Source organism: Pipistrellus hanaki (genome assembly GCF_964339955.1).
Source record: "Pipistrellus hanaki genome assembly, chromosome: 5".
Lineage (NCBI taxonomy): Eukaryota > Metazoa > Chordata > Mammalia > Chiroptera > Vespertilionidae > Pipistrellus > Pipistrellus hanaki.
Window position 1 is genome coordinate 101,476,522 of NC_140507.1, and position 143,175 is coordinate 101,619,696.

At 54.2% G+C, this 143,175-nt stretch overlaps 2 protein-coding genes and 1 long non-coding RNA gene across 5 annotated transcripts; 2 read left to right on the forward strand and 1 right to left on the reverse strand.

Annotated features, from left to right (window-relative positions):
* The first annotated feature begins 23,423 nt into the window (after window positions 1-23,423).
* Window positions 23,424-24,773, forward strand: LOC311623116. 2 transcript variants are annotated; one of them, XR_014795099.1, is made up of 3 exons: window positions 23,501-23,683; window positions 23,740-23,857; window positions 24,314-24,773. It is a non-coding gene; the product is annotated as an uncharacterized lncRNA (long non-coding RNA). The 2 variants fall into 2 exon arrangements; XR_014795098.1 differs by having other exon boundaries at window positions 23,424-23,857.
* A 693-nt stretch (window positions 24,774-25,466) lies between these two features.
* On the reverse strand, window positions 25,467-80,350 carry PRSS12 (serine protease 12). Of its 2 annotated transcripts, XM_084883406.1 has the most exons (11): window positions 79,848-80,350; window positions 57,069-57,225; window positions 49,866-50,044; window positions 47,497-47,638; window positions 43,871-44,067; window positions 41,462-41,603; window positions 35,143-35,348; window positions 32,235-32,313; window positions 31,485-31,607; window positions 28,482-28,762; window positions 25,467-27,303 (listed from the first exon to the last, which is right to left on the reverse strand). In XM_084883406.1, the coding sequence occupies exons 1-11, from the start codon at window positions 80,314-80,316 to the stop codon at window positions 26,996-26,998; spliced, it is 2,283 nt and encodes a 760-aa protein (XP_084739532.1). In that variant the 5' UTR covers window positions 80,317-80,350; the 3' UTR covers window positions 25,467-26,995. The 2 variants fall into 2 exon arrangements, with proteins under 2 accessions (XP_084739532.1, XP_084739533.1); XM_084883407.1 differs by lacking the exons at window positions 43,871-44,067; window positions 47,497-47,638.
* Window positions 80,351-126,189: 45,839 nt separating this feature from the next.
* On the forward strand, window positions 126,190-140,221 carry METTL14 (methyltransferase 14, N6-adenosine-methyltransferase non-catalytic subunit). The gene is given in 12 exon segments (XM_084883437.1): window positions 126,190-126,413; window positions 128,454-128,542; window positions 129,391-129,478; window positions 130,589-130,669; window positions 130,902-130,989; window positions 131,440-131,530; window positions 132,627-132,768; window positions 134,630-134,722; window positions 135,427-135,543; window positions 136,767-136,899; window positions 136,902-136,976; window positions 139,588-140,221. Coding segments are annotated over 12 exon segments (1,368 nt in total). The 5' UTR covers window positions 126,190-126,347; the 3' UTR covers window positions 139,893-140,221.
* The last annotated feature ends 2,954 nt before the right edge of the window (window positions 140,222-143,175 follow it).

Genomic DNA, 143,175 nt, shown 5'->3' on the forward strand with positions numbered 1-143,175 from the left:
GATGTTCATCGAGGAATTACAGGTAATGTTTGCCTGAAATCTCCTGCAAGCAATATTTATCCGTTCCCAAATGGTCTGATATTTCCACGCAAATCTTGCAATGATCGATCAAGAGCCTCGAGCGATTTTTTGTTTGCCATTATGCATTCATCCCAAACAGCAGTAAGTTTGCGTTTCTGGAGTGTAAGAGGGCACTTTGCAAAGTTGCTGGCACTCAGCAGCTCCTGTGTTGAGCATCTGCCCCCTGGTGGTCAGTGCACATCATAACTACCGGCCAGTCAGCCATCAGCTGGTTGGCCCTCACTTAGGCTTTTTATATAGATTTGGTTTGTGTATTTACTTCTCCACTCATTAAAGTGGAAGGGCATGAGGAAATGAGTTTTATCCATTTAGTTCATTGCTGTGACCTCTAGTATGAAAGATACTCTACTAGGACTTCTAAAGGATTCTCAGCAAATACGTATATAATAAATGCACAGTACAGCCTGCATTGTGTGTGTGCATGTGTTAGCATGTATATAAAGGAATAAATCTATTTAATGTTAAAACATATAGGACACGATAATTGTATTTTCCTTAGCTATCATGTATCTTAGATATCATTACTCATAAAAATAATAAATTTTATGTCCTTCTTTTGCGGGGGGAAATACACCTCCAAAAGATTACATTAAAATTCCATTTATAAGAAGCACTTTACTATGTTGTTACAAAAACTTTCAGTCATAATATTTTCTGAATTTCAATGAAATTGTATTAGATAAAACTTCCCATAATTTCTTGTATGCACAGTTTAGGAAATATGATTGCATATGCTATTAGGAGTGGTGACAGTGGTGGGTTCACAGGAATTGTTAGGGTGTATTAGTTCTGAACATCTTAGGCTGTGAAGCACTGCTTATATACCTTCCCCTGTGCTGTTTATAATACACCTCCTTTAACAGCTTAAAATTATTTTTCAATCTTTTGCAATTGATTTTTCCCTGAAAATAGCTGTCACAACTTTCTATTATTCTTTTTGTAATAAACTGGTTAAATGTGAAAATCATAAATTTTTAGGGAAATAACTTATATGAATATTTTTATTCAAAATCTTAGCCATTAAATTAATTGAAATGATTATTATTTTAGTTAGAATACCACAGACTAATGTAAGCAAAGAAATACTTTGGCAATTTTTTTATTTATTATTTTGGGTACTATATTTGCTTTTATACTTATTTTTCTTAAAGGAGCTATCTCTTGAATTTTCAAACTACTTAAACTTTATAAAAATAAAAATAATCATTTTGATTTAGATCATTTAAGTGATTAAATTTATCATTCATATTAGTGTTACTGAAAATCAAACTGGGACAAGGAGGGATGATGTTACAAGATTTCTACACTGATGAAAATAAAGATTTCCAAATGCTGATCGATCGTTGTGCAGCTGGACACGCATATTTGTAGTTATTTTAACATCTTTACCTGTTGCCACAAAGTAGAGTATTTCAGGCAAGCATTTATTTCGTCCACTGGTGTCCATCGAGGAATTACAGGTAATGTTTGCCTGAAATCTGCAAGTTATGTTAATGCGTTCCCAAATGGTCTGATGTTTCCACGAAAATCTTGCAATGTCGATCAGGAGCCTCGTGCGACCTTTTGTGTGCCATTATGCATTCATCCCAAACAGTAAGTTTGCATTTCTGCCATGCTGGATGCTTTGGAAATGTTGCACGAGGGAGTCTCAATGAATTGCATGTTCAATGGCAATTTCAAAGCGGAATGAGCAGGTCTTCCACCTGGTAGCAATGTTGCAGTCCTTCCGGAGGACACAAGAGCTAAGACTATGTCATTGCTGCCAGAATCAATCTAATTAGGAACGTTTTACCAGTTTCTCCTGGTCTCCAACCCCGTTATTGACAGTTTGCATTATTTGATTGTAAATGCCTTTTTGCTCAAGCGTTAGCTTAGGAATGTTTGATTGCACATACGACAAAAGAACACCCGTGTGGTAATTTTGTTCACTCCCAATTTTACATGGAATGAAGCAGCAGCAGATCGATTCGGTGATGGCATTCCCAATTGATTGAGAACTTTGTTCACGATTTCTATGAAGACGAAAATAAAGATAAAAATTATGAACAACAAATACGGAACTATCAACAAGTGAATCTAAAAACCAAGGGAATTAAAAAACCTGATGAACATTAACTGGTGAATATAATAGAATCAGAGGTATGGAAGGAGAGTGACTGACGATTCTCGGGGGGAAAGGGGAATGGGGGGTGCGGGAAGAGACTGAACAAAAACAATGCACCTATGGAAGAGGACAACGGGGGGGGGGAGGGCAGAAGGTAGGGTGGGAACCTGGTCAAGGGGAGCAATTGAGGTGGGGGGGGGGTAAAGAGGAACACATTTGTAATAATCTGAGCAATAAATATTTATTTTTTAAAAATGGTGGGGCAGGATATTACTAGAATAAAAATTAAGCACCCTCTCTTAAAAAAATAAAGTAAGTAATTAGCATTTTTTAGATTGGTAAATACATTTTATAACATCTAGAAACCTAAGATCTTCCATTGGCAAACACATTCATACTTTTAAGAGACATATTTCTAATAAAATATAACAGTTTCAAGTAAGTGTATTTCCTAATTTTCCAGTAATAAACAGCCAACATTAGATGAACTTAAGACTTGTTGCCTGGCCGGTGTGGCTCAGTGGGTGAGTGCCAATCTATGAACCTGAAGATCACGGTTCAATTCCCGGTCAGGGCACAGGCCCGGGTTGCAGCCTCGATCCCCAGTGTGGGGCGTGCAGGAGCAGCCGACCCATGATTCTCATCATTGGTGTTTCTCTCTCTCTTCCCCTCCCTTCCTCTCTGAAACCAATAAAAATGTGTTTTTTTAAAAGACTTGTCTGGCAGTCAATGTTAAAAGCTGAAATGAGTTAATGTGATCTGTTCACGTGGCTAAGGTTTTTCCTTTCAATAGGGCTGCCACCCAGACACTTGCATTTTAAAAGATGGCCCAGACAGGAGTCCTTGGAGAAGACCGGGTACTTGTTGCAGAAGAAGCGTGAGGGACTCTGCTATCTCAAGGCGAGGGGACGGAATGCCAGCTTCTCCTAGGACACGTTCCATCGGGTCAGTTACCCATGCGCACTTTGAGGTTTGGGGGAAGCAAAAGGACTTTGTCGACTGTGGCATTCTGGAGCCATGCCTTGGTCCTATAAAGACTATTTGTCAAACCAGGACAGTCATTTTTGATACCTCAGATTTGGCAAATGTGGGCAAAGGGCTAATAAATTTAAGCACCCATCTTTGAAATGTTTCTCCCCAATTGGGTATATTTTTCTTTCAGGCTCTGCAGCCATTGCATAGAATTCTAGTTTACAGGCAGCACATAGCTGAGGGCCATCTGAGAGGGATAGGTAACGGCTTGCGTGTATGGAAAAGACACATAGATCTAAGAGGACCTCATCCTCCTTTCACTTCCCAGGAATGAATGGGAAAGCAGGTGGAGCTGCAGGCAGGAAAGCATTACACTCAACGGTGCCATTAACTGGCCGAACCTCTTCACTGTCCACTTCATAGTGGGGCCAGACTATGTTGCAAAAGAAGCTTGAGGGATTTTGGTCTGATGCCTCGCAGTTGGCTGTATGTATCCCACAGGGCTGGTGCGTATCAGACAGGCAGACGCCTCTCCACACGAAACCAGTCCCAAGGGGGGCGTCCTGCTTGTCTGCCTCCGGACTTGGCCAGCCTTACCCGCCCCCCACCCCATCATCACTGTCCATACAGGGGCACCTAGAAAACTCATCCCACAATGCTCTTTAGTAGTGGCCTGGTGACCTGCTGTCCTGCCTTTCATGTTCCCAAAAGCCCTGGTCCCTTAGAAAGCCCAGGAGAGAGGGAGCAGCTAGCCCTCGAAGGCAAGGCAGAGTCCTTGTTACGTGATCTCGGAGACTCTCATAGAAGTTGGTGTGGGGACCAGAGAAGATTCCTGGTACCATGTATGTCAGCGTGTCTTGTTGGCCAGACAGACAGACAGCACCTGTGCTCTGAGTGCAACTCCTATGGCCTTCTTCTATCAAAGACACCATTGGGATATCTTGTTTTATGAAATTCACTAAAGGCCCAGTGCAGGAAATTTGTGCATGGGGGGAGGGGGACTGTCTCTCAGCCCAGCCTGCACCCTCTCCAATCTGGGACCCCTCAAAAGATGTCCCACTGCCTGTTTAGGTCCGATCGGCAGTCAGACATCCCTCTCACAATCCAGGACTGCTGGCTCCCAACTGCTCATCTGCCTGCCTGTCTGATTGCCCCTAACTGCTTCTGCCTGCCAACCTGATCACCCCCTAACCACTCCCATGACAGCCTGATTGACGCCTAACTGCTCCCTTGCCTGCCTAATTGCCCCAACTGCCCTCCCCTCCTGGCCTGATCACCCCTAATGGCCCTCCCCTGCCAGCCTTGGTCACCAGCTGCCCTCCCCTGCTGGCCCGGTCACCCCTAACTGCCCTCTCCTGCAGGCCTGGTCCACTCCCCCCCACAACTGTCCTCCCCTGAAGGCCTGGTTCCCCCCAACTGCCCTCCCATGCAGGCCTGGTCAACCCCAACAGCCCTCCCCTGAAGGCCCAGTCCCCCCCAACTGTTCTCCCTTTCAGGCCTGATTGCCCCCCACTGCCCTCCCCTGTTGGTCATCTTGTGTCCACAGGGGGGCGGTCATCTTTGACCACAAAGGGGCAACCATCATGTATGATGGAGTGATGGTCAATTTGCATATTTCCTCTTTATTATATAGGATGGGTATTTTTTTCTAGTGGGTTGTCTGTTTTTACTAGTGATTTTTAAGCATTCCTTATATGTTCTTAATGAGTCTTTTGTCAGCTTCATGTGTTGCAAACACTTTCTCCTACTGTGTGGATTTTTTCTTTTTTTAAATGTAGTAATGGTGTTTTTGATGAACAAAAATACTTGAATGTGGTCCAATTTATCTTTTTTCCCTTATGGTCAATTCTTTGTCTTTTTAAAGTCATTTTGACATTTGACAACATTGTGAAAATATGTTCCTACATTCCTGAACAAATGTGAGATCCATCTGGACTTTATTTGTGTGTGTCTGTGCTTTTTGTTGCAGTAGTAAATGGGGTCCTGTTTTTATTTTATTTTTCATTTCTTTGTTGTTGGTCTGTAAAAATACATCTGAGTTTGTGTGTTGTTCTTGTTTCCAGAAACCTTGCTATCCTGCCTGTAGTCTTCTGGCTTTCCTGCCCATACAGTCGTGGAATTTTTTAAGAGTGAAGCTGTGACTGCTTCCTTTATGAGCCAATGGATTTGTTTCTTTTCCTTGCCTGTTGCACTATAATAGCTTGGGTCTCTACTACAGTCTATAATAATAAAAGCATAACATGCTGACTAGACCAGAGGGAAGCCTGGGTCTTGGGTGCCAGAGGGAAGCCAGTGCCAGCAGCCCAGAGAAAGGCCTGCTCTTGCATGAATTTCATGCATGGGCCTCTAGTGTTAAATAAAATTGGTGAAGGTTACACACGTGTCTTGTCCCTGTCCTCAGGGTGATAGCTTTCAATAGATGTATTCCTGTTCTCCAGGGGAATTCTTTTTTTTTTTTAAATATATTTTTATTGATTTCAGAGAGGAAGAGAGAGGGAGAGAGAGATAGAAACATCAGTGATGAGAGAGAGTCATTGATTGACTGTCTCCTGCACACTGCTACGTGGGATCAAGCCCACAACCTTGGCATGTGTCCTGATGGGGAATCGAACCTTTCGGTACACGGGATGATGCCCAACACATGAGCCACACCTCCCAGAGCCAGTAAACTTTGTTATTAAATTGCATATATTGTTTCTCTTCTTTCAGTCAAATGATTTATTTTTTTCCATTTATTCCCTCTATACCTCCCCCCTCCCCCACCCCACCACCCACAATCACCACACTGCTGTCCATGGCCATGGGTCTCCCTCTCTTTTTGTTTCTGTTTTGCTCAATCTTCCACCCCCACTCCTAACATACCCCTCTCCCTCCCCCGCACCACACACAGCTGTCCTCTGCTCTCTCTCTCTCTCTGAGTCTGTCTCTGTTTTGTTCAGTCCTCCACCCTCACTCCTAACATACCCCTCGCCCCTCCCTCACACCACACACAGCTGTCCTCTGCTCTCTCTCTCTCTCTGAGTCTGTCTCTGTTTTGCCGGTAGTTCAGCTTGTTCGTTAGATTCCACACATGAGTGAGATCATATGGAACTTGTCTCCCTCTGACTGGCTTATTTCTCTCAGCACAATGCTCTCTGGGTCCATCCAGGCTGCTGCAAAGAGGAGGATTTTCTTCCTTTTTTGAGAGAGTAGTTTTCCATGGTGTAAATGCAGCTGTATCACACAGGGGGAAGGGGGGGTGGACACCGCGGTCAGTGTCGGCGTTTCTATCCTTCAGGGACAGCAGACTCACACTAGCATTGGCACCGTGTGTCCTCAGTGAGCCTCGTCTGCAGTCAGCCTCATGTATTTCTGGAAAAGGCCGTGTCTGCGGGCGCCTGGGAGTCAGGGCCTGCCCAATGGGCCAGCCGCTCGGCCGCTCCAGGAGCCCAGGGTCCACGGAGAACTCCTCCCCTCAGACTCCTCACCCCCGAGCTCCCCGCTGTGCCCTCAGAGCATTCTATCTCAGCCATTTTGCTGCAGCAGAAAAAAAATGGAAGCTTCACAGATCCTGTTGTGGTTGTTCTCACGTTTCTACAAACGCCTTCGCGTGCCCACTTGAAGAAACTGTGGCAATTCAGAAAGACCACGCCGAGCACCAGTGTTTACCTCGCTCCGTGGAGTGCTCTTGCCTAAGTGCTTCGTCCGTGGTGTGTTTACGTGGGAGACACGCCACGGAGACAGGATGGTGCTCACAGTATCCTGGAGGCCCCCGAGGGGAGCAGCGCGCTCTGCTGAGTGGACACCCCGTGGAAGACAGGAGGTGCCGTCAGGAAGAAAGCCTCTCACCGCCACCCGTGGGTCTCCCTCGGAGGTCGCCGAGACGAGGGAGGTTAAAGCTGATGGCACCCTTTCCGACCCCCTCCCTGGTGCGGCCGCTCAACGGGGAGCCCACCTCTCCTGGCTGGGGTTCCTGGCTGCATCCGGCTGGCAGGTCCCACCCGACGCCTCCAGACAGCTCTGCGGTAGGCTGGGGGTGTCCCAGAGGCTGTGCTGCTGTCACTGTCGTTGCCTTGTCCAATGTGGGAATGGTTTTACCTCCTATTCACATGCAGCCCGGCACTGGGTCCAGAGACTCGTGTGCTGGGTGACGAAACGTGTTCCAGTAAGACGGGTGACAGTGTGTCTTGTTTAGAAATGCCTGCTCTTAAAATAAGGCAGGTCTCTGAGGGTGGGGCTGGTGGTGGGCGGAGTCTTAGTTTCCCTTTGTTTCCCTGTCTTGTTTGTTACTAGAGGCCTGTGCACAAATTCGTGCACCAGTGGGGTCCCTTGGCCTGGCCCGAGGGATCGGGCCGAAACTGGCTCTCCAGCATCCCCCGAGGGGTCCAGGATTGCCAGAGGGCACAGGCCAGACCGAGGGACCCCACTGGTGCATGATCAGGGCCGGGAAGGGACATGAGAGGTTGACCAACTGTGGAGGGACTGTGGGAGGGCTCCAGGGCATGTCTGGCCTTTCTCGCTCAGTCTCAATTGGCCAGACCCCAACAGCAAGTTCACCTACCAGTTGGAGTGTCTGCCCCCTGGTGGTCAGTGCACATCATAGTGAGCGGTCAAGTGACCTTAGCATATTATTAGCATATTACACTTTGATTGGTTGAACGGCCTGCTGGACAACTGACACTTAGCATGTTAGGCTTTTATTATAAGAATTGTTTCCAGAAGAAAGGAGAAAACATTAAGGAAATGCAAGGACGGTGAGAAGCACTTTACCAGTGACGGTGCTTACATCATGTCTTCCAGCCTCTCAGGGGTCTGAGGTACATCTATCACCTGCTGGGCACATAAGGGAGTAGGTCTTGGTGGCATATACCCTGGCAAGTCTGGCCACCTGCGTGCTGCTCAGTGACTGTGCTCCCCCATTCCTGGGAGTCCCAGCAGGTACTGGCCATTTCATTTTGTTTATTTTATTTTTTAATGTATCTTTATTTATTTCAGAGAGGAAGAGAAGGGGAGGGGGGGGACATCAATGATGAGAGAGAATCATGGATCAGCTGTCTCCTGCACACCCACACTGGGGATGAAGCCCACACCCAGGCCTGTGCCTGGCCAGGAATTGAACCGTGACCTCCTGGTTCCTAGGTCAGTGCTCAGCCACTGAGCCATGCCATCTGGGTGGCACTGGCCATTGTGTTGTCCGGGGCTTGGCTGTCTCTGGTCTGAGAAAAGTAGGCTCTTTCCCTCCTGTCCAGTCAGCACTCTTCTCCAGGCCTGAGCAGCCTCCCACGATGAGGCCAACCTCCGCTGTGAGAGCCACAGCAAGGCGGTCCCGCTCACGGGATCTCATTACACCTCCCTCCAGACTTCCGTTACTTTCTCACTGTAGCCATGCTTTTCATTTTATTTTTTAATATACTTTTATTGATTTCAGAGAGGAAGGGATAGGGAGGGGTAGATAGAAACTTCAACGATGAGAGAGAATCATGGATCGGCTGCCTCCTGCACGCCTCACACTGGGAATGGAGGGTGCAAGACACATGCCCGGTGGCAGGCTCAATGCCCAGTGTGGGGTGTGCAGGAGGAAGCCAATCAATGATTCTCTCTCATCATCGATGTTTCTATCTCCTCTCCCTTCCTCTCTAAAATCAATTATATATATATATATATATATTGAAATTATGGCATGGAAATTCCAATGTCCAGGTGCTGTTACTTTATCACAGAGCTCATGGCCGATAAGGAAGTGGCTCAGGAACAGATTAAATGGGTTCTCACTGGAGGACACCAACACCAATGACTCTGTGCCTCACCCTCCCCTCCCCTTCCCCAAGTCTAAGCTGTGGCTGAGAGAATCATGGGTCAGCTGCCTCCTGCACGCCCCACACTGGGGAGGGAGCCCACACCCGAGCCTGTGCCTGGCCAGGAATTGAACCGTGACCTCCTGGTTCATAGGTCAATGCTCACCTTATATAACTCTGATGCATCAAGTTTCTATAATCACATATCACCGAGGGGCTGGGCCCGGAAAGCCTGCCCGGGGGGAGAGGGCGGAGACATAGAGATCCTTCCCACAGGTGAGGGGAGGCTTATTAACTTCTATTAATAGGCGGCCTTCTGCTGACAGCCTTCCTGTCGGGGATCTGGCCGGCGCACAGACGTGACAGATGGCTGGGAATTCTGCCAGAAGACAGGGTGCAGAGGGACACCATCAGAATGACACCGTTTCCTGGTTACAATTAGCACCCAAACGGAAATATCCGTGTGTGGGGCCATAGAGATACTGGGCTTGAAAACATGTTTTCCTTTGGTCTTTGTTTAGGTTTATTCTCATAAAGGATCCTGGGCCAGCTCCTGGGAGAAGGAAAGACAGAGTGCCCGGACAGAGCGAGACAGGAGGTACCCCCCACGGGCTCCGAGGCGAGGGGAGGGCGCGTGGCTGCTCGGACCCGCGCTGAGATGCAGCTTCAGCCTGAACGGCCACGGGGACACCCAGCCTCGCGCCAGGGCCGTGTCTGGTTCCCAGCGGCGTGTCCCGTCCCGTCGCAGGAGGAACGGACAGCAGGACTTCATTCCAAACCAGAACGAGGAGGCAGCGTCTCGTCCCCAAAGGAAACATCAGGATGGAAATGGACTGATGTGGGAACCTCTGAGGGCAATGGGAAGGCGTTTGCTTTTAAGACTGTCAAGTGGCTCCTCGGGGCCCTGGAGGAGAGGGAAACCAGGCCGGGTGCCTAGACCCGGGACAGGAGGGGGCTTCCTGCCCAGAAGCCCTGCGGCCCCACAGGCTCCGAGCTCCTCCGTGTCCGCAGTGTCTCTGCGGGAAGAGGGTGGGATGGACATTTAGCACATTTCCCCCCGATTCTCTCCTCTCCTCCGCTCCCTGCCATCCGACTGGACATCAGACACTCCCGGGTCACCCCTGCAGGGTGCCCCCCAGTTCTCCTGTTAGTTTCCTGATGGGCATGGGGGCAGTCTATTTAGTCTTGAGAGAGCCGATAGGACCGGTACATCAGCCCAGAAAGCCACCGGATAAACTGCCTGTTTTCCTTGAACATCAAGAAGGACTGTGGTCCTCAGAAGGAACATGTACTGGGGGAATGCAGCTATTGAACTGGTCCAAAGTGGAACAATGGGCCTTTGAGGAGCTAGAGAAAGTTCTCATCTCAGCAGCTGCCCTAGCCTTGCCAGAAGTCTCGAAGCCCTTTCACCTCTACGTGAGTGAGGTAAGAGGCATTGCCAAAGGGGTTCTCACTCAGACTATAGGTCCCTGGAAGAGACCTGTTGCCTATCTATCTAAGAGACTGGACCCTGTGGCAGCAGGATGGCCAGCGTGCTTCCAGGCAGTGGCCACCACAGCATTGCTGGTGAAGGAGGCAGATAAGCAGACTGGGCCAGGAGCTAACCTGGATGGGCCAAGCTTTTCTCCTGGACCAGCCCTGGGTCCGGTTTCATAAGACTGTGGCCATCAACCCTGCCAGTTTGCTTCCAGATGATGATGGAGGAACCCATTCATGATTGCACAGAGGTACAAGGTACTGTTCACGGATGGGAGCAGTTACGTTCAAGATGGGACCTGATATGCAGGGGCAGTGGTAGTCACCCTGGACCACACTATTTGGGCACAGTTCCAGAACTTTTGGCCTTAATCCAGGCCCTTTGATGGAGACACTGTGCCATCCACAAAGAAAAGAGGGTTACCAACTGCAGCCGGAAGGAATCAGCTGAACAGAAGCAAGCCCCTGACAGACCAAATGATTGGTGGAGCCTCCAGATGACAAGACTGTTGGTCCCAGAGGCTCTAGGTCAGAGTTGCCCGGTGACACCAGGTTAAGTGTCACCAAGACTTCTGAACTTCTGTGAGGCAGAGTTGCTAGAAGTACTGTCTGAGCACAAGTAAATGCTAAGCAAGGTAAGGGGGTCCCCCTGGGAATTCGGGTCCAGGGAACTTCCCCAGGAGAGAATTGGTAGGTGGATTTCAAAGATTAAACCACCAGCATTAAGGTCTAGTTATTGTAGACACTTCAGATTAGGTTGAAGTATACCCCACTAGAATGGACACTACCTCTATAGTAGTCAAGAGATTACTCCAGGAAGTTATACCTAGATTCGGGCTGCCAGTATCACAGCCCCACCTTTGTAGCTAAGGTATCTCAAAGTATGGCTCTAGCCTTAGGACAGGCAAAAGTGAGACTCTGGAAAAAGGGTTTAACTAAATGTGTCCTAGAATCGGTGAAAATTGGACCAACCCCCTGTCCTTTGCCCTCTTAAGGGCCAGGTGTACCCCTTACTGGGACAAGTTTCCCCTTTTTCTGGGGGGGATCATGTATGGTAACAATTCCCTTGCTCAAGTCCTTACAGGCTCTGCAGTTTGCTTGTTCCAGATGCACTGCCAGTGCCCACCGCAGACCCTGTAGCCCAGGAACTCAATGTGGGTAAAGAAATTCACTGCCCAAGGACTCAAAGGGATGCTACACTGTTATCCTGAGCATGCCCACTGCTGTTGAAGTAGATGGCATGCAGACCTGACTACATGACTCCCAGCTCCTGCATGGCCTGGGTCCTGGCAACTAGTGGCCTCACCTGTGAGATCCCCAGCATAGGTTCCACACAGGCCAGGAGGAGAACTGATGCCTGCAGGAGGGGAAGAGGACTTCAGTAATGACAATACTGATGGGAACTGTGGTACTAAGGGTCTTGGTAACTGTATTTGTTGTTTATGCTGAAAGGAAGTAGGCTGAGTCAATGATTTGACTCATGCACATAAGACAAGGGGGGAATGAGAGGGCAGGGTGGGGTGAGGATGAGCTCCTGACTCCACTGTGGGGCAGGGTGGAGTTATCCTCCATTTTGTAACTGGACTTAGCCCAATTAGGGTTAGCCAAGGCAGTGACATCACCACCGACCGGAGTAAAACCCCTGGACTGGGCGAAATTCGCTCTCTCTTCCGCCATGCTGCCGGCGTGAGTGGGACAGAGCCCATGCTAGCATGGAAAAGGCTCTTTTGTTTATTGCATCGGACTGGGCTCCCTGGTGATCTTTGGGGATCACGAAGTCTGGGCGTAACAATCATCTGCATATTGTTCTGTGCATTCATCACCCCAAGCCAAGTCTCTTTCTCAAATAAGCTCCTTGAATGCAGGTGTGCTTGTCTGCTTCTTTCATCGAAGTTCCCTCATGGTGTGCCTAGTCTGTGACACAAAACTAGGTGTCACAGACTAGGCACAGTCAGTACTTGTTGAGTGAATGAACTGATTTAACAATAATAATGGGGAAGGAAAGGGGCAAAGGATAAAAGTTTTAATGTTGCATATTTTCTACATTTAAGTATCAGAAAGTCTAAATTTTTAAATCAATAAATTTAACTAACAAAGATATATATATTTCCCCAATCATGCAAAGACTTACAACTATCTTCCTTCTAAGTAACAAGAATTAGATTTAGACTTCAAATAATCATGAACTCCTAATAAAGAATTAATATTAGCAAAATAATTTTAAATGTAAGACACACACACACACACACACACACACACACACACCACCTGACCTCTGCAGAGAGCTGTCTACTGACGACGATTCTTGGGGATTACCTAACATCCCCAAAGGGAGCCGTGCCTTTCCTTTTACTGACGAAGACGCGGTTTGGGAAGCGCGGAAGCGATTCGCAGGGCTCACAGGGCAGAGTCAGGACCTGAGACCCCAGCCCAGAGCGATGTTCCCCTTTTCCCCATGACCCTCCCCTTCCTCCGGGCAAGAAGGTGACTGAGTGTGGGCTCCACTCACCCCCAGGCCTGTCCACGTGTCAATCACGGAATTCCTCTGGGCTCCGATAATGGAGATGATGACAGGAACCTCACGCACTGCTGTGGGAGGAATGTGCTCAGGAACGCGCAGAAAAGGGCACAGTAACATCAGCTGCTGTCTTATTACCGCGTCCTGAGGCCTCTGCCTGTTTCCCACAGTTCCCGCCTGGATCTCCTCGGCCACTGCACTCAGGGCCCGAAGGAATGACAAGTGTCCCACTTCCTAATCGCTGCAATCAAACTGACTGAATCTCTGGGATTCTGTTCAGGACTCTTCAGATTTCTAAGGCGTACTCTCCATTTACATAAATTACCATACAAACCGGAGGGTTTTAAATCAGAAAAACGTAAGAGTCACTTCTCTGGTCCTAACATAAACTGCAGAGACAGGGCTGGATCCTATGTGAGTGCTATTCCAGTCCTGCCCAGCAGGGAGAGCAGCAGGTCACCCACAGACATCTGCTCGGCCCCCATAAGCCGGCTGCTTATATGGGGTAGGACAAAGGAAAGTAGGCAAAGGGCAGTTTACAGATATGCAAAGGGGCTGGGGCTATAGGGGAAATAGCCAAAGGTGGGCCAAACAGGCAGTTACCGGGTTCGCAGGCTGGAGGTCTGCAAAGGCCTGCAAGCGTGCAGAAGGGCTGGCGATGGATTCCGGTTTCTGCGGCAGAGCTGTTTCTTTCCGTGATTGCAGCTCCGAGTGGGGAGGGCGGCGGCAGCTCCAGGGGAGCCCCGGTCCGGAGTGCGGCTGCCAGCGGGGCGGAATGCGCCTTCTTTTCTCCGATCAGCACAGGCACGGCTCACAGAGCAGGACGGACACCCTGACACTTCCAGCTGGTCCCCCACATTCCATTTCTGCCCGTCACTAATTCTACTTGGTTTCCTATGCATTTACGTGGGTAGAATTAAGAAATAACTACTCAAACATCTTACATATTAAATTGAAGTATTCTTACATCCCATTCAAAGTCTTTTAGTTTCGTCTTAAAGTAAAAGAGTGTTGTTTCTAGATTCAGCTCAAGCCTAAGTCTTTCAGAGGATCAAATAGAAATTGATCACTACCATCCTGACTGTCTCATGGAGAATATAAGCCTCTAAGCCTGAGATTCAAGGCACTGAAAATCTATTCCAATTATGAATATTGACTAACAGGAATCAGTTCCAAAATGGGCCATTAAATTTTCTCTGTGGAATGATTTCCATTATGAAATTTGAAATGTATTCTCACTGGACGGGGGGAAAAACTCAATTTAAAACTTTTCAAAGACAGAGGTAAAGATGTGCCCAAGGTCGAAACACATTAGTCATTGTTGCTTTAATACACTCCCTTGCAGTTCATTTTCCCTTTTGAATAAAGAGTGTAATTTCCCAGAATTCTTTTGTACTTTCATCAGCCAGCTTCCCCGCGGGGCACCCTCACGGAGCGGCACCACGAAGCAAGCACTGCTCCGGGGAGACGCGTGCGCGGCCACCTCATCCTGGGGGACTGGGCAGAGTCCTGGACTGTGACACACCCCACAGCAAACGTAGCAGCTCAAGGGGGACCTGTGTAATACTTTCAACCATCAAGATTTAAAATAAAATAGTCAAAAAAGGTATCAACCTAAATACCTCATATCAGGAAGGACATTAAACCTCTAGTTGGCTAATTTCGTGTTTTAAAAATCTGCGTATCAAGTTCCCGTGCAAAAAAGATGTGTGGTGTTCTGATTTTATTAGATTCCTTTTCAGAGGAAACGGAGGTTTTCCATAGTCACTGTGGATACTGATCATATAAAACTGGAGTGGAGATGTAGGTTGCTAGAATCATTATATAGCTGGCTTTTTCAGGTTGTTGGCCACGTATTCATTTACAAAACATTCATGCACAATAATAAATGAAGGTATTTAATTTCAAACCTTAGGTTTTAAACAGACCTAAATAATAGGGTAACATCGCCACCTAGTGGCTTCATGAAAATTAAATATCAATACTTCTAATTTTCATTCCTTTGTTCTATATAAATACAAGCTTATATAATATATTTATGCCCTAGCCAGTTTGGCTCAGTGGATAGAGCGTCGGCCTGAGGACTGAAGAGTCCCAGGTTCGATTCTGGTCAAGGGCACATGCCTGGGTTGTGGCTCAATCCCCAGTGGGGGGCGTGCAGGAGGCAGCCAGTTTCTATCTCTCCCTCTCCCTTTCTCTCTGTAATCAATAAAAGGATAAAATAAATAAATAAATAACTTCACTTAAAAAAACATATAGATATTTATAATCTTGCAGATGGTGGATCAGAGGAATTCTGGATCTGAGTATTAGAGTAAATCATAAAACATGTATATATTATAGAGAAAAGCAAAGAAACACAAGATAATTTTAGCAAGTGATCATTAAATTTTCATACTATTTTAATGTCTAGCATAAAAGCATTAAATATTTTACAAATAATAGTTTGTAAGTACTCTAAAACAGTATTAAGATTTCCCATTTTAATGTAATATATTACTGTATTAAGTATTAAATAAACCACCTTTTACATAAAGGTGTGCAAACCAAAACAAACAAAAAGGCCTCAGTAGTAAATAAATTAAACCAAAGGTTAATGATCACAAATCCTGAGAAGAAACAGAAAGTCAAGCTTTTGCCCAGCCAGTGTAGCTTAGTGGTTGAGTATCAACATATGAACCAGATCAGGGTTCAATTTCCAGTCAGGGCACATGCCAGGTTGCTGGTTCTATCCCCAGTAGGGGGCGTGTAGGAGGCAGCCAGTCAATGATTCTCTCATATCATTGATGTTTCTCTCTCTTTCCCTCTCTGAAATCAATAAAAATATTGTTTTAAAAAACGTCAAGCTTTTGAGATGTTAAATATATTTTAATATATATCTTATTGATAGTATTACTGATGTCTCTCATTTCTGCCCCTTTTTCATTGTTTTATTAAGGTATTATATGTGTACATTTCTTACCATTGCCCCCCCGACTCCCACACATGCCCTCACCCCCCAGAGTTTTGCGTTCATTGGTTATGTTTATATGCATGCACACAAGTCCTATGGTTAATCTCTTATCTTCCTCAGATCTCCCTACCCTCCCCGCTGTAATTTGACAGTCTGATGCTTTACTGCCTCTGTATCTATCTTTTTGTTCATCTGTTTATAATGTTCTTTATTATCCATAAATGGGTGAGATCATGTGGTATTTTTCTTTCATTGACTGGCTTATTTCACTTAGCATAATGTTCTCCAGTTCCATCCAGGTTGCTGCAAATGGTAAGAATTCCTTCTTTTTTTTTTAAATATATTTTTATTGATTTTTTTACAGAGAGGAAGAGAGAGAGAGATAGAGAGAGTTAGAAACATCGATGAGAGAGAATCACCAATCAGCTGCCTCCTGCACACCCCCTACTGGGAATGTGCCCGCAACCAAGGTACATGCCCTTGACCAGAATCGAACCTGGGACCCTTCTGTCCGCAGGCCAACGCCAAATCAGTTTCGGCAGAATTCCTTTTTTTTTATGGAAGCATAGTATTCCATTGTGTAGATGTACCACAGTTTTCTGATCCAGTCATCTGCTGACGGGCACCTAGGCTGTTTCCAAATCTTAGCTATTGTAAATTGTGCTGCTATGAACATAGGGGTGCATATATCCTTTCTGATTGGTGTTTCTGGTTTCTTAGGATATATTCCTAGAAGTGGAATCACTGTGTCAAATGGGAGTTCCGTTTTCAGTTTTTTGAGGAATCTCCATACTGCTCTCCACAGTGGCTGCACCAGACTGCATTCCCACCAGCAGTGCATGAGGCTCCCTTTCTCTGCATCCTCACCAGCACTAGTCATTTGTTGATTTGTTAATGATAGTCATTCTGACAGGTGTGAGGTGGTACCGCATTGTTGTTCTAATTTGCATCTCTCCATTTCTGCCCCTCTCACTCCCCTCCTTCCAGCCCCTACCCAACACCACCAGGCCTTCACCACCCTATTGCCTGTGTCCATGGGTTATGCATATCTATAACAATAAAGGTGTAATATGCTCATTAGACCAGACAGCCTAACGGCCCTCCAGATGGCCTCCCAGATGTTTTTCCGGACAAGGCTGCGGCTGTGAGGGCCAAGTCCCTTGCATGAATTTCATGCACCGGGCCTCTAGTTGGAATGTAAGTTCTGTGGTTTATCTCTTCTCGCCCCCTACCCCCACATCAAGGGGTGGCAGTCTGGTCCTTGCCTCCCTGCTTCGGGTCTTATTCTGTTGGCCAATTCGTTTTGTTCATTAGATTCCACTAATAAGTGAGGTCATGTGGGATTTTTCTCAGCCTGGCTTATTTCACTCGGCATGCTATTTAAGGAACTGTGAGGTCATCTCCCACCAACCAAGCCGGTGACACGGGGAGGCCGGCCACCCCTCCCAGGGGACAGAGAGGCCGCCATCCCTCCCAGGGGACAGAGAGGCCGTCCCTCCCAGGGGACAGAGAGGCCGCCATCCCTCCCAGGGGACAGAGAGGCCACCCCTCCCAGGGGACAGGGAGGCCGTCCCTCCCAGGGGACAGAGAGGCCACCCCTCCCAGGGGACAGAGAGAAGGTGGCCATCCCTCCCAGGGGACAGAGAGGCCGTCCCTCCCAGGGGACAGAGAGGCGGCCATCCCTCCCAGGGGACAGAGAGGCCGTCCCTCCCAGGGGACAGAGAGGCCGTCCCTCCCAGGGGACAGAGAGGCCGTCCCTCCCAGGGGACAGAGAGGCCATCCCTCCCAGGGGACAGAGAGGCCGTCCCTCCCAGGGGACAGAGAGGCGGCCATCCCTCCCAGGGGACAGAGAGGCGGCCATCCCTCCCAGGGGACAGAGAGGCCATCCCTCCCAGGGGACAGAGAGGCCGTCCCTCCCAGGGGACAGAGAGGCCGTCCCTCCCAGGGGACAGAGAGGCCGTCCCTCCCAGGGGACAGAGAGGCCGTCCCTCCCAGGGGACAGAGAGGCCGTCCCTCCCAGGGGACAGGGAGGCCGGCCACCCCTCCCAGGGGACAGAGAGGCCATCCCTCCCAGGGGACAGAGAGGCCACCCCTCCCAGGGGACAGAGAGGCCGTCCCTCCCAGGGGACAGAGAGGCCACCCCTCCCAGGGGACAGAGAGAAGGTGGCCATCCCTCCCAGGGGACAGAGAGGCCGTCCCTCCCAGGGGACAGAGAGGCGGCCATCCCTCCCAGGGGACAGAGAGGCCGTCCCTCCCAGGGGACAGAGAGGCCGTCCCTCCCAGGGGACAGAGAGGCCGTCCCTCCCAGGGGACAGAGAGGCCATCCCTCCCAGGGGACAGAGAGGCCGTCCCTCCCAGGGGACAGAGAGGCGGCCATCCCTCCCAGGGGACAGAGAGGCGGCCATCCCTCCCAGGGGACAGAGAGGCCATCCCTCCCAGGGGACAGAGAGGCCGTCCCTCCCAGGGGACAGAGAGGCCGTCCCTCCCAGGGGACAGAGAGGCCGTCCCTCCCAGGGGACAGAGAGGCCATCCCTCCCAGGGGACAGAGAGGCCGTCCCTCCCAGGGGACAGAGAGGCGGCCATCCCTCCCAGGGGACAGAGAGGCGGCCATCCCTCCCAGGGGACAGAGAGGCCGTCCCTCCCAGGGGACAGAGAGGCCGTCCCTCCCAGGGGACACGGAGAAGCAGGTTAGGGTCACAGGACGCCTGGGCAGCTCCATGGCTCTGCTGAACTATACCAGGCTCAGCGTGATTCTTGCTGAACTTCTCAATCAACATGCGTTACAGATATTTGACGGAGGCATGTACTGTGTACCACAGCTCCAACCATCCTTCGGCCTCCAGGACCTCAGCACTCACAGATCTTACATTTCCTATGTCCCTGCTCATCTCCGGTGCCATAACCCTCCCGCCCTAGGGGGAGCGTGGCAGCCGCCGGGCAGGTGGGAGCAGAGGAGGGACAAGATGGGACTGAGGGTCCGCGCTCCACCTGTGGGAGGAGCCCGGAGCAGGGGGGCTGGGGCGAGAGCCAGAGCCTAGGGAATGGGGCTCACTGGTCCCGGGTGGGAACTCGGGATCCGTTCCGGTGTTTGTGTGGAGCGGACCGGGTAGGACGGTGGGTTGGCTGTAGGACGTAAGGACAGGGACGGATGTGGGAAGGTGGCCTCGAGGCCTCTGGTCTTGGCTGAGGCGAGGATGGTGGAGCCGCAGCGGGGCCCCGGCACGGAGCACAGTGCTCTCAGAGGCTGCAGACGCTGCTGAGACGCAGTGCATGCGGCATGGCTGAGCGGGGGCTAGTCGGTGAGCCGGGCGGGCCAGGCGGGCTCTGCGCTGAGAAGCTCAGGGGAGCTGTGGACTGCAGGGCACTCACAGCCGTGGCTTGGCGAGCGTGTACTCGGGGCCCATGTAGACCTGGGACCAAAGACGGAGCGCTGGGGTGGGCCGACATTGACCTTCCAGGAAAACCAGCAGGAAGCGGTGCAGGCGGGTGAGTGAGGCCAGGAGAGCAGAGAGTATGTCCTGAACGTCGAGGAGGACATGTTTCCAATCGGAGGGAGTGACCGCTGTTCGAGGCCCAGAGCGACGGGCTGGAGACTGACCTGGGCTCAGCGGGGCAGGGCACGGGGACCCGTTCAGAGCGGCTTCAGAGAGAAGCGAGGGGAGGACCGGAGAGCGGGGGTTTGGAGGACTCCAAAGCGGAGAGAGATGGGGTGGCTCCAGAGAGGGTGCGGGATCGGGATGGGTTATTTCTGAGCGAGAACGGAAGGCACCTCTTTTTCGTTTTTTGTTTTTTAATATATTTTATTGGTTTTTCACAGAGAGGAAGGGAGAGAGATAGAGAGCTAGAAACGTCGATGAGAGAGAAACATCGACCAGCTGCCTCTTGCACACCCCCTACCGGGGATGTGCCCGCAACCAATGTACATGCCCCTGACCGGAATCGAACCTGGGACCTTTCAGTCCACAGACTGATGCTCTACCACTAAGCCAAACCGGTTTCGGCGTAAGGCACCTTTGTATTGCGATGGGAAAGGCCCCGTGGAGGCGTGGTGGCGGCGTGGGGAGGTGTGTCTTGGGTGCCCCGTGGGAGTGGGCCTGGGACCCTGAGCAGTTCACCCGCCAAAGCAGCAGTCCAGGGCCCAGAGGCTGGCAGGGCGGCTGTGTCCTGGGGCCTTTTTCATCTTCTCACCCACTCAGCCAGCCCTCCCTGCCTGAGCCATGGAAAGTAAGCTCCTCAGCAGAGTGAGGGTGGGGAGGAGCGCTGGGTGAGAGAAGAGGAGGAGGTGGAGCTAGGAGAGTGAACACTGAAGGGCAGCAGGGTCCCTGGGCCACACAGGGCCTGCGTGGGGGCTTGTATGAATTTAGTTCATTCCCAGGTGAGAAGGAGCAGGCCTGCACTCTGTGCTCCCCACGCTCAGCTGCCCAGGGCAGGTGGGAAGGGAGCAGGTGTGACGGCGTGAGAGCTGGGATGCACTGAGGTTGGGGTTTGCAGGAGAGGAAGCAGAGTGAGCAGGGACAGGGTGTGGGCAGGGACTCTCACCCCGGGGGAGCGTGGCAGCTCCGAGCCGCACAGGGACCCGAGGCCTCAGAGCCGCTTCCTTCCCGCTCCACCTCCTACCTCACTGCAGCCAGCTGGCCCAGCGCGCTGCTGACCGGCCCGGTGTGTGAGTTACCGGTGCGGGGTCACCCATCACCAATACTTCCCTCGCTCCCCGCGGTCCCAGAGCCGGTGCCGCTGAGCAGGCCCTGGGGTGCAGGTCTCCCCCACCCCCCACCCCGATGCCACAATGGGGGGCGGGAGAGGGGGGAGATCTGGTCCTCTCGGCCGCACGCCCACGCTCACTTACTGGCTGCTGACGGGATTCAGTGCCTCGTGGCTGCTGGGCTGCGGCCTCAGGTCTCAGCGATGTCGGGAGAGGCCTCTCCATAGAGCCCTCGCTCCAGCAGAGCCATTCTAGGAGGGGGACGAAGAATGGCCGCAGACATAAGTCAGAGCCCTCTGCAGTGTCCCCTCAGAGCAGCAGCTCATCGCTCTGCCCCGGAGGGAGGGGCGAGGGAGGGAGGGGACGGGGTGGGACCCTGGGAGCCTTGAGAGCAGCTGCTAGCACAGCAGGTGCTCAGAACACTCCCCCCCAGGTGTCCTCACCTTCTCCCTGTGACCTAAGGGCAGCTCCGCAGGGGCCCTGGCCGCTCCTCACATTTCAAACCCGCCCCCCCAGTACTTCCCCCCTCCTCGCTCTCTCCTCTGCAGCCTGGGGGGCTGCACCACGGAACTGACAGGTCCCTGGGCTGGGGCTCCGTCCCCATCCCCCTCCCTGGACAGGGCAGGTCAGGGGGGCCACAGACGTCCTGCATGAGACAGGCGAGGGAAGCCGGCGATGGCAGAGGCTTCCCGCCCGAGGGTCAGGCGGGCGTGAGGCACCGCTGCGGGCCAGGCACCTGTGCCTCCGGGGCCTGCGGCCGGCGGTGTGGCCCAGCCCAGGCACCTGTGCCTCCGGGGCCTGCGGCCAGCGGTGTGGCCCAGCCCAGGCACCTGTGCCTCCGGGGCCTGCAGCCGGCGGTGTGGCCCAGCCCAGGCACCTGTGCCTCCTGTGCCTGCGGCCGGCGGTGTGGCCCAGCCCAGGCACCTGTGCCTCCGGGGCCTGCGGCCGGCGGTGTGGCCCAGCCAGGTCTGCGCCTGCTGCCTGCCTCTCCGCGCCCACTCCAGGGACGCCTGGTCTGACGGGACCAGCTCCTCCTGCGTCTCTTCCTCCTGGGTCTCCTCCAACACCTGGTGGGCCTGGGGCCCAGGAGAGACCAGTGCAGGATCCAGGCCTCGGGGCACAGCACAGCTGACCTGCTCACAGGGCTCATCTCCGGGGTATCCCCTCCAGGTCTCCCAGGCTGGTTCCACCGATCCCCGCACTGAAACACCAGCTCTGGCACAGCCGCTGGTGGTGTGTTCACTGCTCCTGCCCTCACACCCAGAACAGGCCTGTGGGGAGCAGGACGCAGTAGTTATTTATGGATGAACAACTTTTTGAAACACAAGGCTCGAGTAAAAGAAAGCCCCCAGGCCATTTCCTGACTATTTTCTCCTGAGAGATGTGCAGGTTATTCTGTTCCTCTGATAGCACCAGCGTCTCTACACAAAAGCGTGCAGGCCGCGGGGAGGAGCAGGGAGCTGAAGAAGAGCCTTCTCACTGAGCTGCTCCGTCCCTGTCAAATGCAGAGCAGACACCTCACGCGCTGCACGTACAATCCCCAGGGCAGCCTTTGTTCACAGTCAGTGTTGTTATCCTATTTATTACACCGATGGTCTGAGTATCCCGTCTGAGATCAGGCTTCACACTGGAAAAATCCGTTGGCTTCGTTCCCCAAACCCCACAAACGTATCGCTATCTGAGCCTTAAACTTCCAGTAGACAGAAACGGTCACAAAGCAATGCTTAAAGTGGAAACAGAACAGAGTGCAAAGTCGTGGGGCTTTTTTATTAGCTTTATTTTCAAAGTTTTATATTTACAGAAAAGTTGGGACAGCAAGCTCGCAGATGGAGACAAAGCAGTGTGGCGGGCAGGTGTGCAGGAGTAAAAGGTACAAACCTCTGAGATCGCTGTGACTAACGACGACGAGCTGTCAGTAACAGGAAGGAGCCACAGCAAGGCCAAAGGTGTTCCCCCGACACTTCCGGTTAAAACCAGGAGTCCCAGGGAGGAGATGTGAGCATGGCGACTACAGTTAATAATGCTGCATGTTTGAAAGTTGCTGAGTAGATTTTAAAAGTCATCTTAAAAGAAAAAATATAACATGTGTGGGACTGAGTTTAACTAGATTTAGTGTGATCATTTCACAACATATTAAATACCAATCATGCCGAAGCCGGTGTGGCTCAGTGGACAGAGCGTCGGCCTGCGGACTGAAGGGTCCCGGGTTCGATTCCGGTCCAGGGCATGTGCCTTGGAGGCGGGCACATACTCAGACCATCGGTGTAATAAACGGGGGGATAACAACACTGACTGTGAACAAAGGCGGGGGGGGGGAGGGGGGGTGTGCAGGAGGCAGCTGGTCGATGATTCTCTCTCATCGGTGTTTCTCTCTGTCCCTCTCCCTCTCTGTGAAAAATCAATAAAAAATATTTTTTTAAATACCAACCATTGTCTACACCTAAAGCTAATAAATGTCCTAAGCCAAGCGTATCTCAGTTTTTAAAAAGGAAGACTAGATGGGAACTTTCAGGATGGAGGAAAGACCCGGACCCGCTCCTTCAGCCTGGTGACGTCAGCGACGAGCCCCGAGAGCCCGGCCCCGCGGGACCGGCGCCCGCGCCCCGTGCGGCCTCCCCCAAGGGCGAGCCCGCGGGGCCGCCGGCCGCCGCTCCAGCCCCTCCGCTCCAGCCGCCGCCCGGAAGGAGCGGGCTCCACCGCTCCGCCCCTCGGCCGCGCGCCTCCGCGCCGGGATTTCCAGTTCTCGCGAGAACGTTTGGCTTCCCCTGTATGCGTGTGCGTCAGCCTAGTGGGCGGAAGCCGTCAGAAGGAGGGGGAGGAGCTGGGGCGGGGCTTACGCCCTCGCTCCCTCCCAGCCCCGCCCCTCGCGGCGCGCCCCGGAATGACGTCATCCGCTGTATAAGAGCGCGTGCGCAGGAGCGTGCGGCCTTTCCCGTCCGGGTGGCGTCGGTGAGTGGTGCTGCGGAAGGCGCCGAGGCGGTGATGCGGACCAAGCCCGGTGGCCCGGTGGCCCGGTCGGAATGCGGCCGACTCGAGGGTCTGGCGGCGGCAACCTGCGGGCGGGGCGGCATCGGGGTCCCGTAGGCCGCGGCCGCCACGTGCAGTCCCGGCGCCGAGTCCCGGGCGCTGAGGCCCCGGCGCCGAGTCCCGGGCGCTGAGGCCCTAGTGCCGAGTCCCCGGTGCTGAGTCCCCGGCGTCGAGTCCCCGCGGGCGAGGACGGCCGGGTCCGCTGGGGCCCGGAGGCCGCTCCCCGCCGCCCAGCGCCGCCCGCACCGCGGTGAGTAGTGAGCTCGTGGCCGCCGGGCGGGCCGGGTCGCGTCGCGGATCTCCATGTGTCTTTGGGACCTGTCACTGTGGCAGTCTCCCTTCCTAGCCATGGAAGAGCATTTTCTTGTTTATTGGCAAAGCTGTCACCATCTAATTGGTATCAGATTCTGACTTGCACAAGTAACAGTCTTCACCTGTAAAACCCGGGAGGGCGCTGGGTTGTGCAAAGATGTTTCTCAGTGTTTCCACTAAGTTGAACTAGTTGCTTCAATGGTGATGGAGACAAGGTACGTTCCTTTTATCCTATTTCAGAGTTAGTCTTACTGCGAGGAAGTGGGAGGCCCAAGCTGGCCGTGCTGCTGGCATTATGTAACTCAAAGCAATAATTAGCCAACTCAGTGGGAGTCGCTGAACTACCTGTTAGGTACACAGATCGGAATGTTATTGAGCTGTTCTTCCCTTGCAGGGATGAGAAGCCCATGACCGGTGAAGTCTCCTGGAGCTTCCTGCACTGCACAGGATTTCCAAGGCGCCAGCTCCAGGGTGGAGTGGGAAAGGTGATGGGAAAACAAAGTTCAGGAAGCCACAGAGGGAGCATTTTCGGCACAAACCTGAATGTTTGTTTTTTTGTGTGGTTTTTTTTTTTTAATATATTTTACTGGTTTTTTTTACAGAGAGGAAGGGAGAGAGATAGCTAGAAACGTCGATGAGAGAGAAACATCGACCAGCTGCCTCTTGCACACCCCCTACCAGGGATGTGCCTGCAACCAATGTACATGCCCTTGCCCGGAATCGAACCTGGGGCCTTTGAGTCCATGGACCGAGGCTCTACCACTGAGCCAAACTGGCTTAGGCAAACCTGAATGTTTTAAGTAGCAATAAGTGTGTGCTTGTTACAATTAAATAAAGTGCTTGGTTCATCTGCATGTTCTGTGTGCGCTGGCTGATCGCTATGTGGGAAGGTGCTTACAAGTGCTAGTGCTGTCAGGAGAGCAGGTGCCAGTGGGAGAGGTGAGCACATGGGGAAGCAGGTACAAGAAAACCGGGTTCCAGTCCGTGGTGTGTGGGCACGCTAAATAGCCCCCTCAGTCAAGGAGAAGGGGGGCCTTGGAGCCAGGTTCGGGGGTTAGCTCGGAACAGCTGCTGCTGCCCGTTGCTCCCCTGGATGGAGTCTCAGGGACCCTTAGAGGTAGGGATGGCACAGGTGTGCTCCGTTGGGTAAGTGTGCACTGGTCCTTTGTCCTGAGTGGATTTAGCTCTTGGCAGGTGGAACTCCTAGGTGAGAGTATTAATAGAATATTCATCAGCTTTCCAGGGGTGATCTCCCCGGGTGGGTAGGTGCCAGGGCAGGGGGTCCTGAGGCAGCCCATACCGTTTGCTTTCCTAGGCCTGGGTGTCATCTTCAGGGAGGAAAAGGTTAGGGGTCCCAACCTCATGACCAGTGATGTACTGGGGGGAGGGGACATGGTTACCCTGGGGTTCCTTAAAGCATATTTTCATTGGGTGCCTGTTGCACCAGGCATCCGGACCTCTGCTCTGGTGAGCACATGGCCCGGACCTGTTCATGTCTAACCTCGGGGAGCAGGGTCCTGCCACACAGATTGGGCAGCTGCACCAGGTGAAAGGCTTGCACTTTATTTACACCTTTGCATCTTAAGTCACATAATCAACAAATCTTAAACCAAAGAGTTTGACTTGGAGGTTAAAGGAACTTAACACCACTCTCAGGTTTCCTTAACACCCCTCCAATCTCAGGCTTTTGGTAATGTTACTCTATCGATACAGCTTCGCAGTTCTGCAATAAGGCAGAGCACCATTAGGTTAGCACCAGTTCTACCAAGCTGCGGGTTTGCAAAGCAGGACAATGATGCAGAGGGAAGGGAGAAGTCCCTTAAAAGGGTCACCCTTAGGCCTGCAGTGTGCAGAGACTCCTGGGATACCAGAGAAGACCTGGGGTTTGGGGAGGACTCCAGCGTGTCTGACAACAGGGCCACTGGAGCATCCTGGGTGCCTTTCAGACGTCCAAGACCGCACTGCCACCGAGAGTGTCCTGACAGGCAGTCCTTAGCACTTGGGGATGAGCCAGAGGGAAACTTCCCTTTGGGCAGAACATGGGGGCACAATGCCACTCAGCTTTGGGGCCCTCTGGAGTTTGGGTTCAAGGCCCACCAGCTGCCTCACTTGCTCTCCGGGCCTGTTTCCTTACTAGCCTTTTGTAAGCAGTGCGGTGCCCGGGCACACTGGTGGGTGCACTGCACGGGATAAGCAGTTCTTTAGAGCTCCCCACCGCAGGGAAAGCGTTTTAATGGATTATTAAATGGGACCATGGCTGGCCTCGGGATATCTAAAGGCAGCAGTCTGCCCTCTTCAGTCAGGGTGCAGGAGACGGCATAACGCTAAGGAACAAACACATTGCCCAGCTGAGTGACATGGTTAAAAGTAACCAGAGTAGAGATGCTAACACATCAGGTGGATAAATTAGGTTGTGCATCCAACAAATTGAAGACATGCATTAGCAAGAATCCCACATGTTCCTAGCAACATACAAGATGGTTAGAATGCTTCAGTGCAGAGGCCTCGTTCGAGAACGTGCTGTGACAGCCTACTGCGGTCTATCCAGTGCGGGCCCTCCGCTGGGCCCTCACCGCACCTGACAGGCCACCGAGACCAGCCTCTGGGAGCGGAAACCGAGCTGAAACTTATGTAAACAGGAAACGATGGCCCTCTTACTCCGGTGAGGTGATGAGTATTTTTTCCGTCAAACGTGGGCACATGATATGAATCCATAGATCACTGACTCAGTTACAAGTTCTCCAAAAAAGGGTAAAAGCATTATTGCACAGTCATTGTATACAATGATATCCAGAGGATGATGAGAAATAGAGTTAAATAAGGTTCAAATGGGAACAAAGTTAGTCTCCAGGGAAACTAACATGGGAGGCAACAATGCAATGAAGGGCAGTCAGTACCACACGGAGGCATGTACGAACGTCCACACCGCAGGTCCCCCGCAGCGGAGGGGCCACGGTCGCGTCACACCCGCACACGGGCCTCATCCCCATGGCGGGCATCGCTGGCGGAGGACCACCGCTGAGGTTGAAAGTTTCCAACGCACTTTTAAGTACCGCTTCCTCGAGGGTTCCACCAATCACAGTTTGGTGACACTTTTGATCCAAGGTACAAAGGCTGACACTTTGGTATAAACGCCGGGTGAGCCCTTGGCTCCACAGCCGTGCCCCCAGGAGGTCACCCCGTACACGGCCCAGCCGGCTCCCGGCCGCTCGCACACCAGGGGCCCCCCGCTGTCCCCCTGGCAGCTGTCCGCCCGGCCGTGTGCGTGGAGGCTGCCCGCACAGAGCATGCTCCCGGTGAAGCGGCCCTGGTAGCGCTCCGCACACCGCCTCCGGGGCAGCAGGGGCACGGCGGCCTGCTGCAGGGTCCGGGCGTAGGCGCGGCCTGCAAACCAAACGTCCGTTAGCTTCCCGCCGCGGTCCTGTGGGAAGGGCCGCACTGGCAGCTGCAGGAACATGAACGTCTTTCCAATAGAAGCTCTGCTGGGACGCTAGTGCGGTTTACACGGCACAGGTGCCACCGCCTGCCTTTCGCCATGTTGGCACTCGGCACCTTCTTCCCTCCACTGACCTGCTTCTCCGCACTGAGTGTGGCAGACGAACCAGTGAAAGGGCAGAGCAAGGCTCTCAGCAGAACCTCCCTTTGTTGAAGAGCCAGCCCCGTGTGCACTTAGTGCTTATCTCGATGCTGGCCTTGTGCGCCACCCTTGACCAGTCAGGAGGTAGCAGGGCATACCCGTGTTTCCCCGAAAATAAGACATCCTCCGAAAATAAGGCCTAGCGCATGGAAAGATAAGACATCCCCTGAAAATAAGACCTAGTGCAACTTTGGGAGAAGAAATTAATATAAGACACTGTCTTATTTTCGGGGAAACAGGGCATAGCTCAGACCCAGGAATGCGTTAGTCATTTCCTGTCTTTGTGCCGTAAGAACTGCTGTTAAGTCCCAGCTGTAAAACCCTGGAATAAAACCCTGACCAATTGGGGTCAGCCAACTCGGGTCCGACCCTCCCCCGGCCGAGACCCCTGTAAAGCCCTTTGTTCTGTTGAAGCTCCCTCTCTTTCCACCTGGCCGCTGCACCGGTGTATGTGGGACTGAGCTCGGGCTAGCTCGAATAAAGGCTCTGTGCTTTTGCATCGGACTCGGCTCCCTGGTGGTCTTTGGGGATCACGAAATCTGGGCATCACACTAGCAGCATTATGGACTCGCTACAGACAGCCCCACAGAAAGCAGGCATGCAGGCGTCGGTGTCTGAACTCCACACAGGAAAGGGGAGGGATGCTCAGGCTGGTGTGGGTGAGCACGTCCACTCCTCTAAGATCCCTCTGCCTCCCTGACGTGAGGACCGATTACAAGTGACAATTATCGTCAGCACGTAGTGACAGTAACTGTCCTAAACAGAAGCCCCGTCTTCATACACATGTACGACGGGCTTTAGCTCCACACCCAGATTGTGAGTCCAAGTTCATGACCTCACCTGAATCCACTAAGATGTTACAACCGACCGTCCGAGCCGCCATGGGCCGGTGACCCGCCCGCCTCCCCATCAGCCATTCCGTTACCTGTGTCTCCCCAGCCTGTGATGTGGCAGTTGGAGGCCGTCTTCTGTGGCCTCTCCCTCCAGAGCGGCAGGCAGGCGGGCAGTACGTGGCTGCTGAGCCTGGCGCACTGCCCGTCCGGGCCCTGCAGCCTGACCAGGGCGATGTCGTGGTCACTGCTGTCCGGCCGGTACGCCCCGTGAATGACGATCTGCTGGACTCCGATTTCCTCCTCAAACTCCTCGGGCACCAGCGTGTGGTAGTCCCCGACCCGGACGGCGTAGCTCCGCGTGCTGTTCCCGTACCTGAGAGCAGGAGCGGGTCAGCCTTCCCGATGCTGAAAGGTGGTCGTGGCCGAGTGACGGCCCCCAGAGCTACCGCAAGCCCGTGTCCCATGTCACCCGCCCCCGAACTCCCCCTTTCCTTCCACTGCTCTGCCCCCACCGCTGCGGGATGCAGGAGTCATCCTTCAACCCCACCATAGCTCAGTCCCTGGATCCTGACCTCCCTCTCTCCAGGCTGCATCCCATAGTCTCTCTGTCCTTTTATCTGACAACCCCCGGCTCCGGCTTCGCGGGCACCACTTCCGAGGCTACGGGGAGGGGGAATGGCATGGAGCAGCTCCCACCCTAACTTTTCCCCAGAACATGAAGGTGGTCCACTGGGAACCTGGCCTTCCTTGGGTGTGAATGTAGAGAAGTCGGCATTCTCCAGGGACTGCCCACCCATAGAGCACAACCTCCCCTTGCTCCTGTCCATTCCCGGAAGCTGGACGGCCAAACACAGCCAGGCTGTGCAGGCCCTGACAGCGCCATGTGATTTAACTGTCCGGCTCAAGACACCCAACGGCGCTCCAGAGATGATGTCGCCATCAGCCACCTGCCACGGACCTGGAATACCGTTTCCTGTGCTTCTCTGGGGGTCTCCATCTCAACTTAACTCATCCGTCTTTAACCCAGAGGCGTTTTACATGCGTGCCCACAGAATGTCACCTGCTGGCTCTGCTTCCAAATGGAAGCAACATGTAGGATTATTGCAGGTCCCGAGACTAAAAACCAATAGTGGCTTATAATCAAATATTTAAATAATTCTCAACTAACTCCCACTTTCTGTATACTGATATTACTATTTTAAAGATTTAATATGCCTAATTAATGTCTTCAGGTTTTAAAGTAATACCCCAAGTGATTTATTACTTATCAAACGAGAAAAACTGTGCACCCTTAAAAGTACTGCTGAAATGTTTCGTGTATCTTTGAAATAGAACTTAAAAACCATTTCGAGCAACACTGGCCAGTACAGTAGCCAGAGGCCACCTGTGCCTGTTGAGTGCGGTAGCCAGGGGCCGCCTGTGCCTGTTGAGTGCGGTAGCCAGGGGCCGCCTGTGCCTGTTGAGTGGTAGCCAGGGGCCTCCTGTGCCTGTTGAGTGCGGTAGCCAGAGGCCACCTGTGCCTGTTGAGTGCGGTAGCCAGGGGCCACCTGTGCCTGTTGAGTGCGGTAGCCAGGAGCCACCTGTGCCTGTTGAGTGGTAGCCAGAGGCCGCCTGTGCCTGTTGGATGGTAGCCAGAGGCCACCTGTGCCTGTTGAGTGGTAGCCAGGGGCCGCCTGTGCCTGTTTAGTGGTAGCCAGGGGCCGCCTGTGCCTGTTGAGTGGTAGCCAGGGGCCGCCTGTGCCTGTTGAGTGGTAGCCAGAGGCCGCCTGTGCCTGTTGAGTGCAGTAGCCAGGGGCCACCTGTGCCTGTTGAGTGGTAGCCAGGGGCCACCTGTGCCTGTTGGGTGGTAGCCAGAGGCCACCTGTGCCTGTTGAGTGGTAGCCAGGGGCCGCCTGTGCCTGTTGAGTGGTCGCCAGAGGCCGCCTGTGCCTGTTGAGTGGTAGCCAGGGGCCACCTGTGCCTGCTGAGTGGTAGCCAAGGGCCACCTGTGCCTGTTGGGTAGTAGCCAGGGGCCTCCTGTGCCTGTTGAGTGTGGTAGCCAGGGGCCACTTGTGCCTGTTGAGTGGTAGCCAGGGGCCACCTGTGCCTGTTGAGTGGTAGCCAGAGGCCGCCTGTGCCTGTTGAGTGGTAGCCAGAGGCCGCCTGTGCCTGTTGAGTGGTAGCCAGGGGCCACCTGTGCCTGTTGAGTGGTAGCCAGGGGCCGCCTGTGCCTGTTGAGTGGTAGCCAGAGGCCGCCTGTGCCTGTTGAGTGGTAGCCAAGGGCCACCTGTGCCTGTTGGGTAGTAGCCAGGGGCCTCCTGTGCCTGTTGAGTGGTAGCCAGAGGCCGCCTGTGCCTGTTGAGTGGTAGCCAAGGGCCACCTGTGCCTGTTGGGTAGTAGCCAGGGGCCTCCTGTGCCTGTTGAGTGTGGTAGCCAGGGGCCACTTGTGCCTGTTGAGTGGTAGCCAGGGGCCACCTGTGCCTGTTGAGTGGTCGCCAGAGGCCGCCTGTGCCTGTTGAGTGGTAGCCAGAGGCCGCCTGTGCCTGTTGAGTGGTAGCCAGAGGCCGCCTGTGCCTGTTGAGTGGTAGCCAAGGGCCACCTGTGCCTGTTGAATGGTAGCCAGGGGCCTCCTGTGCCTGTTGAGTGCGGTAGCCAGGGGCCTCCTGTGCCTGTTGAATGCGGTAGCCAGGGGCCACCTGTGCCTGTTGAGTGGTAGCCAGGGGCCACCTGTGCCTGTTGAGTGGTCGCCAGAGGCCACCTGTGCCTGTTGAGTGGTAGCCAGGGGCCGCCTGTGCCTGTTGAGTGGTAGCCAGAGGCCTCCTGTCCTCCGCCTTCCTAACCAGATAACTAACCAGGTAACCAGGGGTCTCTGCTAGCTCTCAGCACCATGTCACCCTCTGGCGTGCTCTCAGCAAGCGCTACAGTAGCTGCCTCCCCGAACACCACCTTCTGTTCCCCTAAGGCCAGTCCAGGCTTTCTCCAACACCGGGCAGGGGTGAGCTCCTGGGCCCTCCCTCCCAGGGAGCCAGGGACGCACAGACCTGGCCCTGTGGGTGCTGGGGAGGAAGGCGGGAAGGGACTAGGGGAGGCTGTCGGAGTGGACGGAGGGGACGTACCTCTTGAAGCAGTGCGCGGCCGTCAGCACCCAGCAGCTGCTCAGCAGCGTGGCCCCGCAGAGGAGCCGGCCGTCCCCGCGGGGGGACCGGAGGCGCAGGGCCACCTGCCAGGGCCAGCCGCCCCTGGAAGACAGCAGGCGGCCCGTCAGGCCCAGGAGAGGGCAGGCTCGGGGGCATCAGAGGGCCCGGGTGAAAGACCCCCTGCCGTGGGAACGGTGCCCCGCCTTGCACCCGGCCTGGGCACCCCGTTCCAGAAGCCAGCCCTCCTCCGGGCCTCGGGGTGAGAAGCGGGGCGCCCCTCACACCCTCCTCACGCCCTCCCCTCGCAGCCTGCAGAGCATTCGTGGGCAAGCGCTGGTTTCCACAGTAAGTGCAGCAGCGAAGTAACTGAGCAGGAGCCACATCCAGGGCCCCGATGCCACACTCAGTGCGCTCCGGGCCGCGCTGGCGCCCACCTCCGGGAGCTGGTTTCTGCCACGCGCTCAGCAGCTGGGGATCGGACAGCGGCTGGGAACGCACAGGCCGGCGCGCGCAGAGGGGCCGGGGGCGCGCAGGGGGCCGGGGCGCGCGCAGTGGGGGCCGGGGCGCGCGCAGTGGGGGCGGGGGCACGCAGGGGGGCCGGGCGCGCGCAGGGGGGCCGGGCGCGCGCAGGGGGGCCGGGTTCGGTTGGAGAACGCCACGAGTAAACCTCTCCCCGTTTGCACCCAGTCACCCAGTGCCTCTGACCTGGGTCTCCATGGAAACCCTTACCTAAGCGAGTTCTTCCCTCCGACGATGCGCTTCTGCCGCCGGAGCATCGGCCGGAGCCCACAGCCGAGCGGGACGGGCGCTGGGCAGAAACGTAGGAATTACTCCGATCGGGGCGGGAAACAGCCACCCAGACCCCGCCGCTCCTGCTCCGACTCAAGTGCCCCTCCTCAGAGGACTGGCTGCCTTCCTGGCAGGAGCCCCAGGCGCCTTCTCACGCCCAGGGCAGCGCCACTCACGGCAGAGCAGGCCCTGGGGGTCCCGGCTCAGGGTCTGACCCATCAGAGCCCATGCCGCCTCCTCTGCTGGGAGAGGCTGTCTGGGCGCCGGAACATTAGCCAAAGGCCCGGTGGTCCAGCCCCTCTGTTCACACAGCCTCTGCCAGCCCCGTGCCAGGCACCTGGGGGCAGCCCCCCTCAGCGGGCAGCTGGCCCACGTGCACCCCGACTCCCATATCAGCACGCACCGGGCTCGCTGTGCCCTCGGTGGCAAACTGCACTCATTCATTCGTTTATTTCATTTTTTAGAGTCTTCTGGTAAAAACCGGAAGACCTGCTAGACAAATTCTAGAAGAGCTGTAAGCACTTTTAAAATAATTTTTAAAAATATTTTTATTTATTTCAGAGAGGAAGGAAGAGAGGGAGAGAGAGAAACATCAATGATGAGAATCATGGACCAGCTGCCTCCTGCACGCCCCCTACTGGGGACTGAGCCCGAAATCCAGGCATGTGCCCTAACTGGGAATAGAACTGCGACCTCCTGTTCATAGGTCGATGCCCAACCTCTGAGCCACTCTGGCTGGGTCAGCAACTGTATTTAATCACATTTCCAAGATAACAACCTTTACAGCAAGAGCGTAAACAAAAGAGCCAAGATAAAAATATATGGTGGGTGTGTGCAGAAGCAGGTGCAATCTAAGGTACGGCTGATTTCCCGATGTTTCAGAAGGAGAGCTGGCAGGTGAGCTCTGCTCTTTGGGGAGGTACATGTGTGTAAAGCAGAGACTGATTTTTCTCTGGGCGAGGACAGAGACCTCAGCACCAGTGGTTGCCTTGGTAACCAGTAGAGGGAGACTCAGCAGGAATCAGCACTAGCAGGTCCTATGGCGGAGGTGCCACAAGGTCCCCAGAGGACTGAGTGCCACGTGCACTCATGCTCAGGCTGGGCCCTCACCGCAGGGCCGGGCCTCTCGCTGGCACTGCCAGCTCTAACATGTGGGGCGAGAACATGCGTTTGCCGGGACCCTCCGGCCAGGCCAGGGGATGCTGCCAAGCAGGGATGAGGTAATGCCGAGCCAGCGGGGCTGGCGTTGGCCTCATTCTGAGCAGAGCACCAGCTCGCAAGGAAGGAAGGTCTACCGAAGGCCACCAAGTCCGCTGCTCCAATGACTGAGAGGCTAAATGCAGCTCGTTTACGAAAGGACCCTCCGATGCTCCAGCCTGAGTCACCCTCTCACAGTCGGTCACCAGGTCTCGAGCCTCAACACAGAAGCAGCAGTGAGTGCCGGACTCTGCAGTCTGGGGGGTCTGCGAAGGAATCTCTTTATCTGAAGTACAGTAGCACTGGAACCATGGAAATGTATCAAAATAGACATTGCTACAACTCCAGGAAGGCCTGTCCTGGCTGGTCTGGCTCAGTAGATAAAGCATCAGCCCATGGACCGAAGGGCCAGGTTCAATTCTAGTCAAGAACACGTACCTGGCTCGCAGGATCAATCCTGGCCCCAGGTCTGGGCATGTGCAGGAGGCAACCAATCAATGTGTCTCTCACATCTCTCTCTCTCTCTCTCTCTCTCTCTCTCTCTCTCTCTCTCTCTCTCGCTCACTCTTGCTCCCTGTCTTCCTTCCACTCTCTCTAAAAATCAATGGGAAAATATCCTTGGGTGAGGATTAACTCTAATAAGGCATAAGAACAAATGCATAAATTGTGGAGAAATAAATCTGTCATACTTTAAAATAGGTTTACCTGGGAATATAGTAAATGTTGTAAAACGTTTTACAATTGCTGGGTTTTTTGTGTTTTCCTTTTGCTTAAGGAATAATTGAAAGAATGTTCTACTAGTTACATTCCACTTGTAACTGGAGGTTGAATTGCTGAAGGGAATTTAATAAAACACGTTATAGCCAACACTTGGGAAGAACTGGCTTGCCAACTCCTGTTTGTCATGCATATGAACACACGTGTCTCTGAGCACAAAAGGTTGTAAAGGTCTCTCTCTACACTCCAAAGCCCCTCAGACAGCGAAGAACCACACGAAGGAGACCAGCTTACGGACCGTCTGCTCCTGGGCAGCCAGGGGACAGTGGTAGAGAAGGACCGGTGCTGAGGCCCCTGCTGCGCAGAAAGCCAGCACAGCAGGCCAGGGCGGTGAGCAGAGGCCATGGCTCTTCGCACAGAGGCCCGTCTTCTCCAAACAGCGGTGGCCCCTTCTCGCTCACCCGCCCACGCCCACAGCGGCTGTAATTCGCAGGGTGGCTTCCGTTTCGGACGGCGGCAGCTAACTGGTTAAAGCAGTACTTGTTTCATAAAAATTACACTCGAAGCTTTCAACAACTCTTCTATTTAAGCACAACACATCAGGGACTGTCTCCTATGAAAAGATTCTTTCTCCTTTTCCTGACAGTTTTAATTTCAAAAGATAAAGCCTATAAAAAAGGATTTCTTCTGTTTAAAAGATGATCCCTGTTGTTTTGACTCTCAGGCTGAGCAGCAGTGCCCTCTGGCATTTGTCTTCGCACTTTCATTTCTTCTTATGAAGGAAACGTCAGCTCGGCTTTCGGGACGCCGCCCCCCCCCACCCACGGCGATGCCCGCGGAGCGGCCGGCGGGTGCCCTCCCACAGCAGGGCCGGCCTCCTGGGCTGTGGGTGCCGCTCCCGGCAGGACCGGCTGCGGGGCCGGAGGAGACTTACCTTTATCCCTGTTCCCGGGCGCCTTCTCGCCGAGATAATCACAAATGACGCCCGCGTCCTCGCTGTGGCGGCAGTTGTGCCTCCCGACCTCCTGCTTGAGGCAGTCGGCCAGGGCCCGCTCGCCGCCCGTGCACACCACGTTGTCCATGTGGATGGGCCCCCGGCCTTCCCCGAAGTACGCCATGGCCCGCGCCCGGGCGGGGCCCCTGCGAGAGAGCGCCAGCTGAGGGGCCACGGCTCTGGCACAGCAGGTGCTTCCTAAGGCTCCGCACAGCCCTGGGAAGCAGCTGTGCCTCTGCCACGCGGGGGCTGCATGGAAGGAACTGAAGGAAGAGCTTCTCTCCCTCTCCCTCTCCTTCATTTCCTTCTCCCTCTCCCTCTCCCTTTCCCTCTCCCCCTCCCTCTCCCTCTCCTTCTCCCTCTTCTTCCTCTTCCCCTCTCTCTCCCCCTCTCTCTCCCCCTCCCTCTCCCCCTCCCTCTCCCTCTCCCTCTCCCTCTGCCTCTGCCTCTCCTCCCCCTCTCCCTCTCCTTCACCCCTCTCCCTCTCCTTCACCTCTCTCTCTCTCTCTCTCTCCTCTCTCTCTTCTCTCCTCTTCTCTCTTCTCTCTTCTCTCTTCTCTCTTCTCTCTTCTCTCTTCTCTCTTCTCTCTTCTCTCTTCTCTCTCTCTCTCTGTCTCTGTCTCTGTCTCTGTCTCTGTCTCTCAGTGTTCCCCAGGGGTCAGCTCCCTGAGTTCCCGTCCCAGTCACTGCCTGCCGCTGTGTGAGGCCTTCTCCTTCCTCATTGACCGAGCGCCAAGGCCTGAAGCCACTCCTCCGTCTTCACAGCTCAGCGACTCCCCTGGGCCACACATTGTTGACCTTTGGGGGCTTTTAAAATGCAGCAGAGCCTACAGCCATGCCCGGTGCCGGGCCTGGTTACAAAGCGGATGACTGTTTTACCGCTAGGCTGTTCGCCTGAAACTAACACAAAACAATACCGAATGCAAACTGTGATTGAAAAAATTAAAATTTAGCAAAACCTGAGTGCCACCTGACCGCATTAAAGGAGAGTCGTGGAGGGGCCGGGTCTGGGCAGGTCTATGTCCCCAGTGACCTAAGGGGGCGACCGAGGCCAAGGCCGCTGCCGCCGGAGGTGCCGCTGGCACTGTGCCTGTGCCCATGCCCGTGCCCGTCCGTGCCCGTGCCCGTGCCCGTGTCCGTGCCCGTGCCTGTGCTCTGTGCCTGTGCCTGTGCCTGTGCTCGTGCCCGTGCCCGTGCCCGTGTCCGTGCTCGTGCCCGTGTCCGTGCCCGTCCGTGCCCGTCCGTGCCCGTGCCCGTGCCTGTGTCCGTGCCTGTGCCTGTGCCTGTGCTCTGTGCCCGTGTCCGTGCCCGTGCCTGTGCTCTGTGCCCGTGCCCGTGCCTGTGCTCGTGTCTGTGCTCTGTGCCCGTGTCTGTGCTCTGTGCCTGTGCCTGTGCCTGTGCCCGTGCCCACGCCTGTGCCCGTGCCCGTGCCCGTGTCCGTGCCCGTGCCTGTGCTCTGTGCCTGTGCCTGTGCCTGTGCTCGTGCCCGTGCCCGTGCCCGTGCCCGTGCCCGTGTCCGTGCTCGTGCCCGTGTCCGTGCCCGTCCGTGCCCGTCCGTGCCCGTGCCCGTGCCTGTGTCCGTGCCTGTGCCTGTGCCTGTGCTCTGTGCCCGTGTCCGTGCCCGTGCCTGTGCTCTGTGCCCGTGCCCGTGCCTGTGCTCGTGCCCGTGTCTGTGCTCTGTGCCCGTGTCTGTGCTCTGTGCCTGTGCCTGTGCCTGTGCCCACGCCTGTGCCCGTGCCCGTGCCTGTGCCCGTGCCTGTGCCTGTGCCTGTGCTCTGTGCCCGTGCCTGTGCCTGTGCCCGTGCCCATGTCTGTGCCTGTGCCTGTGCCCGTGCCCATGCCTGTGCCGTGCCTGTGCCTGTGCTCGTGCCCGTGTCTGTGCCCGTGCCCGTGCCTGTGCTCGTGCCCGTGTCTGTGCTCTGTGCCCGTGCCTGTGCCCATGCCCACGCCTGTGCCCGTGCCTGTGCTCGTGCCCGTGTCTGTGCTCTGTGCCCGTGTCTGTGCCCGTGCCCGTGCCTGTGCTCGTGCCCGTGTCTGTGCCCGTGCCCGTGCCTGTGCCCGTGCCCACGCCTGTGCCCGTGCCCGTGCCTGTGCCCGTGCCTGTGCCTGTGCTCTGTGCCCGTGCCTGTGCCTGTGCCCGTGCCCGTGTCTGTGCCTGTGCCTGTGCCCGTGCCCATGCCTGTGCCCGTGCCTGTGCCTGTGCCCGTGCCCGTGTCTGTGCCTGTGCCTGTGCCCGTGCCCGTGCCCGAGGCCCAAGGCTTTCATCCCAGCTGGATCCGGAAATCAGCCCCTCCTCTCCTCACACCAGGAAACAGGTTTTAGGAGGAGAGCTTTAATGCAGGTTCCTTTCTAATTAGTCTTCCCATCAGGGCTGCGATGGGTCATGTGTGAAGTGTTCTACCTTCAGAAAAGACCTCGTTTTTTCACGTCCGTTTCAGTTATTGCCAAGTGTAGTCCTAGATTTTTGTTTTTGTGCCTTCTATAAAGGAGATTTTTAAATTTTTATTTTCTGCCTAGCATATAGGAACATTAATGCTTTTAAAAACATTTATAATTTATGATTTACATTAACAAACACTAGGTCTAGTGTCTTTCCAGTTGATTCTCTTTGGTTTCCTAGGCAGACAATCATTCTATTTAAGTCTAATATACTAAGTGTCCAGGATTGGGTCGTCCATTCAACCAATCAAAGTGTAATATGCTAATGATAAGCTAAGGTCACTCAACCGCGTGCTATGATGTGCACTGACCACCGAGGGAAGACAGTCGACCACCAGTATGACATACACTGACACCAAAAGACAGATGCTCCGACCAGTAGGTGAGCTTGCTGCTGGAGTCCAGCCAATTGGGAGTGGCGAGAGAGGCTGGAAATGCCCTGGATCCCTCCCACAATCCCTCCCCAGCTGGCCAACCTCCCGCATCCTTCCCCAGTCCCGATCATGCACCTGTGGGGTCCCTCAGCCTGGCCTGTACCCTCTCACAATCCAGGACCCTCTTGGGGGAGGTCGGAAAGCCAGTTTCAGCCCAACCCTGCAGGCCAGACTGAGGAACCCTGCTGGTGCACGAATTTGTGCACTGGGCCTCTCATATCCAATATAATAAAAGGGTAAAATGCAAATAGAACCAATGGCAGAACAACCAACCAACCAGTCAGAGCATAATAAGCTAATGATATGCTAAGGCTGCACAACTGCTTACTATGACATGCACTGACCACCAGGGATCAAAGAATCAACTGGTCGATCAGTTGCTATGATGTGCATTGACACTCCAACCGATAGATTAGCTTGCTGCTGGGGTCCAGCTGATTGGGACTGAACGAGATGGGCTGGACATGCCCTGGAGCCACTTCTCGGTCCTTTCCCGGGCTGATTGTGCACTGGTGGGCTCCCTCAGCCTGGCCTGCACTCTCTTGCAATCCAGGACACTGTATATATTTTTATTGATCTCAGAGAGGAAGGGAGAGGAAGAGATAGAAACATCAATGATGAGAGAACCATGGATCGGCTGCCTCCTACACGCCCCACACAGGATCGAGCCCACAACCAGGGCCTGTGCCCTGCCCAGCTGACTTTTGTTTAATAAGTAAGGACTGTGTCATCTGTAGGACTGTCTCACTTCAGTTCACCAGTTGAGTTGAACGTGGAATGGATCAGGGGTCCTCAAACTTTTTAAAGTGGGGGCCAGATCACGGTCCCTCAGAGAGCTGGAGGGCCGGACTATATGAACTACTAATTCCTACTGTAACACCTCGGCTGCGCTCACTGCCCAAAAAACCTGGCGGGCCGGATCAGACTCCTCTGCGGGCCGCATGTGGCCCGCGGGCAATAGTTTGAAGACCCCTGGATTAAGTGATGGTAAGCACAAAGCAATGACACACGTAGATGGAAGGGAAATGTATTGATGGGTGTGCTCAGGACTTCTTCCTTCCTTAACTGTGGCTGCACCACAGTGTGAGGATCCAATTTGGCCTTTCTCTTCACATTTCCAACGTACCATGAGATTGCCTGGGTCATGTCTACAGAAAAAACGGAAGTATGGCCCTAGCCGGTGTGGTTCAGTGGTTGGGCATTGTCCTGTGCACTTAGAGGTCACGGTTCCATTCCCCGTCAGGACACATGCCCAGGTTGTCAGCTTGACCCCCAGTGGAGGGCGTGCAGGAGGCAGCTGACTGATGTTTCACTCTCACATCAGTGTTTTTTTTCTCTCTCTCTTCCTTCCTCACTTTCTAATAATCAGCTTGTCTTTTTTTTAGAAAAGGAAGAAAAAAAAAGAAAAACTAAAGTATGAACAATAAAACGTTCTCAAACAGCAATGCTCTTTATTTTTTTTTATTTTAGCCCATTTTTTTAAATTAAATTATTATCTGTGTACATATTTTAACATTGCCCCCCCCCCATACATACCCTCCCTCCCCAGAGTTTTGTGTCCATTGGTTGTACTTATATGCATGTATACAAGTCCTTCGGTTGATCTCTTATCTCCCCCAGATCTCCCTACTCTCCCCGCTGTAATTTTACAGTCTGCTTGTTGCTTTACTGTCTCTATATCTCTTTAATGGCTGATTTTAAATAAGGAAATTCCCTGGGAATGTAATACGTGTGTGTGTGTGTGTGTGTGTGTGTGTGTGTAAGAAGGAATGTGAGAAAGGAAACAAAATGAATCACTGACAAAGTTCACGTGGGCATCTAAGGTAGGCTGGTCCTGCCTGCATCCATGGCCTACATGTTCAAAGCTGGAAATCCGTGTCACGTGCAAATTGCTAACGCTGACAATATGATCACCAATAATGCACTCTGGCCAGAGGGCAACTGGAATTGCAACTGGGTCCAAGCTGAGCAGTAACTTATAGCTTCTGAGTAACAGAAAACAAACTTTGAATTAAAACATTAGAAAGTTAATTTTGAATTTTTGTTAAAATAGAAATAACTTAGTCCTGGCTGGCATTGCTCAGTGGTCAGGGCGTCAGCCTGTGCACCGAAGGCTGAAAGGCTTGCTTCTGGCCAAGGGCATGCACCTGGGTTGAAGGTTTGCTTCCTGACCCAGGTCGGAACTCATGCTGGAGGCAACCAATCCCTGTGTCTCTCTCACATCCGTTTCTCTCTCCCTCCCTCCCTTTCTTCCACTCTCCCTGAGAAAACAATGGAAAAAATTTCCTCAGGTGAGAATTAACAAAATAAGTAAAATAGAAATACTTTAAAAAATAAAAATGTATCCTGCATAGAATAACTAGTCACATTTACATAAACAGATGTGTAAGAGAGGGTATAGCTTGAAATCCAAACCACCACTCGTAACCCACTACGAGCTGGACAGTGTGTGTGCATTCGCTGACACATCCTAGCCCTCTGCACGGAACACATTCCAGATATTTGCACACTCACTGCACACGTGCACAAAGCCTCAACCCTGCACGGCTGGAGGAGGCCACAGGAGGGGACCCGCCTCTCCATGTCAGCACTCACAGCGGGAACCAGAGTCCTCCTTCCGAGTGACGGCTGGGCCCGGGCTGAGGGGGCCTGGGGGCCCGGGGACGCTCCCGCAGACACACAGCCTCTGGCTCAGGAAAGCCGGGCACCAGCGTGGGGCCATCGGGGCGGTGAGAGCGCCCACAGAGGAAGCACAGGGAAGGCAGAGACAGGCGGCTGGAGACCACCGCAGCTGGCCGTCTGCAATCCTGGGAGCCAGACGGAGGCAGAGCAGCGTCTAGTTCGGCCTCGGCTCAGAGCCAGGGCGCAGGGCTCGCTGTCAGTGGGTTTACAGAGCGTCTCTGCCCTGTGCGGGGAGCGCCACTCACTCTCTAATCCACAGCCTCTCACGGCGGCAGCGTGACATACACACACAGGGAGGCTAGCTCAGCCCCTGCTGACGGCAGCACACGGAGTCAGAGTGATCACAGGACCAGAGGCCCAGGGCTGCTGTTCCAGGCTGGGGCCTCCCTTCCCCAGCTGCCAGCTGGGGCCTGCCTTTGTTCCACGCTGCCCCCTGGTGGTCAGCGCACGTCATAGTGACAATCAAACGCCCATGCTTTTAGGCTTTTATATACATAGGTTTGTTATTAAGTAAAAGCTACATGTGTATGTGACATATTATATATCTCTTGTGAAAAGACAGAAAGTTTTAAGCACTCTACTTAGTATTCTTTACAATTCTGAATGAGATTTATAAATTAATATTCAAGAAATCACTCCTTGGAACAGGCCTTAAGACTCAGAAGTGTTCCTGAGGTGCCCGGCTGAGTAATCAGCTCCCTTACCTGAAGCCGAGCTGCCGGCAGGTCACAGCCGCGTTCCTGTCCGTCCAGCCGTCATCGCAGATGGTTCCCCACTGGCCCCTGAGGAACACCTCCACTCGCCCCTCCCTCTCGTTCTCTCCGTCCACCAGTCTGACGGGGAAACCTAGGGCATGATCCGAAAGCATCAGAGAAGCCGAAGAGCCCACGGAAGAGACTTCCCCAAACACTGCTTGTTTTTAGAGGCAGCTCCCAGGCAGCTGGGCAGCGGAGAGAAGGGACAACAGAAACGCCCACTCTGGTCATCCTGTGAAGCTGTGAGGTCACTGCTCAGTCCCAGCACTGAGCGGCAGCAGAGGGAGGGCGGGCGCCAGCTGCTGGGAAAGAAGGGAGGGAGGAGGGGGGTGGGAAGAACCCTGTAAAGTCGTGCATTGCCCGCCGGGGTGGCTCAGTTGTTGAGTGCCAACCTAGGAACCAGGAGGTCACAGCTGATTCCTGGTCAGGCACATGCCCAGGTTGTGGGCTCGATCCCCAGTGTGAGGAGGAAGCCGATCCATCATTCTCTCTCATCATTGGTGTTTCTTTTTTTTAAAATATATTTTATTGATTTTGTACAGAGAGGAAGGGAGAGAGATAGAGAGCCAGAAACATCGATGAGAGAGAGTCATCAATCAGCTGCCTCTTGCACACCCCCTACTGGGGATATGCCCGCAACCAAGGTACATGCCCTTGACCGGAATCGAACCCAGGACCTTTCAGTCCCCAAGCCGACGCTCTATCCATTGAGCCAAACCGGTTTCGGCTCATCATTGGTGTTTCTATCTAACCCTTCCTCTCTGATGTCAATAAAAAACATATATATTTAAAAAATAAAATGAAATAATAAAATAAAGTCGAGCCTGATTTTATTGCACTGAGTTCTAAGCAGTAAGGCATTGACTGGGAGCTGCGCTCGTGTGGCCTGTCCGCTCACGGGAACAGCTCCGCTACGACCTCAGAACGCACGAGCAGACAGACACGCTGGCCTGCGGTGAGACGAGGGCGAGGCGGAAAACGGGGGGTGGAGAGGGGTCACAGGGAGCACCGCAGACCTCCTCCTGCTGCTGCCGCCAAGGAGGCTCACGCCGTACAGACGGCAGGAGGCAGGAGCTGAGCACCTGACCGCAAGCAAACACAGACACGCGAGGTTCCCCGTGTGCGCCGACGCCGGGAGGGGGTGCAGCTGGCCGCGGAGCCTGCATGCTCTCAGGGTCACACTGCGAGGCTGGGGGCAGGCCCCCATCCAATGTGACGGGTGTCCCCATAGGAAGGGCAAAGTGGACAGACAGACCCAGAGGCAGACCCAGGGCCAAGCAGCCGGGCCCAGCCACAGAGGCCTGACACAGGCCCTCCCGCCCAGGCCTGGAGGAGCCGTTCCTGCCCGCACCTTGACCTTGGCCTCGCAGCCTCCACACTGAGACAGCGCCTGCCACGGCAGCCCCAGCGAACCAGGCGCACGCTTTCCGTGACTCAGTTACCAGTGCTAGCAGGGGCTCCGGCGTCAGGCCCTGAGCCCACAGTGAGCCGCAGGGGCACAGTGGCGCGTGCCTGCAGACTGGCAGCGGGGTACGCGGCAGACGGAGGAAGGTCACCCGGCAGGTGTTCCACCCCAACACAGAAGCACGAAGAGGCGTTGGCTAATGACAGAAAGTGCTTGGTGGCTCCTCCACCCGTCCTCGCCCCGTCCTGTGTGCCTGTGCCCGGCTCTCCATCCTGTCTGCTCTGTGCTCTGCTGGCCCGGCATCGCACAGAGCCGAGCTCCACCAGCTCCCCGCCCCCGCCCGGCCGGCCCTCCTCCTGGAGCCGGTTCCCGCCTTCCTGACCCAGCTCCCCATGCTGTGCTGACCCCCAACCAGAACATCACTTCCGTTGCTACTTCAAAACTGTCCTTTTGCCGCTGTTAGTTACAGGGAGGCACCAGGATTTCATAATGCGTATACCCTCTTTAATTGATTTCAGGCACGGTTAGGTAGCCGAGCACCTTGACTACCGAGTGCCCACGTGGTGAGCACGGGACCCCAGTCCTGCCCTGTCCAGCGTGAAGTGTGAGCGTCCCCGTCTCCGAGCAGGGGGACGCCAAGGGGCGCACTCAGCCCGAGGTTAGACGGGAAACCGTGGTGACCACAGCCTCGCCGACACCGGCCGGAGGGGGATGGCAGCCTCCTGTCCCTCCCAGAGGGCCTGGCCGGACACGCCGCGCAGGAAGCTGAATTCCGGGTAAGGAAAGTAACTCGAGGAGCAGGTACTTTTCAACATTGCGGGAAGACTCAGAAGATTGATTTTTTAATGGAAGTGACTGACCACAAGAACACGGCAGGGAACAGAGTGAAAGGTCCAAGATGGACTCTTCCCCTGCCTGGGACAGACAGGGCACACACACGGCTGTGTCCTCACCCAGCGATGGCCGGTGTCCCTCGCCGCGCGGGGCACAGGCCACGGCCACGTCCTCGCGGTGGCTGCAGTCGTGGTGCCCCCACGGCGGCCGGGAGCACTGCAGGAGGCTGGTCTCCCGTCCGGAGCAGCTGACCTCGTCCAGCCAGATGGGCCCGGCGCTCTCCCCGAAGGAGCTGGCGGGGGCCTGCTTGCCGTACCTGCAGGTGGGACAGACGTGGGCAGAGGGCTTGGCCTGCCCCACCCGCGGGAAGCGTGCAGCCGGCCAGGAGCCTCCTGCCGGCCGGCCGGCCCCGCAGTGCAGTGAACGGACCACCACCCTCCCTCCCTGCCATGCCTGGCTTCTGTCTGCCCTTTAACCCGCCCACCGAGAAGACGCAGAGAGCTAGCCTGGGCTCCTGGCAGGCAGAGCGCTGGGCCCGGAGCTGAGGCCGCGGCCCACAGGGGCCTCTGACCAGCCTTCTGGCTCCCCGCTCTGCCCCATCCGCTTTGCTGCCTCATCCACAGGGACACTGACGTGTTCTCAGCGGCTCGTGACTCACATGAACTTGGTTTTGTATGTTTCTATGGAGGGCGCTTGTGTCCCACTGACCATACTCACAACCCTGCACCACTGGAACCCTATGCTCTGCTAACGCACCTGCCCAGCAACCTGGTCACCAACCCAGCCTGCTCACCCCGCCCCCAGCTTCCTTTCCTCTGGGAAGCCGAGGAGCCGGAAGTCAGCCACTGAAGTTGGCCCTCCAAGGCCATGGAACTGCACTCACTCACACACGGACGTGGTCCTGTTTGAGCTGAGAACACGAAGACCCCTCTCTGTGTGGCCGAATCTTCCTCATCCTCTCCCTGTGCACTGAGTCATCCCGTTTGCTTAACATGAACAGCATTTGAGCAAACAAACAAAAAATGAAGCTTTTCTAAGACCCCCTATTTTGCTGACTCATCAAGACGTAGCAAGAAAGAAATTAGCCTAGATCCCACCTTACTAGCACTGTCCACAGACACCATTCCCACAGAGTGCACCCATCTGATCAGTCCGTGCACAGCAGTCATACACAGATCCACATACACAGAGACACCCCACCCAACACTTCTCAGACCCCTGACCAGTATTTCCTCCAGCCATTCCCAGGTGAACTGCAGGAACACATAGCACACAGCATGCCTGTTCTAACAGAGTCATCCAGAACTTTAACAAATACTGTGAGAACATTTTATAACGCTGGGGATGCAAAAACAAAAACAAAAACAAAAAAACCTAAATGGATTTGTGAAACAAGATAAATAAATATGGAGAGCCCTAGCTAGTGTGGCTCTGTGGGTAGAACGTCGGCCTGCAAACTAAAGGGTCTGTCCAGCCACGGTTCAATTCCGGTCAAGGGCACATGCCCTTGTTGTGGGCTTGATCCCCAATAGAGGGCGTGCAGGAGGCAGCGGATCAATGATTCTTATTGATGTTTCTATCTCCCTTTCCGTTTCCCTCCATCTCTAAAATTAAGAATATATACTTTAAAGAAGTATGGAGAAAAAAATCAGTGTCACTCAAGTGTTTACCCAAGTAAAGAAAAACATAAATATGGTAAATAGGAGTTTTTATGAATCTTTCTAAATCTATGAAAATGACATATAGCCCTCAGTCTAACAAATTACCTTGGAGATGAAATGACATTTATTAAGTACTTCTCATTCGTTAGATGTCATAATTTACTTGGCTGGAATGTCATACCCCTTGACCCAATAATTACAACTACAGTGTCCAAAAATATTGGGCAGTAACATGTGTTTATAGAATGATAGAAGTATTTATAACAGGGGGAAAAAAAGAACCTAAATTTTAAATAAATCATGGTATAAACATTCAGTGGAAATTATGCTGTCACTAAAAATCATAACTATGCAATAAAATAATGGTAAAAATATGGATAGAAAAATCCCATGCCCACTACTAGGATGATTATAAAGTTATACATGCAAGTTACATTGATGACACTGATATAGGAATGGGAACATTATTAGTACTTTTTAAAAATATATTTTATTGATTTTTTTACAGAGAGGAGGAGAGAGGGAGAGAGAGTTAGAAAAATGGATGAGAGAGAAACATCAATCAGCTGCTTCCTGCATACCCCTTAATGGGGACATGCCCGCAACCAAGGTACATGCCCTTGACCGGAATCGAACCTGGGACCTTTCAGTCCACAGGCCGATGCTCTATTCACTGAGCCAAACCAGTTTCGGCTATGGGTACTTTTTAAAATATATATATTTTAGCCCTAGCCGGCTTGGCTCAGTGGATGCAGGGGTCTTCAAACTTTTTAAAGTGGGGGCCAGATCACGGTCCCTCAGAGAGCTGGAGGGCCGGACTATATGAACTACTAATTCCTACTGTAACACCTTGGCTGCGCTCACTGCCCAAAAAACCTGGCGGGCAGGATCAGACTCCCCTGGGGGCTGCATGTGGCCCGCGGGCCATAGTTTGAAGACCCCTGGAGAGTGTCAGCCTTTGGACTAAAGAGTCCCAGGTTCGATTCCGGCCAAGGCCATGAGCCTTGGGTTGCGGTCTTGATCCCCAGTGGGGGGCGTGCAGGATGCAGCTAATGAATGGTTCTCATCATTGATATTTCTATCTCCTCCCTTCCTGTTTGAAATAAAATATATATATTTTATTGATGTTTTACAGAGAGGAAGGACAGGGATAGAGAGTTAGAAACATCGATGAGAGAGAAACATCAGTCAGTTGCCTCCTGCACACTCCCCACTGGGGATGTGCCTGCAACCAAAGTACATGCCCTTAACCGGAATTGAACCTGGGACCCTTCAGTCCTCAGGCCAACGCTCTGTCCACTGAGACAAATCGGTTAGGGCATGGGTACTTTTTATTGTCTTCTTCAAACTTGCTAATATTTTACATTACTTTCACCAATTAAAAAAATATGTATCATTCGCAGCCATGCCTGGCTTGTGTGAAAGCACATGTTAAGGGTTAACGCATGTTTGCTGGTAGCTCTGTCTTGAGCCACAATGAATGATTCGGCCAGATGTGAGCACCACAGGAACCTGGACCGGAGGACCGAGCGGGCTCCCGTGAGCTCAGTCAAGGCCACCCGCCCGGAGGGCGTCGGGGGAGGGACACCAAGCATGTCGCCGAGGGTGACACCGGCTTTGCAGTGAGGTCGAGGGTGCGTTCCAGAGTTCACCTTGTGACGAGAAGCTGTCTCCTCACAGAAGGGGGAACTGCCCTCGCTTTCTGAGGAAGGGAACATGGACGCCCAGAGCCCTGCACGGCAGCTCTGCCACTGGGACGCGGTGACGTCAGAACTGGCAGCACCCGGTGCAGGGGGTGCAAGTGACACCGAGCACCCACAGCGCACGGCCGCCTCGAACGGACACAAAGGGACATGAAGTCACCCCGCCTCAAGGACAGGCGAGGCAGGGAAGGCGAGGGGGACAACAGCCAGACCGTTCTCTATCAGCAGAGAAAATGCTGCTGTGTCTCTGTTCCTGCTCGCTCACAGGCCCAGTGGGCAGGCCGATGGCAGAGCGTGTGGTCCTGGTGTCAGAGGTGAAGGCAAGGACTTAACCAGCTTAAATGGGACGTGGCCGCGGGGCCGTGTGTGGCCGGGCCTCACCTGAACCCCAGCTGCCGGCACACCACGTACGTGTGCAGCTCCGTCCAGCCATCGTCACAGACCGTCCCCCACTGGCCCCTGTGGTACACCTCCAGGCGGCCCTCGTGGCTGTCCTTCCCCCCTGCAAGCCTGAGGGCCCCATCTGTGAGGAGAGGGAGACACAGACAGAAGAAAACAATTCTCAAAACGGAGCAAAACACGTTTCCTAGAAATGTCACCGAGGTAGGTCTCTGTCCGTGACCTGAGGCCGCTGGGTGTTTCCTAAGGCACATCCCCTCCTCCCATGCTCTCGTTCTGCGGGTGGGAAAGCTATGAGGTAACCCCACAGTGCTGTTTGGGGCACTCTGAAGGAAGTAACATCTGGGAAATGTCCTGTGGCTTCCATGGCCTTCAGGCTGAGCGGTATTTGTCATTTAAACTTCAAAAGTAAAAAAAAAAAGCATCTTGGAAATGGCTCAACACTTTACCTGCAAGTGAAAAGCATTAAACCACGAAGCCCGGCAGTGCTGTGGCTGGGGAGGGGCTGCGGCGATGTCCTGCGGGCGCTCCTCACCACCCAGATCTGGATTTGAACCTTAGGAACTCAACGAGGTTAACGCCCAGAGAACCCTGTATCGACCTTCTAGTGGATTCACAATGCGATAAATGTACCCCAAAAAAGTAGACTAAAAAGCCATTTCCACCCGAAATAACCCCAATACTGTCCCAAATGGAACATATAAGTGACCTTGGGCAGAGATTCGGCCGGGGCGGGACGCTGTGTTTACTGACCGTGTTGTTCTGCTGACGGAAACAACAGCGCGCACAGAGCCATGGCAACGAAAACTACAACCTCAGCACTGCGCGGGCCCCAAGATGGCTTTTTTTTTCTTTTAAACACAGTTTAAAACCCCACATTTCGAATTCTTTACTACAGACACCGTGGCTCTGTGATGACCTGCCTTCCTTTGGTGTGCACATCCCTCCTCTGCCCCCCAGACATGTAAGAGTGTGTGTGCGTGTGCGTGGGTAGAGGGTGTGCACATGTGCGTGTGTGCATGTGTGCGTGTGTGTGGAGGGTGTGCGTGTGTGTCTGTGCACGTGTGTGTGTGGGTGTGTGGAGGGTGTGTGCGTGTGTGTGCATGCGTGTGCGTGTGTGAGTGTGCGTGTGGGTGTAGGTGTGTGGGGGTGTGTGGAGGGTGTGTGTGTGTGTGTGTGGAGGGTGTGTGTGGGTGTGTGGAGGGTGTGTGCGTGTGTGTGCATGCGTGTGCGTGTGTGAGTGTGCGTGTGGGTGTAGGTGTGTGTGGGTGTGTGCGTGCGTGTGTGAGTGTGTGTGTGGAGGGTGTGAGTGTGTGTGTGGAGGGTGTGTGTGGGTGTGTGGAGGGTGTGTGCGTGTGTGTGTGCGTGCGTGTGCGTGTGTGAGTGTGCGTGTGGGTGTAGGTGTGTGTGGGTGTGTGCGTGCGTGTGTGAGTGTGTATGTGGAGGGGGTGTGTGTGTGTGTGGAGGGTGTGTGTGTGTGTGTGTGTTTGTGTGTGCACGTGGCGTTGGCAGCCACTGGCGTTGGTAGCCGCTGCGGTCTGGTGCAGCTGACACAGAGCACACCGCGGTTCCTGGGATGCTCTGACCTGCGGACTCAGAGCCACACCCTGAAGATTCACCAGCTGCAAACGCTTTCTGAGAGTCAATACAAGTTCACAGAGGAATGGACTGAGCCTAAAACCTAACGTGAAATTTGCCGCTGCACGCGACTTTCATTGTCGGGTCCTATAAAATGAAACAAAGTCATATTCTGCAACAAAATATCTTCTGATCAAGCTTTACAGGACCGTATACCCTTTATTATTTAAAAAAAAATATGTTATTACTGGTTTTTAGAGAGAGAGGAAGGAACTGGGAGAGATAGAAACATCGGTGAGAAATATCATCCATCGGCTGCCTCCTGCACGCCCCAACTGGGAATCAAGCCCACAGCCCAGGCCTGTGCTCTGACTGGGAATCGAACTGGTGACCCCTTGGCCCCGGCCCCAGCCCAGCCACTGAGCCACGCCGGCCAGTGAACACTCAGAGTGCCTGTAGGTAAGGGGATAGCGCTCTCACAGGCAGCTTCTGTTAGCTTGTGGGCGTGTTTGTTTTTATGCTCATTCGCTAATCCTAACTGAGACAGAGGCGGGAGCAGCCCACACGGGGCCGACGGGCAGGGGCTGGGGCCGGGGTCGGGCTGGGCGGGGGCCGGGGCTGGGGCAGGGGCAGGGGCAGGGGCCGGGCCGGGGGGCCGGGGGCCAGGGGGCCGGGGAGCTGGGGCAGGGGCCGGGCCGGGGGGCCGGGGGCCGGGGGGCCGGGGAGCTGGGGCAGCGGCCGGGGCCGGGCCGGGCCGGGCCGGGGAAGCCTACCGGTGAGGGGGGTGCAGGACACGCCGGCGTCCTCTCCGTGGCCGCAGTTGTGCTCGCCCCAGGGCCGCCGCGGACACTCCTCGAGGGCCAGCTCGTTGCCCGTGCAGCGCACCTCGTCCAGCAGCACCGGGCCGGAGCCTTCGCCGAAGTAGGCCCGCGTCCACGCTCTGGCGATGCCACTGCCGGACGAGAGCTCTGTTAGGCACGGGGAGGGGCTGACGTCCCCTGCTCCTGGGCAGTTCTCCGGGACGGACCCACGCCTGCCGGCACCGGGCCGCGGGCGGCTCTGTGTGTTCCTGCCCTGACAGTGTTCCGAAGGCCCTGGCCACGCACACTCACTCCCTTTCACAGGAACCGCACCGGGGCTGTCCGCGCAGGGCTGTCCGGGAAGAGCCCACTCCGCGCCCTGCTGGAGGACTGCGTCTGCTTGTTGTTTGTTGTAGAATATCCGTAACGTAAGACTATTTGTTCTGAGCACTAAGTGTGCGCTCCAGCAGCATTCACACATTCACCTGTGCAAGGTCACACCATCTCTGCAGACCCCGTCAGCATCCCGGGCGGACTCCAGCCCTCCGAGCAGCTGGCTGGCCCAGAGGTGCCGGTGGGAGTGCCATGAGCCCTCTCCCGCTGACCAGGCTGGGCGAGGCTGCAGCTCCCAGCACCATCAGGGCCCTAAGGGGCCACTGAGAGGGGACTGCGAGGAGGAGGAGGAGGCCTGGGCCCGACCGGAGCCGGCCGGCCCTGAGCAGTGCCTCTGGTCCCAAGAGAAAGGAACTGAGTGAAGCCTCCGCTGTTCAATTCTCACAGCCAAACACATTTCCAACCGAAACGCTGCCTCCTCAGGTCATCGGGAGGAACGGTACCTCCCCACCAAGCGGCTGCACTCGGACCGCTCTCAGCCGGCCAGCCCTTCGGCCAGGCCTGCCCGTCAGCGCCAAGCGCCCTGGGAAACCATGGGCAGCCCCGGCCTCCGCACTGCGGCCAGTGCCCCCGGGCTCACTTCTCAGGGACGCTGCCCCCCACACTGTTCCAGCGCCCTCTGCCCATGGCATTCCACCTGCCTTGAGAATCTACAACCAAATGTGCTGAATAAAAGCGCGCTGAGCAGCTATAATTCCCCAGCAATGGTTAAGTCTCACAGAGTGCATTTTATGGATAAAGAGCAACTTGTTTGACTGATTTTACGCAGTTCTATGGAAGTTTCTCTTAAGAGAACACGTCTAAAATAGCCTGGACGTAAACACATTAGATACCATCAAAGCAAATTACTGCCTAACTCTGGTATATGGAATTATTTCTTCTCAATAATTCCATATACCAGGCTATCTTTATGATAAGTTTTATAAAATATATTTAAAAATGAAAGAACAGCCGAAACCAGTTTGGCTCAGTGGATAGAGCATTGGTCTGCGGACTGAAAGGTCCCAGGTTCGATTCCGGTCAAGGGCATGTACATTGGTTGTGGGCACATCCCCGGTAGAGGGTGTGCAAGAGGCAGCTGGTCGATGTTTCTCTCTCATTGATGTTTCTGGCTCTCTGGCTCTCTCTCCCTTCCTCTCTGTAAAAAAGCAATAAAATATATTTTAAAAAATAAATAAATAGAAATGAAAGAACAGTAAAATAAAAGAGCAAAGAAAAAACTTCCAAAAAGCAATTTGGAGGAGAAGAATTTTTATTCTGACCACTCAATAATATGGTTTTGAACGATAATTTTATAGCAGGAAAAAGAACTAAGAGGAAATAACTGTTTGAAATTGCTAAATTCCTCTGCAAATTGTAGCACACCCACACGATAAAGGGTGATGTCACCGTCCTAAGCTATGCTGTCAGGGTTCCGAAAGGGGGAGGAAGTGCTTTACTGTTAGTGCGGAAGGCGCTCCGGTAGGATTCCGCCGGGAGCCTCCTGCACAGACGCACTCTCAGGCCCCGTCTGCTGACACCTGGCTGCCTCCCGCCTCCCCCTCCTGGTTCTCCCACCTCCAGGATGATCAAAGCCGGTATCCTGAGAACAGTAATTCCTCTGGTATTTGGGAAGCTTGCCAGCGAGCAAAACCTACAGACACCACGGGAAGAGGAGGTGCACAAAGACAGCATCTCACACGGGAACGGCAGAGTCTCCCCGGGGGAGCAACGCAGCCAACGAGCCTGAGACGCAATTTGCTCGAGAACAAATCACAACTGTGGACAAGTACAACCTGCTGTCTGCTTACCAACAAGTACCATGAAAGACAATCCACCTAAAAAAAGTACTGTGCCTTCAAGTGAGCAAACAAATCCTAGAGCAGAGCAGAGCAGAGAGAGCAGAGCAGGATGCTGTGTTAATGCGAGTTGGTGGAGCACGGTCGACGGCAGCGGCAGCTCAGAGCGCCTGCGCCCTCAGAGGGGGCCGACGCTCTCGCAGGCTGGTGGGCCACCTTTGCCGCGCGTATATTTGGAGATAGTCTCCCTTTGAGTCACTCCCCAAACATGAGTCCTCATACAAAAGAGCAATGAGCTAATGCTTAAGAAGAAAGCACGTCCAAACACGTGAGAAAGAACCCACACGTGTGTCAGCATCCAGAGAGGCATCCTTGGGAGTCTATGTGTGTATTCTTTCTTTCTGTGTACACACTGTTGTCAACAGGGTCTTTGTATAAGAGCTGCTCATGTGAGTGGAAAAAATCGTTGTCCTTCTAGAATCACTTCTGTAACTGTAAATATAATTAATATTCAGTGTGTCATTTACATTTTCTATGTATTTTTCTGAGGAAAAAAAAAAGCTTGCCTTTTTCCCCCACAGAAATATATTAGTGATTTTTTAAAATGCCTTATAGCTTAAATTTAGATTAATCCGTACTGTAATTGGTAATGGATTAATTACCAATACCCTCAAAATTCTCACCACTTTTGACAAAGACCTAGGTTTCTCAGAAAATCACATGAAAACCAATTAGCACACCACTGACCACTGATCGATACACAGGGAATACACACATTAGTGAGTGTTTTAAAATGGGAACCCCGTAGCCACACCTGGCTACACAGGAGCTCTGGATAAAGGAGTGGCTGACAAACTCCGCACCAAAAGGTCACTTTGCTTGGAATGTTTACCAGCACCCTCCACCTTGAACAGCCCCGAACAGACCGCCCCGCACTGCCAACGTGTGCTGCGTGCTGGCTGCGTCGCTCCCTGATTTAGGCACAGAACTCCACGCACGGAGGTGCGTCACCGAGGAGGGCACTGCCCGGCCCGTGTGGCTCAGTGATTGTCTGCCTGTGAAGCAGAAGGTCACGGTTCGATTCCCAGTCAGCACACCTGTCTGGGCTGCAGTCTCAATCCCTGGATCCCCAGTAAGGGGCGTGCAGGAGGCAGCCGTTCAATGATTCTCATCATTGATGTTCCTATCTATTTCTCCCTCACCCTTCCTCTCTGAAATCAATAAAAACACTTTTTAAATCTAGTCTTAAAAATGTAAGGATTGGTAAGTTTTCTCAGGAAAAGCTGGTGGGCCTCATTCCTGACCATCCAAAGACAGCGACCACAATGGCCTCACAGTGCCCGCCACACGCCGAGGCTCAGTCCCGCAGACGCAGGCTCGGTCTCGCTGTGCCAGTCCACACGCCGAGGCTCAGTCCCGCAGACGCAGGCTCGGTCTCGCTGTGCCCGCCACATGCCGAGGCTCAGTCCCGCAGACACAGGCTCGGTCTCGCTGTGCCAGTCCACACGCCGAGGCTCAGTCCCACAGACGCAGGCTCGGTCTCGCTGTGCCCGCCACACGTGGCCTGGGTACCCGCAGTGAGGCCGGGCCAGCGGGCAGGGAAGGCGGGCAGAGTCCCTTCCAGGCGGCCCAGGGCTGCTCCTGCGTCCGGGCGGGAGGAGAGGCAACAGGAGACCATGTCACCCGGGGGGACTTCCAGCCACAACACACCTGATGGACCCCACGGCCCTAGGCCCCTGTCGGGGTTAACACTGACCCAGGAGGGGGACGCTGGGCAGCACACGAGGCTGGGCCCCTCCGTAACGGCTGTCACTGTCACAGCGTGGGCTCTGGCTCGGGAGAGACCTCAGGGGCCGGGCAGCCACCACGTGCCAGGATGTCAGGGCGTGCGGCAGCTCCGGACCTGAGTGTGAGGCACCGGACACCGTCAGGAATGGTCATTTGTGATAAGCGGCACAATGTTCTTATTGTAAGAGATGCCTACGGGAGTCTCCAGAGGTAAAATGTCTGTTTTTACTTTAAAATAAACACCGAGTTTTTAAAAGGAGGCGGGTGATTTACAGAAACAACTGCCAAACACGAACGAGTGGAGACAGTTCACCTTCCAAAGACAACCACCGTCAGAGAGCGTCCCTGACAGCTGTGCACACAGCCCCCAACGGCATGAAAGAACGTCTTTTCATGGCTTTTCAGTGGAAAATATCAGATACTAAAAGACCCCCTAACAGGATTCCAGAGACACCGCAGCTCGATGCACCTGCGTCCAGAACCACTGAGGGGCGGGCCAACCTGGGGCTGTGTCCGGGCAGGGAGCACGACCTGACGCGGTCTCTGGGCTCCTCTGCGCTTCCCCGCCCTGGAGCCATCTCCTCCGCACATCAACCAACAGCGTCTGTTCTGCACACACAGACAGGCAAGGAAGCAGAGGTCAAAATTCAGATGTCTGGGGGAGAAGCTGGATGCTACGGGGTCATCATGTGGCTGACTGACAGGTCTCTGTGGCTGACTGACAGGTCTCTGTGACTGACAGGTCTCTGTGGCTGACTGACAGGTCTCTGTGGCTGACAGGTCTCTGTGGCTGACTGACAGGTCTCTGTGGTTGACAGGTCTCTGGGGCTGATAGGTCTCTGTGGCTGACTGACAGGTCTCTGTGGCTGACAGGTCTCTGTGGCTGGCTGACAGGTCTCTGTGGCTGACTGACAGGTCTCTGTGGCTGACAGGTCTCTGTGGCTGACAGGTCTCTGTGGTTGACTGACAGGTCTCTGTGGTTGACAGGTCTCTGGGGCTGATAGGTCTCTGTGGCTGACTGACAGGTCTCTGTGGCTGACAGGTCTCTGTGGCTGACTGACAGGTCTCTGTGGCTGACAGGTCTCTGTGGCTGACTGACAGGTCTCTGTGGCTGACAGGTCTCTGTGGCTGACTGACAGGTCTCTGTGGCTGACAGGTCTCTGTGGCTGACTGACAGGTCTCTGTGGCTGACAGGTCCCTGTGGCTGACTGACAGGTCCCTGTGGCTGACAGGTCCCTGTGGCTGACAGGTCCCTGTGGCTGACAGGTCTCTGTGGCTGACAGGTCTTTGTGGCTGACAGGTCTCTGTGGCTGACAGGTCTCTGTGGCTGACTGACAGGTCTCTGTGGCTGACTGACAGGTCTCTGTGGCTGGCTGACAGGTCTCTGTGGCTGACAGGTCTCTGTGGCTGACTGACAGGTCTCTGTGGCTGACAGGTCTCTGTGGCTGACTGACAGGTCCCTGTGGCTGACAGGTCTCTGTGGCTGACAGGTCCCTGTGGCTGACAGGTCCCTGTGGCTGGCAGGTCTCTGTGGCTGACTGACAGGTCTCTGTGGCTGACAGGTCTCTGTGGCTGCCAGGAACAACGCAAAGCTACTGTGAGAAGCAGTGCAAGGCTCAGCTTCTCTGGGTGTACCAGGTGTTCCGGTTAATAATGTGGATTTTGTAACCAAAGAAAACATGGTAATTTCAACAGAAACATCAAAAGTGCTTTATTCAAAGTAATGTCCACCGCTAGCTACACATTTCCCCATCTTCCAGGTAATTTGTGGATACCGCCCCAATAGAACTGTTCTTGTTTTGAAGCAAACCATTCAGAGACCCAATTTTCCACTTCTTGGCACGTTTGAAGTGCTGCTCAGACAGTGTGTGTGCCATCGATCGGAACAAGTGGTCATCTGAAGGAGCAGGGTCTGGTGAATACGGCGGGTGGGTTCTTACCCTCCAGGCAAGATCTTTTAACGTGTCTTCAACTGGTTTTGAAGTGTGTGATGGTGCGTCATCATGAAGTAAAATTACTTGCCGTGTCTTCTGGCACATTCTGGTCCTTTCACGATCAAAGCATGGTTCAAATTGATTATTTGTTGTTGGTAGCGATCAGTATTAATGGTCTCAACTGGTTTTAGAAGCTCATAGTACACCACACCTTCCTGGTCCCACCAAATGCAGAGCATTGTCTTCTTTCTGAAGCAATTTGGCCTTGCAGTCGATGTTGATGGTTGACCTGGATCAACCGATGGTTTTGTGCATTTGGGATTCTCAAAATAAATCCATTTTCATCGCCAGTGGATGCAAAAAAAAAAGACTTTCATGCCATTGAAGCAACATTTTACTGATGACTTTTCGGTTTTCCATTTGTCTTTCGTTCAGTTGAGGTGGCACCCATTTTCCTTCCTTTAAAATCTTTCCCATTGCTTGTAAATGATTGGAAATTGTGTGCTGAGCAATGTTTAGTCTTTCTGCAAATTGTGAGTTTGACAGCATCTTCATCCAATAATGCTTGTCATTGTTGGTCTTCAATCTTTTTTGGTTGGTCTGGACGTTCTTTGTCTTTCACATCGAAATCATCACTTTTAAAGCACTTAAACAAGCATTCACAAGTATCTTGAGATGGAGCATGCCCACCATAAGCTTTCCAAAGTATAGGATAACTTTTTCTTCAAAATAATGAATTAAAACTTCCCACAAATCAAATGCTTTTTTTCTTGGCACAAAATTCTACATTTTCTAAGCATATAAATAACTATGATGTTAACACCTCCAGCAAATTTGACATATGGAGTTTTGAAGCTTGCTGTCAATACAACAAAATAGCATACATATCAAATTGTATCTATATCAACATATGTGTAACTCCATCTATTGAAAAAAAATCCGCATCCTTAACCGGTACATGTAGTAAAGTCCTGGGAGCTCGGGGAAAACGGGGGGCCGCGGAGCAGCACACGGAGCAGCACACGGAGCTCTGACAGGATGGGGGCCGCGGAGCAGCACACGGAGCTCTGACAGGACGGGGGCCGCGGAGCAGCACACGGAGCTCTGACAGGACGGGGGCCGCGGAGCACGCGTCCTCCGTGGGGAGCCCGCAGCCTGTAGGAAGCGCGAAGCGGGCATTCCCCACTCGCTCGGGACGTGCAGTTTGAACACAGCACCTGACGACGGGCCGGGAAATGCTAGGCTCAAACGTCAAAGCAAAAGGAACAGGAGGGAAAACCAACCTGAGGCCCAGCTGCCGGCAGACCACCTCCGCGTCCGCATCGTCCCACTGGTCGTCGCAGACGGTGCCCCACTGGCCGGCATGGCGGACCTCCACGCGGCCCTCGTGCCTGCTGCTCCCGCCGGCGAGGCGCAGGCCGGGGGAGGCAGGGGCTGCCCCTGGGAAACCAAAGGCAGTAATAAAATAATAACAGTAATAATAATAATAATAGTAATAATAATAATAGTAATAATGCAGACACACCCTCCCCACCAACACGCTCCCCAATGACACGCTCCACTGACACTCTCCACCGACACACACCCACTGACACGCTCCCCACTGACACGCTCCCCGATGACACGCTCTACTGACACTCTCCACAGACACCCACCCACTGACACGCTCCCCAATGACATGCTCCCCACTGACACGCTCTACTGACACTCTCCACCGACACACACCCACCGACACGCTCCCCACTGACACGCTCCCCACTGACACGCTCTACTGACACTCTCCACAGACACCCACCCACTGACACGCTCCCCAATGACATGCTCCCCACTGACACGCTCCCCACTGACACGCTCTACTGACACTCTCCACAGACACCCACCCACTGACACGCTCCCCAATGACATGCTCCCCACTGACACGCTCCCCACTGACACGCTCTACTGACACTCTCCACAGACACCCACCCACTGACACGCTCCCCAATGACATGCTCCCCACTGACACGCTCTACTGACACTCTCCACCGACACACACCCACCGACACGCTCCCCACTGACACGCTCCCCACTGACACGCTCTACTGACACTCTCCACAGACACCCACCCACTGACACGCTCCCCAATGACATGCTCCCCACTGACACGCTCCCCACTGACACGCTCTACTGACACTCTCCACAGACACCCACCCACTGACACGCTCCCCAATGACACGCTCCCCACTGACACGCTCTACTGACACTCTCCACCGACACACACCCACCGACACGCTCCCCACTGACACGCTCCCCACTGACACGCTCTACTGACACTCTCCACAGACACCCACCCACTGACACGCTCCCCGATGACACGCTCCCCACTGACACGCTCCCCACTGACACGCTCTACTGACACTCTCCACCGACACGCACCCACCGACACGCTCCCCACTGACACGCTCCCCGATGACACGCTCCCCGATGACACGCTCTACTGACACTCTCCACCGACACGCACCCACCGACACCCACCCACTGACACGCTCCCCACTGACACGCTCTACTGACACTCTCCACCGACACGCACCCACCGACACCCACCCACTGACACGCTCCCCAATGACACGCTCCCCAATGACACGCTCCCCACTGACACGCTCTACTGACACTCTCCACTGACACGCACCCACCGACACGCTCCCCACTGACATGCTCCCCACTGACACACTCTACTGACACTCTCCACCGACACGCACCCACCGACACGCACCCACTGACATGCTCCCCACTGACACCCTCCCCACTGACACAATCTACTGACACTCTCCACCGACACGCACCCACTGACACGCACCCACTGACACGCTCCCCACTGACACACTCCCCACTGACACACTCTACTGACACTCTCCACCGACACGCACCCACTGACACGCTCCCCAATGACACGCTCCCCACTGACACACTCCCCACTGACACACTCTACTGACACTCTCCACCGACACGCACCCACTGACACGCACCCACTGACACGCTCCCCACTGACACGCTCCCCTGACACGCTCTACTGACACACTCCACCAACACGCTCCCCAATGACACGCTCCCCACTGACACGCTCCCCAATGACACGCTCTACTGACACTCTCCACCGACACCCACCCACTGACACGCTCCCCACTGACACGCTCTACTGACACGCTCTACTGACACGCTCTACTGACACGCTCTACTGACACTCTCCACCAACACACACCCACTGACACGCACCCACTGACACGCTCCCCACTGACACGCTCCCCTGACACGCTCTACTGACACACTCCACCGACACGCTCCCCAATGACACGCTCCCCACTGACACGCAACCACTGACACGCTCCCCAATGACACACTCTACTGACACTCTCCACCAACATGCACCTACTGACACTCTCCACCAATACGCACCCACTGACACGCTCCCCACTGACACGCTCCCCACTGACACGCTCCCCACTGACACGCTCTACTGACACTCTCCACCGACACCCACCCACTGACACGCTCCCCACTGACACGCTCTACTGACACTCTCCACCAACACGAACCCACCGACACGCTCCCCACTGACACGCTCCCCACTGACACGCTCTACTGACACTCTCCACCGACACCCACCCACTGACACGCTCCCCACTGACACGCTCTACTGACACTCTCCACCAACACGCACCCACCGACACGCTCCCCAATGACACGCACCCACTGACACGCTCCCCACTGACACGCTGCCCACTGACACGCACCCACTGACACGCTCCCTGCTAACACGCTCCCCAATGACACGCTACCCATTGACACGTGCAGGACTTCAGAGTCCGAGTGAGCGAGCAGTGCAGTGCGGAGAGCACCGCACAGCAGGACCCCTCGGAATGCAGGTGGGACCCAGCGGGCGCCTGCTGTTTTGGGAATGAAGGCTGTGATGTGTTAAAAGGGTCAGAACAGGCAGGGTCCCTAATTGGAGGCTTAGTTGCACCTCCTGCCAAATGCTAACCATTGGGCCGCAGGGACGCTCTGGCTGGCCCAGACCCAGGCTCCCTGCCTGCACGGCGCCGGATGAGTGCGCGTCCAGCACCAGCCGAGCTCTCAGCAGGCTCGGCCCGCGCGCTCGGCACACACTCAGGTCTCCCGTGGGCGCTTGTGCAGTTCACGGGACCTTATTTGCAAAAGAATAAAGACCGGCTTAATAAGCACAGCTGTTCTCAGCATCGTGTATTGCTTCCTATAATTAACTGATGGCCCAATTATGGTAGGAAACAAATTTGCTTAGGTTATGTGTCTTTTTCCTTGAAAAAGCTTGGCAAATAGAGAAAAATGACTTTTAAAATGTGCTTCTTAAATCATATTCTCTCGTGCTTCCCCTCCCCCTCACACTGTGGTAAGCTTAGAGATCTCAGAAAATAAATATTCTCAGAGGAAATTTAAAATCACCTACAACCCAGGGCCATTATGGCCCATCACCTTGCATTTTTACTGTGTTTTCTTTGAAAGCCTGTGGTTTTTCTGGTTGTATGAGTAATTGTGGAAACGGAGAAAAGCTCAAGGACAAAGCATCCCACATCCTCCCAGCACACTCACTCCACCGGACAGAGAGCTCCCGGGAGCAGCTGGCGGACGAGTGAGCCCCCGCGGTTTCCGGGGGCGGCTGCTCCCGCCAGCGCCCCAGGTCCTCCACACGCGGCGGAGGGCGGCGGAGGGCGGCGGGCCAGGGGACGAGGCCCAGAGGCACTCTCCCGGCGGGACACGCAGGACGGCTGCCACGGCCAGGCGAGCTCAGCGGCCCCTGGTTCCAGCTGTTTGCTCACAGTCTCGTGCAGCTCACCCTAAGAGCACCTTCTCGTTCTCACTTCAAGTTCAACTGCCTATGTTTCACATGTGGCGATAAGTGACCTTAACTCTACCTGCGACCAGAGTTTAAACAAGTGGATTGCTTACAGAGAGTAGGAAGAATTTTTTAAGTAGAGAAACACCCTAAAAGAAAAAGGATAATTGTTTTTAAGGTTTTCATACCTCACTCCTTGAAAATGTAACACTTCACCGTGTGGGCGAGCACAGAATGCGAGCAGTGAGCTGGGAAAAGCAGCGCTCGCGCTCTGAGCAGCCCGCCCGTGCGCACGCTCCGGCAGCAATGCCAACACAGGCCGGGCCACGGGCAGCCTTCCCGCAGGTGGGAGAGGGCAGGGAGGGAAGACACCAGACAGCGGGTGGCACCGCCCGCCTGCCAGGAGAGGGCTACCGCGCTGAGAGTGCACCACAGCCTCCCGCTCCCGGCCAGCTCCCCGGAGGCCCTCACCGGTCCCTGCAGCTCTGGGCGGGCGCCTCGCCCCTCCTCCCGACACCTGCACTCACAGACCCGCTGCCTGGGCACCTGCCACGCTGCTGTCTCCAGCACAATCAGACAGGGATTCTGTGACGGTGTGGACGCTGTGACGGCCTGGGTTGTGATCGCCCATTAAAATACACCTTGGTCCCCAGAAAACCCATCAGCCTCTGTACAGCAGCTGCTCCCTCCTCTACTTCCCGCCCTACGAGCACAGGCCGGTGTGGACTGAAACCATTCTGCCGGGCACCTTGTGCCCAGTACCTGGTACTTAACAGAATCAGTACCCAAGGGGGCAAGTCACCCTGTGAAACCCACAGGGAACACAGTACAGGATCACCTTTCACCTTTCACCTTTCACCCATGGCGAGCACAGCTTGTGGGCGCTGCACTCACAGCTGGCCTCCAGCTGACTTCCTATCGCGAATCCATCATGGTTTCCCGCCACCAAAGGACGTGTTTCCTGCACAGCACACTCTGTTCCTGTCAGCCCGTCAGGCCAAACGGAAAGCATGCTGAGTGGGAGGCCGAACGGCATCCACAGGGAGACACTCTCCCGTGAAGACGAACCGGGACCGAAGAGGGTGAGCCTGGCTCACGCCTGTCCTCACTCTGGGAAGCGGGGTAACAAAGACAGTCGTCACCGGGGCAGGATGACAGCTCCACGGAAGGCAAACACGAGTGACACCTCTCGGGGAAGCCGTGCACCTGCGGCCGCCGCTCAGGAGGCCCCCCCCCCGCCCCGGGGGCACCCCGGGAGGAGCAGGTGCTCCCCTCACCGGGACGGAACCCGGCCCCGGACAGCGGCGTGCTTGGCAACTCCCTTCCTTCCGGAAGTACAATGATCGGTGTCAGTCTGCTTGTTGCTTTACTGTCTCTATATCCACCTTTTGGTTCATCAATATGTACACAGATAATAATTGAATAAAAAAATGGGGGGGAAATGATTGGTGCTAGGTTTATCGAAGGTGGGTGCACTTTCACCAAATGACCTGGATTTCAAAAAATGGAAGAAATCCATAGAGATGGATGTGAAGCTCGTGGGTTACACAAGTTTCAGGAAATCACAGCCCCGTGCGTTACCCACACCATCTTCCCCGTCACTCCTGCGCCCCAGGACGCACGTGCCTTACGGAGCTTTCAGGAGGCAGGCAGACACGCTGATGTAGGGGGCCGGCAGTGGGCGGAGCAGGTCGCGCACAGTGAGGCCGGAGCTGCTGCCTGGCCCAGAGGGCAGCTGGGCCGCCGCTCTGCCTGCAGAGGAGGAAAAGGAGAGGTGGGACTGAAGAGTCGTCCCCACGCCAGCACTTGAGCCCAGCGTCTCAGAACGGTTGTCACCGCTGTGTCTAAGCGACACGTATCAAGAGAGGCATTCGCACTCAAAGCCTTCTGCACAGGATGTGCCAGCACGCCTTTGAAACCAATTAATAAATCAATAACATGCAGATAAGCTCTGCGTTTTAACACTTCTAATGGACGTGCTTTTATATACAAATTGATATTACATTTAAAATAGATGAGGGTTATCTGATTAACATGGTCTTCCACGCAGCAGCTTCCACCCACAGGCAGTACATGTCTGGAGCACGTCTGCATCATGGCTGTCCCGCCTGCAAGGAGTGTGGGCTCCGCTCGCCCTCCTGGGCGGGTTGACAGCGGCACCGGGGCTGTGAGCACGCGCCTGCCCGCGTGTGAGCCCAGGTCGCCACACCGCTTCCAGGAGGAAGGCTGCATGTGTGCCCCCTCAGGGTCAGGCAGCCCGAGGCGGGGAGCAGGACGCTGCATCGCGCACACTGGTCGCCACGGTCTGAGGCGGAGGCAGCGCTGGCAGCCAGCCCCTCGTCCCCGAGCGTCTCAGCGGCTGTGCAGGTGCCGGGAGCCGGCTGCTCTGAGCTGCACCTACTGACGGCGGACACCTGCAGCCTCACCGCCGCCCTTCAGCCAAGAAGCACAGTGCGGGCAGCTCTGCAGTGCACCTGCATGGCAGCGACTCCCTCTCTCTCCTTCAGAACTTACCCAGCGGCCTGCACCCAACATCGCATCCCAACACGGTATCCCAACACCGCATCCCCACACCGCATCCCCACACCGCATCCCCACACCGCATCCCCACACCGCATGCCCACACCGCATGCCCACACCGCATCCCCACACCGCATCCCCACACCGCATCCCCACACCGCATCCCCAACAAACACACATCCCAACACCGCATCCCAACACCGCATCCCCACACCGCATCCCCACACCGCATCCCCACACCGCATCCCCACACCGCATCCCCACACCGCATCCCCACACCGCATCCCAACACCGCATCCCCACACCGCATCCCCACACCGCATCCCCACACCGCATCCCCACACCGCATCCCCACACCGCATCCCCACACCGCATCCCCACACCGCATCCCCACACCGCATCCCCACACCGCATCCCCACACCGCATCCCCACACCGCATCCCAACACCGCATCCCAACACCGCATCCCAACACCGCATCCCCACACCGCATCCCCACACCGCATCCCAACACCGCATCCCAACACCGCATCCCCAACAAACACACATCCCCACACCGCATCCCAACACCGCATCCCCACACCGCATCCCAACACCGCATCCCAACACCGCATCTCAACACCGCATCCCAACACCGCATCCCAACACCGCATCCCAACACCGCATCCCAACACACACATCCCAACACCGCATCCCAACACCGCATCCCAACACCGCATCCCAACACCGCATCCCAACACCGCATCTCAACACCGCATCCCAACACCGCATCCCAACACCGCATCCCAACACACACATCCCAACACCGCATCCCAACACCGCATCCCAACACCGCATCCCAACACACACATCCCAACACCGCATCCCAACACCGCATCCCAACACCGCATCCCAACACCGCATCCCAACACCGCATCCCCACACCGCATCCCAACACCGCATCCCAACACCGCATCCCAACACACACATCCCAACACCGCATCCCAACACCGCATCCCAACACCGCATCCCAACACACACATCCCAACACCGCATCCCAACACCGCATCCCAACACCGCATCCCAACACCGCATCCCAACACCGCATCCCCACACCGCATCCCAACACCGCATCCCCACACCGCATCCCCACACCGCATCCCAACACACACATCCCAACACCGCATCCCAACACCGCATCCCAACACCGCATCCCAACACACACATCCCAACACCGCATCCCAACACACACATCCCAACACCGCATCCCAACACCGCATCCCAACACCGCATCCCAACACCGCATCCCCACACCGCATCCCCACACCGCATCCCCACACCGCATCCCCACACCGCATCCCCACACCGCATCCCCACACCGCATCCCCACACACACATCCCAACACCGCATCCCAACACCGCATCCCAACACCGCATCCCCACACCGCATCCCCAACAAACACACATCCCAACACCGCATCCCCACACCGCATCCCCACACCGCATCCCCACACCGCATCCCCACACCGCATCCCAACACCGCATCCCAACACCGCATCCCAACACCGCATCCCCACACAAACATCCCCACACCGCATCCCCACACCGCATCCCCACACCGCATCCCCACACCGCATCCCCACACCGCATCCCAACACACCGCATCCCCACACCGCATCCCCACACCGCATCCCAACACCGCATCCCAACACCGCATCCCAACACACACAACCCAACACACACATCCCCACACCGCATCCCCACACCGCATCCCCACACCGCATCCCAACACCGCATCCCCACACCGCATCCCCACACCGCATCCCAACACCGCATCCCAACACCGCATCCCCAACAAACACACATCCCCACACCGCATCCCCACACCGCATCCCCACACCGCATCCCCACACCGCATCCCAACACCGCATCCCAACACCGCATCCCAACACCGCATCCCAACACCGCATCCCAACACACACATCCCAACACCGCATCCCAACACCGCATCCCAACACCGCATCCCAACACCGCATCCCAACACCGCATCCCAACACCGCATCCCAACACACACATCCCAACACCGCATCCCAACACCGCATCCCAACACCGCATCCCAACACACACATCCCAACACCGCATCCCAACACCGCATCCCAACACCGCATCCCCACACCGCATCCCAACTCCGCATCCCCACACCGCATCCCCACACCGCATCCCAACACACCGCATCCCAACACCGCATCCCAACACCGCATCCCAACACCGCATCCCAACACACACATCCCAACACCGCATCCCAACACACACATCCCAACACCGCATCCCCACACCGCATCCCCACACCGCATCCCCACACCGCATCCCCACACCGCATCCCCACACCGCATCCCCACACCGCATCCCCACACCGCATCCCCACACCGCATCCCCACACCGCATCCCCACACCGCATCCCAACACCGCATCCCCACACCGCATCCCCACACCGCATCCCCAACAAACACACATCCCAACACCGCATCCCCACACCGCATCCCCACACCGCATCCCCACACCGCATCCCCACACCGCATCCCCACACCGCATCCCAACACCGCATCCCAACACCGCATCCCCACACAAACATCCCCACACCGCATCCCCACACCGCATCCCCACACCGCATCCCCACACCGCATCCCCACACCGCATCCCAACACACCGCATCCCCACACCGCATCCCCACACCGCATCCCAACACCGCATCCCAACACCGCATCCCAACACACACATCCCCACACCGCATCCCCACACCGCATCCCCACACCGCATCCCCACACCGCATCCCCACACACACATCCCAACACCGCATCCCAACACACACAACCCAACACACACATCCCCACACCGCATCCCCACACCGCATCCCCACACCGCATCCCAACACCGCATCCCAACACCGCATCCCTACACACACAACCCAACACACACATCCCCACACCACATCCCCACACCGCATCCCCACACCGCATCCCCACACCGCATCCCCACACACACATCCCAACACCGCATCCCAACACACACAACCCAACACACACATCCCCACACCGCATCCCCACACCGCATCCCCACACCGCATCCCCACACCGCATCCCAACACCGCATCCCAACACCGCATCCCCACACCGCATCCCCACACCGCATCCCCACACCGCATCCCCACACCGCATCCCCACACCGCATGCCAACACCGCATCCCAACACCGCATCCCAACACACACAACCCAACACACACATCCCCACACCGCATCCCCACACCGCATCCCCACACCGCATCCCCACACCGCATCCCAACACCGCATCCCAACACCGCATCCCAACACCGCATCCCAACACCGCATCCCAACACACACATCCCCACACCGCATCCCCACACCGCATCCCCACACCGCATCCCCACACCGCATCCCAACACACCGCATCCCCACACCGCATCCCCACACCGCATCCCCACACCGCATCCCCACACCGCATCCCCACACCGCATCCCCACACCGCATCCCAACACCGCATCCCAACACACACAACCCAACACACACATCCCCACACCGCATCCCCACACCGCATCCCCACACCGCATCCCCACACCGCATCCCCACACACACATCCCAACACCACATCCCAACACACACAACCCAACACACACATCCCCACACCGCATCCCCACACCGCATCCCCACACCGCATCCCCACACCGCATCCCAACACCGCATCCCAACACCGCATCCCAACACCGCATCCCAACACACACAACCCAACACACACATCCCCACACCGCATCCCCACACCGCATCCCCACACCGCATCCCCACACCGCATCCCCACACACACATCCCAACACCGCATCCCAACACACACAACCCAACACACACATCCCCACACCGCATCCCCACACCGCATCCCCACACCGCATCCCCACACCGCATCCCCACACCGCATCCCAACACCGCATCCCAACACACACAACCCAACACACACATCCCCACACCGCATCACCCACACCGCATCCCCACACCGCATCCCCACACCACATCCCCACACCGCATCCCAACACCGCATCCCAACACACACAACCCAACACACACATCCCCACACCGCATCCCCACACCGCATCCCCACACCGCATCCCCACACCGCATCCCAACACCGCATCCCCACACCGCATCCCCACACCGCATCCCCACACCGCATCCCCACACCGCATCCCCACACCACATCCCCACACCGCATCCCCACACCGCATCCCAACACACACAACCCAACACACACATCCCCACACCGCATCCCCACACCGCATCCCCACACCGCATCCCAACACCGCATCCCCACACACACATCCCAACACCGCATCCCCACACCGCATCCCCACACCGCATCCCAACACCGCATCCCAACACCGCATCCCAACACACACAACCCAACACACCGCATCCCCACACCGCATCCCCACACCGCATCCCCACACCGCATCCCCACACCGCATCCCCACACTGCATCCCCACACACACATCCCAACACACACATCCCAACACACACATCCCAACACCACATCCTTAACACACACATCCCCACACACACATCCTTAACACACACATCCCCACACACACATCCCAACACACACATCCCAATACACACATCCCAATGCCAACATCCCGAGCACATTTCCAATGCTCACCCCTTCCCAGCAGTGCCCTCCACACGTTCACCCTTTCCTCAGGGATGGCCACAGCAATTCCTAACGTATTTGAAACATCTACCTGGAACCCAGAGTATTTCTTAATGGTATGTAGTTCCATGAGGTTCCCATTTCTTCTAACAATTTTTTGAAAAAGTCTTTTGTGTGTTTTTTTCTTTTTTAATAAATCTTTATTGTTTATATTATTACAAATGTTCCACTTTTTCCTCCCCCTCCGTTGCTCTCCTCCACCAGGTTCCCACCCCACCCTCTGCCCTTTCCCCACCTCCCATTGTCCTCATCCATAGGTGCACAATTTATGTTCAGTCTCTTCCCACACCCCCCACTCCCCTTTTCCCCTAGTATCGTCAGTTCACTCCCCTTCCATACCTCTGATTCTATTATATTCAACAGTTAATATTGTTCATCAGATTTTTTTTTAAATTTCCTTGGTTTTTAGATGCACTTGTTGATAGTTATGTATTTGTTGTTCATATTTTTATCTTTATTTACTTTCTCTTCCGAAAGAACCCCCTTCAGCAATTCATATAATTCTGGTTTGGCGGGGATGAACTCCTTTAGCTTTTTTTAATTTTTTTATTTTTTATTAGTGATGCTCTTTATCTGGCCTTCGATTCTGAGTGATAGCTTTTTTGGGTAGATTATTTTTGGCTGTAGGTTCTTGCTATTCATTACCTTGAATATTTCTTGCCATTCCTGTCTGGCCTGCATGGTTTCTGTTGAGAAATCAGCTGACAATCGTATGGGTGCTCCTTTATAGGTAACTACCTACTTTTCTTTTGCTGCTTTTACTATTCTCTCTTTGTATTTTGCTCTTGGAATTTTAATTATGATGTGTCTTGGTGTGGTCCTCTTTGGATTCCTTTTGTTTGGGGTTCTGTGCGCTTCCTGGACTTGTAAGTCTATTTCTTTCACCAGGTGGGGAAAGTTTTCTGTCACTATTTATTTCAATATGTTTTCAGTATCTTGCTCTCTGTCATCTTCTTGGACGCCCATAATTCTGATGTGTTGGGAGCCAGCAGAATTGAGGCAAGCAACTCAGTCCTAAGAAAATAGAATTAAGTTCCTTCTAGCAGAAGTTATGCGGTGCCCTGAGGGCTTGGCCAGAAGATAAGATTAACCTGCAGCTTAGCATCTTCCTGATTAGCATCTTCCTGCCACTTCCCCTTCCTGATCCTCCCCCCTAGATAGCCCAGCCTTGGAATGTTGCACCTTGGACTGTTACACCTCCCTGGTAGTTAGCCAATCCTGTGTTGCCAGATGCCAAAGACCCCTCTGCATAGGCAACCCTGCCCCCTTTGTTTCTGCTGTATAAATACAGCCATTTCAGAGAATAAAATTGAGGCTTGATCAGAACCTTGTCTTGCCTCCATTCTTTCGCGTTCCTTGTTTGCCTCATTCTCTTAGGTGGTTCCTGCATGCCTCTGTTGTTGCCCCGCGGGTGGGGACACTGATGTTGGTTCGCTTGAGGTTTCTTACATTATCTTCAACTTTCTGGATTCTCTTGTCTTCTTGCTTCTGCGGAGGAGTGTCCTCTGGCTCTTTGTGTTCCAAGTCTTTGACTTGATTCTTGCAATCTTCCATTCTGTTTTTAGGACTCTGTATAATATTTTTTATTTCAGAATACATTAATGTATTCTTTATTTCTTGTTGATCCCTTATTTCTTGTTGATCCCTTATTATTTCTTGTTGATTCCTTATTAATTCCAGTTGATCCCTTTTCATGTCCTCATAATTCTTATCGACCTTTTCTAGGAAATTCTTGAAAAACCTTATAAGCATAGATTTGAACTCTATATCCAGTCGCTTTTTGTCCTCCATTTCTTTTGTGATCTTTTTCCTTGTCTCTGCATTTTCACAGCTTCCTTGAGTTGGTAGCCTTAAAAGTCTCTGTGTTCTGCTTGGATGTAGTTTCAGGGTGGAGCCTACAGCCTTGGCTTCCCTCAGCCCCACCCTATGCGGCTCCTGAGTCTCAGTATTCCTTAGGGTCCTTCAGTACTCATTGTAAGCACCTCTGAGGGAAAGATGCCCTCGATTTTCGCGTGCTACCAAACAGTCTAGTCTCTCCCCCAATGAACCTGGAAATGGGGTTCAGTTCAGTTGGAAGTGGAGTTGGAAGTGGGGTTCAGAGCAGTCTGGAGCTTTTGTCTCCTTCCCGCCAGGGCAATCCCACGGCACAGTCAACCGTCCCTTCTCTGCAAGCAATGTGCGTACCACCGGGACCTCCTTTCGCCACTCCCCTGGGATTCCGCCTCACAGCCCCGGCTCCCTCTGTACAAGGCTGGGTCCCCAGGGTCTGGCCTAGAACTGGGGTTCAGCGCTGTCGGGTCTGGGGTTCAGCACAGTCGGAGCTTTTATCTCCTTCCCGCTAGGAAATACCAGCCAAGCACTCAGCCGCCCCTCCTCTCCGTCCTCTCCGCATGTGCTGCGTGTCTCCATACCTTAGGCTTTTACAGCTCCTCAGCTCTTCCTTCTGGTTTTCTCTTTCCTTCTCGTTGTAGAATTTCCAGTCAGTCGACTTTCCTGTAGTTCTGGGTAATGTCCATTTTATATTTTAGTTGTATTTTATTGAAATTGTTGTGTGTGGCTGAGGTTAAGTGTTTACCTGTGCAGCCATCTTGGATTCTCCCTTTTGTGTTTTTCTGTTTTGTTTTGTTTTTTAATCAATATAGCACTAGCCTGGTGGCTTGGTTGGTTGAAGCATCTTCCCAAACAACAAGAAGGTTGTGGGTTCAATTCCCAAGTCAGGACACATGCCTAGGTTGCAGGTTTGATCCCCAGCCTGGGCGATTTCGGGAGGCAACTCGTGCATGGGGGCAGACAGTGTCCCTCAGCCCAGCCTGCACCCTTTCGCATGATATGACGTGTTTATGGTAGGTGCAAAAAGACAATAGACAGGCTCAGTTAAGGTCAAGATTGACCTTTGTCAGGAAGATACCAGTCTAGAACATGACTACGCACCATAAACTGCTTTTAGATAAAAAAAAAAAAAAAAAAAAAGTTTTCATTTCAGACCATCCTCTGAAGTTACTTGAGTTCTCCGAGCCTGCACGCCTCCCGAGTTGTTAGGTTAGCAGGTGGCCTCTTTGCCCACACGATGGAGACCCTCAACACTGTCATTCGTCTCTCTCGGTTGACTGTTGAGGACCCAGGCACTGAGCAGCTGCGGAGCCCGGTGTCTCCTGGACCCCCTGCGCCTGCACCCAGCTCCGAGCTCAGCAAAGAGCCTGCGATGCAGCAAGCAGCTGTTCCTGCTGCAGGTGTCAGCCGCTTCTCTCTCTCTCTCTCTCACACACACACACACACACACACACACACACACACGCGCATGCGCGCGCAAGCATGCGCGCGCGCGCCCCGCCAGATCTGGCCATGCTGTGTGAATGTGACGACAATCCGCCAGTGCTCCCTGGGGACCATCAGCTGCAGGAGCAAAGACAGGGAGGTGTGTCACACCAGCGGCTGCCTGGTTACGTCCAGCTTCTTCGCTCACTGGTTGGGTCTATATTTTGACTGTGCCTGTTCCTGTGGGTCAACAGGAACAGTCAATCTACAGAAGCCGGACACACCAGAGGCTGCCTAGTTCTCCGCGCTTGAGGCTGGCCCTCCAGGGGGCGCTGCTGTGTGAAGCATGTGTTGGCACAAATCTGTAAGTGCACAGTTACCAGGTAAAAAGGGGACATATCCTCAGCTCCCTGAAAACAAAAGATGGAACGATAAAGCAACCCAGAAGGATCACCACCTGGTGACCTCACTTCCGTTGCCAACCTACTAACAGTAACATTCTTCAGTAAACTAGACCAATGTTTTTTGTTTGGCAAATGTTGCTCAGCTGTCACCATCTTTTATTGTCAGAAATTGAGCCCTGAAGCAGAGCCCCGGCCTCGCTCCCCGACCTCTGGACCACCTCCATGACCCGGGCCTGTGCTGCTGTTAAGTCTCGCAAGTGCCACTGGGTGGAAACTCTTCTCTGCCATCTTTACAATGAGTACCAACAATAGCTTAAAACCTGAAGTCTCCAACAGAGCTGGTGGGTCAACAGGAACAGGCACAGTCAAGATACAGACCCAGCCAGTGAGGGAAGCTGGGCGGCAAAGCTACGCATGAGGGCAGATGCTCTGGGCTCAGAAAGGAAAAAAGGCCACAGGGCCGTGCCCTGTGCCAGTGTGCGGTGGCCGCTGAAGGTGACCACGCCCAGGTCCGAGGATGCTCAGAATTCTGCTGCCTTCACTGTTGGCCACACGTGGAATTCACTGTCATTTTACTTTACCATTATCTTTCTTCCATGTGAAACATTTCCAGGTTTATAAAGCGGAGGGAACACAAAGATTCGCGTTACAGAAATGCACTAACGAACAGGAATTCCCTAATAAAAAGGCACTGCAGAGGGGCCCTTCTACCACTGCTCCGTCTCCATCAGCGCAGGCGCCCTAGAGAGGAACGGGGACAGAATAATAGCTCCCTCACGGGCTCACTGGTGTCTCATCCTTCAGGCTACTGTGATGGGTCCAATACTGTCCCCCCAAAAGCTGCTGAAGTCCTGGCACCTAGGGCCTATGAGCGAATGTGACCTTATTCGGACGGAAGCAGGGTCTTTGCAGGCGGTCATTTACAATGAGGTCACAGGATGGGCTCTAATCCAGTGTGACCGAGGTCTGGTCAGAAGGGGACACACAGGGGAGAGTGCCCTCTGCCACTGGAGCCAGGGGGCTGGGAGAGACCTGGCACAGAGCCTGCGGGGCCAGGGGAAGCCTGGCTCGGCAGCCACCTTTGTCCTGGGCTCCGAGTGTCCAGAACTGTGAGCCAGAATGTTCCTATTGTGTAAGTCACTCCATTTGTGGGACTCGGGACAGCAGCCCAGCATCCAGCCGTGCTGTACCCCCTCCTGAGCAACCCCCCCTTCCCCCTCCAGATTCAGAAGTCCTGCGAGAACCAGAGGAGAGAAACCAAGGGCAGCCATCGTGGTCCCCGAATCCAGCTCCCTCCATTGTCAACTGATGGGAAGATGTGCCTCCTTAGGTACCTTCTTAAGAGGCATTTACAGAACAGCCTGTCTCCCTTGAAAAGGAAGAAAAGAAGGCAAAGACAAAGATGCATCTCCATACTGTTTTCTGAACAGAATTAACAATAAATATCTTTAGTCTTTTAAAGTCACAGTTTGACAAGTGAGTAAAAGAAATTGAACATCATCACACACGTCCTTTCTCATCTATCACTGAACTTCATGGAGGCACAAAAAATTAATGTTAAGCATTTTAATTGTTCTGGTAGAATCAGAGAAAATGCTGGTGACACCAAGCTATTATTCCAATCCTTGATAAAAGTATATGTAAAACTGAAAGTGATATAGAAATTTCAGTTTATGGAATATTAAAAAAAAAAACACCTATTACATGTTCAACAATTTAATACACATATTTGACAAATGAATTAAACATAAACAATGTCTTATACCAAAAGCAACACCAGAAAAATATGCTAAATGATCATTTCCTATCTTAATTATGAAATACAAATAGTTCACATTGCCTAAGAACCACTGAGTTGGGGGGTTGTTAGCTGGATTTTTCAAGTCCAGTCAGTCAGGGAGGCCAGTTAGTTTTGATGTGTTTTTCCCCTACAGCCTACCTGACACTGCTAAGGTATAATTTTGTCTCCAATTAAATTTCTCCATAACTGAAACCTGTTTAAGCATGGCGAAATAGATTTTATTGAAATCATGCCACATCAAAATGAAATAAATTTTTAGCACAGAGAGCAGTCCCTGAGCCGAGGTCCCACCGGGCTTCATTTGCGTCCATCAGTTCCCATCGATAATTCATACCAAGTGCCATGTATTATTCATGTAGATGCCGACAGTACTGAGAAAAAAGTCCGAACTGCTCCAGCTCAAAATGAGAATGTAAACTCTGAACAGCAATCCTACCCATTTACATTGGCTTAGTAGAAGCTTATAAATCTTATCAATTATTCTTTGGTTTAAAACATTACACAGTACTAGTGGCCTGGTGCACAAAATTCGTGCACATTAAAAAGAGATTAGAGGAAATAATATAATATTGCCATTTGCCCTTTCTCTATAAAAGAAATGTCAGAGATGAAAGAAAATTAGTAAAATGTATATGAAAACCTTCCTCCTGTCAGAGTTGGGGGTGCGCCATAGGACCCAGATTCAAGTCCCTGCCCACCCACATGTGCCTCAAAATAGTGTGAGATCCAAACCCTGTCGGCCACTCCCCATTGGGCTAAATCCAGATCCAGCCGGTCCCATCCTTGTCAAACCCCGCTGGGCAGGGATGTAGCCTCAGGTCCCCTGGCCCGGGGCCAGGATGGGGGCATGACCAGAGGTCACCCAGCCCAGACAAGGGTGGGGGGCACAGCCTCAGGTCCCCCATCAAGCCCCACTGGGAGGGGTACAGCCTCAGGTCTCCTGCCAAGCCCCATGGAGGCGGGGGAGGGCGTAGCCTTAGGTCCCTGCTGATTGCTCATTAAGGCTCTTTATGGGAACTTGGCCTCAGCTGTGGGCACAGCCGTCTTTGTGATGGAATGATGGTCAATTTGCATATTCCCTCTTTATTATATAGGTTTATGCAAAAGAAGGAGATTCTCCACATTGTCAAGTTAGGTTATATTAACAATAGATGCATATGCCACCCTATCAGAAAATTTCACAAACTGCATGTCTGAACTACTCACACATAAGCAAATGGTATGAGTGTGACCATTATACTGTCCATCACTGGGTAATGACATCACATGCTCCTGTCTCCCAGAGTGGCTGTCACAGGAAAGGTCATGAAAATGTTCAAGGTCCTGCTGACACTGGCCAGCCTGTGGGCGTTCCCACCAGAGGGCGGGCGATTTCTCAGTCAGCCTTGTAGACTCTGCTCCCACCGTGAACTCGGCCAACACTTAGCCCTCTATCCTTGCCTTGTTACAGGAATCGGCAGTTTCCACTCTGTGATCCTAACTAACGTATTGAGGCTGAATGTCCATGCACGGCTTGCCGGAGGAAAAACTCGCATTGCTTAGTGCTTTGCGTACAATAACTCCTATTAGTGCTGTGCTAATGTGAGGAGCGGGGAGAGGAAGATGCTGCTCTAGAAAAGTGAGATGCTCAAGAAGCTACACAATTCCTTCCAAGTGTTCATTTCTGAGACACATGACCTGTTTAGTGCATTGGGTGCTCACCACCCAAAGTCAAATCACCTTCATCACCAAATATTTGGCCCGCTTTACTCTTTACTATCTCCCCACCCCCGGCCCTCTCGTAACCCCTATAACTGTGGTCTATGAGTTCCCATTTTATAGCCTACACATGAGTGAAATCATCTGGTTTTTATCTTTTTCTGACTCATTTCACTTAGCATGATATTTTCAAGATCCATCCATGTTGTTGCAAATGGCGGTATTTCTCCTTTTATTTTTTTTATAAATGAGTAGTGTTGGATTGTTTATATGTACCACACCTTCTTTACCCAATTATCTATCACAGGACACTTTGGTTGTTTCTATGTCTTGGCCACCATGAATAATGTTGTGATGAACACAGGAGTGAATATATATTTGCAAATAAATGTTTTTGAGTTTTTCAGGTAGATATCCAGAAGACGGATTGCTGGATCATATGCGAATTCTATTCTTAATTTTATGAGGAACCAGCATACTGTGTTCCACAATGGTTGTACCAGTTTACATTCCCACCAGCAGTGAATGAGGGTTCCTTTTCCTCCACAATCTCTCCAACACTTGTTATTACTTATCCTATACTAGGGGCCCAGTGCACAAAATTCATGCACTGGGGGTGGTGGGTCCCTCAGTCTAACCTGCCCCCTCTCACATACTGGGAGCCCTCAGGGGATGTCCTAAGCCGCAGTCTGGCTTCCCTCTGTGGGAGGCGAGTGGGCTGATCAGGGGAAGGCACCAGCCCATCACCCCGCTGCTGCAGCCCCTGCCTGTCACACAGCCACCAAGGTGTTTTCATCAACACGGACCCCAGTCCCTTCAGCAAGAAAAAATGACAACTTTCTTTAGGCGTTTTCAAGATGTGTCTTTCATAGGATATGCCTGTCTTTCTCTCTCTCTTTCTCTCTCTCTTTCTCTCTTTCTTTCTTTCTTTCTTTCTTTCTTTCTTTCTTTCTTTCTTCCTTTCCCTCACCTGAGGATATGTTTCCATTGACTTTTAGAGAGTGTGGAAGAGAAAGGGAAAGACGGAGAGAAACATCAAAGTGAGAGGAACACTTTGATTGGTTGCCTCCTGCATGAGCCCTGATCTGGGCTCCGGCCAGGGAGGAGCCTGAAAGCTAGGTACATGCCCTTGATCAGAATCGAACCGGACCCTGCGGTCGGCAGGCTGAGGCATTATCCACTGAGCCAAACCGGCTGGGGCAGGATATGACATTTCTTAGCCCTCTAGCAGCAGGCCTTCATTTTTTTTTTCTCCAGAAGTGTGGTGGAAAAACCCCAGATCACCTTTTTGAATTCTTATTACCCAAGTTACTAAGAATATTACCAGAGGCATACAGGGAGCTGAACCAATGAACAGTCAGAAAAGATGTTTCCTCTGTAGTTCACACCAATCGCGGGCTGGGCCCTGCCCAGGCCTAAAGCCTCTGGCTGAAGCTTTAGGCCTGAGCAGGGGCCCTCCAGCTCCCTGTGAACACCGGCTCTGCCCCTGCCCAGGCCTGCCCAGGCTGAAAGCCTCTTGGGGAGGAGGGGACCCCCAGCTCCCTGCAATTGATCACAGGGGGTCTGCTCCTGCTCCAGGTCTTACCTCACAGTGACCTGGGTGCCAGGATGTTCCTGGGACATGGGCTCTGGGTGCATCTATGTATGCAAATTAACCACCATCTTGTTTGGGTTAATTTGCATAGTCACTCTGATTAGCTTTGGGCGTAGTGAAGGTATGGTCAATTTAAGATAATAAAAGGGTAATATGCAATTTGACCCTCCGCCCAGGGAATGACCAGTCGCTATGACGTGCACTGACCACCAGGGAGCAGACACTCAATGTAGGAGCTGCCCCCGGTGGCCAGTGTGCTCCCACAGGGGGCTCCGCTCGGCCACAAGCTGGCCGACAGCTGCAAGCACAGCGGCAGTGGTGGAGCCTCTGCCACCCCCTCAGCAGTGCTAGGGATGTCCGACTGCGGCTTAGGCTGCTCCCCTCAGGGAGCCGTAAGTGGACATCCCCCACGGGCTCCTGGGCTGCCAAAGGGATATCTGACTGCCAGCTTAGGCCTGATCCCACAGAGATCGGACCTAAGCCATCAGTGGGACACCCCCAAGGGCTCTTGGACTGCGAGATACCTCTGTGCGTGTACCCAGGTGGGCCCCGACTCCTCCGGGGTTTTCCCTGACAGTAACAAGGGGTCTTCAGCAGCTAAAGCACCTCGCCTGAGCAGATCCAGGGATTATGTAATTGGGGCCACTGAAGGCGAGAGCCCAGGATGTGCATCATAACAGGTCCCGGTGACCCCTGGGCTCACAGTGAGCTCTCTGGGCTGCTGCCGGTGCTCCATTCCCCCGTGGCCCTTCATGACTAACCGGCAAGCTTCCCTCGACCAGGGCCCGGGCATGGCCTCTCTCCTTCTCAGACACTCCCGCCCCGGAGTGCCCGGCCCTGCCCAGCTCACCTGGGCTCCCTGCTGCCCCGCCAGCTCTGCCTCACCCAGCTCTCCACCCCTGGCCACTTCCTCTTTCCCTGGATGCAACTCTAGACGGGGCTCTGCCTCAGCTTACTTTTTAAAGGTGGGATCTCATCACTATACATTTTCTTTCCTTTTGTCCGCGTTGTTTTTGTAAAAAGGAAAGGAAAGACAATCCTGGATATTTGTAAATCATGAGACTAGAAATCTTATAACCTGGACCGAACACAATTCCCTTCCCCCTTCCTCTCATTCCAGTTAATCCTGAGGCTCCACAGGGAGGCCCTCAGGCCGGCGGCCTTGCTGTGTCTGCACACCTGACAGGGGGAGCTAAACGAGCGGGGGTGCCCGTGCGCTCCTGGCGATGCCGCCCTGAGAACTACACGAGGACGCGGACACGCAGCACGCTCTGCCCGCGCCGCACAGATTGGCTGTTCTTCACCCGCTGGTGCTCAGAGCCATGGAGCCTCGGAGGGAACCTGCTGTACCAGCCACTCCTCTCCAGACCAGGCACCGAAGCCCGGGGGTCAGGAGCCAGGCCCAGCACCGCGCGGCTCCCACAGAGCCGCGGACACCGAGGTTTCTAACACACAGTTCCATGTTCTTTCCACCACCCGCGAGCTTAGCGCACGCTCCTGAGTGAACACAGGACCAAGAAAGCCAGTCGTTTTCAAGGTATGAGTTATGCCCAACCAGTAAGTGAAGAGAAAATGACAGAATGAATTATCAATACCAAATCTGTGAAAGCAGTTAAATGAGCACACAGCCAACCGATGGCTTTCCTGGTTTGGGAGGTAGGTGGGGGGCATTTGCATCCCCCCTGGGTGGTTGTAAAGGCAGAAAGAGAGCACCAGATCCCGACAGCGCCTAGCTGAGTCCCAGCGCTTCTTCCCTCCTCCTCCTGCACATATACCCTGGACTGTAACAGCAGCCGGGAAATGAAGAACGGCCACTGCTGTTAAACATGAGCTCTCACTACGCACAGCCTCTCGGGAACTGATGGGACAGCACAAGGGCTGGGCCTGACACCGCCTCAGACGCTTCGCTGCCACATTGGCATTCTGTCCACGGAACATGAGCACAGCGATGACTCATTCTGTAGGATGAAGGATAATGGTCTCACCCTGCCTCTCTATCTCCTTCCAGGCAGGGCACTGATGCAACAGAAGGCACAGATAAACAGCCATTCGCTCGGGAAGGATGGCACGTCAAAGCTAGCCTCCAGGTTACCTCCGCCGAGCACAAAGCGCCACATCTGTCAGAACCCCAGCCCACGGACCGCCCACAGCTTGTGAGGAGAGCAGCCTTTCTTTCTTTGTTTCTTTCTTCTTTCTTTCTCTTTCTTTTTTTCTTTGAAAATTTAAACTTTGAAGGACATAAGTTTTTTCTTTCCAGCTACAAGAGGAGGAGGAGGAGGAGGAAGGGGAGGAGAAGGAAGAGGGGGAGGAGGAAGAAGAGGAGGAGGAACAGGAGCAGGAGCAGGAGCAGCAGGAGGAGGAGGAGAAAGAGGAGGAGGAGACTCTCATATTAAACAAACTCCCAAGCTCAAAAGGAAGCAGCAGCTAAGGCAGGTGATTCACTTTCACTAGCTCCATCCAGGTGGCGCTTTCACCACCACAAACTAGAACATCTCACAGCCGTTCCTCACCAGCTCACCCGTCCCCACAAGCACACCGCCCCCACAAGCACACCGGCGGCAGTGCGTCCTGAGGCCGCCCCGGACGCTGGCAAGCTGCTTCTTCCCAGAGACCCTCGCTGTTTCTCTTTCCCTCCTTTTTCCCCCTCACTGATGATCCTGACCACACTCGCCCGGACCTGAACATCGTTTTGAAAGTTATATTTTGGCCCAGAAATACTGCCATACTTTCTCCAATAGAGGTCAATGTTTGAAGTAAGGCAAAAGCTCTACATGTTTTCCAATAGGAGTCTGGGAAGGCGGGAAGGTATTGATTGTCATATTACACTTAGTATTTCCCTTTCCAAAACAAGCAATTAAAAACGTGCCTCTTCTGCGTAAATATTGTAACACCTTTAAGGCAAACTGATCTCGATAAGATCTAGACAAAGAACACACACACACACACACACACACACACACACACACGGTGACCAGGAAGAAACAAGCAGAAACACATCCAGGCGCCCAGAGCGCAGCCTGGCTGAGAAGCCATCGCCCTGGTGGCCGCAGAGCACACCTGGGGAAGGTACCGCCCAGGGACCGGCCGGGCTGGGGACTCAGGGCAGCCCGTCCCGCCCGGGACCGGCGCCCGCCACCCGCGCCTCTCCCTCTCTGGCGCCCACGCCCTCCCCTCGGGCGGTCCTCCCCGGCTCACCGAGTCCGCAGGCGCAGTGGCCCCAGTCCCCGCGGCCCCGCGCGCTCCGGTAGAAGCACCAGGGCGGGCCCGCGCCGTCGGGGCTCCGGCAGAAGTTGTGGCGCTGCCCGCGCAGCGGAGCCCAGTCCGCGGGGGGCAGCCGCTCCAGGAGGGGCGGCACGTCCGCCCAGCGCAGACACGGGGCGCCCGAGGCCGTCACGTTGACCCAGGGCCCCCCAGCAGGGCAGGCCCCGGGGGGCGTTGGGGGCGCGCGCTGCGCCTGGAGGGCCCGCGGAGGCTGCGCGCGGGGCGCCGGCTGCGGGTGCGGGGCGTGCGCCCGCGGGGTGGGGAGGCGGGAGGGAACTCGGGGTCCCGCGGGGGGCCGGTGGCGGTGGCGGTAGTGGAGGGGGTAGACGAGGACGGGGTCAGAGCCCACCACCCCGGGGAGCGCCCCTAGAATCAGAGCCACCACGAAGCGGACGGGCGTCATGGTGCCGGAGCGGCGGAGTGCGGCCCATGCCCGCTCCGGGCTCCGCGGTCCAGAGGAGGAGGAGGGGGCGGGGCTCAGCTCCCGGAGCCCCCCGCCCGCCCCCCGCCCCCCGCCCCCGCCCTACGCGGACCGCCGCCCTCCCCGCGCCCTCCCCGCGCCCTCCGCGCGCCCTCCGCGGAGCGCCGCCGGGGAGGACCTGCCGGCGGAGGGGAGGGGACCGGCGGGCGGAGAGGAGAGGACCGGAGGCGGAGAGGACCGGAGGCGGAGGACCGGAGGCGGAGGACCGGAGCCCGGGTGGCCGGCAGCAGAGCCGGAGCGCCCCCGGGGAGGACGGCTCGCAGAGGGGAGGGGACTGGCGGGCGGGGAGGACGGGCCGGCGGAGAGGAGGGGACCGGCGGGCGGAGGGGAGAGGACCGGAGGCGGAGGACCGGAGCCCGGGTGGCAGGCAGCAGAGCCGGAACGCGGCCCCCCGCTGCGGCGCGGACTCCGATGGGCCCGCCGGCGGCCGAGACCCGCAGCACAGGAGCCGAGCCGGGAGCGTGGCGGCGCGGGGCCGGTCCCGCCGCCCTGAGTGCCCACAGCGCGCGCCCGGCGTCCCCAGCCGGCGCCGGGCCGGCAGCCTTCTCCCCGCCCCTGCTCAGGCCGCTTTATGTTTATCCAGGGCCTCCCGGACAAGCCCAGCACACAGTGTGGGGCCCAGCGGGTGAAGAGCCGCTTAGAGCCTCTGCTCCTGGAGGACACGGTGCTGGGCGCCGCCCACCCGCCAGGCCCAGCGGACACCGCTGATGAGCCGCACGGGGCAGGGAGCCCGGCCGCTTCCCGCCGCCACTCTACCCCCTTCCCCGGGGGCGGCACCGCTGTCCGGTTGTCCTGGGCCCAGTGAGGGCCTCCTAACACCAGCTTTCCTGTCTGGCCGAGAGGCTTCTTCCGCTGCCTGCATCCCACCCCCACCGGACAGCCGCCCCCTACACCTGCCCTTCTGGGGGGGCGGGGGTAGCTAAGCCTAAGAGCCGGCTCCCGCTGCCCTGCGGCTCGCCCTTCCTTCCCTGAGCCGCCAGCCAGGGCGCTGCTTAGGGTTTTAAGCCCCTGAGCTGCTGCCTGGGGGCCCCTGCCGGCTGTCCTGGCTGGGGCAGTGCGGGGACTCACCCCAGGGCAGGCGCAGTGAGCCGGGCAGGAAACCTGGCACCGCTCACTGTCCTTACAACCTCGATTTCCAGGGAAAACGCGCCCACTCCCTGCACCCAGCTCCAGCCGCCCATCTCAGTAACCTCTGCACAGCATGCCCTGAGGTGCCGCTTCAGCCCTACCAACGAACTCCATCGTTTCCCGTTTCTCTCCTAACAAACACCCAATTCCAGATGCTGCCACAGCGATGCTCGCACCCACTCTGGGCTCAGGCGAGCTGGCCTGTGGTGGGGAGGAGCGCAGGAGCAGCCCCGGATGGAGGAGGACTCGCTTTAGGAGGGTGGGCAGCATCACCAGCCACAGGTCCTGCGTGTGACAGTGACAGTTCTAAGGCGAGCCACACTTCCTCCACTGCCTCTCCTCTGCCCTCACTGCAGGCCCAGGGCAGGCTGGGGCGGGGCCGGCTGGCAGAGCCCCTGCCCTCCCAACATACCCACCCCGCCACACCTCACCTCCGCTCCCACCCCCTGCTTTCTCCCCTCTGGGGGCACAGGCAAGCCCAGCCCCACAGCTCTGAGTGCTGAGGAGGGGAGTGGAGCAGTGAGGACAGAGGAGGCTGCTGAGGGGCTGGAGGTCCTGGGGCTGCTCCACTGAATGGCCTCAGGCAGCCATGTGCAAGCCTGAGCTGCCCACAGAGCAGAGCATCTGGACCTCATCACTTACCCCGCAGCCCGGTTCTCAGAAAACAGAGCGGCGGCTGTGGAATGGGACATGAGCCAGGGCGGGCCCTTGGGGTGGGTTCTGGCCTCTACCTCTCGGGCAGCCATGGCCTGTGCCCAGACTGCGGTGTGCGTATCACCCCCTCTGCCTGCATCCCTCCGGCTCCTCCGTCAGCCGTGCTGCCGCCTGGAGTGCAGGGTGTCCCATCCCACGTCTCTGCCAGGCCGGTGTGTGCTGTAGGGGTGTGGGCACAGGGAGGAATCTCTCCTGCCCGCTCCTGCCTCCACTAGGCTCTGCCTGGCACACGCCCCTCAGCTTCCCACACCCTCTCAGTCACAGAACAGGGGAAGGACTCCATCTTGTTAAAACTGTAAGAAGCCCACTGCCCCCAACCTCTCCTAGCAACCAGGGAGGCCTGCACGGCCACCTGAATGGCCTGCACCGCCACCTGGGGTGGGAGGGTGGGGCGGGGGGGGCCCCGCGATCCCTCGCCCCGGCTGCCAGCGGATTCCATCAGGCACCCCTGTGGCTCCGGGGCCCAGGCGCTCACCCAGCCGCAGCCCGAGACCAGGGCAGCAGGCAGTGGGCGTCTGGGAGTGGAAGTGGGCACCATACGTCAGCTTAGCTCTCCCCTGAGCCGGCTGTTCTAGAAGAAAAGTAGGTTTTATGGAGGTTTGGGGACAGCTTACTTCACATACATATGGGCTGAACTCCTGTGTAGTATGGCTTGGAAATATAACTAAGAGCATATTTTCTTTTACACCATTCCAAAAACCAATATATAAAATAACTCTGGGAAAGTTCCATTTACAGTTTGGGTGCTGCCTGCATTTGAGAAAGCCAAGAGTGATTAAACACATGGCATAACAGAGGTTTGCTGTACAGTCCCAGGCAGTCACATCAAGGCCTGGCTAGGGACTGTGGGAGGTGACAGGTTACAAGACATGACCAGGACATCAGAGGAAGAAGCACAATAAAAGGACATATAATATCTGACAGAAAAGATCTAGCAAGTAGCAGTGAGTTGCTGGCTGAATGGCACAGTGACTCAGAGGCAGAGGCCGTCTGTGAGCAGGAGGCCATGTTCATGCCCCTGCCTTACATTGGCCACACTCTTCTTCAACAGCCTTCGGCCATGAAGATGTCTGAGGCCTTGTGACAGCAATACCACCCTGTGTGGGACCATCCTATCTAATAAAAGAGTAATATGCAAATTAACTATCACTCCATCATGCCCACAAGCCAAACAGGAGCGAGTATGCAAATTAACCTAACCAAGATGGCTGTGGCCACAAAGAGAGCAGGAGGGCGGCTTGGGTTTCCCCGGTGATGGAGGAAGCCAAGCTTTCGGCACAACCTGGTCAGCCCAGGCCTCCACTCAATGCTACTAAGTTTCAATTATTGAAGATAAATAAATCCCAGATACCAGGGCCTCTGCTTGGGTCACCAGGGGATGTGGCTAGCCTGCAAACCCCCACAGGCCCCTTGCCCAGGCTGCCCCATACCCCAAGGGAACCCTCACCCTGATCTGGGACACCCTTCAGGGCAAAACAGCTGGCCCCCACCCATGCACCAGGCCTCTATCCTATCTAATAAAAGAGTAATATGCAGATTGACCATCACTCCAACACACAAGATGGCTGCCCCCATGTGGTCAAAGATCCTGCCCCTATGTGGACACAAGATGACCACCACAAGATGTCCAGCAGGGGAGGGCAGTTGGGAGGGACCAGGCCTGTAGAGGAGGGCAAATAGGCTGGCAGGGGAGCACTTAGGCATCAATCAGGCTGTCAGGGGAGTGGTTAGAGGGAGATCAGGCTGGCAGGCAGAAGCAGTTAAGGGCAATCAGGAAGGCAGGCAGGCAAGCAGTTGGGAGCCAGCAGTCCTGGATTGTGAGAGAGATGTCCAACTGCCCATCGGGATCAGGTCTAAATGGGCAGTCTGACATCCCTTGAGGGGTCCCAGATTGGAGATGGTGCAGGCTCAGCTGAGGGACACGCCCCCCTGCATGAATTTCATGCACCAGGCCTCTAGTCTATAATAATAAAAGCATAATATGCTAATTAGACCAGATGGCTGAACAGCAGAACGATCATTCAACCTCCTGGACGAAGCTGGGGCTGCGAGGACCAAGCCCCTTGCACGAATTTCCTGTATCAGGCCTCTAGTCTCTCTTTATAAAAGCCTAAGTGGCTGGTAGCTATGATACGCACTGACCACCAGGGGGCAGCCGCTAACACAGGAGCTGCCCTCTGGTGGCAGTGCGCTCCCGATTCTGCTCCCCCCCCCCCCCCCATCATATCCTGTCTCCTACTGCACCTCAGTGATTTCCTCCGGGACCCAGGACAGCGGGAGGCTGCCCGGCTCCGGTCATGTGGGTGCTTGACCTCTCTCTCCCTCAGCAACTGCCGCTCAGTTGACCAGCAGGCTCCAGAAGTGAGTGTTATGAGCCCAACTTCTAGCACCTGCTGGTCAGCTGAGCGGTGCCTCCGCAGAAGCACTATGAGTGGCAGCGGCAGGAGCAGCAGGGCAGGGATGAGTGGGAGTGGCATGGCACCTGGCCTGGGCTCGGGCTCCTCCCTGGCCGCCTGCCGCTTCACACACTATCACATCCCGTGGAGGATGTCGGAGCACCGGTTTAGGCTCCATGACACCAGGCCTGCGGGGATCTGCCCCAAACTGGCAGCCGACATCTTCTGAGGGATCCCGGATTGCAGGCTAGGCTGAGGGACTCACCAGTGCACGAATCCATGCACCTGGCCTCTAGTCTACTTAAAATAATAAAAGCATAATGTGCTAATTATGCCAGACAGCTGAACGTCCTTCTGGACGTGGCTGAGGACCGAAGGCAGGCAGCTGCAGTGATGGCGGCGGCAGCAGCAGCGGCGGGTGAGGGGAAGGGCGCCTTCCCTGATCATCCTGGTCACCTCCACAGAGGGGGGCCAGACTGTGGCGTAGGCCCACTCCCGGGAGCAGGTCTAAGCCATCAGTAGGACACCCCCTGAAGGCTCCCAGAGTGTGAGAGGGGGCAGGTTAGTTTGGGGGACACCCCCTCAGTGCAGGGATTTTTGTGGACCGGGCCTCTAGTGTATATAAAAGCCTAAGCAGCCCATTGGCGGTAGCTCTGATGTGTGACAGCAGGGGGCAGACACTTAATGCAGGAGCTGCTCCCTGGTGGTCAGTGCGCTCCCACAGGGAGTGCTGGTCAGCTGACCTACAGGCGCCGGGCTCATGGCTTCTGGCCCCGGCACTGGGATTGATTAGGCATGAGCCCATGGCCACTTCTCTGGCGCTGCGCGATGACGAGCAGTGGCTGCGCTCTCATGAGCATGCTGGCATTGCCCCAGGAGACCACGGGGAGCAGCAGTGAGCCTGCCACACAGCAGCAGCGGCAGGTGCAACAGGCGGGATGAGCGGAGCAGCCCGGCGCCCAGCCCAGGCTCAGCTCCTCCCGGGCCTGCTTCGTCATTACTTCGTGCTGTGCGGGGTCAACACGGACAGCGGGCTGGAGCCCCACAAGCTGGTGGGTAAGGCTGGGCAGCAGTGGCACAGCAGTCACTGATCCCCGCAGGCCAGGCCGAGGGGCCCCCCGGTGCATGAATCCATGCACCAGACCCTCTAGTATCCTATAGCCCACACAGGGCTGCTGACCTTGTATATGGTGTCCAAGAGCAAAAGACGGCTCTGCGGACTCATCGTCCCCATGTGCTCCCGAGAAACACGTGATCTCTACTTTCCTCATTGTTTCAAGTTGAGTTTGATAAAAATCTTTTTTTAATGTATATTTTTATTATTTCAGAGGAGAAGGGAGAGTGAGGGAGAGAGAAACATCAATGATGAGAGAGAATCATGCATCAGCTGCCTCCTGCACCACCCCCACTAGGAATAGAGCCCACTACCCGGTCATATGCCCTTGACTGGGAATTGAACCCTGGACCCTTCAGTCTGCAGGCCAATGATCTATCCACTGAGCCAAACCAGCCAGGGCAATAAAACTCTTTTAGTGTTGGTAATATTTTTAAAAATCCCTCTAACCTTGATATAATCCCTATAAGGGAATTAATTCTACAGATTCATCTCCAGGGCCATGCAAGGTACACATGCTAACAGACGAAGAAGAGGGATATAGATGTGGATTTAGAAGTACACATCACATACAGAAAGCTGCTTCGGCCTCGGAATACACCGGCGCTCAGCCTGGCTCAGCTCTTCTCCCTGGGGTCTCTGGCAGTTCCCCTCCTCTAGGACCAAGGCGTCTGAGCTGCCCTTGCCTGAGAGGTCTCTGAGAGCAAACTGATGTGATGCATATAAACTATGGACACGGCACTGATAAACGCCAGTGAGGTGCAATGGCCTCTGTGCCTGCCTGGATTCTTAGCCCCTCACACCCAGTTGCCCTGTGAAAGCCACCTGGAGGAAGCAGGAAATCTCTCCCGATTCTGCTCCCCTCCCCCCCCCCCCCATCATATCCTGTCTCCTACTGCACCTCAGTGATTTCCTCCGGGACCCAGGACAGCGGGAGGCTGCCCGGCTCCGGTCATGTGGGTGCTTGACCTCTCTCTCCCTCAGCAACTCTGTCCATGAATGTTAATGGAACACTAACGAGTATTTGGATTAAAACACTTTCCCTAGGAACCTGCCTGAGTGTGAGGCTGCGAGTGGGTGTGGCCACAGACAAAGGACCGACCATGGAAGAAAGGTGGGGATCTCAGTCTCACTGTTGAGGACCCATCCTGTCCACTGAGGAATCCTTCCCAGGACTTCCTGACGGGGGACTTCTGCTCTTTCTTGGAAACTGCTGGTGGGGCAGCTGCTGCGTGGGCGCCAGCACCTCTCTCTACAAACCCAAATGGCTGGACAACCTTCCCCTCCCCAGCCAGAGGGGCCTCCAGGTAGAAACCCACCTTGTCCAGCTGTGGCTCTGGTTCTACCCTTGGTTGACTTCATATCGAGTTTGAATCCAGCAGACCTGGGTTCAAATCCCTATTAAATTATTGATTGACTCTAAGCCTAAAACTGCTCTTTAAAAAGCCTTAATTTAAACAAAAATGGCAGCCAATTCGTAGTCATTGAAAAATGAGATCTTCAAATAAAATGCAAACCAGCTTTTCAAAATGTTTTCTAATATAATGTCTATAAGAGAATTCACAAGCTACCAGCCAGCAAGATGGTCATGCCACCCAGGTATATTTTATTTGGTACAGAATCATTTTGAAAACTGAAATTCATTATTTAAAAACAGTAGCTCATTCATGAAGTTTCCATGTAACACGAGGTCAGCTGTGAGCAATGGTGTCTGAATTTTCTCACAATTGCATCTCCTACTCTACATCATGAGCTGGCTCAGTCTTGTTCTTTGTCTGGGTGCAAGAAAGCAATAGATTCTATCAATGAATTCAGGTATCCCGACTCCTAGTTGCCCGATAAAACCTAATGTGTCAACCATCTGGAGTTAACATTTCAACAGCGACAAAGAATGCATGGAATGGCCAAGGGGATTATGGGATTCCAGGCAGCCCTGTACTGGCCTCAGGGGAGCAGGAATTTGGACAAGGAGATGCCTCCTGAAACTGTATCACTTGCAAGGCTGTCCGAGACATGCAGAACAGAGACATAAAACAAGACAAACACGGCCACTCTGGTGAGATTACAAACCTTTTCAGCTACATTGTATTCATCGTCTGTAACGTGAACAACTCCCAGCTTTTTGCAATGCAACAATTTCTTGTCCAAGAAATTATGCTACACACATTACTGTTATTTTCCTAGATCCACGAACCCAAACAAAAAGCCCAGAGCTTCAAAAGGCTTCTTCTCTACTATAACATTGCTACAGCTACTAGAAACCACATCTTCTGCTGGGGCTGAAATCAGAAAGTTTCTTTTTCTTCTGCCACTTTCAGAAGACAGACGGCCTCACTGCAGGAGTAAAGACAGATGCAGTTTGAGACAGAGACACTGGCAGCATGTACAGCTGAGCTGTGTGATAAAGCAGCCCAGGGCATTGAAGATATGGCGCTGCTCTGACTCTCTGTTTTCAGGAGGCTAGAAACCTCCACTCCCTGTGAAAAAGGCTCCACCAGCGACTGAGGCCCTCCACATCCGGTGGCCCTCGGGGAGACGAAGTGAGGTCAGCCAGTCAACAAGAGAACAATACTCCTACACAGGATCAGTCTTGTTGAAGCTCCAGCTAAGTTTAGGCAGAGGCAGCTTACGGATTAACCAGCAAGCTTTTGTCCCGTGACAGGATGCCCACTGATGCAGAGCACATGTCTGTGCCGTGCTTGCTCTAACAAAATTACAGGTAAATTATTTCAAAGAATCAACAATGACTCTGAATGGCATTAGCCTTTGTTAATTAGCTCAACAGTTCATATAATGTCTAAAGAGAAGGAATAAACCCGATAAAAAAAAATCAACAGGTCTCTTGAAGAGTTTAAAATGTTTAAACACTGAAAAGCAACACAAAAATCTAAACAAAACACCAGTTTTAAGAAGATAACTGTTTGAGACCATGGTTTCATTTTTGATTGTGATACATAACAGTCTTTGAAAGCTACAGCCTCATTCCTTCAGGTCTGCCTGTTGAACCACAGCCACATTCAAAGCCACTTTAACAGCATCAGATTTATAGACTGACGGGAAGAAAGGCAGTTGGAAGAGTCAAAGTGAGGGGCTTGACAATTTAGATTAAATAACAGGAGTGAACGTTAACTGAACACTTATGTTCACATTTTCAACCATCCATTTAATACATATTTACCAGTCCTTCCCCAGTTCTATAATGTAGGCATTATTACCCCACTGAAGGAAAGAAAACCGAGGCTTGGAAAGTTCAGTCGGCGTGCCTAAATCTGCACAGGCAGTGTGTGTGCCAGGTGAGATCCAGGCAGGCCCTCGCCCACTACTCCACAGAACAAAAAGTTTTCAACTGACCTGTCCTCATTATCTTCAACACTCAATGTCAGCGCAGACCCTCAGGTGACCATTTCGCTAAGAAAAGACTAAGACAAAGACCCGGGGAGCTCACCTGATTACCCCACAAAGCCCTACAGCGCTGAAGACCAGAGGCCGGCTCTGGGAGCGGCGGGCACACAGCACGAGCTCAGAAGCAGACGTGGGGGCCCTGGCCCCTGGGGTCTAGGGCTTGAGTTTATCGGGCCGTTTCACACTCGGGCACCCGCTGACACCAGACCTGCTGCTGAAGCCTGGGAAACCAACCGCTTCCAAACCTGGGAAACCAATCTAGTTAGGGATGCAGCTAACGGAGGCACCGCCTGTCGGAGCTGCATGCCTCACCCGGCTTAGATGTCCGAGGTCTAAGGCACAATCCGGCCGCCACCACACAGGCCCGGGGGAAGACGGCCTGGGTTCAAACCCATCTCAGCGGCTTAGTCCTAATTTATACAACCCTCTGAGCCTCTAAGCCTGCTGAGAGCTATGGGATGACTGTCTTCTGAGAAAGGAAGGAAGAGGCGGAAGGGAGGGTGAGCTGAGTTCTGGACACAGTTTGATGCAGCCACAGGGTCAGCGCCAGGTAGGCTCCGGCCCAGGCTCCGGTGAACGGCAGGCTCTGCCCCCAGGTCGGTGCTGGAGAGCCAGCGTAGCGCCCTCCGCCAAGGGAAGCGCCAGTCCGGGCTCCCAGGGGTCAGAGGGAGTGCCAGCACTTCGTGCCTATTTTGTTGTTCAAAAAGGAAGAGCAGAGGCTGTTTGTCCCTGAATTTCTTAAGTGCTCACCTAGACGCCCACGTGAACCCCCAAATACTAAGAGGCCAGAGGCGGGAGGAGAACCCCTCCCTCCCTCCAGGGCCATGTGCCCAGGAAGCCCAGGGCTGTGCTGGCTGCACACTTCCTCCCCTGTCCCGGCCCCCCGGCCATCGCTGAGCGGTAGCCTGGTCCTGCGGGGCCCAGCGGCTGACGCCCCTGCGGGAAGAGAGGCTGCCACCATCAGGTGACTCCCACAAGCTGCCTCCGAGTTCCCCTCCGAGTTAGGAAGTAACGTGCTCTCTGTGGCCCCGAGAAGGGACACGCCCCGCCTGGCGGCAGCACTCAGCCTGGCAGCCGAGGGCAGCAAGGCCAGTCCCACAGCCGTCTCCAGCTCAGCCCTCGCCGCTCCTCCAGGCGGCTGCAGGGGCGAGGCCACTCACAGCGAGCGAGCGCGCGAGGGCGGAGGGGGCGACGCTGCGCAGGCCGCCGCAGGGGGCGCCGTGGAGGGCGTGGCTGTGGCTCCGGTCCCCTGGCGGAAGCTCAGTGTCTGCGCGGGCTCAGTGTCTGCGCGGGCTCAGTGTCTGCGCGGGCTCAGTGTCTGCGCGGGCTCAGTGTCTGCGCGGGCTCAGTGTCTGTGCGGCATCACAGAGGCTGACAGACCTGCTCCCACGCAGGTGTCGCGAAGCAGTTCCGCAGCCGGGCAGTGGCTCTGCCAGGAGAGAGGGTGCGAACCCGGGGGAACAGGCCCTTAGAAAACACCCCGCTCAGGTGCACGTGGGCCTGGAGCCGAGTGAGGAACGTGAGGTCACTGAAATCCCGCTTCTCCGTGGAGGTGAGCTCTGCCTTTCCACCGGCAGGCAGAGGGATCCGGAGCGAGCGAGTGGTCCCAATCTGAAACACAGATGGAATGTCACTAGGGAGAGGCACGGGCGCTCTGTCCCCGCGCAGCCGTGGTAACCCTGTTTCACTTTATTAAATACTAGAGACCCAGCGCACGAAATCGCATGTCCCGCCCGCCCTGACACCCTAACCTCTCTACCCAGAGCTCGAGTGCACCTGGCCCTGGCCCTGCCCCTGACCCCTCCAGCCTTCTCCGGCGCTTCAAGCCCGCCCCCCTCAGTCCCACCTCAGCCAGGTGCCTTCCGCTGCCACCCCATCTCCATGGCAACGCGGCAGCTCTGCCCATCGTGGCGCCCGAGGAGAGCGGGGAGGCCTCGCGTGCTGGTGTTGAGCACCACTTCCTGGCGGCGCCCCTTCCCCTGCAGGTGGGCGGGGGCTCTTCGGTGAGGGCGGCGGGGGTGGAGGACTGGTGAGGGGGGCGCTAAGGGCTCTCACCCCGCCCTCCCGGCCACGGGAGGGTCCCATCTCCCACGGTGCCTCCCGCTTCCACCCTGTCTCCCGAGCCTCCTGCTGCACGGGGGTTACAGCTGAGGGCGGCATCAGCTCTTTAGGACTGTATAGGATTGTATAGGATGCAAAGCACTGGGCCCAGGGAGCTGTATCTGTTGCGTTGCTTTTTAATGACGAGATTGTGGCATCGCCTCCATTGTCCTCTGGACTCAGATACCAGCTGTGACAGGGCAGCCCGGGTCTGGCTGGCCTCCCGCCCCCAGTGAGCACTGCGGCCCGCCCTTCCCTTCGCAACGCGGGGCCCCGGGGCTCGGCTCTGGTCACTGGCTGTCGCCCGAGCTGCCCTCTTCTCTCCACACCCACCAGAAGGAGGCTGGGTGAGGGGGCTCCGGCTTCTCCTGGCCCTCCCCCGTCACAGCGCCCTTTACGTTCTGCTGGCGATGAAGAGCCCTGTGTGAGTGCGCCTGCCCGCGGCCTGCCTCAGACTTTGTCCTTTGTTCACTCTGGCCACACTGTCTTATTGTCCTTGCCTTCTTCGTGCCTCCAGTGTATCCAGTTCACTGCTGGTTCAGGCCTCTGGACGCGCTGCCCCTCTGCTCAGTGTCCCCCCACGGCTGTATCTTCAGGGCCACTCCTCTCTCTCGGACCTCAAGCAAACCTCGCCTCCCAGGCACGTCTCTCCACACCCCTCTCTCCCGCAGACGCGTCCCCGTCCTCCCACACCTGCCGCTGCTGGAAGGGCCAAGCGCCAGGAGGCAGGATCTCAGCGTGCGGTCCCAGTGCCCATGGTCTTCCGTGCTCAGAACAAAGGAAGGCATCCAGTCCTCACCCTCCGCCCCCCTCTGAGCCTTGCCAAGTGCCCGAGGCCCTTTCCCCGCCGTAAGTGCCTGCCGGAGGGCCCTGCCCACAGCACTGAGGACAAACGGCCCTCATTTCTGAAAGTGCGGCACTGCCGGCAGCGTGCCCCGTTCTGCCCCGCGTTTGTTACCCGTCAACTGTGACGCAAACCAGTGCCCTTGACGCGGGCCAGAGCCACCACCCTGCTCCCAGGCAGCTCCCACGGGCTGGGCACGAGGACAGCACCCTAAGGCCTCAGCCCAGACTCCGCTCGGGCCCTCGAGGGCCTCTGCCTAGTCCAGGGGAGAGGCTTAGCCAGGCCTCCCGTAGCGGCTGCCGAGGACAGTGGGGAACCCCGGCCAGGCCCAGGCCGCTCTCAGCTGCTGACAAGCCAGCCTCCTGTGAGCGGCTGGGCTGCAACAGGCCCCGAGTGGCGGGTTTCCCACATCACTCCCGGTCGCGGTCTGGTGTCCTCTGTCTTCTCTAGAAGCCGCCACCTGAGTTGAGCCCCCGAGCCCGGTGCCCGGCTGCTCATACCAGAAGGTGGCTCTGTGGGGCCCAGTGCTCCTCCCTCAGGCCCTCGGGGCCAACACTTCCTGTGGACAAGACTGGCCTCAGAGTTCCCACGTGGCTCATTCATACACTCCGTGGTGCCGGAACCACACCCCACTCCTCCCCATCGCGGTTCTTCACAGGAACGTCCACCTTGGGTGCCCCCAGGGGAAGGAGCAGAGGGGACTCGAGAGCAGCAAGAGGTGGAGGCGGCAGCAGGTGGAGACACTGGGCGGCAGCGGCAGCGCTCACGGCCTCTCCTGGGAATGGCCGCAGCTCAGGGCCCAGAGCCTGGCACAACCCTCCGAGCATGTCCTCGGGGGAAGGAAGTGTGTGCTCCAGGCCTTTGCCTCCTGGTCCTTTCTAACTGCGTGGTCTCCGGGGGTCCGCCCCCACCTCCCCGCACGGCGCCCAGGCCTGGAACTGTCCGAGCTGTCCTCCCCTCCCCACTCTCCTTTCCTCTCTCATGTGCATCTCTGTCAGCTTTTAAATCCCTCTTCTGCAATCTGTTGCTTGCTAATGGACGTGCCAGCTCGGAACTCCCCTCGGGAGAGGGCTGCTGGAAGGCAGGGAGATGAAAGGCCTGTCTGTTTCTCACCGTCCTCCGTGGGGGGGGGGCAGGAAGCAGCCCCAGGAGCTCCCCCCCCCCGCCAGGTCCCTGCCTGCCCGGAGGGGCTGGATCTGTAACTAACTGCCTAAAGCCATTTGCTGCTGAAGACCATTTGCCTTTTATTTCTGTGCTACTCCAGGCTCATCATTGCTAATATTGATCATAATAAAGAAAGACAATGAATTTGCCTCCATTCTTTAACCTTCTTTCATGTTTAATCCAGCCATAACTTTTAGCTTTCATTGAAGTACAGGGGTATAAAATATCAACACTAAGAAAATGACTGCATCTTTTATTAATAGTTAGGCATTTTCTAAGAAGATTGTTTATTACAATACTAGAGGCCCAGTGCACGAAATTCGTGTGTGTGTGTGTGTGTGTGTGTGTGTGTATGGTCCCCTCAGCCCAGCCTGCACCCTCTCCAATTCGGGACTCCTCAGGATTGGACCTAAACCGGCAGTTGGACATCTCTCTCACAATCTGGGACTGCTGGCTCCTAACTGCTCACCTGCTTGCCTGCCTGATTGCCCCTAACTGCCCCCCCACCACCAACCTGATCACCCCTAACTGCCTCTGCCTGCTGACCTAATCACTCCTAATTCCACCCCCAGCCACCCCCTGCAGACCTGGTCACCTCCAACTATCCCCCCTGCTGACCTGGTCACCCCTAAATGCCCCCCCTTTGCTGGCCTGGTCACCCCACTACCCTCCCTGCCGATCTAGTAGCCCCTCACTGCCCCACCTGATAGCCTGGTCATCCCACGCAGCCTGCTGTTCAGTCATTACTATGAGGGTGTCCTGACCAATTTGCATTATTACCCTTTTATTAGTATAACTTTTCACACAAACTTGAAATGTAAAATTTCAGCTTCTTGAGTGGAACAAACCCCTTTGCGGTGTGCATGGCAGACAATCGTGTGCATGGCCTGGGAGACAGCGGCCTGGTGACCTCGCCCAGCACCGCCTCTGGGGGCGCAGCCTGGGAGCCGGCTCCCTTCAGCTGGAGGGCGGGCCGGCGTGCGGAGAGCAAGGCCGAGTCCTGTGGTAACGGGGCAGCGGGAGGCTCTCGGAAGCCAAGGCGGGAAGCAGAGAGAGCGCTGAGCTAAGATGGCCGGAGCTGTGCTCTGCACACAGCGGGAGAGGCAGAGCCTCGGATAGTGAGCGCCAACATGAGCTCACGCCACTCGCGTGAGTGCCAGCACAGGCCGCCCCGTGAGCAGAGGGAGCCGCTGCTTTTCCACACAAACGCTGACTGCAGACACAGGGAGCCCAGGGCGGAGGGCACCGGAGCAGTCTGACCAGCGCTGACAGTCACTGGGACATCACAGTCCCCACACCGGACTTCTGCCACGGGAGAAGAACTTACATGCGTTCCTCCCCTTAGCCCTGCAGCTCTCCCAGGGGACATGTCACACGCGGAGCCTGAGGTTCGGGTGCCGTGTGCAGGCAGTGGTGGGCAGGGCAGAGGGCCCGGGGTTTTTCTCGCTTTCAGACAGACGTGCGCAGGGCTCTCCAATGCCCAGCGCAAACTAGACCAGAGCGAACGTGAGTGCCCTGACGGTTAGAGAACTAGCAAAGCCCAGGCTTTCTGAGCTGAGCTTCGTCTGGCTCCTCTGGTGATGAGATAGCAGTGAACATGTGAGCCTCTCAGGAAGACACAGGCATGGGAGAAAACATGCAGAACAGTCCTTCGGGTGTCCTTCTAGTAAAAGGCACCGTCTCTTTCAGACAGCAGCAGCATTGCTCACGACGTACACATTCCTGTTAAAATACATCAGAGTTCATTTAAGGTTCCAAAATGCGCTACTCGGCACGGAAATAGAGCAACAGTTGTTGGCACCACATCAGGGCCCTCGTGGGTGTCTGGGGACAGAATGTGGGCAGGAGCCCGGCGCCTCAGACAGAGGGCTGCCTTCCCAGGCCGCGGGCTCGGTGGGGAACAGCTCCTGTGATGGATGTCTCAGTCCACCTCCTCAGTTCAAACTGCAGCTCCGGACACGTGGCCTCCGGCCTCAGGCTCTGTCTCAGCGGCTCCGGCTCTCACCCGGGGCCTTGTCTGAGCTCTGCAGGAGTGGATCGCGTTTCTGTGGCTGCCTGCTCCCCTCCCTCACTCACTAGACGGCAGCGAGCCAACAGGAGCAGGGCTGTCTGACCTCTGTGTGTGTCCAGGGCCTTGACAATGCCCAGTAACAAGTAGGCACTGACATTTTTACTTCACCTAGAATGGAGTTTCTCAGCCGCAGCACTAATGACATTTTGGGCCAGATAATTCTTCACTAGGGGGAGGGGACTGGGCTGTACACTGCAGCCCGTACAACAGCCTCCTTGACATCTTCTCACTAGATGCCAGCAGTCGCAATCCACCCGCCCAAAATATCTCCAGAGATTGTTAAATGTCCCCCAGGGGCAGAAGCACCTCCAGCTGAAAACCAACGGCAGAACCATGCACACATAGCATAGCTAAAAGCATGACGTGCCCCGCCCGTGTGTCTTATGGTTGAGCATAGGCCTATGAACCCGGAGGTCACGGTTCCATTACTAGACAGGGCACATGCCCTGGTGTGGAGTGTGCAGGATTCTCTCTCATCATTGATGTTTCTCTCTCCCTCCCTCCCTCCCTTCCTCCCTCCCTCCTCCCTGAAATCAAAATATGTATTTTAAAAACATGATGCTTTTAATGTATTAACTTAGAGTCATAAATGGCTTGGCATTCTGAAAAATGTGTCACTAGTTGACTTCATCGCTATGGGAACATGATCGCGTGCATCATGGTCTAGCCTACGGCACGCCTAGGCTGCCTGGCACACTGCCGCCGCAGGTGTGGTCCGTCACGGACCGGAACATCTGGGGGCACATGACTGTATGTTCACAAATGTCTTGACATAGGTGCCGAGTAGTCAGAGTACAAAAGCGAAAGGGTAACAGATGTCCAGCACGGGGAGCCGCCCTCCCGCTCCAGCAGTGTCCGGGAGGAAGGCACTCTGCGCATCCGCCGCCTTGGGGAGTGCCACCGGGAGGACTTTCGCGTGGACCGTGTAGCAGTAGCCGCCGAAGGGCAATGTGCACAGCCGGGTGCCATGTCTGAGCGGCTCTGTGGTCCAAAGCCCTCTGCTGACACCCTGCCCCACACCGATGGCATCAGCCTCGGGAGGTGCTGCGGGCGGAGCCTCAGCAGTGGGACCAGTGCTCCTGTGAGAGACCGTCCGACGCCTCGCCCACCCACCAGGTGAGGACACAGCGGGCACCTGACCCCGGACTTCCAGCCTCCTGACTGCCTGTGCTGTGGTGGCCACCCAGGCCACGGGGTTTGCTCAGCAGCCCCGAAGGACTGACACGTGCTCTCATTCTCAGGGATTTCCAAACATGCACTGGTACAGAGGACTTCTCAAGGTCCTTGGGAGACAGAGAGCATGGGCAATGGAAACACTGCACTCCACTGACTTACACACCAGCATCAATTCCCTAATTCATTAAAGATTTCATTGTCTTCTAAGACAAAATGACGGACACAATCCTCTCCTCTTTCCCGAGCCACTCTTGACAGATGTACGGCTAAACAGCCAGCAACAGTGAGACACAGCAGAAACAAAATGCTCTATGTTCACCCAAAAGGATAGTCAGCCACTAAGTAATGAAGGTCTGTCTATGCAGTAGATGTCAATTATGCCCAGCCAGTCCCTGCTGCTCAGCCCTCATTATATCGTGCAAAATGGGCTGACAGAGGAAGTCTCTCCACAAATGGCTCACAGCAGAGGGTGAGATGGAGCATCAATGGGGACTCACAATGAATTAAATGGCCCAAATGCAGAGAGAAGGAAGACAATCAGAGAGATGTGAAATGGTTGGCCAGCACTGACGTCTCTGACACCTCTTCAGAGGCTCCCTTTATGTTATTTTTATCCCCATAACAAATCAAACTGATCAACGACATCCACAGATGGCCCTTTACAATCATACAAGTGTCCCTACATGGCAGCCCAATGAAATGAATCAAAGCTTTTCCCTTGGTCACCACCCACGCTTTCCTTGCTGAGCAGAGCTGCCCCAGGGGTCCCAGAACTAGTCGTCCTCCTCGACCCTCTGAAGACATGACAGGAGTACGGTCAGCCCAGCGACAAGTCCACGACCCTGTCCGCATTTTTACCTTAAACAACACAAAACAAGAGCCTCGGCCTGCCGGCACCCTCTCGCAATCTGGGACCCCGGGGGGATGTGGATAGCCGGTTTCAGCCGGATCCCCACGGCCCAATCCAGACAGGAGAGAGCCCGATCCTGTGCATTGAGCATCTGTCCCCTGGTGGTCAGTGCACCTCATAGCGACCAGTTGTTCAATAAACTGGTCACTTAGGCTTTTTTTTACAGAGAGGAAGTGAGATAGAGATTTAGAAACATCAATCAGCGGCCTCCTGTACACCCCTGACTGGGGATGTACCCACAACCAAGGTATATTTTTTGAAAGTGAAGTAAATTAGAACACATTTCCTTGGAGGAATATTTTATGACCCTGAAGCTGTTCCTATGAAGTTAGCCCAGCATCAAGCCGACGAGGAAGCAGAATCACTGGGTCACATGGCGGTTTTGTTTGTGATTTGGTGGGTGGAGAGGAAACCAGACTGTGTTCCATAGCAGCTGCACCACTTAACCACCAGCTGTGTACAATGGTTCCAACTTCCCCACATTCTCATCAGCATTTCTGTTTGTTTTTCTGATAATGACCATCCTAATGGCTGTGGAGTGATATCTCACTATGGTTTTGATTTGTATTTCCTGATAACTAATGCTGTTGAGTATCTTTTCATGTACCAGTCAGCCATCAGTATGTCTTCTTTGGAAAAATGTCAACACCTCTGTCCAGTGTTTAACTAGATTGTTTGCTGTTTGCTATTGCATTAAATGAATTCTTTACATATTTTGGATGTCAGTCCCTTATCAAATATATGATATGTAAATATTTTCTCCTATTCAGTAGATAGCCTTTCATTTTGTGGATGATTTCCTTTTTTGTTTTTGTGCAGAGCTTTTTAGTTTCATAGTCCTACTTAGTTTTTTAAATTAACTTCCTCATTTAATATATTTTTATTGGTGTCAGAGAGGAAGGGACAGGGAGAGATAGATACATCAATGATGACAGAGAATCATTGTTTGGCTCCCTCCTGCACACCCCACACTGGGAATGGAGCCCACAACCCGAGCATGTGCCCTGACCGGGAATCAAACTCTGGCCTCCTGGTCCATAGGTTGACTCTCATCCACTGAGCCACGCCCACCGGGCCATAGTCTTACTTAGTTATTCTCACTTTTGTTGCTTTTGTTTTTTGTGTCACTCAGTGGATAGCCAGCCCCCAAAAAAAATCATTGCCAAGACCTATGTCAAGAAGTTTCCTGCCTATGTTTTTCTTCTAGGAGTTTTATGATTTCAGTCTTATGTTCAAGTCTTTAGTCCATTCTGAATTAATTTGTGTATGTGGTGTAAGATAATGGTCCAGTTTCATTCTTTTGCATGAGGCTGTCAAATTTTCCTATCACCATATATTGAAGATAATATCCTTCCCCCATTGTATATTTTTGGCTCCTTTATCTTAAGTGAACTGATCGTATATGCATGGACTTATTTCTGGGCTCTCTATTCTGTTTCATTGATAGATGTGTCTGCTTTTATGTCAATACCATAATGTTTAATTACTATAGCTTTGTAACAAAATTTGAAATCGTGGAATGTGATACCTCCAGCTTCGTTCTTTTTTCTCAAAATTGCTTTAGCTAATTGGGTTTTTGTGTGGTACTATACAAATTTTAGGACTTGTCATTCTATTTATTTGAAAAAATACCATTGAAATTTTGACAGGGATTGCATTAGAAACTATAGATTTTTGGGGGGTGTCATGGACATTTTAACTGATTCCTCCAATCCATGGACATGGAATAACTTTTCATTTATTTGTGTCTTACACAATTTCTTTCATTAATGTTTTATAGGTGGCAACATATATGTCTTCCACTCCCTTGGTTAGATTTATTCTTAGGTATTTTATTATTTTTCATGCAATTGTAAATGAAATTGTTTTCTTTATTTCTCTTCTTCACTGAATATTGACTCTGTATCCTTCAACTTTATTAAATTCATTTGTTAATTTTAACAGTTTTGATGGCATCCTTAGGGTTTTCTATATCTATATCTATATCTATATCTATATCTATATCTATATCTATATCTATATCTATATCTATCTATGTCTATATATATGTGTAATATGCAAATCAACAAGTCAGCTATGACAGGCACTGATCACCTGGGGGCAGATGCTCAATGCAGAAGCTGCCACAGCCTGCAGGCCCTGGCCACTCTGCATGTCGCCCCCACACATACACCCAGAGGGCGACCAGCGGCAGCAGGGGGTGGGGCCCATGAGTGGGCGGAATGGCCAACCTCTCGGTTCCTTCGTCCTGCCAGCAGGGACCGATCGCCCGATGGGGAACCAGGAACCGAGGATGGATGGTGCCAGGACCTTGACTGCCCTGCCAGTCACCCCATACACAGAGGGCTACTAGCCACAGGGGGCAGAGCAGCAGCTGGCAGCCAGGGAAAATCCCTGATTCCAGGTCAGGCCTAGGGATCCTCCTACCCATGCACAAATTTTGTACACCAGGCCTCTAGTATAACATAAGGCCATCTGCAAATAGTAAGTTTTACCTCTTTTCATTTCAGATGCCTTTTATTTCTTTGCCTTACCTAACTGCTCGGGCTATGTTGCGTGCTATGCTGAATTAAAATGGTGAGAGTAGGCATCCTTTTCTTGTTTCAAATCTTAGAGGAAAAGCTTTCACCTTTAGACCTTTGAGTATGATGTTAGATGTGGGCTTGTCATATACGAACTTCATTATGCTGAGGTACATTCCTTCTGTACCCACATTGTTGAAAGTTGTTGTTGTTTTTATCATAAATGGATATTGAATTTTATCAAATGCTTTTTCTCTATTAGGATAACAATATGACTGTTATCCTTCATTTTATTTACGTGGTGTATCACATTGACTGATTTGTGGATGTTGAAGCATCCTTGCATCCCTTGATGACAGGCATAAATTGTCACTTGATCATGAAATATGATTCTTTTAATATATTATTTAATTTATTTTGCTAATTTTTTGTTGGAAGATTTTTGCATCTATGTTCACCAGGGATATCGGCCTATAATTTTCTTTTTTTTGTGTGTGTTGTCCTTGTCTGGTTTGATATGAGGGATCCTGGCCTCATAAAATGAATTTGGAGGAGTTCCCTCTTATTCTATTATTTGTAAGGGTTTGAAAGGATTTATATTAATTCCTCTTCATATGATGGTAAAATTCACCAGTGAGGCTGTAGGGTTCTAGAATTCTGTTTGTTCGGAGGTTACAGTATTTTTCTTTTATTACTAATTCAATCTCCTTACTAATAATCATCTTGTTCAGATTTTCTATTTCATCATGATTCACTCTTGGTAGGTTGTTAAGTTTCTAGTTTATCTATTTCTTCTAGGTTATTGAATTTGTTGGTGGGTAATTCTCACAGTAGTTTCATAATCCTTTCTATTTTTGTAGTATGTTTGTGGTATCAGCTCACTTTCATTACTCATTTTCCTTGAGTTCTCTCTCTTTCTTTTTGGATATTAAGCAAGACTGGAACCAAGACAGAAAAGCAAGTGGAGCTGATTAATGCCAGTGGCAGCACACAGACAAGGAGTCTAAGAATTCTAGACTGTGGTCACCCACCACACAGCTGTTTTAGCTCCTGTCCACCCTTGAACCTATTTTACAAATGTGCCATCAATTTTGCAACCTATTCATTACTTTTCCAATAAACTCCCCTATTTGCTTAATTTTGTCAGAGTTTATTTTGTTACTTTCACCTATACTTGCACCCATACTTTTCCATATTTAGTAATATTATATTAAACTAGAGGCCTGGTGCACGAAATTCTCTCAGCCTGGCCTGCACCTCTCCAATCCAGGACTTCTCGGGGGATGTCCGAATGCCTCTCGTAATCCAGGACTGCTAGCTCCTAACCACTCATCTGTCTGCCTGCCTGATCGCCCCTAACCCCTCTGCCTGCCTACCTGATCACCCCTAACTATCTCTGCTTGCCTGCATGATTGCCCCTAACTGCTCCCCTGCTGGCCTGATCGCCCCTAACCACCTCTGCCTCACCTCGCACCCAGGACCCAGGATTCCCTCCTCTGGCTGATCGCAGGCACCTAGGATCCAGGCCAGCTTCACCCAGGTTGGCCACAGCCACAGGGGACCGTGGGCAGGTGGCTTCACCCAGGCTGCAGCCACAGGTGCCTAGAACCACAGGGTGGGTGGCTTGTCTCTCCCGGGCCACAGGCACCCAGGACCACAGGGTGGGCAGCTTGTCCCTTTCCTGGGCTGCAGCCCCAGCCACTGGCGCCTGGGACTGCAGGGCAGGCGGCTTGTCCCTCACCTGGGCTGCAGCCTGGCTGGTCCCCATTCTGCTCCTACAAGCTCATTTGTGTCTGGCTGGTCCCCATTCCTCTCACCCCAGTGTTGAATGTCTGAGCCATTAAGGCATGATGGCATGAGGGCATGATGGCCATTTGCATATTAGCTCTTTATTATATAGGAGGAGGATATTTTATTATATTAAACACGGACTTGATAGCATTGAGATTTTGAGTAAAATGTATTGATTTTTCTGGCCTTTGATATATAAGCTTTTCCATGTCATTTCGGAGGGCTGAGTAAACAAAAGAATCTTCCTACTCCTTCAGTCATATAAACATCCTGCGTCCGGCAGGAAATAACAGAAGTAATTGCTTTTTTTTTTTTTTTTTAGAAGGTAGGCCTGTAGAACAAGAAAAAGAAATTACTTTCATATTCATATGCCCTTCTGTGGTAATGAGCAGCTATTGTAAGTGCTGTAACGAATAACTGTGACGAGGTCCTTTAGTAAAGAGATCTTGCCAACCATCAGCGTAAGACAAGGGCTTTATACCAGTGACAGCCCTGTGCGTGTGCGTGAGTGTGCAGTGTGACTGTGTGGGAGAGATGGGACGCGGTCTGCAAAGGAGCGGAGAGAGCAGAAGAGAGACAGAGAGAACGAGACATAATGGAAAAGGCAGGCTTTGGTTATTAACTGGTTCACCTCTTAAGAATAGCTCATTCTCTGCTTTGGAGGTCCAGCTACCAACAATAAATACAGCTGTAAATTTTAATAACATTTGTTTAAAATCTATTCTAATCCAGTTCCTCATTTAGTCTGTCTGGGAACTTCTGTTAACTGTGACAAACGCATTCCTGTGCCTAAGAGCTGTTGGAAAATACAGCCGGGCTGGGTTTGACCCTGGCCATCTTACTATTTCTCTGTAGCTTTGCCCTTCCAAAAATAAGACTAAACAGTTTATCTTTGCACTGCGGAGGCTTCTTACTTTCAGGCGATTTCAATTACATATTATTCATTGTCCAGGGGTAATTTTTATAGTGGGGGAATTTTAACACACTTATTAAGAACATAGCAAATGGAATGAAAAACATATTTGTGACTTTCCATGAGGTTCAGGGCAACCACATTCTAAAATCATGAGAACGCTACTTGGTTTGGAGTTGTATCTCTTTCATATTTTTAAGGCAAAACTCATTAATTTACTTGGAAAGAAAAACACATGTCATTTGCTCTGTAGGCTTTGAGATTCATATTTCTTTCCTGTATATATTTAGCTAAAGATTTGATACATTCACATTCAATTTTTTAAAGGAATAATAAAAATATGGCACTTGCAAGTTTTTAAACTTGGATCTACAAAATTTTTCGGTATTTTGTAATATATTATTTCTATTGTATCAAATCTGGAAAACAAATAATCTTCACTGTTCATTAACTCACTATTCATTCATTCATTCATTCATTCAAATAAAACATTTATTGAACTAGGCAGTGAATAAAAAAGAGAACGTGAGAAACATGCTCTCATGGTGCTTACAGCCTCGTAAAGATCAGCATACAATAACTATATGAATACAAACTTATTACAAGCAGATGGTGGTAGATGTTAAGAAATAAAGCAGGACGGCGGACAGGACAATAGAGGTGACTATGGCTTTTACACAGCTCCCCGGGCCTGAACGGCCTGGCTCATCATTTCCTTTTGGAGATCGACACAATTGGGGTCACGCCAGTAATCCAGCGGCAGTCCCTCAGAGAATCCCGCCCAGCACCCAGTGTGCGCCCGCCCCTCAGGAGACCGCTCTGGTGTCTGACCTGACGGTGAACCGCCCGCCTGCGCCCAGTGCTGTTGGGTGTCTGCACACCATGCAGCTGAGGGCACCTACACGGGGATTCCGGAGGCCCCGCTGCCGGGCGGGCTGGGCTGGGAGAAGTCGGTGTGCACACGTGCACTTGGATCTCCGGCACACTGCCACAGGACAATACTGAGCACAAGGGTAAGCTCATTCAAGTTTATTCTGGAGCTGAGATGCAACAGGTCAAAATAGTAGACAACACTATTGTCTCCATTTGTCCATACATATAAAGAGGTCATATGCTAATTGCCATGATGGTGTCCCAGAAACCGCCAATTTGCATGTTGACAGACCGGCAGTAGGCTGCACGGGCAGTGGGGGGGTGGCACTGGAGCCACTTTCCCTGGGGGCCAGGAGAGCGCCTGATAGGAGCCCGGCTGCAAAGAAGGGAAAGGAAGGGGCGACAGGGGCGCTCTTCCAATGGCCCTGCACTGACTCCCTACCCCAGCCCCACACCACCGGGGGACGGACAGACACCCTACCCCAGCCCCCTGGAGGACGGACAGACACCCTACCCCAGCCCCCACACCACCGGGGGACGGACAGACACCCTACCCCAGCCCCCATACCACCGGGGGACGGACAGACACCTACCCCAGCCCCCACACCACCGGGGGACGGACAGACACCTACCCCAGCCCCCACACCATGGGGGGACGGACAGACACCCTACCCCAGCCCCCACACCATGGGGGGACGGACAGACACCTACCCCAGCCCCCACACCACCGGGGGACAGACAGACACCTACCCCAGCCCCCACGCCACCGGGGGACGGACAGACACCCTACCCCAGCCCCCACACCACCGGGGGACGGACAGACACCTACCCCAGCCCCCATACCACCGAGGGACGGACAGACACCCTACCCCAGCCCCCTGGAGGATGGACAGACACCCTACCCCAGCCCCACACCACCGGGGGATGGACAGACACCTACCCCAGCCCCCTGGAGGATGGACAGACACCCTACCCCAGCCCCACACCATCGGGGGACGGACAGACACCTACCCCAGCCCCCTGGAGGATGTACAGACACCCTACCCCAGCCCCACACCATGGGGGGACGGACAGACACCTACCCCAGCCCCCACACCACCGGGGGACGGACAGACACCTACCCCAGCCCCCACACCATGGGGGGACGGACAGACACCTACCCCAGCCCCCACACCATGGGGGGACGGACAGACACCCTACCCCAGCCCCCACACCATGGGGGGACGGACAGACACCTACCCCAGCCCCCACACCACCGGGGGACAGACAGACACCTACCCCAGCCCCCACACCACCGGGGGACGGACAGACACCCTACCCCAGCCCCCACACCATGGGGGGACGGACAGACACCCTACCCCAGCCCCCACACCATGGGGGGACGGACAGACACCTACCCCAGCCCCCACACCACCGGGGGACAGACAGACACCTACCCCAGCCCCCACACCACCGGGGGACGGACAGACACCCTACCCCAGCCCCCACACCACTGGGGGACGGACAGACACCTACCCCAGCCCCCATACCACCGAGGGACGGACAGACACCCTACCCCAGCCCCCTGGAGGATGGACAGACACCCTACCCCAGCCCCACACCACCGGGGGATGGACAGACACCTACCCCAGCCCCCTGGAGGATGGACAGACACCCTACCCCAGCCCCACACCATCGGGGGACGGACAGACACCTACCCCAGCCCCCTGGAGGATGTACAGACACCCTACCCCAGCCCCACACCATCGGGGGACGGACAGACACCTACCCCAGCCCCCTGGAGGATGTACAGACACCCTACCCCAGCCCCACACCACCGGGGGACGGACAGACACCCTACCCCAGCCCCCATACCACCGAGGGACGGACAGACACCCTACCCCAGCCCCCCGGAGGATGGACAGACACCCTACCCCAGCCCCCATACCACCAGGGGACGGACAGACACCCTACCCCAGCCCCCTGGAGGATGGACAGACACCCTACCCCAGCCCCCACACCACCGGGGGACGGACAGACACCTACCCCAGCCCCCACACCACCGGGGGACAGACAGACACCTACCCCAGCCCCCACACCACCGGGGGACGGACAGACACCCTACCCCAGCCCCCACACCACCGGGGGACGGACAGACACCTACCCCAGCCCCACACCACCGGGGGACGGACAGACACCTACCCCAGCCCCCAAACCACCGGGGGACGGACAGACACCTACCCCAGCCCCCATACCACCGAGGGACGGACAGACACCCTACCCCAGCCCCCTGGAGGATGGACAGACACCCTACCCCAGCCCCACACCACCGGGGGACGGACAGACACCCTACCCCAGCCCCACACCACCGGGGGATGGACAGACACCCTACCCCAGCCCCCTGGAGGATGGACAGACACCCTACCCCAGCCCCACACCACCGGGGGACGGACAGACACCCTACCCCAGCCCCCACACCACCGGGGGATGGACAGACACCTACCCCAGCCCCCACACCATGGGGGGACGGACAGACACCTACCCCAGCCCCCACACCACCGGGGGACGGACAGACACCTACCCCAGCCCCACACCACCGGGGGACGGACAGACACCTACCCCAGCCCCCACACCATGGGGGGACGGACAGACACCTACCCCAGCCCCCACACCACCGGGGGACGGACAGACACCTACCCCAGCCCCCACACCACCGGGGGACGGACAGACACCTACCCCAGCCCCACACCACCGGGGGACGGACAGACACCTACCCCAGCCCCACACCACCGGGGGACGGACAGACACCTACCCCAGCCCCCACACCACCGGGGGACGGACAGACACCCTACCCCAGCCCCCACACCACCGGGGGACGGACAGACACCCTACCCCAGCCCCCACACCACCGGGGGACGGACAGACACCTACCCCAGCCCCACACCACCGGGGGACGGACAGACACCTACCCCAGCCCCCTGGAGGATGGACAGACACCTACCCCAGCCCCACACCATCGGGGGACGGACAGACACCCTACCCCAGCCCCACACCACCGGGGGACGGACAGACACCCTACCCCAGCCCCCATACCACCGAGGGACGGACAGACACCCTACCCCAGCCCCCTGGAGGATGGACAGACACCCTACCCCAGCCCCCATACCACCAGGGGACGGACAGACACCCTACCCCAGCTCCCATACCACCAGGGGACGGACAGACACCTACCCCAGCCCCCTGGAGGGCAGACAGACACCCTACCCCAGCCCCCATACCACCAGGGGACGGACAGACACCCTACCCCAGCCCCCTGGAGGATGGACAGACACCCTACCCCAGCCCCCATACCACCGGGGGACGGACAGACACCCTACCCCAGCCCCCCGGAGGGTGGAGAGACACCCTATCCCAGCCCCCTGGAGGGCAGACAGACACACCCTACCCCAGACCCGCCCCCCCGGGGGACAGACGGACACCCTATCCTAGCCCCCTGGAGGATGGACGGACACCCTACCCCAGCCCCGCACCTCCGGAGGGTGGACAGACACCCTACCCCAGCCCCCGCCCCCAGAGGACAGACGGACACCCTACCCCAGACCCGCCCCCCCGGGGGACAGACGGACACCCTAACCCAGCCCCACCCCCCTGGGGGACAGACAGACACCCTATCCCAGCCCCCTGGAGGATGGACAGACACCCTACCCCAGCCCCCGCCCCCAGGGGACAGATGGACACCCTATCCCAGCCCTGCACCCTGGGGGGACAGGGAGGCTGATCAGAGAGGAGAAGACCTAGCCTAGGGGGTAGCTGCAGCTGCACCTCCAACTCTCTCTCTCTTCCCCTGCCACCTGCCAGGGGTGCCCACAAAAACAGCACACCAGCAACCACCTGTCAGCGCCCCTGGCACCCTGGGCCGGCCCTCCGCTGCTGGGCCCCCTCGGGGTGGAGGCAGCCCCCGGGGTTGGACCCTCCCCCCATAGCAGCGGCGCTGTCTCTGCAGAGGAAGGTGCTGAGCCTCGCTGGGGGCACCTAAACCCCCTCCTAGCCTGCCTGGCCCCGCCCTGGCCCGGCCCCCACCCGCTAAGTGGATTGGAGCCCTGCCCTGAGCAGGTACAGCTGCCAAACAGCCACTACAATGTAAAGGCGCCAAGCGGGAAGGTTTGACAGTTACTCCCCCTTCGGCCTCACCCCCCCCCCAGCACCCCCTAAATCCCCGTCCCGCACCAGCACCTCCAGGGACGACCTACAGGCTGCTGGCTGAGCCCGCCTCCGAGGCCTGGAACCCTCTGCAAAGCTTCCGTAGCTGCAGTCCCGGGAGACAACCACGCCCTCCTCCCCCAGTCAGCACCTGCCACTGCGAGGGCACCCGTGGGCTTAAAACAACAACCCCTTCCTTTTAGACATCACTTACCGGACGGAACATTTCCAGGTTTATCAGCTCAGAACCTCCTCGTGACAACCAGTGAGGGAGGCGGAGGAGAGATCACAGTTCCCGTGGCGTATGTGTATGTGTTCAGAACTGAAGCTCAGAGAGGAAAGGTATCAAGCCCAGGGGTTCCCGAGGTGCAGCACACGCACCACAGGGGGGCAATTTGATTTTAAGTGGGGGCAATTCGAGAATGAGTTAACAGTGAATTTTTTGCATTTCTTATGGTTCTAAGGGGCTTCATCTACAGCGTATCCTACATAATAAAAGGCTAATATGCAAATGAGCGAATGGTGGAATGACCGGTCACTATGATGTGCACTGACCACCAGGGGGCAGACACTCAACGCAGGAGCTGCCCCCTGGTGGTCAGTGTGCTCCCACAGGGGGAGTGCTGCTCAGCCAGAAGCCGGGGTCATGGCTGGCGAGCACAGCGGCGGTGGTGGAAGCCTCTCCCTCCTCCGTGGCAGCGCTAAGAATGTCTGACTGACGGCTTAGGCCCCTAAGCCCTCAGTCGGACATCCCCCCAAGGCTCCCAGACTGCGGGGTGCAGGCCAGGCTGAGGGAGCCCCCTCGCAAATGCATGTATTTCATGCACCAGGTCTCTAGTAAGATAGCATTAAGAGAGAAAGCTACACTGAGTAATGGGGATTATTTTACTTGAAGGACAACACCAGGAGACTGAATTCACTGAGAGGAAAACAAAGAGGGGAAGAGGGTGCTGGTGACTGAGGGCCTGCAGGGGCTTCTGGCAGTGATTATAAAGATGTAATTTCCCTTTGTGACTGGTCATATTTAAGTCATAATTAGAGCTGATTCTGCCCTCTCACAAATCTAATTAAAAAGAACCAAGAGGGTAAGACTTTCCTTAGATTTGGAAGTAATCAAAGTAGCAGGGGGAAACGTTTATGTATAAGAATATTACATTATAGCTTCATTTGAAATAACATAGCTGGAAACAAACTCGATGTCCAGTAATCGGAAAATGGGAAAGTAAGGCAGACCTGTAAGTACTGATGTCCCCAAAGGAAAAGTTTCTGAAGAGTGGAAAGCAGACAAAATATGTTCTTGGATGGAAGCGCTAGTAATGGGTCTGTATGAGCCAATACAGGTTTGTCTACAAGCTTTCCAACCAAAAGGTGAAAGCAGTATCTCTAGGTGGTAGAATAACTGGTACTTAAAGTTTTTCTTTATATATTTTTTATTTTTATAATTTAAAGCTATTTCTCAGAGTATGAGTCACATAATAGGTAAAGTGAACGAGTATACGCTTTTAGGGTAACTGTGCTAAACAAATTTCACAGAATGCATCTGGGGAGCCCGGTGGGAGCTCAGTTCGTTAGGGCGTTCCCAATACGCCAATGTGTAGGTCCGCTCTCCGGTCAGGACACAAGAACCAACCAATGAATACATACATAAGTGAAACAATGAACAATTCTCATTCTCTCTCTTTTTCTCTCCCCCCCCTTTCCTTCCTCTCTTTCTCTAAAATCAATGAATAATTTGAAAAGAACGCATGTGGAAAGTAATATGCCTAAGAAAGAAACAACTGAGAAAGATCCGTGTCCACTTTATTCTTCCCTCAATGAAGGACACAGCCCGATGGCCAAGCCACTGTGGCTGGCGTGTCCTGGTGGCCCAGACCCAGGGCCTCCGTCACAGCTCCGTGCGGCATCCCCTCTGCCCAGCTGCCTGGGCAGGTCCTCTTTTCCTATCGGTACTTTCCTTCTAAGCCGCAGGACCGCCTGGACAACGAAAACTAGCGCCACACCTCCACAACTGCAGCTCCAGTGTGTGTCTGTCTCTCCCCCTGGTGCCCAGACCGCTCCTGCACCGCCTCTGCACAGGCGACAGGCCCCTCTGGGATCTGCCACCATCTTCAGCACAGGCAGGGCCCGGGCCAAGGGTGAAGTCTGGACCTGGGTCAAAAAAGGGTCTGAATCTATCTCAGCAAGGAGGCAGTGGAGGAAGAAGCCCCTGAAAAGTCCAGAATTTCAAAGCAGAACAGTGTCTTCCAGAATGCTGCCCGCCCCTCCCGATACCCAGTGTTCCCGGAATCGGGACCCCTCATCCCCGCTGGCTCCTGCCACGCAGCACACGTCCACCGTCAGTGAGCGCCACTGCTAGTAAATTGCAGGAATCATAAGATAATTGTCATTTCCTTGTATTTTGAAGTTTCCTTAAATGAGCCTTAAGGAGCAGCAAACTTTTTTTAATCATGTTGGTGGTTTCTAAAAAATGTCAGACTCAATAGATTGCTTTGGTCAAAACACTGAACAGAAACACCGCTTCCCCTGTAATTTTCTCTTATTATCTCTGAATTGGAAAGAAAGGCAATACAATGGTGAGCACCAGGCGCAGTGAGGACCTGCGTCCTAGCGCGCTGTCCTTCCCGGGCCCTGCGTCTCGGCGCACAGGGCGTGTGTGTCCCTGCGGGGCCGGGCAGACAGGGACCCAGAGCGGCTCCCACAGCTGCACCGCTGCTGCCTCCGGCTGTTCCCTTTCTGCTCCTGGGGGTGGGATTCTTCTATCAACTGCACCGTCTGCAACGCTGTGGAGCCAGAAAAGGCAATCTGCAGAACCCACGGCAGAAGACAGCCTTGCAACCTTGCGAATCGAAGGCGCAGGAGCCCGCCTGGTCTCCAAGGACCAGGGCGCCACCATCAGACGCTGCACACCGTGAAAGGCAGACTGGAAAGAGGCGGGTGGCGGCCTCCTCTCACCAGGGCCGCTGTGGCTGTGTGAGAATTCTAGCTCTCCACTTCCCTCAGGCTGCCCGTGCTTTCCTTCACCGGAGATGGGACTGCTCATGTCAGTAGCAAACAATGTTCTATTTGTATAAGTGTATTATCACAAACTTGGAGTCTCGGAAACTTTAGCTTTGTGCAGGCAGTCACGTCTTTGGTGCAGCCATCCAACAGGCAGTGTTTTCCTACGTCAAGCCCGTGCGGCAGAAGGCGGTTCCAGCTCACACAGGCGCTCCGGGCTGGGTCAGCGGCTGGACCAGACGCTCAGCAGGACCAGAGGCTCAGCCTCCAGGCTTTGCTGCCTCACTTTGCACGCTTCCTGTTCCTCCCCACTGCGCACCAGGGGCCCTCACCTCTTACCACACGGAACAGATCCGTGTCAGGTGGAAAGCAGCCGCCCAGCCCAGCTCCCAGCATCGGAGCCTCCTCTCCTGGCCTCTGGCTGGAAGTCCCCAGTGAGCGATCCATCGCCCAGCCCCCAGCTCAGGGCAGAGTCAGTAACCAGCTCAGGACTACGGAGAGGGGCGTGAGTGGCCACTTGAGGCCCGGCCCATGGTGGTTGTTGGCAAGTCACCAAGTGGCCCTTGAGACAGGGTGTGTGAGTGTGCACTCCTTAGAGGCAAGCGTTGTTATCATGTTAAGCCACTACAATTTTGAGTTTGAACTTACTTCTCTGCCTCATATGACCTCCTGAGCACAAACCCGATTCCTGACCTGCTTCTGGTTCTCAGGTTCCCAGGGAGCTGTTGGAGCCCTTCCTTCAAGGCCCACAGAGCAAGCGCCCGCCCGCGGCTCCTCGCAGCTGGAGATGACCTGCGCCGAGGGCACAGCCTGTCTGTGGCTCCGTCAGTCCCCCGCGCCCAGAGCCAAAAGCCGCCCAGGGTCGCTGCAGCATGAGCCTGGCCACCGTCACCGCTTTCCCCGGAGCAGCACTGGCAGCCTCCGAATGCTGCCCACGAAGCCAGCTTCCTTGGCATTTACTGACTCGGTTACTGCACGTTTACTGAGCACCTGCTGTGTGCAGACTGTGCTGGCTGCTGGGATAGGACTGAGCAGGCAGTCCCAGCCACCACTGCCTCAGTACATGAGCCAATTCTAGGGGAGGCAGCAGCCTCTGGAACACACAGACAGACAGCAAATGCACTGGGATAGGGGTTCCTCCACAAGCCTGCACTATAACCCCGCTCCTCAGGCCACTCCGTCTGGAGGCAGAACGGCAGGTTCACAGTCACAGCCCCTCCTGACTCTGGGCCTGCTGAGCCCTCCATGAGTCCAGCATTTCCACACGACCTGCAGGGCAGCCTGTGTGTGCAGAGTGCAGACTCACCCACCAGGCCAGGCCTCTCCTGCCCCTCCTCCTGCCGTGGTGTCCCAGGAAGCCGCGAGCCCTGCCTGCGGAACTCCCACGACACGCACAGCTGACCTTGTGGAGGTCACTCTTCGCTTACTTCAGTGAGAAACTGAAAGCCGGGCCCCAAACACTAATGTGACTGGCTTTTCATTTGCTAGTCGGTTGGTTGGTTAGTGACAGGGTTTGGTTTTTACTTGCTGCCGTCTCTCCCTGAACCACCTGTGTCCCTCCTCCCGATTCTCTCTGCTGGCGGGTCTCAGCAGGACCGACAAGTGTGCCCTGTTGTCAGCCTGGGACCTTCGCTCCATATGCTTATAAAACAACCACACATACCAAACTATAGGAACAATTGTACCAACTTCTTAAGAAGTCTGTGTTGGAGTACTGCTATCTATAATAAAAGCCTATGTGGCCCTTGTGCCCTCACATTATCACACGACGGCCGCCCCCATGACATCACAAGATGGCCACCCCCACATTGTCACAAGATGGCCACCACAAGATGGCTGCCAGGGGAGGGCAGTTGGGGGCAATCAGGCCAGCTGGAAAGGGCAGTTGGAAGCAACTGGGCTGGCAGGGAGGACAGTTGGGGGCAACCGGGCTGGCAGGGGAAAGCAGTTGGGGGTGACCAGGCCTGCAGGGGAGGGCAGTTGGAGGGTGATTAGGCCAGTAGGGGAGCAGTTAGGTGTCAATCATGCTGGCAGGGGAGTGGCTAGGGGGCAATCAGGCAGACAGGCAGGCGAGTGGTTATGAGCTTGCAGTCCCGGATTGTGAGAGGGATGTCCGACTATCCACAGGGATTGGGTCTAACACGGCAGTCAGACACCCCCTGAGAGGTCCCAGATTGGAGAGGGTGCAGGCTGGACTGAGGGACACTCCCCCCAGTGCAGGAATTTCGTGCACCGGCCCTCTAGTCATGTATAAAATCTGTCCTTATTTTCTAAAGTTCTGTCATGTAATTATGTGGCTTTTATAGTGGAAACAATCATATATATATATATATATATATATATATATATATATATATATATATATAAAAGGCTAAAATGCTAAGTGTCTGTCCAACTGGTAGCTCTGATGTGCACTGACTACCAGGGGGCAGACGCTCAACACAGGAGCTGCTGAGCTGCAGTGACTTGGCAGCAGCGGTTCTCGGCGATGCACTGGAACCAGAGGAGGAGCCCGATTCCTCGCGGGGCCGCGCGAGTCCACCTTTGGCCGTGGGTTATGTTATTGCTGGGGCACTGTCGGCCCTGAATCTGGTTACTGCATGCTTGCGTTTGCGTTCCACACCCTGTACCACAGTGCCCTCTCACACTCCGTGATCCTCAGGGGATTTCAGAGAACCAGTCTTGGCCCGATCCCCGCAGGCCAGGCCGAAGGACCCCACCTGCTGGAGGGACCCCGCTCACTCACAGACGTCCTTTGAGCCACGGTGCCCCCCCAGGTGTGGCCGGCCGGAAAGGGACCTCGGGAGGTTGGCTCCAGGGCATGTCCGGCCCATCTCGCCCAGGCCCACCCTGCTGGCCTTCTAATGAATTTCCTTCCGATGTGCACGAATCCGTGCACCGGGTCACTGGTAGTCCCATCAGGGAAAGGTCTAGATGTGGAGAGTCACACCTCTGTGCATGGAGGCAGCTGCAGACAAACTGAATCACACCCTGGGGCTGGGACTGGCTCGGTGGTGCTGACCCGGCCCAGGGGACAGGATAAGACTTTTTTTTGTAGTATATTTTCATTGATTTCAGAGAGGCGGGTAGAGATAGAAATATCAATGATCACAGAGATAAAAATATCAATGATGAGAATCACTGATCAGCTGCCTTCTGCACGCTCCTATTGGGGATTGAGCCAGCAACCCAGTCATGTGCCCTTGGCCAGAATCGAACCCAGGACCTTTTAGTCTGCAGGCAGACTCCATCCACTGAGCCAATTCTTTCTAAACCCAGGGGATGGGAGATGTTGGAAAGGAGAACATGAATATGCTCAGAATTCCTGTGTAATGACTCACTTTTCCATAATGTGGAAAAGCACATGAAATACTGATTAAAGACATCTCCAAGTTCAGAAACATTAAGTCACACACACAAACATATATAACATTTTGTTTTTTGACAAGTTATAAGACATTTTTGACAAGTTATAAGACATTTTAGTAGAACTATTTAACTATAAATTGGAGGATTTAGAGCAGTGTTTCCCAAACTTCTCTCATGATGAGAATCACCTGGTGGAGTTGTTAAAATACAGATTCCTGAATCCCAACTAAGAAGTGCTAAACTAGAATTTTTGAGAACATATAGGTAAAATTGCATACCTAACTTAGTGCTCTGTATATAAAATCTGTCTTAGAGCACTAGTTAAGTATACAATTTTACCTATATGTTCCCAAAAATTCTAGTTTAGCACTTCTTAGTTGGGATTCAGGAATCTGTGTTTTAACAACTCCACCAGGTGATTCTCATCATGAGAGAAGTTTGGGAAACACTGATTTAGAGGATTATATATTGCTAAATATTAATAATAAAAATACTATTATTCTTTAAATGTGAGTCATTAGAAGAGGTGATTATATTGAACACTTCCTTTTTAAACCAAGAGAAACATCCATAAAAGCTTCTAAATGAGGTTGAGCTATTGAAAAGTAGTGCCCTCCAGCCAGAACCAGTTTGGCTCTGTCTGTGGACTGAAGAGTCCCAGGTTTGATTCCGGTCAAGGGCATGTACCTTGGTTGCGGGCACATCCCCAGTAGGAAGAGTGCAGGAGGCAGCTGATGTTTCTAACTCTCTATCCCTCTTCCTTCCTCTCTGTAAAAAAAAAAAAAAAAAAAAAAAAATTTAAAAGAAAAGAAAAGTAGTGCCCTCTGAATATTAGAATCATCTGGCTGGTTACACAGTCCCCATAGCTGTGGTTCATGAAGTACAGAGTGCACAGAAATGACATAATACCTAGAAGATGTTATTAAAGAGCCTCAGACTGACAGTGAGAGCACCAAAGCACTGACTCATTCAATAGACAGGCACGGAGAGCAGCACTTACCAGGAGAACTAATGACAGAGGAGATCATACTGAAGTTTATTAGGCATATTTCACTGATGTTATCCTAAAAATTCGAGGAAATTATCTAAGAGTCCTATTCTAAAACACAAAAATTATTTGAGACCATTTTCAGCCTTGCCAAATTTATCTTCAGATTTAATTGTAACACAATCCCAAAAATTAACCTGACACGTGCACCATAATCCCTCGACCAGCTCCAAGAGTGTGGCCCCTCCATGGCATAAGGCACAGGTCTTGATGTCATGCAGTAAACATGCCGCCTCCAGCACAGACGCTGTGTACATGGCATCCTGATGAGGTCAGCCGGTGCTGTACCCTGTGACACCGGGCTGTGCAGATCCTGCTCAGACTCGCAGGGTTAGTCACTGGAATTTCTAGTTTGGGGAGCTTGTGGCAATATGGTAAGGGTCCCTTCCTTTGCATTCAGAATCAAGACACATTTAAGAAACCTTCTGTTCTGCAGTTTGTTCCTGCACTTCATACAGCATGAATAAAGGATATAACTTAGTAATATAAGCTGAATTTATCAGAACTCAGATCTTTCCTTTGTTCCTCTAATTAATTAGTATTATTGAAAATAGTCCCTTCTGAGGACATTATGAATTCACCAGCAGGTGAAATATCAAAGAAAATATGCTTTTCCAAAAAGAAATGGAAAAGCTCAATATTCAGCAAATATTGATTGGTGTTTGAGTACGTTGACTGTGACAGGCAGGGCCACTGCTTTGACAGATCACCTTTGAGTGGGGCAAGGTAAACAAGTACCTTTAGCAAGCAAAAAATAAAAAACTATAAAACATTTTAGCTAGAAAAAATAAAGCAACAGAATAATGACACAAAGTGGCAAGAGAAAGGCAGTTTCTTTTAAAAAGCAGGCATCAGGCCCTGGCCCGGTGGCTCAGTTGGTTGGAGAGTTGTCCTAAGCACAGAAAGATGGCAGGTTCGATTCCCAGTGGGGGAGTGGGAAGGAGGCAGCTGATCTATGTTTCTCTCTCACATGGATATTTCTCTCTCTCTTTCTCTCTCCCCTCCCCGCTCCTCTCTCTAAAATCAATGAAAAACATCCTCAGGTGAGGATTAAAAAAAAAAAGACAAAGTAGGCCATCAGTGAGGCACCCTGAGCAGCTGAGCCAGAGCCATGGAGCCATGGAGAGACTGAACAAAGAGAAGCCAGCCTTGCAAACACAGGGCGGGTGCTGCACATTCAAGGACAGAGTGGGGCGGAGCTTCTGTGCTCGAGGGGCAAACAGAATGAATGTGGCTATAGCCTAGGCAGGGGAGAGAGAGGAGGCCCGAGTGCAGCCGGAGGAGATCAGAGAGAGTTAGGCCAAGTGGGTGGGTTCTCATAGGCTACGGGAGAACTTTGGGGGATTTAAAATCATATCATATAAATTACAGTTTTAAAAGAGGGAGAAGGGAAACAGATTAAGTGAGCGATGATGGTGGTTTGAGCCTGGGAGAGAGCTGTAGAAATTGAGAGAATGGACATATTTGGATCATATTTTGGAGGTGGTACTTCAGGACTAGCCAATGATCTGGACATGGAAGGTGAGGGAGAGGATTTTTAAAAAAATATATATTTTATTGATTTTTTACAGAGAGGAAGGGAAAGAGACAGAGAGCTAGAAACGTCGATGAGAGAGAACACCAACCAGTTGCCTCTTGCACACCCCCTAACGGGGATGTGCCCGCAACCAACGTACATGCCCCTGACCTGGGACCTTTCAGTCCACAGACCAACACTCTACCACTGAGCACAAACCGGTTTCGGCGGATGTTTTTATTTACACACATAATGTTAATTATTACTATACATCCAACCCGTGACTCATGAAAATAAAACAGACTTTATAAAATTAATACTTTCATTCTGTGACTCTGTTAAGAAAGCAAAAAGACAGACTACAGATTGGGAGAAAAACATTTGAAAACTGCATCTCCAACCTAGGAGTACTATCTAGGACATATAAAGAACTCTCAAAACTCAGCTGTAAGAAACAATCAAATTAGACCATGGGCAAAAGACAGAAGAGTCATTTCACCAAAAAAATAAAATAAAATATGTAAATAGCAAATAAGCATAGGAAATGATGTCCACTATCATCTGTCAGGGAAACACAAGCTAAAACCCCACTGAGATGGTGTTAGTAACATCAGAAAGCTTTCTCCTCTCAGAGGGAGAAGCTGTCTGCAGCGGGTCACACCCCGGAGGCGCCAGTGAGCACACTGCACCCATCAGAGGGTACCACACAGAGCGGCCCTGCCGAAGGCCAGCGGGACGGAAACTGCTGGAGGGCAGAGAAAATGACACAGCAGCTCTGGGAAACAGCTTGACAGTTTCCTCAAAAAGTAAACATGCAACTACTATACAACACAGTAAATAAACGCACTCCAGTCATTTACCCCAAGGAAATGAAGAATTGCATTCTTAGAACAACCTGTACATGAAATGTGATAGAAGCTTTATGGGAAACAGCGAACACAAAGCATTTGTCCTTCCTCAGGTGAGCGGCTAAGTCATGACATGTCCACGTCACGGAGCATGGCCCACGGATGCCACCCTGGAGGGGCCGCCAGAGCACCACGCTGAGTGTGAGGACCCTGGAGACCGCACACTGTACGCCCATTCACAGAACACTCGTGAATGACAGAGCCGTGGAAGTGGAGACGCGGACAGCCAGGGGTCAGGGAGAGGTGAGAGGGCGTGAGTGTGGTTATGAAGGGCAGCAGGAGGGACTGTGGTGATGGAAGCTTGCAGGTGTGACACTGAATTATCCTTCTGCAAGATGTCCCTCTGGGAGGCATGTGTCAAGGTCCATGTATTTTTTTTCACAACTGCATGGGAATCAACTGTCTCAAAATAAAAAGTTTAATTTTTAAAAGTGTAGTATGCAGGGTTCCCCTGAGCACAGAGGACATCTTTTACTTAAATGTACAACTGGCCTTGTGGGAGCTTTGGCTAGAACTCCGAAAGCACAAACACTAAGCAGGATCGTGTCCGCCCTGCAGTGTGTAGACAAGAGGCCCTGCAAACAACTTTGCCCACTTTAGAGTCCCAAATGGTGGAGGACGGGGATCGGAGAACATTTTCAGAGATCACTGCTGACAGTGTGATGCCCAGCCCTCCCCTCAAAAAAGCGTGGTGGGTGGCCCCCTTCACCCTAAACCAGGAGTGCGGCTTTGAGGAGGCCCCGGGAGAACTCAGGACCTGCGGGCCACGGAGTGCTGACCTCCATCTGGAGATGGGAGAGCTGAGAACGGCTGGCTGGCTGTGCAGGGAGCCCAGACGAAGGGGCAGTGAGGCTGGGCAGAGTGGCCACTGGGTCCCAGCACTGGGTTCCGAGTCCGGCAGTAAGACACTGCCTCCAGAGTCTGGGGGAATGATGTGGCTTCCCAGCAGGCCAAGGCCACTCCCTTTAACCAGCCAGCATGGGGCCTTCTTAGGTTACCCCCAAAGGCTGGCCCCGAAAGGTGGAAGGTCCGCAGCAGGGAAAGCCATGAGAATAAATCAAGCCAAGGACCAGTCAGCTCCACAGGAAGGGCAGAGAGGCGTGAAAGAGCCCGTGGACACGCTCTTGAGAGTCCATTCTGATGTCTGCACGTCCAGAGTCCCTGACGAAGACTGAGAATCCCATCGCCACCCTCCTGGAGCCCAGAGCCGACTCAGAGGAGCTGGGCCGCAGGGAACGGTCGGGAGCAGCAGGCTGCGCGCCCTGCCTCCACCTCCCCGCCTCCAGCTTCAGGCCTGTGAGCAGCCCAGAGATGGGGCAGGGAGAGGCCCTGGCTAAAAAGCAGGATTAAATGAGACCTATTTTGAGTGTTAAACTGAGACAGCTTAAAGAACCCAATAACTGTTTCTAATATTTAAGACGACTAGAAAAAGCATGAAGACTGCCTAAATTTTCATCGAGGGAAAGGACCACTCAGAAAAGGAAGTGGGGGAAATTTAAAATTTTTAAATTTTAAAATTTGCGTTTTCCAAATGAACACATGTCCCGCTTATTCAGTTTCCAAATGCAATGGCTCTTCCTACGCATCTCAGTGAAATCCCTCCAAACCTCCCCGTCCGGGCGCATACGGATGAGTGTGTGCACACACAGAACTCTGTGCCCCCGGCAGGACAGAGTCTATACTGCGATGCGGATGTGGAGCTGCTTCAGAGGATCTCGTTTCCGGAGTCTGCGAGACTGCGGATGCTGCCAGAGAGCCTGCCATGAGCAAAGCTCAGCCCAGAGGAGCAGCAGAACGACTCCAGTTGGAAACAAAAGTTAGGACCCAGCTCCTATCCAGGATGAAAAATATCCAATGTTTTCCCTTCAGTGACACATTTTATGCTTCTGTGGCCACTGGCCAATGCTGTTTTCTCTCTAACTTTCACCAAGATCAACAAGCTTTGATTGATTGCACATTGGACCCAAAAATGAATGAGAACACAGCAGAGACATTCCAACCAGAGGGAAATCGGAGGGCTAGTGCCTGGCCAGAGAGCACACACCACATTCCTACGTCAGCTGCCATGAGCGCCCAGAGGCTGGGAGTGAGAGGGAGGAACCAGTGCTTTCCTCGTATGCACTCATTCATAATCTGAAACAGATTTAGTATTTTAGCCATAATTTGCTTTTAGTATTTTTTTTATTATTTATACAAGGATTGCCTTTGTATATTCATTTTTAGAATTAAGAAATGTAATTGTAAGTACTGTAAATATTACAGTATTTGCATTGGCTACAATATGCCATGTTTTAAAGAACCATTTTTTTGGTGGTTAGGTATACTGTAACAAAAGTGATTTTTACTATTTTTCTGATTCAGATATCTAGAATAGGGACTTCCATTACAATGATGGTTCTTTTAAATGGCACAAAGTTCACTAGTACTTTGTAAATTCTGATAACAAATCTACCATTTACATCATTTTGTAATATGATATATTTAAAATCACAACAGATTTTTTAAAACTAAGTAGCACTAATAATGATACTGTACCCTGAGTCTCTTTGAATGTGGCTTTTCCTTTGATTCATCACAGAACGTACTTTCTTTTTCTAGTTTTTACCATTTCAAATTATTGAGAAATACTCAACTTCAAAGTGTGAATAAAGTTGTAAAAACACTTACCACCAGTATTAGAGCATTAAGGCTGTCAGTTTGAATTAGCTACACGCCAAAATGTCAGAGGCTTTCAAAAACTACAGAGTAAGCCCCTAAAAGTACTTGCCCCATAAACAATCCATTTCTTACGTGAGGACTGCCACTGTCCGGAGCTCTGCGAGCGCTGTATTACCGCATCTCACCGCCCTGCTAAGACTCAGCTCAGCAACTCCTGTGCCACAGAGATGGTGACTGTTAAAGACAATGAATATGACAGAGGTAAGTTAGGAATAAATTAATTTCATTTCACTAACTCTTTCACCCCACAGATCTTTAAAATAGCTGCATTACTGGTGTTTAACAGTGGAAATTTATTTCAGAAATTGTACAGTAATAATAGAACTTTTATAGAAAGTAGTACTATGTGTGCATCTCCTCCTAATTACCTCCAAGTGTTTCAAAAGCCTCTCTTCTTGATAGTTTGAATACCTTAAAAATGTAGTGGACATTTAAAAAGGTGATTGCAATGCTACTTAGAGTGAACTAAAAACAAAGGCCAGGGTTATCAGTCTGCCTGTTGGGAGAGCACTTCCCTTCATCTGGTCTCTGCCACATTTACCTCTTAAACGGTTATTTTGGTCTCAAAGATAACGTATAATTGGTATCAGTGACATTTACACAAATTAGAGTCAAAATCCATTAGTCTTGTTTTCTTCCTGTTTCCATAAATCAATTAGGAAAAATAAATCCCATATTTTATCTGTTTGCCTTTTATTTGCTGATTTTGGTCTCTCAGTCTATTAATAATACAATTTGTGAATGCCTTTCTTCTCTCTCTTTGTATTCCTTTAGCTTATGCTATACGACTCTACATTATTTCCGCATGCTTTCTCCAGTTGGCATGGAAACTGCCCTGTTTCCCCAAAAATAAGACATCCTCCGAAAATAAGACCTAGTGCATGGAAAGATAAGACATCCCCTGAAAATAAGACCTAGCGCAACTTTGGGAGAAAAAATTAATATAAGACACTGTCTTATTTTCGGGGAAACAGGGTACCTTGATGTGGCCTCCAAGGATACTGCAGGCCAAGCCATCCCAGAAGTGGTGGGACAACAGGCTCTCAGGCCAAATGGAGATGCTCAAGTCCAAGTTTATTATATCACTGTAAAGCAGGAGGAAGAGACGGGTCCGCTCCCACACTCAGGATGGGGACAAGTGCGAAGGTCCACACTACATGGATCCCCAGTTACGAAATGTTTGTATGAACCTGATCTTCTCTCTCCTGCAACAGCCTGCCCAGCTGGTGGTCAGGGGAGAAACTGACGTCTGAACAAGGAGGCCGACAGACAGAAGGGACCTGGGCCAGTGATACACACTCACTCTGTTAGAGAGCAGAGGGCGATGCCTCGCCACAGCTGTAGCTTGCCCAGTGCCTGCCAACAGCTTATGGTCCCAGCATCCATTCCTAGGCAGAGCACCTGTGTCCAGAATAGGACCATGGTGGCCAGGGTGAGGTGATGTGGCTGCCAGCCAGAGATGGCACAATTGTGATTTGTTCTTCCCCTCCATGGCGGTCTTGTTTGGTGCATCACACGTTTCATTTAGTCTACCTAGCTTTCCATCCTCCAGGCTAGCAGGTGACTTAGTCTCTATAGTTAGCATATCTCCTGAACTCTGCCCGTCTCACTGCTTGCTCACTGCCTGTACTTAAGGCACCCTATGGGGCTCACTGGCCCCTTCCTGTGCTCCACAGCAGAACCGAATTCTTCATATAATGTAGCAAACGAATGTTATACTAACCAACATCTAAATAGTTTTCTTCATTTACTCAGTTAAATGTATTGCCATTACTTATGTTTTTGTATTATTTTATTCCTTTCACCTTGCCCTTTCTCATTTTCCTCCCAATTCTGGTCATTTTGAAAAGGATAGTATTATGCTAAGTGAAATAAATCAGTCAGAGAATGACAAATACCATTTCACTTATATGCTGAATCTAATGAACAAAATAGACAAAATAGAAATAGACTCATAGATACAGAGAACAGCTGTCGGGGGGGTGGGAGGGCTGGGTGAAAAAGATGAAGGGATTAAGCCACACACACACACACACACACACACACACACACACCCCACAAAAACACCTCCTAAACACAGACAATATGGTGATTGCCAGAGGGAAAAGGGGTGGGGGAGGTGGAAGAGGCAAAGAAGGGATAAATGGTGGCAGAAGGAGACTTGCTTTGGTGATGAGTGACACTGTAGAGCGTGGAGGATGTGATCTAGTCGTACACCGGAAGTCCGTATGGCTCTTTGACCAGTGTCATCCCACAGATTCAATGTACAAGACACTAGGCATGTTTTGTGCAAGTTCTTCCCTAAAGTCAAACATTTTCAATTATCCTTACGTTTCTATTTGATATTTTGATATTAACATGTAGTGTGTGGAATATAATTCTCCTTTCTTCGTCCGAATTTCTCATGTTGTCCATTTATTTGACACAAGAGGGTTCTTTTTTTTTTTCTTTTTAAAATATATTTTATTGATTTTTCACAGAGAGGAAGGGAAAGAGCTAGAGAGCTAGAAATGTCGATGAGAGAGAAACACCGACCAGCTGCCTCTTGCACACCCCCCACTGGGGATGTGCCCGCAACCCAGGTATATGCCCTTGACCGGAATCGAACCTGGGACCCTTCAGTCCGCAGACCGACGCTCTACCACTGAGCCAAACCGGTTTCGGCACAAGAGGCTTCTTAAACATTCCCATGAGCCACAGCTGTTCTAGACCACAGCAGCTGTCTGCTGGGCACAGTCAAATGCAAACTGGGATACTAACGGGGTGAATGCATCGCCAGGAGGATGCAGAACCGACTGGCTGTCTCCTCCCTCCCCAGGGCCTTCTCGCACCAGCCTTCCCAGCAAGCCCAGCCTCACGCAGCAGCGTCAGTGACACCACCGAGCGCTGTCTGTTACCGAGCACCGGAGAAAGCAGGGGCCCTCAGCAGACTCCCACTCCTTTGGTCTTAAGTGCTCTCCTGAAAGGTTCTGCTCACCAAATGCTGTTGTCAAAAGTCACGTTGAAACCTACTTCTTTATTTTAGGAAACTTTTCTCTTACCCAATTATATTTGTAAAAAGCACAGGAAGCAGGTCATGTTTGAGGGGAAAAGACAAACTCTTTTTGTCTAAGCCTGGAGGATCGGTCCATGAATAGATCGAGGCTGCCCAGCCAGCGTGGCCCAGGGGTTGAGCGTGGACCTATGGACCTGGAGGTCAGGGCTGGACTCCCGGTCAGGGCACAGGCTGGGGCTGCAGGCTCCATCCCCAGTAGGGGGCGTGCAGGAGGCAGTTGATCCATGATTCTCTCTCATCACTGATGTTTCTGTCTCTCCCTCTCCCATCAATCTAAAGTCAATTAAAAATATAAAAAACAAACAAAAATAGAACAAGACTGAGCAGGATGCAGAGAATTGCTCATAATACTAAGTGGCTAAGAAATTTACTCCCCTGAACCGAGATGTGCTGTCCAATATGGTAGCCACTGCCAAGATAGTTAATTAAGTTTAACTAATTAAAATTTTAAAAGTAAGTTCCTGGGCATAGAAGCCACATTTCTAGAGCTCAGTGGCGACATATGGCTAGTGGCTACTATATTGGTTGGTGCAGATAGTGTATTTCTATCATTATGGACAGTTCTATTGGAAATGATGAAATTACAATTTTCTACAAATTTCTAGGAACAATTTGGTAATCCGAAAGCAGTCGGCCAACTACAATGAGTTAGGATACATATCATCCATAGGCTGTGATAGAGAGGGAGGGAGGGAGGGTGTGCTGGCAGCAGGGAGAGTGACGTGCTCCCTATTCAGGAAACTGGGTGGATTTTGACCCTATTCTCTGAAATAGGAATGCTAAAGGCGTGGAATTGATTTTACTTTTTAGAGGATGGGGGTGAAAGGTGAATTTCTGTTTTACCCATTTTAAGTTGGAGATTGTGAGGGACAGTCTAACAAGATGTACAATAGGCAGTTGGATTTATAAGTTTGGAGGAGTCACTCTTAAGTAGCTTAAAGGGAGATGCATGCATGTGGATCTCTCATCACTCCTTAAAATAAGTGCCTAGAAGAGAAACTGCTTTTTCAGGGTATGAGTAATATGTGGTCTTTCCACGTTTCTCCTCCCCGTCCCCAGTGGCCTTTGTGATGCGGTGATAAACAGGCATTCCCTAGTGGCCCTTGAGATGTGTGCTACAGATGTTACTGATGGGCGTGGTCGGTCAGAGCCCTTTCTCTGGGAAAACCGCCACAGCCCTCCGCGTGCTCCAGAGGCTTTGTAACACCACTGCCCCCTACCAGTCAGGTCCCCGCAGGAACATGGGCATTTCCTAGGGAATTTTAAACAGGAGCATTCACCGTGAGCACTGCGTACAGAGGTGCTAGAAGACCAAAGGCGGACCCTGAGATTGTCACACTCCTGGCTGCAGGAAGGAGCTGTCCTGGAGCGGGGAGAGCAGTGAGGGGTCTCATCCTCAGAGCTCCAGAGCAAGCTCACCGCCAGGGGCGCCCCTGAGGGTGGGAGAGGAAGACAGGCCGCCCAGGAGAGGCTGCGGCCCTGGCTCTGGGACTCTGTAAGGAACACAGCCAATCCCCAGGATGCCCCCTTCTGACTCCCTGCTGTGCCTCCTCGGGCTGGTGAGTGGCAGTCACCTGGCCAGGAAGGCTGGGACATGTAGTCTGCAGACTCCAGCCCAACCATCACCACAGAGCAGAGTTTCGGTGAATATGCAGCTCAGAGACCACAGGCAAATAACCTGCACTTGGTTAGGAATACAAACTTATCCTCCTTTCATTGTGAATAAAGAAAATTGACACATTTGATCTCTGATCTTTCGTGAACTTGGCAGACTCCAGGCAGGGTCTATCACCATGACTACCATATAAAATGCTCAGCTGATGTGGCTCAGTGGTTGACTATGAACCAGGAGTTCACGGGTTGACTCCCTGCTCTCAACCGGGTTGAAGACTTGTTCCCCAGTGGAGAGTGTGCAGGAGGCAGCCGATCAACGATTCTCTCTCATCACTGATGTTTCTAGCTCTCTTCTTCTCTGAAATCAATATATATATATATAATTTTAAAAACAAAGTGCTCCTTAAATATCACTAAGTATTTGAGCAAACAAATGCCTATTCCCATCATTGATAAGTAGTTCAAATCAGTGCTCAAATTACATGATGGAGCTATAAAGTGATTTTTAAAGACACTTTCGCTCCTACGTACAATGTAGTATTTTCCATTACAGCTGAGCTGCTGCTTCGCGGCAGTTGTCGGCAGTGTGCCTTAAACAAACTCACAAAGCCTCGCAGGTGTGGCCGTGTCCGGCGCTGGCCACGGGAGGCGCACCGTCTCGGTCCGCTCGGACCCTGGGCGCTGGGGACAGAGGGCGATGACCCCGACCGGCTGCCTCCGCGGAGAGGGGCCCCGCCCCCGGACCGGCCACGCGGGCCGCCTCCGCGAGGACATGCACAGCGAGCGCCCCGGCCTCTGGGCCGCCTCCTGCCGCCGCCGCTGCCCGGAGGGAAGCGACCGGGCCTCCCCGGCCACGAGGCGGGGCCACAGCGCGTGCGCGGCGCGGGAGCCCCGGTCCTCCCAGCGGAGGGCCGGGTCCGCACAGCCCGAGGCGACTCCCGGCCACGGCCCCTCAGGCGCCGCGCCGGCTCGCACCCGCGTCCGGCCCAGCCGGTGCTCCGGGAAAAGCGGACCCCGGCAGCTTTAAGCCGTCAGCCCGGCGCCGGGGACGGGCGGACGGGGGCGGACGGGGGCGGAAGCTCCGGCGCACACCTTGGACGCAGGGCCGACACACCGAGGGTGGCCGACGTCCCGGGGACCGGCTCCCGCGCCACGGCTCCGGGGGGCGGGTCCCGAGGCCCCGCCCTCGCCACGGCGGCTCTCATTGGACCCCTTCCTGTGGCGTCAAATTCCGGCGTCCGGAAGGAGGCGGGACTTCCTGTCTGGAGAACCAATTCCGGCCGCGCCGGAAGTGCCCCTTGGAGAAAGGATGAAAGGTACCCGCCGCCCGGAGGTCCGGGCAGTGCTAGCGTTCCGCGGCCTCGGAAGGAAGACTGGGCGGAGGCCCCTCCGCTGACCGCCACGTCCCGGGCAGCGGGGCCGCGGTCCGGCATGGACAGCCGCCTGCAGGAGATCCGGGAGCGGCAGAAGCTCCGGCGGCAGCTCCTCGCCCAGCAGGTCCGCGGCCGGGAGGGTCGCCCTGCGCGTGCGCGGCCTCCGCGTCCCGCCCGCTGTGTGTCCGTCCCGCGGCCCGGACGGCCCGAGCCCCCTCCGGCTCCCAGCCCCGCGGTGCCGAGGGGCTCCCGTCCGGGGCGCGAGGCGATGCCGGACCGGGCGCCGCGACGGGTCCCAGCAGCCTCCCGCGGTGCCCGCCGGGGTGCCGCCGCGCTGGGCGCTGGGCGCTGGGCGCTGGGCGCGCGAAGCTCCGGCCTGGGGATGCGTCACCGCCCGGCACACGCCAAGCGCCTGGTCCGCTGAGCGTCTCTCCGCCGTCTGCATGCTCTTCTGTGTGTTGCCTTTCCTCGTAGTCAGCACCCAAGTCTTGAGATTGTGGCTCCTTGTGAGATGGGTTTACAGAAATGGGGGGGGGGGGGGAGTGTCTGCGATGCGGTAGCCTGAATGTATGATACATGTTAGGTCCTGCCTCTGGTGTGCTGCAGCCCATGTGCAGTGTCCTCGTGTCCCCCACGGCCGTGTGTGAGTTCATGCTCTGTCATGGCACACCCCCGATGTGAGGAGAGAGCATGATCTTCACTCAGAGGAGGCCCAGAGGCTCAGTGACCTTGGCCTAGGCGTCAGTCTGCTGGGCCAGAAACTGAACCCACTTTGTTTTTCTAAAGCTGTCTTCACTGCCTCGTGTGTAAGAATACACTTGCTGACGAGTAGAGGAGGCCTGCAGAAAATGCTTAAATCAGGAGCTGTGCTTCACATTTTACCATTCCGATCCGTCAGAGTGATGGCTTTAACGAAGCATCTTAATGTTGTTTTTCAGTAATAAATCTTGGTTTTAATTAGCGGGAATCCGAAACCTCTCTTTTATGATCTGATGAAAAGATTTATGGCATAGCATTAAAAATGTGGGAATTTGGGATCCTATCAGTCCCTGTCCCTGTGGCAGTACGATCTTAGACAGATCAGTTATGTTTTTCTAAGCCTTTTTCCCACCTTCCCATATCATGTTTCCTTCAATAGCTTCGTGTTGCCATCAAGTAAAGTTCTTATGCTATAATTTGAATTCAAACTGTTTGACTCTAAATACATTATAGAACAATTGTAATTCATTTATCTATGAATAATAGCTGGCCTCTACCCTCAAAGAACGTACAGTGCATGAAAATTTGATGGCTGCCATTTGCTAAGTTCCCTCCGCGTGTCAGACTCAGCTGAGCTCTTTCCTACATTGCCTTCAGTGGCACAGACACACATTTTACAGATGAAAAAAATGAAGCTCAAAGAATTTCAATTAAGTGCTCAAACCCACACAGCTGGTGAGCTGCAGGTTTAGCCCTCCGGGGTTCTGTCCAATGCATCCGAGTGCGCCCGGCCTTCCAGCAGATGGGAAGTCAGGAGGTCCAGTTCTATACAGACTCCACTTCCCCACTCCCTTCCCCGCTACTTTTCTCTATGAACGAGACAGAACATAGTTAAGGTAAATGCTGAGGATTAGCTTCTGACGTGTTAGCAGACCTTCCCCACTTCCTGGCTACAGGGCCTATTTAGTACACACTTCGTCCTGCCCTTCTCTGCCTAACGGCAGCTGGTCCCTCTGGCCCGCGGGCCGCATCCTGCGCCCTGTGGTCTGGCTGCTGAGGATTGTGAGCTGAGCCCACGCTCCTCAGCCGGTCTTTTCCGTTTGTTTACACGTGTTGTTGGAAAATGTTCCCAGCTGCCGGCCAGACTTTGCGTTACCATGTTTAAGGAATTGGTAAAGTTCAGTATTGTGCCTATAGCCATTCTTTAAAGACTTGGCTCGAATAAAAGTCGGTGCGCTGTGTTAGAGCAGGGGCAGGTGAGGTACCGCGGAGCTGATGGACGTGAAGTGTTGGACATGGTGCCGGCCGCACTGGGCGCTGTGTGTTGGCTCTCCTGGCGGTTGCAGCTATTACTGAGCCATGTCTTACTTTAAAAGAAAAGATTGGCAGATGAAGTGTCTTCATTTCAAATTCCACTGAAAGGATCAACTGCCTAGTGACCTCCTTTCTGGTTCTGTTTCCTCAGCTGGGAGCGGAAAGTGCGGACAGCATTGGCGCCGTGTTAAACAGCAAAGAGGAGCAGAGAGAGATCGCCGAGACCAGGGAGACGTGCAGGTCTGTCAGGCAATTGTTTTACTGGCAGCTTAATGTTGTTTTACTAAAGTGATCCTCGGTATGAAGTGTGTTATGAAAGCACCAAAGTAAAGATTCCAGGGCCCTTGGTTTTACTGTTAGCTCACGAAGGATGAACCGCTGCTTTTCTGGCTACAGTGACTTCCCATGTGGTAGGAAATGGAGTGTTACACTAAGGATTGGCTTATAGACCACAAATAGATAATTACTTTTTAAGTTCTTATAGAGGTAAACTGACTTTACCCTAAAAGTAATCATTTAATAGTTCACAAAGCATTTCAGAATTTTTCAGTATTCTAGTTATCAATTTGAGCACTAGTTTTGCTAGAGGGAGATTAGAATGATACGTAATTTAGAAGTTCTTTCTTGCCTTATATCCCTGTAACAGCTGATTTTCTCAATAGTAGCCCTGCGCACAAATCCGCAAATCCGCGCACCAATAGCTGTCTGCGCCCTCGGCCTGCTGCCCCGCCCTCCTGTAGCTCCCAGCCCCTCCATAGCTTGCTGCCCTTCCCCCTCCTGTAGCTCTTCTCCGCCCTCTTGTAGCTCACTGCCCCACCCTCCTGCAGATCCGTGATCGGATCATTACGGAGTCCGTCACTACACCTCACGGCGTAATGGACAATCAGCATATTCCTCTCTTATTATATAGGATTTGGTTGCTTACCAATCAAGTTTTGGGACTTTTTAGGTGATTTATAATCTAGGTTAATAAATACTGTTTAATCAGGAAAAACGTGCTTCATTCTGTTTTTATGTTATTTCATGCTATTTGATGCATTTATACATCTGTACATACTTGTGTGTGAAGCGTCAGTTTTAATTTCCAGGGCTTCCTATGATACCTCTGCTCCAAATGCGAAACGTAGGTCTCAGGATGAAGGAGAGACAGATGAGGACAAGATGGAAGAATATAAGGCAAGTGGAGACGGGCAATTTATTGGTCAAGAAAAAATAAGTTCTTCCGATAATAGATTCTTATTGAGGAGAATAAACTTGACCAAAAGCAGAATGTGACAGTGTCTAAAATAATTGTCATGCGTATAATATATGTGTAAGCATACATATAATCAGTTAAATTAAGCCTTTGTGTCACTTTCCTCATTTTAACATATGAGTGTATGGATTAAACTAGGTGATGTACAGAAAGCACTTAACGTAAAGCACTGGGCAATAATATTCTTAAATAACAGTAAGGAAGTAAGGAAGAGTGTCAGAAACTTTGGGTATTTGGATTAGATTTCTAAAAGCTACAATACTTTTTTTGTGTGATTTGTGTTACTCAATGTTAACAATATTGGCAGTACAATTAAAATATTTTGAAAATCCATGAGCTAGACAGCAGTGTAGAACCATTTCTGAAAGAGGCCCAAACAAAAAAACCCAACTTCTAAATTTGTAATTGCAGTATTTACTTGAAAAGAAAGTACAGTGAAGAACCTATCTCCATTTCTGAAAGCTAATTGAACAGCTATGTTTAGTGCAGAAGAGCATGCACCATTTCAGCCAGTCTCTAGGCAGTTCAGTGATACCAGTACCGAATCTTATTAATTCTGTCTTTTGTGTTGTGTTTTGGTGTATGCTAATATGTAGTTTAAATATTTGTGACTATTTCAGGTCAAACCATGTGCATTTCCCAATATTTGGACAGTTTTGACCTGTAAAGGTAGATTCATGTAATTCAGTGTAATAGAAATAAAATTGGCCCATTGGTGGTTATCTCTTTTGATTTATGCTAAATTCTAATATTTATAGTATTATATTTGAGATCAAATAATTCTACACAACTTGGTCAACAAAACAAGTAACAGACTTTTATTGATGAAAATTTTTATTTTATTATGAAAAGAATAAACTAGTTATACCCAATGATAAGAAAACAAAGATTTCAATGTTCCACTTTAACAATAATTGAGAAGTTTATTATCACTAGGAAAATAAGACATGTATGTCTAGTCTTAATCAAGATCTAGTGATACTTGGACTGTTCCTTCTCTGTGTCTAATGTCTGCTGACCTCCGCTCCCAGGACGAGCCCGAGATGCAGCAGGAGGAGGAGAACCTGCCGTACGAGGAGGAGATATACAAAGACTCCAGCACGTTCCTCAAGGTCAGCCAGCGATTGAGACCGTATAGCCCTTCACATTTCAGCTCTGTGCCTGCGAAGATTTTAAATACCTATTTGCTTTCGAGACTTTTTTTTAGATATTAAGGAATCATTGTTATAAAATAAAGGTCATGTCAATCAACTTACATTTTATATGGCATCATAATAAAAAAAACAAAGTGCAGAATTAGTCTATCAGAGTGCATGCTATTAATTTAATTTTGATTTTTCTTAGGGAACACAGAGTTTAAATCCTCATAATGATTACTGCCAGCATTTTGTAGACACTGGACATCGACCTCAGAATTTCATCAGGGATGTAGGTATGTCAGATGTGTTGGACTATTTAATTTATTTAACTTGCGGATTATTTCTAATTCGGGACAAATTCTAACTGGATTTGTTTACAAGGCATAGTCCATTAATTTAAGATCAGCAGCAGCATTTCATCTCTACTGTTTCGTCTCTTCTTTACTTAATGATAAAAATGAAAGAATACTCATTTTTACTAGATTCTTTGAGATTTTTTTTTTTCTCCAAAAGAGAGGGGGAAAATGAGAGGCAGTTGTTTCCCCCTTTCTCAAGAAGAGACTGATTAAACTTGATGTTACCAGCAGATTATGGTTGGGGACTTGACCTTGGCTTCGGTCGTCTGGGCTCTCTCTGCCTGTGGAGGGGGGGTCGTTACAGATGAAATGGGTGCTGTTCTCCTGGGAGGCTCAGCACCGCTGCTCTGCATTAGCCTCAGGCTGACCTGTGCTTGCTGCCCGCAGGCCTGGCGGACCGGTTTGAGGAGTACCCCAAGCTGCGGGAGCTCATCCGGCTGAAGGACGAGCTGATAGCCAAGTCCAACACTCCGCCCATGTAAGCATTTCCGGCCCTTCTGTCCGCTCAGCGTCCCGGCAGGCTCCGCTGGTGCGTTCCGGGCGGGATTACTCAGCCCCACATAAGCTTAACACCACTGTCCCTTCCCTACGGGAAAGGCATTCCTGTGCGACTCAGTGCTGAACACACAGTAGGTTCTCATTTAACTTGTTTTCAGTTTTTCAATAACTTGCTTTATTTTTTTCTTAGAAAATCATTCACATTTATTGTGTTCTTGAGTTTGCTTAAAATGATTTAAAATAGCTTTTCTTCTCAAAAAGTTTTTATTAAAGAAAATTTAGATGGGGGAAAGAATAAAATTAAAATTAATAAAAACTTAGCATCCAGGGCTACTATGGACATTTTTGGGATATGGTAATTCATTTTAACCTTTGCTAAACAGAATAATGCTTTCCTTAAAAACGTGTATAAGGCCTTTGAAATTGGAGACTGTTTATTTCACACTTAGTTTACTTTGAACGTTTATTAGTGTGCTGACATGAGCCTATTCATTAAAACAATCACCAAGAAGTTTGAAGTTTGAGTATTGGGGGAAATGTTAGCAGACTTTAGTATTTATCCTATTTAAAAAGACTACAAATAAATAAATAAAACAAAAAGACTCTACATTTAAAGTATTTTATATTTAAATAGTTTATATGCAAAATACTTCCATACTCTATGGAAATAACTTTTCCGTGAAGGCTAGTGCTAAATCACACTAAGTGGCCAGAGAATTTAGAAACGCTTTTAGAGGGAGGAATCTACAATGTACAGGGAATGGTGTTTGCAGACTAACTCACAGCTAGAGAGAAGCAGTGTGGCCTTCCCCAGTCTCAGGTGGTGCTGGAGAGGGCGGGGTCTCACAGCTGAGCGTGGGCTTCAGGGTGGAAACGAGGCTGCGTGGGGAGTGGACTGCCTGGCGGCGTGCGTGCGTGTCCCAGGAAGGTGCTGTACACGCGTGCGCACTGACGAGAGGCGAGGCCGCAGTGCTTCGCTCGGGACTGCTTGGGATGGCGTCTGTAACACTGGCGACCCTCTCACCTCCGCCTGCAAGGTGCTCCAAGTCTCTCCTCACTCTGCTTTCCTCACGTAGGTACTTACAGGCAGACATTGAAGCCTTTGACATCAGAGAGCTCACCCCCAAATTCGATGTGATTCTTCTGGAACCCCCTCTGGAAGAGTATTACAGAGAGACCGGCATCACTGCCAACGAGAAGTGCTGGACGTGGGACGACGTAGGTGAAACGCCGCCTGTGCATGTCACCCTCCCGGCGTGGGCCACGGTGCCGATGGGCCGGTACAGCTGTGGTGGCCGCAGCCTGAGGGACACCAACACGTCTGACGAGGCCTTTAAGGCAGCAGTTGTGCAGGCAGTGAGCAGCTGGTCCGCAGGAGACCCAGCCGTAGGGTCCTTGGCGTGAGCCTGGAGGACGGGAAACGGTCCAAACGACCGGGAGCTGTCCCGCATGGGCCTTTGGTTCTGTGCGGTGAACACCAGAATAGATGTCTGTGTCAACATAGTGTCCACTCTGAGGAACTGACAGTGTAATGGATAAAAAGGATGAGTAGTTTCAGTATAAAGTGTGATAAAGTATATTTTCCTAAAGAAAATTAAACAAACCAATAACTCTATTAGTTACAAAAGTTGCGTTTGTTATCAGTAACAAAAACGACAGGTATTTCTTAAGTGCCACTGTGTTCGATGCAGTGTTGTGTTGGAGAGTCTTATAATAAGACTCAGTACTGAGATGTCCTTTTTCATTTTAATTTTGACCCCAATTTTGAGGTTAATTTAACCTGTTTTCATCTGTTTGTTTTTCTGTAAATGTTAAAGGCTTGTTCTCAAGCTCTAGCTTATGGAATTTTATAACTATTAGAGGCCCAGTGCACGAAATTCATGCACAGGGGAGGGTGTCCCTCAGCCCAGCCTGCCCCCTCCCACTCTGGGACCCCTCGAGGGATGTCCGACTGCCGGTTTGGGCCCAGCCCTGAGCAGAGCATCGTATTGCAGGGCTGGGCGCGAACGGGCAGTCAGACATCCCTCTCTCAATCCAGGACTGCTGGCTCCCAACTGCTCGCCTGCCTGCCTTCCTGATTGCCCCTAACCACTTCATTCTGCCAGCCTGATCACCCCTAACCACTCCTCTGCCAGCCTGATTGATGTCTGGCTGCTCCCCTGCCAGCCTGTTTGCCCCCAACTTCCCTCCTCTGCCAGCCTGGTCACCCCTAACTGCCCTCCCCTGCAGGGTTGATCGCCCCCAACTGCCCTCCCTTACAGGCCTGGTCCCTTCCAACTGCCCTCCCCTGCTGGCCATCTTGTGTCCACATGGAGGCAGGATCTTTGACCACAGGGGGGCAGCCATATTGTGTGTTGGAGTGATGGTCAATCTGCATATTACTCTTGTATTAGATAGGATAGAGGCCTGGTGCACAGGTGGGGTTCAGCTGGTTTGTCCCGGATCAGGGTGGGGGTGCCCTTGGGGTGTGGGTGGCCTGGGTGAGGGGCCTGTGGTGGTTTGCAGGCCAGCCACACACCCGGGCGACCCAGTGGAGGCCCTGGTATCTGGAATTTATTTACCTTCCACAATTGAAACTTTGTAGCCTGGAGCAGAGCCAAGCCTTCTGGTCACTCAGTGGCTGCCTCCATTTCTGTTGAAATTTATTTATCTTCTATAATTGAAACTTAGTAGCATTGAGTAGAGGCCTGGGCTGGCCAGGTTGTGAGGAAAGCTTGGCTTCCTCCATCATCGGGGAAACCCAAGCCTCCCTCCTGCTCTCTGTGGCTGCAGCCATCTCGGTTGGGTTAATTTGCAAACTCACGTCTGACTGTATGGTGGGCATGGCTTGTCGGTATAGTGAAGTGGTGGTTAATTTGCATATTGCTCTTTTATTAGCTAGGATGGCTTCCTATAGCCTCTCCACACGAGTAGGTGTGCCTTTGTGCGTGTGCGTGTGTGGTCTACAGGAGGGAACGGCGTGGAACAGGCGATGGTGAATGTCTCCCATCATGCCCCTCGTTAAAAGGAGCACCCCAGCGGAAGTGCTCCTGGGACGAGGGGAAGCAAAGCCTCAGCCCCTCGTTTCCGTGTCTTCCAGATCATGAAGCTGGAGATCGATGAGATCGCGGCGCCACGGTCCTTCATTTTCCTCTGGTGTGGCTCCGGGGAAGGGCTGGACCTTGGGAGAGTGGTGAGCCATGCTTCCCAAGGTGGATCTTTAGGTTCACGGAGAAAATGCAATACGATGCACTGCTCAAGGTCTTCGAAGACTGGTGTTCTGTCTTTTGTTTCTTGAATGGCAATGAAGTATTAAAAAGAAAAAACCATTCGGAAAGAATGTGTGAAAGGCTGTACCTACCCTTAGTTGACTGCAGTGGTCACCAACGGGTGGTCCGAGGGTTCTGAAAGGTTGGTGACTGCTGGACCAGTACCAGGGGTGACTCGAAATGGGGTTTATTCCGACTGCAGGAAGAGAGCAGGTTAGAGACTCAAAAACATGCTGCCTGGTGTCCCCCACTGCTCAGGAGTATCCAAAAAGTGTTCTTCTGAATTCCGTTGATTCCTCAACTCCAAGCGGAAGTCAGATGGGATGGGGAAAGGAGCACCATGCCTGGGACGCGGTGTGAAGTGAACGGGAATGAATGGAGGTTCTAGCACCTCCGTGGATGTTTAGTGCCTTGTATGTAACTGCGGTTCATGTTTGATGGGAGTATCCTGTCCAGTGGCTGTGTAATACAGACTAGAGTTCTTTTCCCCACGTCTGCACCAAAGCAGTCACTGAGAGACCTTGGAATTGGGCATTTCAGGCCGCTTGGAAGTGTTTAATGCTGGTTGGTGATTCTAAGTATGGTTTATTTCTTTAAGCAAAGGGTTTATTTAAATGTTCATTTCTAGTGTTTACGCAAGTGGGGCTACAGAAGGTGTGAAGATATTTGTTGGATTAAAACCAATAAGAACAACCCTGGAAAGACTAAGACGTTGGATCCAAAGGCTGTCTTCCAGAGAACAAAGGTATGTTCTCTGCGATCTAGTCATCTTTACTTTTATGTTCTCACAATCATTTTTTAATTTGTCATTATTTTCCAAATGACTGCATATTGTTTAGTTAATTTTGGTGGAAAGGTCCTCTTCTTAGACTTGTACAAATGGCATTGAGCATTATAGGCAGACACCGAGTTAGTGTTTGCAGCATAGCTGCTTTCAGCGCCATATTGACTCAGGTGTGAAAATGGGGACTCGAGATTTACGTTTGTTGCGCAGTGATCGCAGGGAGGCACCAAGGATCAGAGACTGCGGTCTCCATGTTGTTCGTCACTTCCCCGGACACACTCGTTGTACAGCTGGAAGGTTGTGCTCCCAGCCCCTCCCCTGCTCCTCAGTCCCCCCGCTGTCCCTCTGGCGGCCACCAGTGTGCTCTGGGTCTGCATCTGTTTCTGTTTTTGCTGAATTATTTTGGTCTTTAGATTCCACATACTGTGTAAGGGATGTTGTGGCATTTCTCTCTGAGTCCTTGCGCTTCGTTAGTACTTTCCGGGCCCATCCGTGCTGCTGCCAGTGGCAGCCTTGATGCTTCCCTCTGGCTGCAGTGCCGGTGCGTGTTCCGTGCAGCTGTCTTCAGTCAGCTTGCCCCCGGTAGTGCCCTCATCGGAGCCGTTGGTGGCAGGTGTTTCTTACTGAATAGATTTCCTTGGACTGGAGATTCTTTCGAGGGAACCTCAGCCACCCATCCACTGTTGGTTCGTGGAATCACGTGAGAGGCTAGGTCTGTTCCACCCACACTCCTGCCATCAGTTGAAACAGAGGGTCTAACATAGTCTATGTTAGTATATAACATGCCTCTGTCAAGTATTTGGAAGTCTCTCCAGGCTTAAAGCCTCTTGTCCATGTTCAAAGGCTTATGTCTTGTGTGTGGTTTTGATCTTAGACCATAGTAAGCCCAGTATAACATCATTTTATAGTGCAGAGGTCGTTTCATGTTTCCCTTCCTGTTGAAAACCGGTTCTGGTTAAGTTAGAGGGGAGAGACTCCGTGGTCGTTGACTCTGACCTGCAGTGTGGTGGCCCGCAGTCCAGTACTCGCCTCCCTGCCCTGGCAGGCAGCCTCCCCACACTAGGACCCAGGTTTCCTTGCTGCGTCGCCCACAGGCCGGAGGAAGAGCGTGGTCAGGCCGAGGGCCGTGGGGGCGGGCGGCTGAGCAGGGTGAGCGGTGGGGAACGGGCTCTTCTCGCTGCCAGGAGCACTGCCTCATGGGCATCAAAGGGACCGTGAAGCGCAGCACCGACGGGGACTTCATCCACGCCAACGTGGACATCGACCTGATCATCACGGAGGAGCCAGAGATCGGCAACATAGAGAAGCCCGTGGAGATCTTCACATCATCGAGCACTTCTGTCTGGGGAGGAGGCGCCTGCACCTGTTCGGAAGGGACAGCACCATCCGGCCGGGTAAGACCTCAGGAGGAGAAAGGAGCCTGGCCGCCTGGAGGCAGGCTGCCGGAACCGCCTGCCAGGCTGGGGCGGGGAGGGCTGCCGGGCGGTGCCTCCCTGGCTGCTCAGGTCTGCCGGCTCTCCCGGGCTCTCCTGCTGCAGCCGGTCTGACCCAGCAGCCTCCTCCACTCCCCCTCGGCCCTGGGCCCGTCTGTGTTCTGTCTCCTCCGTCACTCACATCACTGAACTGTAGATGCAGTTAACTGGCCGCACGCTGGGCCAGTCCCGGAGGCAGAGCTGTCTGCTCCTCCCTCCTCCCCGGCGCAGGGCCCTCGGTGTCTGTGAATGGAGACGCACAGTAAACGGCTGGGTGTCCCTCTGTGCGATCTGGGCGTGGCTTTGTTAGAGACTGACACCGCTGTCTCCTTACGTGGGTGGTGGTGGCATCTTTTCAGAACCTGACTAGTTCACTGCAGGGAATTCACTGTTTAAAAACGAGACTGGAAAACAATTCGGCGTTAGGGACGCTCAGGCTCGGCTGCAGATGGGAGGGACCACACAGGCCTCATGCCCAGAAGGGGCACAGCTTTCCCTGCTGTTCTTCTCTTCCGATCTTTACACTTCGCTGTGGATGGTGTTGTTCACACGTGAACAGGGGATTGCACGGATTGCACGGAAATGGCGGCCGCGTTGTGGAGTGTGATCCCGGTAAACCCTTCATTCTGCAGCAGTTAGGATGGTCTGCTCTCCTGAGGAATGAGCGGGAGGGGGATGGGGCAGGCTGCTGTGACGAGCGTCCCAGCTGTGACCTGATTCGTGGGGATCACCTGCCCTGCGCTGGGGACCCCGGGCCGGAGCCCTCAGAGCAGATTCCAGTCTCTTCCCGGAAGCCAGCCCCACAGCGTGCGCCCGGCCGCTGGGCAGCACAGTCTGTGGTCTCTGCTCAGTGCATCCCCGGGAGGCAGCCACTGCTGGGCACAGCCGTCCGGCGGGGCGGGCGGGGCCTTGGACCGGGGCTGAGGGGGCAGTCAGGGAAGTGGCTGTCAGCCACAGGGGGGTCCCTTGGCCTCATGGGGAGGGGCGTCAGGCTGACGTGGAAAAGAAAGCGGGCGCCGAGTGGAGACAGCCCCGTCCGGGGTCACGTTCTCCAGCGAAGCTGCGTGACCTGGGACTGGAGAGTCCGGTCCTGTCCAGTCAGGTCAGGCTCCCGAGAAAAGCCCTGAGAGCCGCACCTGGAACTGTCCACGCAGAGAAGCCAGGGGCTGAGCTTGGCTGGAGGCCAGGCTTCCCGGGGAGGGCTGGGAGCGTCAGTGCCCATGGCTGCCTGTCTGAGGGCAAGGGCAGGGGGGCAGGCTGCAGGGAGAGGAACGGGGGGGCAGGCTGCGGGGAGAGGGACAGCGGGGGGCAGGCTGCGGGGAGAGGGACATAGGGGGGCAGGCTGCGGGGAGAGGGACAGGGGGGCAGGCTGCAGGGAGAGGGACAGCGGGGGGCAGGCTGCGGGGAGAGGGGCAGGGGGGGGCAGGCTGCAGGGAGAGGGACAGGGGGGCAGGCTGCGGGGAGAGGGACATAGGGGGGCAGGCTGCGGGGAGAGGGACAGGGGGGCAGGCTGCGGGGAGAGGGACATAGGGGGGCAGGCTGCGGGGAGAGGAACGGGGGGGCAGGCTGCGGGGAGAGGGACGGGGGGGGGCAGGCTGCGGGGAGAGGGACGGGGGGGGGCAGGCTGCGGGGAGAGGGCCGGGGGGGGGGGCAGGCTGCGGGGAGAGGGACGGGGGGGGCAGGCTGCGGGGAGAGGGACAGGGGGGGGCAGGCTGCGGGGAGAGGGACAGGGGGGCAGGCTGCAGGGAGAGGGACATAGGGGGGCAGGCTGCAGGGAGAGGAACGGGGGGGCAGGCTGCAGGGAGAGGGACATAGGGGGGCAGGCTGCGGGGAGAGGGGCGGGGGGGCAGGCTGCAGGGAGAGGGGCGGGGGGGGGCAGGCTGCAGGAAGAGGAACAGGGGGGCAGGCTGCAGGGAGAGGGGCAGGGGGGCAGGCTGCGGGGAGAGGACATAGGGGGGCAGGCTGCGGGGAGAGGGACAGGGGGCAGGCTGCGGGGAGAGGGACGGGGGGGCAGGCTGCGGGGAGAGGGACAGGGGGCAGGCTGCTGGGAGAGGGGCGGGGGGCAGGCTGCGGGGAGAGGGCCGGGGGGGGGGCAGGCTGCGGGGAGAGGGACGGGGGGGGGGCAGGCTGCGGGGAGAGGGACGGGGGGGGGCAGGCGGCGGGAGAGGGACGGGGGGGGGCAGGCTGCGGGGAGAGGGACAGGGGGGCAGGCTGCGGGGAGAGGGACAGGGGGCACCGCCTAAGGGGCGTGGCAGGCCCGGGTCTCTCGGGGCTGAGCGCTCCGCTCCTCGGAAGGGGCTGCGGGCCTGCGGGCGGGAAGAGGAGTGATGGGAAGGTGGGAAGGGGCTGCGGGCCTGCGGGCGGGAAGAGGTGTGATGGGAAGGTGGGAAGGGGCTGCGGGCGTGTGGGCGGGAAGAGGTGTGATGGGAAGGTGGGAAGGGGCTGCGGGCGTGCGGGCGGGAAGAGGTGTGATGGGAAGGAGGTGCGGGTGGGAGGGCCGGGGGGTGAGTGAGGCTGCCCTGTCCTCCCGCAGGCTGGCTCACGGTGGGGCCCACGCTGACCAACAGCAACTACAACGCGGAGACGTACGCCTCCTACTTCAGCGCCCCCAACTCCTGCCTGACGGGCTGCACCGAGGACATCGAGCGGCTGCGGCCCAAGTCGCCCCCGCCCAAGTCCAAGGCCGACCGGGGCGGCGGGGCCCCCCGGGGCGGGGGCCGAGGAGGAGCCGCCGCGGGCCGCGGGCGCGAGCGGAACCGGTCCAACTTCCGCGGGGAGCGCGGGGGCTTCCGGGGAGTGCGAGGCGGGGCGCACCGCGGGGGCTTCCCGCCCCGGTAACGGCCTCCGCCCTCCCGGGCCCTCCGCCGCTGTCTCCCGCTGTGGCCGGGCTCCGTGGGGGCTGCTCTGAGCAGCACTCCCTCCCGTGGCCGCCACGCACTGTCCGGCTCTGCAGGCGGCGCCCCCGCCCCCCAGTCCAGTCCTGGAGCCCCAGCGCCTCCCGCCCGGCGAGGGCCGGGCCTCTGCGGGGACGTGGAGATGGACCCGCCTGGGCGCCGGCTGCAGCCTCCACAGCAGTGGCAGGTGAGCTGCTACACACAACAGACATTTTTCTTTTTTAAAAAACCTTAGACTCCGATAGAATCCACCTGCAGAAGCAACGGAAAGACTGAACAAAATCGCCTCCCACAGCGGAATCTGCTCCCGCGGGAGCTCCCGGCGGACCCGGACCCGGGACCGGCCTCCGGCCTCCGGGCGCAGACAGGCCGGCGGCGCGGTGGGCGGTCCGCGGCCTCCCGGCCCCCAGCACGGGGAGAGGCAGCCGGACCCGGCCCGCCGCTCGGACCCGGGAGGCTGCCTCCTGCCGGGGCCGGGGCACCGGGCGCTTCGTGTGGAGGAAGCAGCTGGACGGCTGACGCCGGCAGGAAGGAGCCGCTCTGGCTGCGCTGGCGTTCCCAGGGCTTTAACGGACTTCATGAATGAAATCTGTTCTTACAAATGCCTTTTATTTTGTTAGGTTTTCTAATAAAAGCTGAAACCTCCGGTGCCGACGTTTACCTCCCTGTCTGTGCCCGTCTCCCCGACGGTGGGCTCTTCCCCAGCACTGGCTCCGGCCCCCTCGCGTGCAGCCCGGCAGGGACGAGCTGGGGCACCGGCTGGACCCCGGGGGGAGGACACCAGCCCCCATCTCTGCTGAAACAGCCCCGGGGGGCACTGAGGCGAGGGGTCAGGACGGGTCACGTGGAGCGATCAGGCCCGCAGTGAACGGACCGGCACTGGCAGAGCGAGCCGCTCGGCTGTGAGCAGAAGCTCCTCCGGCCCGCGTGCGCGTGGGAAGGACCCGCCGGCGTGGAGGGGTGTGTGTGTGGGGGGGGCGCCATGCCTGCCCTCCCCCCGCGGTGCGGTGCCGAGCGGCTGCCTGCTGGTCGGTTACCGCAGCCGTTAGCACTGAGACCTGCATGTGCTCCTGGGTTTAGGAACGTGGTCTTCCAAGTTATAGGTCCAGATTTTACTGGTTTGTCCAACAGTCGTATTGACAAAGTGATGGCGGGCGGGATGCATTGTTAGAGCTTTGATCAGAGTCACGTTTGTGCGGCTGCTCTGCACCTGGCGCACAGCCGGCCTCAGAGCCGCCCCGCAGGCCGGCCGCGCGGCCCTCGCAGCCCCGGGCTCTGGTGCCCGGTGCTGGCACCGTCCTCGGCCCCAGAACGCCGTCCACTCCTCCTCTGGGACCCTCCCTCGGGCTCACGGTCCCTCGGAATGGCTGCCTCCCGGAGCGCGGACAGCCCCAAGCCTCCCGGGCCCGCACTCGGGCTGATGACGGGGTCTGGCTAGAGGCGCTGACACCGTGAAGTCGGATTCGGTAGGTTTTTCCAAAGACACGTGACTGAGAAGGTAGGCGAGGAGCACCCATGGGCAGAGAGCGTGATGGGGGCTGGGGGGAGCGTGATAGGGTCACAGACGGAGCATTCACTGCTCTCCCCGTTCCCGCTGTCCCCGCGAGGGGTGTTCTCGCTCCTCTAGGAGAGGGGAGCGCCCAGCACCTCGGTAAACGGCGATGGCCCCGGGGCAGCCTGAGGCCGGTGCAGACGGAGCACTCACCGTGTCAGGTGGGCACCCTCCTGCTCAAGTACCCCTCCCGCTGGGTCCCCCCCCCGCCCCCCCCCCCCCCCCCCCGGTCGCTGGGTCCCCCTCCCGCTGGGTCCCCCCCCCCCGCTGGGTCCCCCCCCCACTGGGTCCCCCCCCCCGCTGGGCCCCCCCCCACACTGGGTCCCCCCCCCGCTGGGTCCCCCCCCACACTGGGTCCCCCCCCCCGCTGGGTCCCCTCCCGCTGGGGTCCCCCTCCCGCTGGGTCCCCCTCCCGCTGGGTCCCCCTCCCGCTGGGTCCCCCCCCACTGGGTCCCCTCCCCTCCCACTGGGTCCCCTCCCCTCCCGCTGGGTCCCCTCCCCTCCCACTGGGTCCCCTCCCGCTGGGTCCCCCTCCCGCTGGGTCCCCTCCCGCTGGGTCCCCCTCCCGCTGGGTCCCCTCCCACTGGGTCCCCCTCCTGCTGGGTCCCCCTCCCACTGGGTCCCCCCTCCCCTCCCGCTGGGTCCCCTCCCCTCCCGCAGGGTCCCCTCCCCTCCCGCTGGGTCCCCCTCCCGCTGGGTCCCCCTCCCACTGGGTCCCCCGCCCACTGGGTCCCCTCCCCCGCTGGGTCCCCCTCCCCTCCCGCTGGGTCCCCCTCCCGCTGGGTCCCCTCCCGCTGGGTCCCCCTCCCGCTGGGTCCCCTCCCGCTGGGTCCCCCTCCCACTGGGTCCCCCTCCCCTCCCGCTGGGTCCCCCTCCCACTGGGTCCCCCTCCCGCTGGGTCCCCCTCCCCTCCCGCTGGGTCCCCCTCCCACTGGGTCCCCCTCCCGCTGGGTCCCCCTCCCCTCCCGCTGGGTCCCCCTCCCACTGGGTCCCCCTCCCGCTGGGTCCCCCTCCCCTCCCGCTGGGTGTCCCCCCCCCTCCCGCTGGGTCCCCCTCCCACTGGGTCCCCCCCCCTCCCACTGGGTCCCCCTCCCGCTGGGTCCCCCTCCCCTCCCGCTGGGTGTCCCCCCCCCTCCCGCTGGGTGTCCCCCCCCTCCCGCTGGGTCCCCCTCCCCTCCCGCTGGGTCCCCTCCCGCTGGGTCCCCCTCCCACTGGGTCCCCCCCCCTCCCGCTGGGTCCCCCTCCCACTGGGTCCCCCTCCCCTCCCGCTGGGTCCCCCTCCCACTGGGTCCCCCTCCCGCTGGGTCCCCCTCCCCTCCCGCTGGGTCCCCCTCCCACTGGGTCCCCCTCCCGCTGGGTCCCCCTCCCCTCCCGCTGGGTGTCCCCCCCCCTCCCGCTGGGTCCCCCTCCCACTGGGTCCCCCCCCCTCCCACTGGGTCCCCCTCCCGCTGGGTCCCCCTCCCCTCCCGCTGGGTGTCCCCCCCCCTCCCGCTGGGTGTCCCCCCCCTCCCGCTGGGTCCCCTCCCGCTGGGTCCCCTCCCGCTGGCGTCCCCTCCCCTCCCGCTGGGTCCCCCTCCCCTCCCGCTGGGTGTCCCCCCCCCTCCCGCTGGGTCCCCTCCCGCTGGGTCCCCCTCCCGCTGGGTCCCCCTCCCCTCCCGCTGGGTCCCCCTCCCGC

Bases quoted from the DNA above. Each gene is read 5' to 3' on its own strand.
- PRSS12 (XM_084883406.1), bottom strand. From the start codon at position 80,316: ATGACGCCCGTCCGCTTCGTGGTGGCTCTGATTCTAGGGGCGCTCCCC. The intron at 32,314-35,142 runs GTAAGTCTCCTC...GTTTCTGCCCAG, and splicing joins GCCCGGGAACAGGGATAAAG to CGCCCGTCCCGCTCGGCTGT. The intron at 27,304-28,481 runs GTAACGGAATGG...TTTGGTTTGCAG, and splicing joins CACAGGCTGGGGAGACACAG to GCCGCGCCTACGCCCGGACC.